General features: G+C 31.3%; 2 protein-coding genes and 1 long non-coding RNA gene across 3 annotated transcripts; 2 read left to right on the plus strand and 1 right to left on the minus strand.

Annotated features, from left to right (window-relative positions):
- The first annotated feature begins 20,108 nt into the window (after positions 1-20,108).
- Positions 20,109-21,363, plus strand: LOC134711291 (uncharacterized). The gene is made up of 2 exons (XR_010106162.1): positions 20,109-20,332; positions 21,290-21,363. It is a non-coding gene; the product is annotated as an uncharacterized LOC134711291 (long non-coding RNA).
- A 5,273-nt stretch (positions 21,364-26,636) lies between these two features.
- LOC134705008 (HEAT repeat-containing protein 1-like) lies at positions 26,637-86,768 on the minus strand. The gene is made up of 45 exons (XM_063563783.1): positions 86,712-86,768; positions 81,693-81,842; positions 80,980-81,196; positions 80,389-80,533; positions 79,123-79,224; positions 78,540-78,797; positions 75,389-75,474; positions 74,484-74,747; positions 73,428-73,535; positions 72,649-72,868; positions 69,705-69,797; positions 69,154-69,239; positions 68,582-68,769; positions 67,163-67,317; positions 66,441-66,587; positions 65,830-65,983; positions 63,247-63,395; positions 62,190-62,373; positions 61,543-61,718; positions 59,346-59,534; positions 59,132-59,239; positions 54,603-54,833; positions 53,881-54,009; positions 53,336-53,430; positions 52,981-53,130; positions 52,168-52,271; positions 50,844-50,965; positions 50,245-50,373; positions 49,483-49,731; positions 48,893-49,019; positions 45,744-45,913; positions 45,139-45,306; positions 43,983-44,126; positions 42,452-42,619; positions 41,820-41,998; positions 40,967-41,066; positions 39,712-39,879; positions 37,928-38,062; positions 37,040-37,144; positions 36,593-36,663; positions 35,422-35,519; positions 34,550-34,707; positions 30,658-30,816; positions 27,327-27,435; positions 26,637-26,749 (listed from the first exon to the last, which is right to left on the minus strand). Exons 2-45 carry the CDS (start codon positions 81,832-81,834, stop codon positions 26,661-26,663), a joined length of 6,528 nt encoding a protein of 2,175 aa, XP_063419853.1. The 5' UTR covers positions 81,835-81,842; positions 86,712-86,768; the 3' UTR covers positions 26,637-26,660.
- Positions 86,769-86,922: 154 nt separating this feature from the next.
- On the plus strand, positions 86,923-121,189 carry LOC134691630 (histone H2A deubiquitinase MYSM1-like). Its single transcript, XM_063552196.1, has 15 exons — positions 86,923-86,982; positions 101,575-101,665; positions 102,955-103,128; positions 103,665-103,763; positions 104,135-105,089; positions 105,445-105,628; positions 106,619-106,749; positions 111,298-111,398; positions 111,865-111,942; positions 112,213-112,338; positions 113,012-113,192; positions 113,557-113,684; positions 113,824-113,956; positions 119,203-119,366; positions 120,894-121,189. Exons 1-15 carry the CDS (start codon positions 86,930-86,932, stop codon positions 121,164-121,166), a joined length of 2,871 nt encoding a protein of 956 aa, XP_063408266.1. The 5' UTR covers positions 86,923-86,929; the 3' UTR covers positions 121,167-121,189.
- Positions 121,190-121,896: the final 707 nt, after the last annotated feature.

The following is a 121,896-nucleotide window of genomic DNA, read 5'->3' on the forward strand; positions in this document are numbered from 1 at the left end:
ATTAAATTTATATTCAGATCCAGTTTGTTACATCTTTTGGAAAATGTTGTTTGTGCTGTTATTAGACCCTTCTACAACGAAATTTGTTTGACATGCACACGTATAAAAATTGCGATTTTTATCCAACGCAATCATAGGCTTGAACGTAGTTTTCAATAGACTCGTTTATATTTTTTGTTTGGGCATGTATCATGTTTTCCCTCCGGTTTATATGATCCGTTCATCCTATATATTGTCTCTTAAAATTCAAGAGTCAATCTTAAATTGAGAGTAAATTATATGGCCTTCCAAATACCGTTTCGATCCCTAACATCACTGAAGAGACATATATTGTCGAAATCTAGATCTGGTGTACTAAAGAAATATTGACACTGAATGTTTGTGGCAATACATCGTAGCCACAAGTTAACAATTTTTTTTTTTTCTGTGACGTATTAAATTTATATTCAGATCCAGTTTGTTACATCTTGTGATCAATTTTATTTGGCAATCGTCAATGGCAGTCAGCAGGGTTAAAGAACATCAGTTGTTCGACCTGTTAGTCAAATGCGTTTTGTTTAAATATACTTTTTCACTTTTTTGGTCTTTTGGAAAATGTTGTTTGTGCTGTTATTAGACCCTTCTACAACGAAATTTGTTTGTGGCCGCGATGTTATGCCACAAACATACGGTGTCAATATATTTTAGTACACCAGATCTGGATTTCGACAATAAATGTCTCTTCAGTGAAGTTAGGGATCGAAACGTTATTTGGTATCCTCATTTTTAGAAAAAGTACCCTAATTTTTAGATAAACTCTTGAATTTAAAGAGTCAATATAGGATGAACGGATTATATAAACCGGAGGGAAAATATGATACAAAGCCCAGACAAAAAAATATAAACGAGTCTAAATTGAAAACTACGTTCAAACCTATGATTGCGTTGGATAAAAACCGCAATTTTTATACGTGTGCATGTTAAACAAATTTCGTTGTAGAAGGTTCTAAAAACAGCACAAACAACATTTTCCAAAAGACCAAAAAAGTGAAGAAGTATATTTCAACAAAACGCATTTGACTAACAGGTCGAACAACTGATGTGCTTGAACCCTGCTGACTGCCATTGGCGATTGCCAAATAAAATTGATCACAAGATGTAACAAAATGGATCTTAAAATAAATGTAATACTAAACAGAAAAACTTTTTAAACTATATATATATATAAGTACGTCTGAGCCAGTGACAACTCTACAACAGATTTATCCATCGGATCGCCATTAATGATGGCGATACATGGCTGTGTACATAATGTATATACAACTCGTCTAAACATCAACCCAAAAATGTTAGACCTGTACATTTGCTTTCGCAAATTTTTTGTTCTTCCCTCGCCGGAATTCGAACCCATGCTACTGCGATATCGTGACACCACGTAAACACCGTGACACCGTTTTGGTTTTATTTACGTGCACTGAAATTAATCAGAGTGTGGTATCCCGTTTAGCATACGGTTTCTACAGATTCATCCAACTTCCAATCCAAATACTTGCATATTTCAAAGAAGGTATTCATGTTTTCAAGAAATTTATGGTTATGAAATCCATGATTTAATCATTTTACATGTATAAGGCTTATAGAGATAACTTTATTTTGGAATAAAAGAAAATAAATGAAGAGCGTATCGGACAAATAATATAGGAAGTATGCGCAACGTAAAAAATAAACATATAAAACAAGAAAGATAAATTGTATTTTACTGTCTTTTACTGGAATTTAGGGAAAGTTTAACTATTTTCCCAATATTTGATTCGCTGCTTATTTATATACTAGCTATCAATAAAGAAGGGCGTAAAGGGGGGTCTCTGCACGGACGAAAGCGAAGTAAAATGCGGGTCATTTCATGATGAACGAACAATTAAAATTTTCTTGTACGTTGATTTTAATACCGATTTCACAAAAATAAGATGAATAAAGAACCTTTTTTACGCCTGCACGTGAAATAAAAATGGCAAAACACATTCAATAAATAGTCTGCCGTTAACGAGCACCATTTGTGTACATATTAACACAATCTACGAAATATAAGAAATTTCCGACTAACGACATACAAATAACATATTCGATATCAAATTGTTTTTTAAGTGATGAGAGTCACTGAGGAGTCTTATGTATGTAGACGATACGCGCGTCTAGCGTATTAAATTATAATCCTGGTACCTTTGAGAACTATTTACACCACTGGGTCGATGCCCCTGCTGGTGGACGTTTCGTACCCGAGGGTATCGCTGTTGACACTGTCGATGTTGACATGAATATAAATAATGTGGTCATTTTTTAAAATTTCCTGTTTACAAAACTTTGATTTTTTTGAAAAACTGAGAAGTTTCTTATCCCATGCATAGATTACCTTAGTCGTATTTGGCACAATTTTTGGAATTTTGGATCCTCAATGCTCTATAATTTTGTACTTGTTTGGATTTAAAAATATTTTGTTATGAGCGTCACTAATGAGTCTTATGTGGGCGAAACGCACGTCTGGCGTACTAAATTATAATCCCGGTACCTTTGATAACTATATATCAATTTGTCTACTCACAAATTTAATTGACCGATAAATGCATACTATGATACTTATAATAAATGATGTTTGGAGTTGTTAAAATCTAGGTTTTACATCCACCCTTCTTTAACTTTCCCCGGGTAAGATATGATATCGATTAGAATAAAAGCGGTAGACTTTATGGATGTATGACAGTACTTTAAACAGTGTTTATAGACTGTGCGGTATGGGTTTCACTAATTGCTGAAGGTTGTGGGTGACCTGTTATATTAATTAATTACTGTTTCATTTGGTCTCTTGCAAACACCACATCTTTATGTTTATATCAACACTTTCTAAACTTTCCTTTTGTGCTTGTTCATTGCTTAATGAAAGCATATGATTTAATTTTTACTATTTTTTTCAGTTCAAAGACAAACTGTAAACCTCGATGATACATACGTTGAATTACAATGAAGATTTTGCATCGGGTTCATAGACAAAGTGATAAAGATAACGGAAATATTTTTAGATTTAGTGAATCTCGTAGTACATAGTTTATAGTTGAAAAAATAAAAGGGGATTAAACAAAATGTGACTGAATAGTAATGTTAAAAAGAGACTTCTTAGTATTAGTCCTACATTTATCCAGGAATATGAGGATGTGAAAACTTTTGGCGACTTAATTTCAGAGCTGGTTATTTGAAAAGACATATAAACATTACAACTCACTTGCTGATTTCTAGAGAAAGTGACAGGAGTATACCGCTATTCGAAATTTATGAATCGATTGAGAAAAAACAAATTCTTGTTACCATCTAAAACTGTGGGAAACACATCAAATATAAGAGGAGAACAACGACACAAGAGAAACACGACACTAAAATGCAACACACACAGAAACAACTATAACATCACAAAGTCAGTGCCCATTTTTCTGATTTGGTAAAGGACATTTTAAGAAAAATGGTTGTTGAACCTGGTTTTGTTGCTAGGCAAACCTCGCAATGTCATGGCACTGCTAAATATTACATTATAATGACACCACTACATGACAGGAATACAGTACAAATAAATGCAAGAACATTCATAAATTATTTTATGGTATTAACAATTCTCAAAAAAGAAGTTTTGATACTTGAACTTAATTTGGTCGGGTTCTTATTTTTTTTGCTTTAAAACCGCCACCAAGCCTCAAGCATAACCGATGTCCCGCATATGGTGTTCTACACGGTGTACATGTACAACCAAACTGTCTAACCAAATCCTTGTGTTTATAAAAGAATTCAGTAAAGGTTGTAAGTAATTTGTGGTAACGAAATCCCAGAATTTATCATTGATCAGTGGTACATAGAGTATGTTCATTCAGAGGCGGATTTATGGGGGGCAGGGGGCCCGGGCCCTCCCTTTTTCTGAAAAAAATTGGTTGCTTATATAGGGAATCACTGAAGCGTGACTGGAGCGGGCCCCCTCTTAGGTCAGTCAGTGGGCCCCCACTTATGAAAATTTCTGGATCCGCCACTGTGACATTGATACCCAAAACGTCACTACAGACACGGGTTTAGATTGTGCCAAAGGAACAACACCATTTAAAAAATTACTAGAGGAAACTAATAATGAGACAGAAAGTTCGTTCCTGTTAATGCGCACTCAAAACTTTGAAGTGATGTTGATAGGAAAGGAACCAGTCTTGTGGTACCTGAAGAAAACTCATTTCAAACGGTATAGCACATCCTCTTTTAAATGGAGATGTTGTTTACTGTGCCAGGAAAATTAGAAACGATCCTGGTAAACTTATCAACCCTTAAATAAATTTATTCTAAAAGGTTAATTATAATTCAACACACGTGACAGTAGTTAGATCTTTGAATATTATTTCATTGGTATTAATTTCGACTTCGTTATCAGTAAGTTAAAAGCAAACTTAATGTTATTTTTATACGGATAATTATATCTTTACACACTGATATCTTTGCGCAAGAACATGTTTTTTTCTCTGACTGTAAATGACGTGTTTCACAAAATCCATTGGATGTTGAATGTGTACTGATTGATATTATTCAGTCTTAGATGCATGATTTTATTTTACTACTTGTTGGCTTTGAACTAGCTATCAGAAACTGCGAATACTCTCAGTTACTTAGTTTATTTTTTTTGTTTGGATGTACGAGTACAAACGTATCCGGACCAAGTCCACGCTGTGTTTTTGTTAGAAGTATCTGTGTTTTTATTAGAAGTATCTCTATTTCTATCCACCTAATAGGTTAAACTTATTTTTTTTGGCTGTGTTACATATGTGTTTTTTTCGTTTAATATTTCATACCTAAATTATGCCGTTAATTTTCTCGTTTCAATTGTTTTACATTTATCATTTCGGGGTCTTCTACAGCTGACTATCCGTTGTGGGCTCGTTGTTGAAGGATATAGACCGTACAGTGACCTACAGTATCCGTATCTTTTGGACTCTTGTGAAAAGTTGTATCAGTGGCAATCAAACCACATTTTTTTTCTATTTGGTTTTTTTTTCCTTTTTTTCTTTTTCTTTTTTTTTAATTCTAAACCTTCTATTACTAATTGTCTGTTTATGAACGTTTCTTGTTTCTGAATATGTAAAAGCACAACACAATATTAATCGCTTACTTCAAACATTTTATTGTGTTTTTTTCTTGTACTTCAAACGTTTAGATGGATTTCTGTGGTTTCATTACAATAATACACCAATTTGTGAAGTCCTGACAACCTGCCATTATGATCCATTAAGATTTATCTTTGAACAAAGTTGTTAGTGCTGTTATTTGAATAACATACATGACATTGTACAAGTGAATATAATCCTATTATGAAATTGTTGTATAACATTGCAGTTCGAGCAAAGTTGAAGATTTGTTGATACCGACCAGACGTTTTTTTACCTCTTTCATGAAGTACATAAACAAGTTCCTGGAGTAATAATTTATCCTAGTTAACTTGTGATATTTGTCAATGTATTATACAGCCGTATGTTGGGTGGGTACATCAAAGTCGTTAACTAATCGTCTTTTTGAAAGATGTTACTCGTCTAAACAGTTGTCTAATTGGCAATCATGAAATATTTCTTCACTTGTATAAATTGTATAACTTTAAAGAATTCAATTGAGAAAACTGACAGCCTTATTTATGTACCAAACAATAAAAAAAAATATTATGTAACACAGCAACAAACAGCAATCACTGAACTCACTGAACTACAGGCTCCTTACTTGGGACAGGCACATACATTGTACATACAGAATATTAGATGAATACAAATAGAAATACAAATATAACAAAAACACAAAGTGGACATGGATTTGTAATTGTACATCCAACAACAAAAAGACAGTAAGTAAAGATCTGAGAGTACTTCCATTTACCGAAAGCTGGATCAATTGAGAATTTTAATAGGACTTTTTCCAAGAACTTTTGTTAAAATTTGATGGGTGGTAGTTATTTAAGAACACTGCTTGAACATTTAAATGAAATATCCAAATTAAAATGTATGCATGGTGGGGTCAAATAAAAAGTGCCTTCCTCCCCCTTATCTACTTTTATTTTTGGAACAGCCCTCACATTGTTGTTTACATTTAAGCAACAGCAACATTCATATTAGAATTAAAATACTAAAATTAAAATAAAATTGAGAATGGAAATGGGGAATGTGTCAAAGAGACAACAACCCGACCAAATAAAAAACAAACAACAGCAGAAGGACACCAACAGGTCTTCAATGTAGAGAGAAATTCCCGCACCCGGAGGCGTCCTTCAGTAAAGCTTTCATTATGTATGGTAATATAAGATAATACTTATAACAATAAATAGAATTTTTTTTTTATCCTTTCAGATGAAGAAGAAATCAAAGAGTGGAGCCTTTAGAAGATAGAACATTCAAATATTATTTGTCACTATTTCAGTAGTTTTAACTTGTCGAATGTGAACTGTTTAACATATTCTTAAATATGAATATAATTGAATTTAAAGTTGGAAAGTTTTTTTCTTCTTATTTAACATTTAGTTATATATGTCTATGATAGGGACAATTTTTTAGTCATAAGCTGATTATTTTTAGATCATGTAAAACATACAAGGGACATAACTCTTAATAGTTATCAAAGGTACCAGGATTATAATTTAGTATGCCAGACGCACGTTTCCTCTACACAATCTTTACTCATCAGTGACACTCATATCAAAATATTTTATAAAGCCAAACAAGTACAAAGTTGAAGAGCATTGAGGAAATTAAAGAATGGACATTGTAAACTAGTTTGTTTGTATTGAAATGTTGTTTGGTATACATTTGGTTATGCATAATTTGTTGTACAATTTCGAATTCAACTCCCTTTCAAACATTGAAAATAAGATTTGGATTAAAATATATTGTAATTATAGTTAAGTTTTGATGTATGCTTAACATCCAGCTGCAAATATTACATACATATTCAGGATGATAACAGGTACATTAAACATGCAAATGAGGTAACTGATAATCAGTTATAACCTACAAGACAATTTATTGATGTTTACATCACTTTTACCCTACTTTTAAGATAAAGAACCAGAGAATCATCTTCAAATAGAGATGACCAAGAAAAAAATGATATGTCAATAAGTACAACAAAGACAATATTTCATATTTTCCAATGGCTGCTTGACATAAATGTCCTGTTGTATTATCACGTTTATATCACGTGGTATATATTAAAGGTGAATATCACGTTGTATTATCACGTTGATATCATGTGGCATTATACACAACGTGAATATCACGTGTGAACAACGTTTTGTCACGTTTGTGCTCACAACGTGATTATTACGTTTCTGCTCGTTTCACGTTCTACTCATGTGGTGTGGACAACGTGAATATCACGTGATTCTCATGTTAAAATCACGTTGGAAAAAATTGCCTGTGTACAGTACATATATCCTCGCCTTAAAATTGTTTCGATATTCATTTATTTGAACCTAATGACTTAAAACTATAAAAACAAGCCCACAGAGTTTAATATATTTATATGACTTTTAAGTTAAAAAAAAAAGCATCTCTTCTTTTTCGTTGGACTTGAGTATAATCCCCAATTACGATACTAGATTTAAAACACTAGTATTCTATAGTCAAAAGCAAAAATGTATTGGGGTGTGTTTTTTGTACTCTTTAGTTTTACTTATAACCTCTTTAGCCTCTGGACATAATCTAGATTCCACAGAAAAGAATTGTTAACGAAATTGTCATTGAAATTGACAACGTCGTCATAGGTAAAATAGCGATAAACAGATTATCATTGGTCATCTCAACTCGATTGCTTTTCTCATTTTCGCTGTTCCAGCTCAAGCGAGAAAATCAATCTCGTTGAGATAATCAACGATAATCTATAAATATATCATAGAAAACAATATGAAATCACAATGTTCTCCAATTGTCAAAACTGATAACAAACATGCGAAAGGCAACTATAAAGTTAATCAAAATAGTTCTGGTTTTTAAAAAAAAGCACGAAATTAGAAAATTTAAATAAGCTAATAGTTAAAAGCAAAAACAAACAGAGAACAGCAAAGAAAAGGATCCAACATAGATAGTGAAAAATGCACAGAAAAAACAAATGCAAAAATTTAAAAATAAGCACATTGTATATTCAACACATTTTTGCTTACTGTTATTTCTTTTTAACCTGAAATATATATAATGAGTAAAGATAGTCAATTCATATTTTACAAATAAGATATATAGTGTCACATGAAAGCAAAACAATGTCAGTTAGGAACGCAACAGATAGTCTCCATTATAAAACCCAATTGTCTTTTGATTTTGTACGTGTTTCTAAGAGAAAGAGACGACGGGTCCCGTTAACCTTGACATGCTTCCTACAGGTAAGGTAAAATCTTTTTATTATTATACAAGACTTGCGTGGTCTTATATCCAACATGTCCTTTGCAATTACAGAGACCAGAACAGATCATATTTATAAGAGTATCCTAAATTAGACGTTTTGTGCGTAACATAAAGAATTTGTTCTGTTTTGTCTAAACGTCGTCTTTGACAGTTGGAAGTGTATATAAAATGCATTTTTGTTTATTTTTAATCAATCAAATGGCAATGAAAGCTGGATTATTCCAGTGTATAAAGACTTATGTGTTGTTTTATACTTATGCTTTATCTTAACAAGAAAACCTCTTTTGGTGTGTCGACTTTTGTGTTAATATTTGAGTATGTATTGCTACGATAATTATATCTGCTCCTTTTCATCAATTATAAACTTGGCCGACCGTTTTCATTGAAACCGTAAAGAATAAATATTTGTTGTTTGTATGATATTTTTCATGACCTAGACTTGTCTACAACAAATTGAAAAAACTGCATGACCTATATGAATGTCATTTTAGTTGTGACTTAAGCGTTGGGTTCGTACATAACGTTTATGAGTTATTTTATAACAAACAGACGGATGGATGTTTTCATAAAAATGTTTTTATTCTTATATTTAAATATAATTTACTTGAAAACCGTAAATAAATCTTCGACTTACTGGTAATGAAACTTTTCAGAAATATGCCGTTTTGGCTTCTATCTTACAATAATTCGGATATAACCAACATAACTATGGCAAAACAGGAACAATTTTACCTGTGTATGAGTAATCTGATTATTTGACAATGTCCAATAAAATGAAAATATAATGCAGACAATTCTAAATTGTTTTCAGATGTCAATCTTAATTACAGTGCTTGAGAAACATTGATACTAACAAAGTCAAGCAAACCTTTGTCTTGATAGAATAATGAAAAGAGTTGTAATTTCTTTTAATAAAGTCATCATAGATACCAGGATTAAAATTTTGTATATAAGTGATTTTTATGAAACAACTCGAACAATACTAAGTTTCAATGAAATATTCTTCAAGGCATTATTTAATGAATTGTGTAGTGTCATTTTTCACCTTGATTAAAATGAAAACAGCAATTTGTTTACTAACACACATTATTCATATTTAATGAATATGCGTAATTGCTATTTTGGGTCCACTGTACATGATTGATTGTTAAATCTTTAATTTTTATGTTTATCAAATACCAGCAAAGCCATATAATTTAAGGAATACAACTGTTCAAAGTAAATCCATTATAAAAGTTAATAACAAAATCGATTTTTAAAATTCAGTAACATTTTCAATGTACTTGACTGTAGTTGACAGTTTTTGCTTAAGTTTATGTCTGGAAAAGTTAGTTTTGTTTTTCACCTTAAAATTGAGTTATTAGGCGTGTTTGTGCAGAAATACATATAAAAATACGTAAATATTTACATCATAGATACCAGAATCTAAATTGTGTTAAAAGTTTTTTACCATTAAAGGCATTTATTATCAACTATTTTTATTTGATCAGTTTATTGATTTGTTTGTTAAGTGTCATTTGAACAGGGCGGAATTTAACCCTACTATGGTGATAACACCATTTAAAGAGTGATTGCCATTCTGAAGAGATCTACAGAAGGATATATTAGTTTAGACCAGATTTTTAGCAGGAAGATGGCATTAAGTCTATTTTCTAGTTATATAAGCTATACACCTTATGAATCAATTATTGCACTTGACTTAAAATTAGGATACCCAGTTTTCTGCTAAAAATGCCACAGTGAGTGACAGAACTTGCAGTTTAACAGTTAACTAGACATGTGCATATTAAATTACGTATATCAATCTGTGCATCAAATTTTCCAGCTTACTACCATACTTAGTAGAAAATGTGCATTTGCCATGTTCTGCTTTAAATCCAGTATAAACAAATAGACAGTTGAAGGAAATTAATTCTTTATGTAAAGGGTTTATTTCAAACCTAATGAATAATAACATGGTAATCAATCTGTCCTCTGAAGGGCAACATGATTGGTAATTAGAGAATATATGACTGATAAATTTAGCTAGCTATGGGTGCTATAAACAGTTCGTATAAAAAAGCATGGGATTCCTCTTTGACTAAAAATAATCATGGAGGAAAACCCCTGTTTTTTACTTAATTGGTGAAAAGTTTCAAGTTTTTTGGTAATAGATTGTAAAAGTTAGTTAATTAGCTTTCAATTAAAACAGGTTAAATAATTGAAATAATTTTAAAAATTATATTAAACATACATGTTCTGAGGGGAGACAACACTGTGAACATCCTGTTTTTTTATTTTAAATTATTTGCAGCCACTGTAGCTCTTAACGGAGCAGAAGACCGTAACCTGAATCAAGAATCTTTTGAAAGGCCAGGTAAAAACCTATAAATTTCATACAGTTTTGATTACATAAACTGTTCATGGATCATGTCTTCATGGGTTTGCACATGACCTGATTTCAGTTATTTTATGCTCAATTAAACTAGGCCTTTTCCCCATGTTCTTTGGATGGAATTTTTTCAATATGTTAAAAGTACACATGTCTATTTCATTATAAACTAGAGAACATTCTAATTCCAGTGATATATAGTTTTATACAAGTATCTTAATTAATCAGTCCACCACTTAGAATCATCTGTGCATTGTCCCTCAAAATATAAAGTCATAGAAAAAACTGTTGATTGCACCCTATGAAATCAGATTTTTCCCCATCATTTTCTGCAAAACAAAATGCCTGTTTAGCGTAAAAAAATATGACAGTTTAGCCATTCGTTTTGAAATTTTGATTATGTCATTTTATTATTGACTTGCCGTTTGGGATTTTCCTCTAAGAGAGGCGAAAGATATCAAAGGAACAGTCAAACTCATAGATCGAAAATAAAATTAATCTTGGTATATATGATGAGTTTCTTTACAACAACTGGTTCTATACCACTGCCGATGGAGTTTTTATTCCCCGACGGTATCACCAGCTAAGTACTCATATGTTGATTTCAACTATCATTCATATGGTCATCATTTGAAATTTTGAAATAATAAGGCTTTTCTATCTCAGGAATATAAAACCATAGATGTTTTTGACAAAACTTTAAGAAGTATTTGGTTCTCGCTGCTCTTCATCTTCGTACTTTATTTGGTCTTTTAATTTTTTGTTTGTTTCGAGCGTCACTACTGTCTAGTTTGTAGACGAAACGCGCGTCTGGCGCAAATAAGAAAACCTGGTACCTATGATGAGTTCAATAAGAATGAAATCTTTTCACGGTGAGTAGTTTTGTGAATCTAATCATTTCTACAGAATAGACATTTTTACACTTTAGCAAAATTAGTTAATATAAGGCATCTTTAGACCGCATTCACAGTATTCGGACATAACCACTGATAGTTTTCCTTTCTATATCAAAATGAGAAATATGTTCCAAATGTCCTTCAGAACACTTTCATTGGTATTAGAAAGACAGTCAGAACTTGGAATAAATAAGAAATGCTGAGAGATGTATGTTAGTTCTCTGCAAAAAGTAAAATGACAACAATACTGAACTCCAAGGAAAATTCAAAATAGATAGTACCTAATCAAATGGCAAAATCAAAATCTCCAACTTATCTAACCAATGGATAACAACTGTCATATTCCTGACTTTGTACAGGCAATTTCTTATTGGTAAATAAAAAAACCTGGTTTTATAGCAAGCTCAACCTGTCACGTGTATGATGGTTGCATAAAATTCCCTTATACTGGCAACAAAACATACATCCTAGGTGAAAATGTTCAAAATAGGGGTGCTACTGTCAACATTATGTTACATGTATATCCTTAATCATTATAAAAGCGAAACGAATATGGCAACAAAGAAAAAACGGATATGCATAAAACCCATAAGCAAAATCGAAAGACAAGTATGTAGCAATGCCTTGATGCTGTTTATCTTTGCTTTAAAAATTTACAGAAATACAAGAAACTTTAGCAACCCCAATTACAGAAAGGTTGCAAAGAAGATTTTGTCTGGAAAAACTTTTCCATACTTCCCTTTTTTTGTCCTAAATACGTAAACATAGATTTCTGGTCACCATTCAGGACTATGCTAGACAAGGGAAGAATCGTACGCAAATTGACTCGACAAAACTTCAAAGTATCTCATTGACGACCCCCCTTTTTTAAAGAAATAACTGAATTATATGCGTTTTTTAACACTGCACTAAATGCATCCCAGTAACATGCCCTTATCCAACTTATAAATGTATGGTAAAAGCCATCAAAATGAAAGCCTAATACAGAAAAAAAAAATTGTGACGAAACCTTTTCAAATAAACTGTTATCACAGAGATATGTATCGCCTTTTTGTAATTTTAATCACAAACTAATACATGTAATGTAAGCAAACCAATCAAAGTCAATAGACCATGACTGAGGGGGCGGAGCCAAATTATCTCCATGGCAATGAGATGTGACAATGCTAATACATCTGCATACCAATTATCATTGATGTACCACAAGTGGATCTCCATAAACTGACCTAATCACATAGTAATACATGTAAAGTAAGCAAACCATTCAAAGTCAATAGACCATGACTGAGGGGGCGGAGCCAAAAAATCTCCATGGCAATGAGATGTGGGAATGCTAATACATCTGCATACCAATTATCATTGACGTACCAAAAGTGGATCTCCATAAACTGAGCTAATCACAAACTAATACATGTAAAGTAAGAAAACCATTCAAAGTCAATAGACCATGACTGAGGGGGCGGAGCCAAATAATCTCCATGGCAATGAGATGTGGCAATGGTTATACATCTGCATACCAATTATCATTGACATACCACTAGTGGTTCCCCATAAAACTGAGCTAATCACAAACTAATACATTGTTGACGCCATCGCCGTCGCCGTCGCCGTCGCCGACGCCGGAAACAGCATACCTATAATAATAATGTCTCGCTTTTTGACTTCGTCAAGGCGAGACAAAAACTAAATTAGAAGGACATTTAGTTTTATAAAAAAGGAGGGGGGTAATGATTTTTAAAAACAAATATTTTGATCCGCAATTTGATGGGAAAAATCATATTCTGGTCATGCAAATGAAAAAAACATAATCTGAATTAAAACAAAATTTTGCTAACTTAAGATACTAGGATTATCCTACACATACACAATTTTGTATTATCATAAGTTTAAGCTTCTTTTTTAGTCAAGCTAAATTAATATTAACGACCACCAGGAGGCAACATGTAAGGCAAATATAAAAAAAACATATAATGGACAAATGGGGCATCACGAAGTCATGATCCTGTAACCCTGTAGCTTGAATTGTTTTACTTTGTAATTTCGGGGCTTTTTTTTATCTATCTATGCTGCATGAGTGTTGCAAATAACAGCTTCTTCTTTAAAACTTTCTAAAACATTAAAAATTGTTTTGATGAATGATTCAACGATGATCATATGATACTTTTGAGTACTTGGTGCCAATCTAAAATCCAAAATGGCTGTCATAATGATAACAGTTAATCAAAGAACCCAATAAGAAAACTACCAATGCTTCTACAGTGAGTTGCGTATAGGTGTAACTGTAAAATTTTACCTATAGCTCAACCTGTTTTTAAAATTGTCAACACAATAGGGACATTTAAATTGACCAGTTGGTATTGTTAGATTTAAATCTACCTTGATGCTAGCTGTAAAAAATGTATTCACCTAACCAAAAGTTTCAGCATGCTTTTTTCCTGATTTTTTTTTTACCTAGGATTATTCTTTTGAAAGATTTTTATTTACTGTCATTCAAAATCTTATGAGTGATCAAGCCAAACAAGAATGACTATATCATATATTTTACTAAGTTTTCTTGCAGTTAATTTAAAATTGCATGACCTAAAATGCACTACATGTCATCTAAATGTTTGCATAGCCACTACTAGCAGTGTTTAATACCCTAAATAATACAGTCATAATATTTCACTCACTTTAACAGGTTGGGGACAACCCACCAAATGGGGAACTGTTCCCCAAATGAGTAACAATCCCTCATTTGAGTAATCATTATGAAGTGCTAAAAAACATTTTTTTTCTTAACTGAGTCTTATTTCTAAAAATGGCACATATTCATGAAAAATGCAGCAACTTTTCCAAAAGATGATTATCCTTATCTTGATTTACTGAAAAGATACAAGCCTATGCATAATCAGAAAATCTGACTATTTTCTAGGCTTCTAACTTTTTTAAAACCCATAATAGAAATATAGTTCATTGGGAGAAGTTGTTCCATTTTCCTTAAATTTGTGCCATTTTACCTTAAAAGACACATTTTCAGAAAATTTGATTTTTAGTACTGTGAAATGATTACTCAAATGAGGGATTGTTACTCATTTGAAGAATAGTTCCCCATTTGAAGGGTTATCCCCAACCTGTTTAATGAAACCTCAAAATCATATTTGAATAAACAATTTCATTTATTTTTTACACTAATATTTGACATCTCATCCAGAATTCCAAAGACTTTAAATAATTCCAAATTTTATTCATTTTTCACTACTTCACTAGATTTTTTTCTAAATCCATGGTATAAATTCTGATTAACTTCCAATGATATACATCCTAATTTAACAGGTGCAGAATCTATACATAATGCAGAATCATTTCCATTACCATATTCCAAATAGTTATCCTCACTTATATTTTGTAATATTTTATTTATATTTTTACTATATATCACCAGATTTTAATATATCCACAGTAAACATTTTATTTCATTTCCTATAATAAATTTCCAAATCAAACAATATTTGATTCAGAATTTTATAATGACTATTTCCAATTTCACATTCACTTAAAACATTTCCTCATGTTAGGAATATTTTACTTTCATTTTTCACTTTATCACTAGATTAGACTGTATCCACTGCATTACTTCAACGTTTTATTTTATTTCAAAGATCCGATTTAAATAGGGAATCATCTTATATTTGTAATAGATCCCAAAATTAATAATGAATATTTCAAAAATCACATTTAAAGCCACAGAAACATGTTGGATGAGCACACAATATATCTCCTACTTGAATTCCAGTTTTGAAATTTTGAAATCTTTAACATAACTAAATCCCATCGTATGAAAAATTGAATTTCCTTTAGTGAACACAGCATTTTATGCTTAAAACTCCCCCTTATATTATAATAGATTTCAAATAAAAAACACATCAAGGTATTTCGAAATTTTATATGTGCAACACCATATGTAAGCCCCACAAAACGGTTTGAATGAATTATTTCCTCCTTGATGTCCTTCATGACAATAAAATCTTGAAAGAAACACATCACATTTTAAGAAGCAAAATTGCTATAAAATGTCTGAGTAGTGAATTCAAATAAAATAAATCCAATATTTAATATTGTATGCACAATGACACCAAAAGATTTAAAACATTGCGAATAATAATCCAAAATGAGAATCTTGAAGGGTCATGTGAAGAAAAGAACAACATATCCCTCTGGAAATTTAAACTGTAAACACCTGAGCAGCTATTTCTTGTTTCACTGGCAGCTGGACAATACTATGTATAAGGGTTAGAATTTTAAAGAAGCATTTTGGTGTAAAAACAGTTTAAATATTCAAACATAGTAATACATATTTTTTTTTTAATCTTTTACTGATTTAGAATTTTAGGTAAAAAATAGATAAATAATATATATCAGGGATTTAAAACAATAAAAACCAAAACTATTTTCTTCCCTATCAATTTTGAATAGAATAATCCTAGGTAAGAAAATCTTCAGGAAAAAAGCATGCTGAAACTTTGGGTTAGGTGAATAAAAATCTGTACAGGTAGAATCAAGGTATATCTAAATCTAACACTACCAACTGGTCAATTTAGATGTCCCTATTGTGTTGTCAATTTTAAAAACAGGTTGAGCTACAGGTAAAATTTTACAGTAACACCTATACGCAACTCACTGTAACTAAACATACACTGTCGATAATCCCACGAATACACAAAAATGTCTGTAAGTTTGGTTAAGAAAGTGGGGAAAAAATGATACCTCAATGACATTACTACTTGTATGAAGCATATTGTGCAAAATTCAGTATTGAAGTCACAAATTAACATGAATAATCCAAAAAATTACTATCAAAACGGATCTGTGATATGATCATAATTATAAAATAATTGTTAACAAATACTTGAATTTTTAGAAAAACTTTTTTCTACACAAGGAATATATTACCTAGCCATTTTAGACCTGCAACTTCTACACTCTAGGCGAACACACTAACACAATACTACAGAAGCGTTCATGACAAAAGATAATTTCACTAAAGCATAACATTTTACAGTCAAATTATCCTAAACAGACAGTATTCTTAAGATTGTGTCATTGAAAATCAGAATGTAAAGAACAGTCGACTAACACATGATGATAAACATGAAAATAATATATGGTTATTTTGGAACAAAAAAAGTTATCAAAGGTACCAGGATAATTTAATACGCAAGGACGCGCGTTTCGTCTACGTAAGACTCATCAGTGACTCATATATCAAAACAGTTGAAAAACCAAACAAGTACAAAGTTGAAGAGCATTGAGCACCCAAAATTCCCAAAAAGTTGTGCCAATTACGGCTAAGGTAATCAACTCCTCGAAAAAGAAAAATACTTAGTTTTTCAAATAGTTCAAAGTTTAGTAAACAGGAAATTTATAAAATGACCATATAATTGATATTCATGTCAACACCGTAGTGCTAACTAATGGGCTAGTGAAACCCTCAGAGACGAAACGTCCACCAGCAGTGGCATCGATCGCAGTGGTGTAGAATAGTTGTCAGGTACCAGGATTATAGTTTAATACGCCAGGACGCGCGTTTCGTTTACAGTTCAAACAGTTCAACATGTTACTTTGTATACATACAATTAAATGTATCCATACTTTTACTTTTTTTTTAATTTATTCTAAAATATTTCCTTCTTAGACGTGCTATTGTTTTCCTTTCTACTTCAATCTTCCATTGTTGTTACGTCCTCGTTGCATTGACACCCATCCTTTTTCTCTCAAAGTGAATTTAGTTACTTATATTCAAACCATTGACTTAAGGTGTATAACATTGTCACAGAGAGGAAGTTTAAAGTTCAACAGCATTGTTCTGTGAATTTTTATAGATAGAAACAACTGAAGGTAAGACGACGTACTATTGTTTTTTCTGTTTGTCTTTTTCATTTTTAGCCATGGCGTTGTCAGTTTGTTTTAGATTTACGAGTTTGACTGTCCCTTTGGTATCTTTCGTCCCTCTTTTAGAAATAATAACTTATTTAATGTTGAAACATACAATTTATTAAAATATTCCCTACATCTTACATGACGGAAGTCCATATGACACCTCGATAACACTATCACATGTCCATATTTATTGATTGATTGATTGTTGGTTGCTTTACGCCGCATTAGCACAACATATTTATTGAAGGTTGAAACATCGAACCAAACCGCAATATGCATGATTTCTTGATGTGTAACGGTCGATGGACGTCATTTTCAACAAACAATCAGCATTCCCATGTGTACCAACTATTTTTACTTCTAACCAACTTGTTGTTTAATAAAACAAAATGATATAAATTCAATATTAAACATTCATATACTGTAAATTCAGAAATTGTTGCGTGCATTTATTATTGCGATTTTGTCAATTTCAACTTAAATGCGATTTTAATTTTTACGATTTTGGGAAACGTCATGCTTTATTCAGTTAAAATATTACAAAATGCGAATTTTAATTATTGCGTCTACAACTCTGTCGCATTATTCGCAATAATAAAAACCTCGCAATAATTTCTGAATTTACAGTAGTTTATACTTATATTTAACATTACAAGAAACTTTTTTGTAAATTATGTATAAAAAAATAATGAGTATTGTTCAATAAGGAGTGAATTTAATTGTAAAATTGGAGCTATCATATGATAAATCGTTAATTTAGGTTAAAATTAACAGTGAAACGTTTATCAAAAGTAATCACCTTCAACCTGAGCAAACTACGATAAAGGTATACGCGTCTTTCTTCCAAATTGTTTTTTTTTATAAATATAACCGTATTTTTAATACAAGTAATGTAACAATGATTTTCTTTTTGGAAGATGGTGGGATGTTTTTTGGATAATTATATATTCTCTTGACAAAATCTTTAAACTGTGAACATGATTTAATTAAAATATTGAATGTTTCAGTATACCAGTGAAGACATTACGCAACATCGATCTAGTAAGTTGTTATCTACTTCTCAACGAAGTTTCAGAACTTTACAGTTTTAACCCAGATTACACTTTGACTTTTTATTATCTATTATACTAAATAGGACAACATTAAGTTGACTGATTATCTAGTCACGACACATACTTTTTTTTATTATCCAATATTAACTTATTGAAAAAAGTAAAATCACAAAAATACTGAACTCAGGAAAATCAAATCGGAAAGTCCATAATCTTATGGCAAAATCAAACTACAATTCAATTAAAAAACGAATGGACAAGAACTGTCATATTCCTGACTTGGTACAGGTATTTTTAAATGAAGAAAATGGTAGATTAAACTTGGTTTTATAGTGCTAAACCTCCCACTTTGTTGACAGTCTCATTAAATTCCGTTATATTTACAATGATGAGCGAACTAAACAGACATAATACACAAATCAAAATATGGGTACAGCAGTCATCATCGTGTAACGATTTTAAAAGGAACAATTAAACAGAACTAGAAACATCTACAAATATCTACAAATACGTTCATCGATTCGCGTGTCTGGCGTCAGAAAATGTTTATATGTCACAAATTTTGTCGTTCAATGTTAATACAAACAATTTTGAAATTTCACGTGAGCAATGTTAGCATACAGGGTTAAAAAATCAAAAGTATGTCAGAATTAATTTCAAAAATAGACCGAAATAGAAAGCATAGTCTATCACAAATGTTGTATTGCCCTAGACTTGCCAAATGTATTGTTCTGTCTTTCTTTCTTTAGGTTGAATTGTAATGTAAGCATCTTTCAATTTACAAAAATAACATGCAACTATTTTTACAACAATATTTTGTTGCTGTACCAAGTCGATGTATCATGACTGTTCGTTGTTTTCTTTTGTCTGTACCTCTTTTTTGAATGAGTTGTATGTTTGTGGTTGCTGTTGTTTGTTATGCTGTCCAGTATCTTTCTATTTCTGTTAACCTGGTTAGGACGTTGTTGAATCGAATTTATCAATTATCACGATATAACTTGTAGTAATTATTTGCACATGAGAAGTTTGTAAGACAATTACCTTCTTTGACAACTGAATTGTGTTGTTAAATTTGGTTGCTGGCATTTCATATAATATCCGGATTATCACGACTGCTGCATTATAACAACAATGATTTTAATCCTGATGTTAATTTAATGCTCCATGTTGGAATTAAGGGTTTCATTATTTAGTTTTGTTGCAAGAAGAATATATATAAATAATTTTTTTTTCGTATGCTAATGATAATTATTTTTTAAATTTGTGTTGCATGAACTCAGTGTAACAAGTAAGAAGGAGAATATATATATTTTTCGTATGCGAATGATTATTATAATGTTTGAGGTGTTTTGTTGCTCTTCCTGATGTTATTGCTTTTTTCAATCGGTCCACTTTTTTGTGTTGTTTTTATTCATACTAAATGTACCATTTGTTTTACTTTTTACAGAATGATATCTGTCTTAAGGTTTGCCTGCTTTGTGATCTGTGTGGTATGTGGTACTGTATTTTCTTTACCATGTCTAACAGTCAAATCAAAGCAAGATTTCAACAAAGCCAGAGATGCATTAAAGAGCCTTGAAAATTTCATGAAAAGTCAAGCAACTTCTATAAACCCCAAAATAGAGGATTTAGACAAGGATATGACATCGATGGAAGAGGATTTCAAACGTTAGTTTTTTTTATTGTTTTGTAACTGTATATAAAAAAAGGAGAAATCGTAATTAAACAAGAAGTTACAATGTTGTTATTAGAGGATTACAAAAAAACAATTAACAAAATAATATTCACTAAACATACGTAAGTCTACTAGTATCTGTTTCCACTCTATAGCATTACACATCAAATTAGCGATTGTGATATTTTACTAAAATGTTGTTTGAACACTTGACATTGAAATGCTTGTCAATTTTCTTTACTATTGTATGAAATTTTCATTCAAATTGTTGTTTAACACTTGACATTGAACTCTTTTATATGAATTTTGATACCCTGTTAAGCCTGCACAGATCATAAGAAGAATTTCAAATTCTTTGTCACCGTCCCTTGATGATCCTTGCTGGTTGGACACAGAATCTATAATCATTAAAATATGTTTTAAAATATATTTTCAATAATTTAGAAGCTTGACTCATCTGCATTAAGTACAAGTAGGGGCTCCCCTTTAAGCACCGACTCTTGGTGCTTTCTGCAGATAAGTCATATTAAATATCCATTATTAAATATACTTTGTTATTTGCAGTATACCTCATAGTCAAATGGTGGAGTGATTAATTGCTTTGTTTTTTATTGGGTTCTTTTTGTATATTTTATATTGACATTTCTCCGCACAAACTACTAATGCCTCATGTTTGTCTTTTCAAAGTGAAGATACACTTACCGGGTGCACTTGAATCAATTTCAACATAGTATTCATTGAATAATAATACAAATGTACGTTGCTACTATTTTGTTGAGTGTATTGTCTGTGGTATATTATTTTATTTTATTATTTTTTATAACACTTGTTACATATCTTTTATTGTGTATGTATTGCATATGTTATTGTTTATAATAATATTGTCTGTATGATATGCCCTCCTGGGGCCCTAATTTAATTTGGTAATATAGTTTTATAATGTTATTCAGGGAGACAATGGATCAAGTACAACAATCACTGTTATTATTTTGGAGCTGATGCTGTTATATGGACTGCAGCAGAGGTAAGTTTACATTTATTATGCTTCCAATTCTTGCAGAAAAATCAGTCTGATTTGCTGCGACATCCGATCATCATTGAAGTATATTTCATCAAAACTAGTCTATTTATCATTGCTTTCATTTTTTTAAGTGAAGTGATGTAAGATAACAGTTGCACAAAAAAATCGAAAATAAAAATTCACATTGGTTAAGGTATATTAATTTTGTAGAGAAAATGCAGAGAAATTGGTGGATATTTAGTTAAGATTGAAGATTCTTCTGAAAATAGTTGGATACTTGAGCAAATAAAAAAAGGGGCAAAAGTAAGTTAACATTTCTAGCGTATATGTTTTGAAATAAAAAGGAATATATATATGAATATCAATCAATACATTATGTATGGCATGCACCATAGAGAATAAATTTTGTTTTGTGTATGATGTATGGTCGCTGTCTCGTTCTTATATACACCCTAGCTCTTTATCTTATCTTACTGTCCTACATCAAAATCCTTCTTGATAGTTCAAAAGTTTTAAAATTGATTCTAACAATATATAAACAGATCTGATAATTAACTACAATAGTTATAAAATGTACCAGGATTATAATTTGATACGCCAGACACGCGTTTCGTCTTCATTGTTCGGATGACTAAAGTAAATGCAGTATTTACCGCCATCCGTTAACGAACTGTCTTACATGAGAACTGTAATTCTTAGTTTTACAGATAGGATATAGCAAGTGTATAAGTCAGAATTTCAGACTCCGTGATACATATACAGGACCGAGTGTTCCAATCTATGAAAGAAGCATATAATGTCGTTTTCATTGCACACACAAGCTACGTTTGTTTGAAATAACTAAGCCACGTAGTCTCGATTCCAAAATCTGCGCTTTTTAAAAATACATCAAAGTTTATAAATATTGTTGGTAAGAATACTTATATTTTGTGTTATGTACGTTCAGAAACATCTTTCTAGCTTGGATCTACAGATGTCGTCAATGGTGACTGGAGATGGATATATGATCAAACTCAGTTAAGCTACAAGAACTTTGATTCAGGAAGACCCTATCCAACCAGTAATTCAAACTCCTACACACATAACTGTATTATGATGCACTACATCAATGGTAACTGGTACGACTTCCCATGTCAGAACGGATATCCCTGTCTGTGAAAGTAATTTCTGTAAGTTCTATAAAGCTGTTTATAACTAACAAGTCGTAGTATTTTAAAGTGTTAGTATGAATTATTCCTTATTTTATGCACATTTTAAGTTTTTGTAAAACAGTGGTGTGAACAAAGAAAAGTTTCGAACTATTTCATTTTTGTTTTGTTTTGTTAGTGTTCGTATGTTTTTTAGTTTTCTTTTAATTCTGTTGGTGCTGATGTAGGGGTTAAGAGAAACAGTAGAGTAAGCACATGTTCATGCAATCCTGATCTTGTATGATGTCAATCATTCAATCATTTTCAGTTTTCACTCCAAAAGTTTGAAAAAAATATTCGAAGAGAATCTAAAAGAGGCAAGGTTCAAGAAACCTTTACATCGTACATTTCCCTCAAAAAAATATATGCAAAACTCCTACAACCAGTTGTTTTGAAAACTCCAATAAGCTATCGATTTAAACTTTTGTTATATTTAGGCGAAACGGGAAAAGATTCTCTCATATAGAAGTATGCCCAGTGAGACCTCTTTTTGACCCCAAAATATGGCAGTTTTACAAAATTTAAAATGTAAATTTTTAGCAATTTAATTAGAAAGTAGAACACTTCTGTTACATAAATATTGGCAATAAAATGCACATTTATAAAAAAAATAAAACGAAAGTTGGATAGATACTTGAATCTGGATACGGTGATAATATTGACTGCTATTAATTTTAGAAATACGTTGACGTTTTTACAGAGACTTTGTAGCAATTCACATTTAGATGCAGTCTTAAGTCGAAGCTTTTAGGAATCAGTAACTTTGTAAAACTTCATAGAATTTTGCGAAACTTGGATAGATGCTTCTTCGGGATAAAGAAAAAACAAGAGAATTTTTTTTTCTTTATCTTTTCTTCGTACTTCATTATGAAACTTATAGATGGACTATTGTTTTTTAATTAAGATTTAGATACAGGTGGGTAAAACAATCAATGAGTGCGTTTAACAATAACGGAATATCAGGAAACGTGGACAGAAGATTCTTTGTGAACAATACATATATTTTTTTCAGTAATATTTTTGTTCTGTTCTCTTTATGATACAGGTGAATAGACTAAGATTTTTTTTTTTTTTTTTTTTTAAATTTTTTTTTAATTTTTATGGTAGACAAATAATTATTATTATGATCATTATTTAATTTATTTGACACCAGAATATTGCCACTATTGTCATTTATCTTATTTTCAGTTTTTATTTTCAATCGTTTTCTTATTTCAGGTTTCCAATAGAACTGCAGATATCAGCAGATGACAGATTCAATGAAGTATTACTGTTAGGCATTATTATTGTATTGAGTTTAAAATATAAGTCCGGATCCCCTAGTATGACTTGTATACTAGTAAAACATTAATGAGGAGCTGCAGTATATATATTTTAAATAAAGTTGCAGTTTCATGTTTCTGATAAATGACCTCATCAAAGGCATATCGGTTAATGCGTAAGCAGGAATTCACTATTGGTGGTATCAATTGAGTATATCAGTGAAAAGACAGAAGTAAGATATAGCTATAGCAACACATGTACTAAGTGTGACCTTGATCTACCAGACATGTCTTTGGAATATGTGTAGTAATTGCGTGGCAAACACAACAAAGATATGACTGAATAAAGGCAACAGTAGTATACCGCTGTTCAACAAACTCATAAATTCATTGACAAAAAAATAAACTAAACTAAAACTGAGGGAAACGCATTAAATATAAGAGAACAACGACACAATATTAAAATGTAACACACCCAGAAACGGTCTAAGCATTAGACAAAATCATATGAGAATAACAAATATAACACATAGCAAATTTAAAGCGTTTTGTCAGGGGTTTTATTGGTTTTAAATTATATGACAGGTCTGTCATCGTCTGTCAGCCGTGTCAGGCACATGTATATATATTTATGAAAAAAATTAAAGCTTTAGTTGATATTTTATTAAGAACTTTATACAGTGTTTTGTCCTATTCATCTTAAAATCAACAGGCTCCTCCCTTTTCTTCTAACACTTGTATACGTTTTATTCTCAAGTCTATTTAAGAATCTGTGAACTTGACTTTACACATATTTTAGTTTTCTTCCATAAAATAAAGATTGAATTGTCAACATACAAGTCAACTTATAGATAACAGGATTGAGATTTTGTATTTGTGCCATTTGCGCGTTTTGTCTTCAAAAGTCTCATTTGCTAGAGTCAAAATAGCTCAAATAGGTTTAATGAAGTACAAAGTTGAGCTTTGAGGACCACAAATTCCTAAAAGTTTTGCCAAATACAACTAAGATAATCTGTTCCTGATGCAGAAAAGCCTTAGAATTTCAAAGCTATGTGTACTTTACAGGTAATTTATTATGAAGTATTGATTAATGATAATTCATGTCAACAAAGAAGTGCTGACTAATGGGCTGGTGAGACCATTGAGGAATTGTAACTCCACCAGCAGTGCCATTGACCCAGTGGTTTTAAATATACTCATCATAGATACCAGGACTAAAAATTTGTATTTGCACTAGACACGCGTTTCCTCTACAAAAGACTCATCAGTGACGCTCGGATCAAAACAAAATTTAAAAGGCCAAAAAAACTAGGTAGTTGAAGAGCATATATGACCAAACATCCCTAATAGTTTTGCCAAGTACTTTAAGGTAATCTATTCATGAGGTAGAATTATTATTCGACCATTCTTCGATCTCTACTCAGCCATACACGAGAACACATGACTGCTACACAATTCTGTAGTATTACAGTTGGTATTTGCAAGACAGAAAGAATATTACAGTTATTGTATTATTTTTCATATTTGGCTAGGAATTTGTGCAGATCTGATTAACTCTCATAACTCTGCTTCTGCAAAAATATATTGGCAACATTATTTTTAACTGTACAAAAACAGTACAGTATGTGTCTACCTTTGCAAGGAGAGGTAACATTTCAAAAGAGAGACAGACACCAATCGAACAATCAAACTAAAAAACCGACATGAAGACAAACAGCAGCCCACAAAACATAGAAAACTTAAAACTAAGCAACACATAACCCAACAAAACCGAGGATTAAATCTGTTCTGGAAGGGAAGAAAATCCTGCAATTTTGGCGCTGGCGGATTTTTAGAATATGAAAGTAATTGTACAATGACATTCATAATTAGACAGCTGATGACTAAGTTATCTTTCAAAGTTGGTTTATAAGAAAATCAAGATTATATTTTACATGCTTTTATGGGCTATTTTCTGTTTTGTCTGTCCATATTTTCTGTTTGTCCAGAAATGTTTTTGTAGTATAAAAAAAAAGTGGTGGTACAATTGTCAATGACGCAGCTCTTCAAAGAACACTAAATGACACAGAAATTATAAATAACAAAAATAGGTCACCTTACTGTCAATTTTTGTTTTCATTCGAACTTTCTGACGTAAATTAACACAAAAAGGAGTCAAAAGACAAATATATTTTTTTTCTTTCCAACACTAACAGAAATTGTCATGCATGTGCTTATATCAGCCATGACCGTTGGTCATAGACAACAGCTGTCTAAAGTGTTGCATTGAAAATATTCTAAACCCCATCTCAATGCATGCATCACCTCAAATTTTGCCTTTAAAAATATTAAGACACAGCCAGATGAATCAATTACAGCTCTGTGTTGTTCAAAGAGCTCTTTCATTTGTCTCTGATAATTGTAATGTTAAAGTTTAGATATCATTTCATATCACTTCAGACTACCATATTCAGTCATAGGAATATTTTTCTACAGTACACCATGTAATTACCTCAGGATTTTACCTCACATTACCATAATCATGTGCAGGAATATGATTTATACATATTTAAGGCTCCAGTAGGGTATCCCCCTTAAGACACACACAGTCATTATAAGGATACCACATAACTCTGAAGCAAGTTTGTAAGAACTGCAAAACATTTCAACAAATGTTTTGAAGATCATAGTTTTTTCTTTTAAGTAAGACATCAGGTCACAAAAAGGCAAGTCAAACTACCATAGGTTGCAGATTGAATTTGCTCATGGGTAACACAAATTTTCCATACATTTTATGATTTTATCATGTTATTATTCAACTGAAAATTGTAAAGTTAGATACAAAGTATATGATTTGAAATAAAATCTTTATTTAAAAATATTTCTTGAGAGGTTCTCCTAATGTCTTTTCCATTTCAGCTATCACAGACTGGCATTTCTTTTCTACCTCTTCGCTATCATCTGTAACACAAACAATAATATCATTTTATATCTACCTGTAGTTTTGGTGTATTGTATTTATGGCCAGTTTATTTAAAAGTGTCAAAATCAAGGAAGTTACATCAGGATATACCAGGCCTTGCTACATAAGCATTCAATTTTGTTTCATGATTTCTTTATTTGTGACAATTTTATGTTTACAAACAAGTACACAAGACTGACAAATTACATTGTCAACAAGCCACTTTTTTGCACCTGTCCCAAGTCAGGAGCCTCTGGCTTTTGTTACTCTTGTATATATTTTCATTTTACTTCCTTTAAGTTCTTGAATTTTCATTGAGCTAGTACTATTTTATTTAGTGGCCAGATGTGGACCACCTCCAGATGTGGGATTTTCTCGCTACTTTAAAGACCCATTGGTGGCCTTAAGCTGTTGTCTGCTCTTTGAAATGTTCCCCATTTCCATTCTCAATTTTATTAGCATGAACTCAATAAGTTGAAGACATGCCCCAGAATGAACTAAATGCAGTTAACTTTTTAGTAACAACTATTAAGAACAACAAATGGGATTTATAAGTGAAGAAAAACATGTATTTACCTTCCATTAACTCTGCTAAGAATGGTATGGCCTCTGGCAATAATGGCATGAAGTCTTCACCTAACTTCTGATGGAATGCATCAATACACTGCAAAGCTGCATACCTCACCTGAAATAAGTCATTTAATATTTATAAATAAGGCCACCCTTAAAAAATTGTTTGTTTGGCATTGCCGACTCACCCCATCAGCAGTTGGGTAGGTAGGTAGGGATTTTTTTTTTTATTACATTTAAAAACTATATATTGCAATCATAATAATTTTGACTCTAGATCACAGCCAAAAGCAGTGCACCATTTTGCAGTTGTGTGTACAAACTGATGGTTTCTTTGATAGGGGTTAATGTCACATTCTTCAACATATGGGTAATTTCATGTCAGACGTTCAGTGTTTTTGGAGGTGTAAACCAAAGTACCCAGCAGAAACAGATCTGTGGTAGGGAACTGAAATTATTAACCATATAACATGTTAGACATGAAAATTGAATCTTAATTGTGGGACTGTCTATTGAACAGAGGCTTAATGTCACATCTTGAAGATGCCTTCACTTTGGTAAACTTGTCATATTTTAATCAGTTCGACCACTACAGCTCCCTGTACAAATAAGTGATTTAAGCTTCGATTCATTGTTTGCTAGTTTGATGGTATTTAAAATTACCTTTCTACACCATATGGGCAAGTTCATGACAATCAGTTTATTAGTGGATGAAAGCGTAGTGCACAGAGGAACCTTATCATAAATGTCTTAACAATCTAACCTTAATTTTGTGGTTGCAAACTTATACCTAGAGGTGATAGACTAGCATTGATAAATGTAAATTTTGTCGAACTAGAAAACAATCAAAGCCACTGCAGCCCCTGATCAGCTTTTGAGGATAGAAAAATATTACAAATTTAGAAGGTTGGCACAAGAACAGACATGAATGCCAGACAATATTTATAAATATGTTGCTGTCAGATATCTTTTTTGTTTTAAGAATTATCTTATTCATGTTAAGAAAAGAGGGGTTGGATTTTTAGTTTGTGATACACACAAGAGGCTAGTCTTTAAAATATGTATGTTTTGTACCAGGCTAACCTCTACAGGTACAAAACTATTGTCTATAAACCTGTAAATCGTGGACCATACATGTATTGGTTTTTTAGCTTTGGTGCTTTCATGCAGCACAGTCACCTGAAGATTTCATAATTAGAGCAAAAAATGGGGGAAATAGAATACTTTTAGTAGTATTTATTATAATAATAGCGAAAAAATGGGGGAAATAAAATATTTCTAGTACTAAGTATTCTATATAATAATTAATACTATTAGTAAAAATATTTTATTTCCCCTATTTTTTAGCTATAATTATGAATCTTCAGGCAACTGTGCATGCAGGTACACCTTTCAGCCATCAAGCCAAGGCATCATTTTGAAAAGATATAAGAAGATGTGGTATGAGTGCCAACAAGACAACTCTCCATCCAAGTCACAATTTGTAAAAGTAAATAATTTATAGGTCAAAGAATGCATTGTTTTGGAATTTACATGGCAACATGCTTTGTTATCTGGTTCAAGAAACATGATAGATTTCACATATTCAAGAGATCCTTCAAGGGTTAAAGCTACAGATGTTTGTTCTGTCATGTCTTGGTGAAAAGCTTCTATCCCATGAAGTGAGGATGCAAAGCAGACACCAACAAATTATAGTGACACTGTCTGCTTAACCAAAGAAGACATTTGAGTTCTCTACAAGGCCTTTCAGAACATCAATCCATGTTCCATGTAAAGATTAGGTGAAAATCTTATGTTTTAATAAAACACTCCTCTCCCTTGAATGGAGCATTAGGGGATGCTATCCACTGCCTGTCTTTTTGACATTTTTGGCAGACTTTTTTCTAATCTATGTCATTCAAGAGCTTATTCTGACTACAGTGTACAACAAGCACTTCAAAGATCATAATTTGAAATAAGTAAAGTCTGGAAACAAACTCTGCGGATATGATCAAAATTCCGGAAATTTTCTGATTTTTTAAATAAAAAAAATACAAATTTTAAAACACTAATAAAATTATTCGGGCGGCAAGATTTTCAGTGGGTCGGGCGGCAATGCCAAACAAATGAAATTTTATTTTAGGCCTAAGGATATTTCATGTTGGATGAATAACCATTTAATTATCCTTAGACTATATACACTACATCAATGATGTTGTTTTACAATAATGAAATACACCTGTTACAACAAATTAGGCTCTTGTTCTAGTAAAACTTATATTTTGAAGAGAATAATGAACTAAATACAGTGAAACCTGGGTAAACCGAACCCTGATAAAAACCGAATTTCAGTTTAAACCGAACAATTTTCAAAGTCCCATAAAATTTCCCTATAAATTAACGTTAATCTAACCTGAAAAAAACGAACTCTGACAACACTGAATTCCGAACGCTTTTTGAAGGCTCGTTAGTATGTATCTAATAATTACCTGTCAAAATCGATCGATAGCAATCAAAACAAAAAAGTGTTTTTAATTATTTGCATGATTTAATCAAACAAACACAGGATGACAGCGTATTCCCGAGGGTAATTGAGGTTTAATGCAAACTAATCAGCTAATTAGCATGTTTGTGTCTTTGTATTCAGTGATCAAATGATTTGTTTGTAAAGAAACGTTAACTTGGTCAGCTGCCCTATCACCGAAAAAGCAAAAGAATGGATCTTTTCCTTAGATCAATTAAATGCTCGTTACTCAAATATTTACCGTCATAAATTGGTAACTGTCATTTAGTAGCTAACCTGTTTAATTAAACAATAGTTTTAAAGTGTTTCGCTGGATTAGGAAGTCATGCAAGACTTTCGAATTATATTTACGGGATGCAAGATTCCCTTTTGAGGCCCTATATACATATAATTCATGCTCCTCCTCCGTTATCTATTTGTCAACTATAATGTCAGAGAATAAACGTGACCCCTGCTTTGTTTCCCTCTTATCTGGGGGCAAAGTATCGATCAGCGGGTGACAAGTTTAGTCCAAGAACTCGTGTGTTCAGATTATTGAAAATGACGATATCGATTCAACAACGGAATCGTCTTTTGACAGTGACTGAGAATCTGAATTGGTCACTGAATTAACGGATTAGAAAATAATTATAAAGAGCAATTATAATACATTATATCTAATAAGATTGTGAGTCATTGGCCCACAAATATAACTCTTCGTTTTGATCCCAAAGTAAAAAGTCCTTCAATACAGAAAACAAATATATGGAAAGAGGGTAAAATCAAACATAAATGAAATTCAGTCATTAATTAAAAGTGAGCATTTCTACTTTTTTTATATGAACAGATATTTACCTTTGAGGTATCATGCCTAGTTTTCAATAGAATCTGATAACTTATGCTCTTCCATAAAGAATCATCTTGAGAAGAAACAGCAAACTGTACTATACAGGGAACCAGATGGTCTGTTATTCTCTTCTCATAATGTTTATCTTTAAGTTGGAAATTCTCAATCTAAAATATTGATAAGATAATTAATAAACTAAACTAGAAAATATAACAGATTCTGTAGATTACCTTCACTAGCAAAACTCTCTTATACTGTGAAAGTACTTTTATTCGTGGGGTACCAATTTTCGTGGTTTTCGTGGATGACTCTATCCACGAATTTAAGTGTCCAACAAAATTAAACAACCATTGTTCAAATCAAGACAAGATCCCTCCTTAAGGTTTGACTACTGATATGATCTAGAGAATATATTGAATAACCTCGAATCTGAGAGTACTTTAATAGCAGTCACAGAACTACAACTGCATGCAGGATTATACCCATTTAATCTTCCATAACATAAACTGAACAACTTTTGATCTTTTAATTCTCATAATGAAAATCAGATTTTCGGTATTGATACGCTAGTACTGTGAAAGTACTTTTATTCGTGGGGTACCAATTTTCGTGGTTTTCGTGGATGACTCTATCCACGAATTTAAGTGTCCAACGAAATAAAACAACAATTGTCCAAATCAAGACAAGAAAGGTCCCCATGTAGGTTTGACTGATGTGATCTAAAGAATGTATTGAATAACGCCAAACCGGAGAATACTGTAATAGCAGTCACAGAACTACACCTGCATGCAAGATTATACTCATTTAATCTTTAACAACCTAAACTGTACAACTTTTGATCTTTTAATTCTCATAAAAAATATTTTTGATGATGAAAGTCAGATTTCCCGTATTGATATGCTACATGTAGTATGATCAAGTGTTCATTTTATATCCTCATAGTTTTCATACACATGGGAAATAATAATTTCATGCTGGGCTTGATGATGATAAAAATCATTTGACAATCTAAGATACGTTTATAGCATTTGTTTATGTTGCTGTTTTCTTTAGGTGACATGTTTATGGCCTCATTAACACCTTTCATGGTCTTTAATCTGTTGATCACTTTATCTTGGGTTAATTAATGTTGTCACTAGGATTTACACGGGTCAATGTTTACTTTGCAATTTCCTTCAATCCAGACTATTTGTAACCTTCGTGTCTAAAGGATTTAATTTTTTCATTTTTTTTTTTTTTTAGAAAACTAAAATCCACGAATTAAAAAACCCACGAACATATAAATATTGCTCAAACCACGAAAATTGATACCCACAAATTAAAGTACTTTCACAGTATGATAACAGGTTCATTTTATATCCTCATAGTTCTCGTACATATGGAAATAATAATTTCATGCTGGGCTTGATTTTGATAAGAAATATTGGACGGTGTCTTCAACCTATGCCAACATTTGATAAAAACATATTCAATCTATGCCTACAAACAAAATACAATAGGTGTTGTTATAGCAATTATTAATTAATAAAAGGTAAAATACAGTCAGTATATTTAAGCATTAAAAATACTCTTTGAAATTTCAGAAACAAAAATAAAGTATTTGGAAAATTGTGTTGTAGTAAAAATGGAATATTATTTTTTTCTAAAAGGACAAAAATTGTTAAATAGAATCCTTGATACATGTACTAGCAAAATTGTGTTGAAAAAAATAAAAAAATAAAAATGACAAAAAAAAAGACTATCTTTCTGAAATTAAACACTTAAATATAACAATACTTGAGGAAAAAAAGAGATAAAAAGCTATTTTATTGGTGCAAATTTTTATGATCATTTTTTTTATTATTTTGTTGATAAAATGATGATAATGAGATAATTTGCAAAAAAATTAGTGTAATTTATACAAACAAACTTGTGACTATCCTAAGACCATCATTAGAAACCGCTTGTGTAGTCCTTACTTTGTGACCAACTTTAGAAAATGTCAAAATTTAGGACCAATTTGTGAAACCCACTAAGGACTAGAATAAACTTTAAAATCATTCTATGACATGTCTTACTCCTGAGATATCTTTGTGAAACTTGCACAAGAGACCAAAGGATAACATGACACCAGTTGATTGTGCAGATGCAGCATCATATCTTATAGTATGACTTTTGAGACAATCATAATGGTAAAATTTTTCTAATTCTATGTACATAAGTTGTCGTTTGTTTATGTAATTTATATGTTAAAATCAATCGGGTCCAGGACCAATCCAGTATATCTTATGATTATCCTTCGTTTTGAAATCAATTTCCTATGTGCATACATTTAGAGTAATAAAGAGCTGGTAAACTCAGTGTATGATAAATATTTCTGGTTATGGAATATATATTTTTCTACAAATTCACAATTGCATGTTTGTAATTCAATTATTGTGTGTATACTAAAAAAAGGTGTGAGCCAAGGCTCCGTGTTGAAGGCCGTACATTGACCTATATTGGTTTACTTTTATAAATGATTGTTCCTTTACGCCGCATTAGCACAAAAAGGCTATATTGCGGCAAACTTTTATAAATGTTATTTGGATGGAGAGATCATGTCTCATTGTCACTCACACCCTATCTTCCTTAGAATTTATAGTGAACATTTATAATAGATATTTTACATGACTCAGTGCTTATTAAATACACGAGTATCAATAGTGTATTATGCCATTGTATTTGAAGAAAACTATTTTATATAAAACTTAATATTTTTGATCATATATTTTATATTACATGTATTTATGAGAACGACACTGATATATATTTAATATGACAAGATGCTTGCTTCTTTAATAAAAATCCATAAAATTCTTCTTTTTCCTCATCATTTCATTATATTAATTTTTAACTAGTTCTTATTTGAAAAAGAGATCCTCAACACACACAATTACAACTACATTTTCTCTTGTGTTGTACTTGTAAAACCTTTATACTTTAACGGTAGGTTTAAACTGGTTGTAAATTGATTAGGCCCTGATTAATTTATGTTTTTATAACACTTTATCTGTAACAAATTATTCAACCTATGCCAACATTTTTTCATACAATTTTATAACTAAATTTCAAAATGTTGGCATAGGTTGAATGAACCATATTGGACAATTCAAGATACATTTAAAGCATTTGTTTATGATACTGATTTCTGTAGGTGACATGTTTATGGCCTAATTAACACCTTTGATGGTCTTTAATCTGTTGATCACTTTATCTTGGGTTAATTACTGTTGTCACAATTTACCCGGGTCAATGTTTACTTTGCAATTTCCTTCAATCCAAACTATTTGTAACCTTCGTTTCTAAAGGCCTGAATATTTAATCATTTTTTTTTTAGAAAACTAAATCCACGAATTTAAAAAACCACGAACATGTAAATATTGCTCAAACCACGAAAATTGATACCCCTGAATTAAAGTACTTACACAGTAATATTTTTAACACTTATTTCTACTTTTCATATGACTGCTGTCCCGCCGTTTTAACCTATTTAGCCAGATTATATAAATGAAAGTAAACAATTTTTATCCTACAGAATCATATCTAAAACTACTCTCTCAATTTAAAGTTTATATGTTATCAAAGGAATTAATCTAAAATAAATCACAGTTTTAATTCATTCCTTATGCTTAGGAGTGTAAATTAATTGAGTGTTGCTTAACATCACTTTCAGCACTAAAATCTATTTCATGGAGGCTGGTATTTTTTAATCAGTTGAATAAGTGCCCAGAGACATTTTTCTAAAAACTGAGCTTTAGTCTAGCTATTTAGGAGTTGCCCTTACAAATCACATGGACAGAAAGAAAGGCAGACAGATATGGTGATTTCTAAGCTTTGTTTTCAAGGACATATAAAGAAGTTTTGTTATAAATATTATACCTGATCAACCATTGGCTGCATTAAACTGTCAAATCTCTCCTTTGTAACAAATCCTTCTGTATCATACAAGAAACACTTGTACAAACAATCAAATATGTAACAAAGAAGCTGATTGGACAATCTCCTTCCTCTGTTTCCTTTACAAAAATATGGTTCTTCTGAAATTATATTGATATATTTTTCTTATAATCATAACAATAAGAAGATGCATATAAATTATAACATTTCTTTATGATGCAAACATATACTAAATGAGTAGGATGTAAATACAACAATATTCTTAAAGGAAACAGGATTGATTGATAATAGAAAAGTCATCATATTAACATCCATAAGCAGTGGTTATGGTGTCAAAAACTGCTAATGCTATTTACTATAATGGTCAATTTCAAAACAACATGTAATTATATAACTGACAAACAGACATTTAATTCAGTGACTTATATACCATCAATCACTTCAGGGGCATCAGTGGTTGAGTGGTTTAAGTAGTTACTACTGTAATCACTAGCCAGTCAACACTAAGGTTGTGAGTTTGTGGGTGCACTCGACTCCAATCTTAATTGACTAGGATTGTCAGATTTCCTATCGAAGGTCGATGGTTTTCTCTGGGTACACTGGCTTTCTTCACCAATAAAAACTGATCGCCATGAAATAGGCTAAATGCGGTGCTATAAAGTGGAGTTTAAACACCAAAAATCAGTTCAAATACTAACAAACAGACATTTAATTCAGGGACTTTTAAAAGATATTCTTGTTTTTTATTATTGGTTTTTTGTGTGAAAAGTTGTTTTTTTTTTTTTTGTGGAGAAAAGTGGGGGTAGTTTATTTTAATTGAAAGAGGGTTATAGAGAAAATAAAGGATCTCTCACCTGTTTTAGAAATGTTATTTTTCTCTATTATGCTTGCAGCATGCTGAACTATATGACTGGCAAATAATGTAAACAAACTTCTCAATTTCTCTGCCAATCTACAAATCAAACATTCTACTGTTAGAAAATTAAATAATGTGCCCCCTACTACGCCAACACCTCTTACATTGACCTTTAACTTCGTTTCTGAAAGTAAATCCTGTTAATGTGGTACTTTAAAATGAATCTTTCTTGTTGTCTTTTGACAAACAAAAAGATGAACATTATAACCCAGACTCTATTGTTTCTACCTTGCAATAGAATGACACAGACTTAGGACCTCAGACCTTTTGTTGTCGCATTTATGGAAGCAGAGGTTGATTTGGAGAAATGTAAAATACCAGTTTGACTTCCTGTGTCTTATGTGTTCATATTTTGGAATATGCAAGGTTCTCTGGTTGTATAAATTCCTCTATTCTAGTCTATCAGGGTGTACAAATACACAAACACCTCAAATATAACCATACCCCATTTGGAACATAAACTCTCAGAAAATAACAGGAACTGAAATGACTGGGAGGTTTTGTGCACTTTAAAACAATAATTCAACTATAATTTAGCATTATACAACTCTGTTTGTATCTATGCTACAAATTTAACAAACTAACAAGACTATAATCCCTTATTATGGATAAAAAAGATATTGTAATAAAGAACTTTCTCAAAATATATTACTATGATGTAACCTTAAACTTTTTCTTTGAATATAAAAAACAAAAACATGTCATTCTCTATAAGTGATTGTATGTCATAGTTTGACACATTCAATCATATACGACAATCCAAGATGAGGGGTCAGTAGAAGCCTTTGGCTTATGTAACGACCCGAAGATAAAGGTATAAAGGTATAAAGGTATTACATTATGTATGATAAAGTCAACCCTTAAAACTACTTTTACAATTTTTGCTGTATTTGCATTCCAACAAAGGAAAGGGTGTGTGTGTTGTTGTCCAGTGTGTATTTTGCATTCATCGTATACTCTGCCAAATGAAAAAGAACAGCACTTGGAACTTATACTATGAAGAAACTTCTATTTAGATGCAGGACTAGTAAAAAGTCTTTGCAATAACCATATATGTAGCCCCATAAGGAACCCATTTAAATCCACCTGTACCTCCTAATAATACCTACCTATCAGCCAGTCTGTAGAACACCATTACTCTGTATTTGGTTTCTTCATCTCTACTTGCCCAGTCATATAACTGTAAGAAGAAATAATTGTACATTCATTTATCACATGTTTTCAATACTTGTCGGAGTATCATCTTTACTGCTTTTTCATTAAAGGACCTTTGTGACTAATGTATTTTTTCATTTAAATACAATTAGATGTTCTTTCCCAACTTCATAGAGTCTAAAAAATGTTTCTTAATGATTTATTCTGTATAAATTTTTCCAATAACTTATATATCAAAAACATATTCAAGTATGAATAGATTTTACTACTATTATAAGTATCATAATGTCATCAATTTATCTGTTGCAACGATATTTTAATGAGTCATTTTGTACAAATTCAAATCTCATAAATAAATAAAAGCAGAAATCCAAAATTACATAAAAAGACAGTATACAAACCTTAAAGAGAAGTGGTCTGAAAGTAGATTCTGACAGCTTCATCACCATGGTGATAAAAGTTTCTATAATACTGCCTTCTACTGCAGAAATCTGCTTCTCTGGATTCTGTAAAAACAAATTGAAAACATGCACAAGTAAAAGATTACAATCATACACCAAACATCAGCTCCAAATCTAAAGACTGAAAAACTAAAGCATGATTGTGATTGAATTTGATTTGAAAAGAGGCTACTGTGGATTAATTCTATTTTCATGGGTACATATTTAGTGGTTTAAGGAAAACTGGCATTTTTGTGGATATTTAATTTTGTAGTTTTGTTAATGTCTGTATTCATTCCTCTAGAATATTCATAATTTCATTGAACATCAAAATGGTTGACCTGTACCCACAAAATCCACAAAAAATTGGTATCCAACAAATATTAATGAATCAACAGTATTATTTTTTTTACATTTTAAGTTTCCACAAATCTACTGATAACCATGTAATTTACAATTAATCACAGTGGTCAGATATGCTTTATGAAAAAAATTATTCCCTGAAGTACAATACTTCAAAAATACTTTTACATATCAGTTCTAATAAATTAGGTGTATTAAATAAATATAGAATGAACAAGAGGCTGTCAGAGCGACAATAAACCAGATTTTTAACATTTATTTGTGTCATGGCATTTTTTAATCTTTCAAGAACCATAACTCTTTAAACGGTGAAAGTGCAAGTCATCAATATTGAACTTGACCTTCATTTTGTCATCAGTAACAACATATTAAAATTGGCAAGTTTTGGTTGAAGAGTTCATGCGTAAATGCACAGACACTGTTTGGCTACCTGCCTTACATCCCAGAATAAATCAATGATTTTTCTGGTTGATTAAATGTACTTACCTCACAGTAAAGGAACCTGAAGTTAAGACCATCTAAGAAGAATTTCTGTAAGTCTTGTATGTGTGCTGTTAAATCTTCCTTTGACATGGACTGTATATGCTCCTCTAATACGGACATCACAGAACATATACTGGACTGTAGAAAAAAATAACGTATTTACAAGGACAATCTCCACCCAAAACAAAGGGAGTGCAAGGACACTGGGAAGTCTGTTAGCATATGATACTTTAGTATAACAATTCATTCATTTCCATGCTATTTCAAACATCACTTAGTTCTATTTAATAGCTTTATATTTTATTATTTTACTGACCATCAAATCAAAGCTATAAAGGGCATAGCACATCATTATGTTTTTTTTCTTTCTTTCCCAGTTATATATTTGTTCCTGTAAGCATTATCAACAAAATTAACATCACTATGAAAGTATTGAAGATTTCCAGACAATTACAAGCCAAACTGTATTACGATAGTTACAATTCAGGACTCACGCTACCAGGCGACTAGGGCGAAGAAGTCGCTTTCCTGACCGTCACTTCGCTTTCCCCGACCCCCAAAAGCAAAACAAGTCGCCATGTTGTTTACAATACTCGCTTTCAGTCGCTTCCGTCATCGGACATTTTGAATTTTTACCAAGTCGATGAAACATCAATTTTTTATTGATAATTAAAAGAAATTCAGACATAAACGATTCATCATCTTAAGAAAAGACGTTGAAGCATTGTTTTTGCAAAGTGTAGCAAGTTATTTAATAAAAATAAAAAATTTATCACTTCTTGCACTTCTGTAAGTTCCGGTGCTTGTTACTCGAAAACGTACATCAACCTAACTTTCAGCTACAAAATAAGTTTGTTAATTCATTTAAACGTGATGAAAGTTGCCTCCAGTAAATGTTCAATCCATTTATTGCATTAAAAACGGCATGATCCTTTCCAAAGAACTTGTCAAATATCATTTATTTTTGTAAATTTTCTTGCATTGTACGCCTTTGACCGATTTATAAAACACGGATCGGTAACGGACCAGCTATGACCAAAATCCGTATTTTTAAAAAACTTACTACGGACTCACGGATGGAACAGCTGACAGAAGAATATTGATCCCAAAAGGAAAAATTAAGAATTCCACACGCATTTAGAGACTTTTGGTTACATATAAATAAACTCATCATTGATTGGTGTATATAATTCCCTATAATTTATATGGATTGTTGTAAACTATAATAAAGTTGCTTAACTCTTAGACTATTATACTAATATCAATATATTATGGCCCAGCTTACCTTTATATATCTTTTGATGAGAAACACTGAATTTCATACACAAGATAGTTTTTAATTAACATGATTAAATTGTAATTGCTATATTATAATTTATTTACCTTTTTCTTTAAAAAAAAAATTTTTTTTAGTGCTAGATATTTAGTTGGTAGTTTCTCACAAGGACCTTAGTAAAATTTAAACATCTTTTAATTTGAAATGTTACTTTAAATTGCATACTCAGATATGAATTGTACAATATAAAAAGAACATTATTTACAAATGACTGTCTATACTAAAGTAAAATCCAAACATTGTAGTGCACCGTGCGAATGAGCACTTCTCTTACAAATCTCACCACTTCTCCCTATCAGTTTCAAAAAGAGAAGTCACTTCTCCCTATAATTCTGAAGTAGTGTGAGCCCTGAGTTACATATTCAATTTGATACTCCTTTTCAGATTGATTGGTTCTCCTTTTCAGAAGACCATCACACAAATGGAGTAAGAAAAGTAGTTATGTTATTACCAATTTCTCTTCCTTTTCCAGTCTATGATAGCATGATGCCACAGTAGGAAGTAAAACTCTGGGTGGCAGGGTTGTGGCTAATGTATGTCTGATGGACTTCAGTCTGAGTTGTAACTGTGGCTTCTGCAATGCTTCATCATTTAAACTGTCTGATGATAAATTACAAATCTGAAATATAACACATATAGATAAATAATACGAATATATATGGTACACTTTAACTGAACTTGCTTTGGAAATCTTATAGATTACTACTACCAGTTGATGATTTTACTTATAAACAAAATTTATGCACAAAGTAGCTTGCTAATACAGCTACTTAAAATTCAAGCAGATTTACAATTGAGTTTTATTATTTGGAAATCTCTATCTTGATAACCATTATCTTGAGTGGAATTAATAATTTACTTTTCTTGAAATGGCCCTGTGATTCCCACTTTTTCCAATATATGACTTTAAACATTGATTTCTTCCAATGAATTGTCTGCAAACCTTTATTTTTATTTTAAAAAATACAGATTGCATTTAGTTTTTTGGTGTTTAACCCAAATTTCATCAACCCTGGCCATACCCACTATTTGTCAGTGGAATATCCAGAGCATGCAATGACCATTGGCTGTAAGACTGACTGTCCTGCCGATGAAGATTGGAGTAACAAGACAAGTATTCACGAACACAATAGAGTTATCTACTTCTGAGTTGACAGGAAAGTGATCACTTTAGATGAATTACTACTTATATAGAATGGTCAGGTCACCTGACATATTGCTAAAACTATTTAATGTATTACATGTATTAAGAATAGGTTCTTTTTGAAGCTATAAATATGATTTTTGTTCATATAATGTATTGTAAAGACTAACAATCAGTAACTGAGAAAACAACAAATGTTAGGAGATAAAAGTCCCATCAAATTATTTCTCAGAATGAAATCTTTCCATTCAGAGGTTCAAAATAATAGAAAGTAAGGTCTAAGATGCTTATTAAAAAATCTGAAACCAGGACTGCTTAATAAAGTTACAGTCCCCCGAAAGTAGCAAATTGTACAAACTAATATTGGTCAGGAGTCAGTTTTACAAAAAAAACCTTACAGCTAAGATTGATAGTATTCAATACTAAACAATTTATCATTCTTAAAACTGCTAAAACAATCTAAAAGGATGTCATTTGTATCTTTGGATTGCTGTCTCATTGCCATTAATACCCTAAATCTCACTTTATTTATTAACAGATAGTCTCATATTTGTAAACTTACATGGAATAAAATGTCTTCCAGATAAGGACTAAGGAAGAGAGATAAGTTCTCCACAACTTTCTGTATGGCTGTCACTATACTCAACATATACAGGTCATTACTAAATAGATAAAATGAGAAATATAAAACATTTCATACTTCTAATAAACAACATGTAGGAAAATGGCAAACATTACTGTGGAATCATTATTATTCATGACATACCAACTTTCAAGGGATTTTTCTTTGTGTAGGTAAACAACTGTTCAAATATACCCTTCTGGAACACTTGAGATCACTCCTAGTTTTGGTGGGGCTTGTGTTGCTTATATTTAGTTTTCTATGTTGTGTCATGTGTTCTATTGTTTGTCTTCTTTCCTTTTTAGCCAGGCGTTGTCATTTTATTTTCAATTTACAAGTTTGACTGTCCCACTGGTATCTTTCCTCCCTCTTTTGAATGAAGTAGATGTTTTCTAAAAGGTTTTATGCAGCCTTTGGCAAATCCAAGAAATCAAATATCGACTAAAATATGACTTTTCCTCAATGAAAGTATATTGGTACCCATGAAATGAAATGAATACACAGATAAATCAACACTTTTAAAAAGTCACATAATCAATGGAAAAATACATCACATCTATTAATTTGTATTTTGTCACTGTAATAAGTAATGCTGAACACACAAATATTGTTGTTGAAATATTAACATTGGATACCCCAATATAGTAGCTTTTCAAAGATCTCTTTACCCGTCAATTTGTATTTCCGTTGTGAAATCATGCATGATCTTAGTAGCAATTCTCTCTTCACTTATTTACACAGTTCTGACCAAGGGCCACGAACTCTGTTGAAATTATTGATGACATGACCTTACCTGGTTAGCCTTTCTTCATTCTTCATTTCTTTAAGGACCAAGGGCATAAACTCTGACAAATGGGGAATAGCATGAGCTTTGAGACTGTGACATAACTCTGCTACACACAACAAAGCACAGCCTGCTACTTGTAAGTTATCTGATCTCTTCTTGAACACCTTTATGGCTAGCTTTAAAACCTGGTAATATACCAAAATAATCAGTAATGGTGAGCCTTGAAACAGATTAAAGTAATTGTTAGAGTTATACTCATTTAAATTTTCTGAATAATTGTTTATTACAAAATTTTCTTGCATAAAATAAGCAAATAACACTCAATAAATCAATTCTACACTTCCACCCTCAAATTAACTAAACTGTTAACGTCAGGTGTCGTTCCTTTGATTTGTTTACTAAAATCAACATCTTTCACTTAAAATTCTTTTATGAAAACTCTTTTGTCATCATAAATATAGTGACATTCTTTTTTGTAAGAAAGTAAAGAAATTCATTATAATACATTTATCCCCCTTTTTTGGTATGTCAGAAATGTGTGATGCTTTTGGTCCGTATATTTGCATCATCAAATTTGTCTGTCTTTACCTTAGTAAAGGTGTGATGATTTTGATCCATATATTTGTATCATTTTTTACCTTAGTAAAGGTGTGATGATTTTTGTGACCTAGATGTCGACTCATTAACTTGAGACTGTAGAAAGCTGATTGTCCATTTACTGCACTTTCCTCAGTTATCTCTCCTGTCAACGTTGTTGTGGTAACCACTTCACATAACTGGTCCACCAGAGGGAGTAATAGGGCTTCCTGATAAAAATACAAATTATGATTGTTGAAATTTTATTACTTTGGACTATACATCACTGGTTTCTATATTAGTACTTTTTTTCAAGTTCAAGATATTCTGTATAAACAACTTTTATTCTACAAATTTTACTCCAAAAAGATTAAGCTTGTATCCTTTTAAATGTAGGCATTCAACTCTCTTGACATTTTCTATAAAAAGAACAATACATTTACTTGATGATGGAAAACAGATTTTTTATTGAAAGTACTGCAAATAATCACACACAATTGAAATTACCAAATTTTCACTATATGTTTATAATTCTGTTCTTAATTCCTGTGGTGAATAAGTGTGCGGGGACAATAAACTAGTACAGATTATACACAGCTAATTAATTAGATATCTAGATTCAACAGTTCCTTCCTCAAGCAGAATATTTTTTGGAAGATGCAAAAAAATATTTTTTTTGCTCATGATCATTTTGCTATTTATCTTAACTTCTTATCTACCACAGGCGATCATACAGTTCACTACTACACACATCTTATTAGTTAGCTACTGCAGCTGATTTGTAGGTTAACTACCAGAGCTAATTTTCAGTGTGATATTTTTTTAGGGGGGTGCAATTAAATATGAATTTATTAAGCAATTAATGTATAGAAATAAAAAATAAAAAATGTATTTAATTCTCAATTGTTTGAATTTTTATATTTCTGATTTTGATCCAATTATGTTCACTAATTAATCCAATAAAATATGTTGAAAAACAAATTATTTGTCCAAAGCCGTTATCTAACTACGGTTCCTCGTTTCGCTATTTTTGGATAACTGATATCACTGCTGACACTTCAAACTTCACATTCATCTATATCAGACTGCTTAAAACACTAAAACACTTCATCTTCTTCCTCTGATTCGAAGAATGAAGCCCATTGATCCGCCACTGTTTCAAACGCAATTCTCAAACGAAAACACGTGTTAAAAACAATGTATTTTAATGTAAACATATTACCTTTCAATAAAAAGGAATATACGAATTTAAAGCTTATTCATTTGTAAAACCGAATTTGATTGGTTCATTCCGGGATTCCCCCTAGGTATTGTCCAATCTAAAGAGTTTTAACAGTGGTATATTTTACGGGAATATCCGTCAACGCGACTGCGCATGCATTGTTTACAGCGGATAGATCAGTCACTGCGAATACACAGGTGACCCGGCAAGCGGATTTATCAGTCACTACGAACTAAACGGTGTTAATTACCGCGTATATATCCGTCAGTGGTAGATAAAGAGTTAATGAAATACTACCTAACCCTTATACATGTAACTGATGGAGTAAGTAATCAGAACTTAAGGATGTGTGGGAGGGGGCAGTGACCTACCTCCTCTCCTGTAAATTCTGTTTTCTGTTGATGTAATCGACCATTCAGTAGCTCCATGGCTTTTCTCTTCACATGTGACAGTTCATGAGCCATCAGTCCAAACACCACTTGGAGATATAATTTCTCAGGTAAAATTGTTACCACCTGTCAAATAGTATCAAACTTTACAATTCCTGCCACCAAATTCTAATCACAACACAATACACAACAGAAGAGGCTGCTACTATCATTTAAACACAATAATACAACAAATATTTCTGTGACACCTGATAAAAAATTAAACTTATACATAAATATTCCATTAAAAGGAAATATAAAGTATCAAATATTTTATAGAGTAAATTAGCTATATTTAATCATAGTTATATAAACATTAGTCTGGTACATACATTATGCACCATTATCACACATTTTTGAATACTTAATCTCATTTCAAATTTTATAATATGCAAACATAACATGATTACCTTTTTTAAGATTATATTATTTTTAAAGTAGATTAAATATATTTATTTAAATTCAGTCATTGTATTTTGATAAAGATAAAACTGTTTTTAAATACTTTACCTTTAATGCAAGATGCTTAAAACATGTTTTTAAAAAACACCAATAATGTTATGTTAAAATGCATATAAAGTAAAACAAGAATGTATCCATAGTACATGGACACCCCATCCGCACTATCATTTTCTATGATCAATGGATCATGAAAATGTTTAAAGAAAAAAATATGAAATTCTGCAGGAACAAACAAATTAATCCTCAAATTCAGACTGAACATTTCACAAAATTCCCCTACATTAAGTGCCATGAGTAAACTTACTTTCTTATCGTTCATTTTATGAACATATTATGATTTTGTGAAAATGCCATATTCTACAGAATTCTTCAATATAAAAAGGCAATTCTCAAGGGAGACAACTCATATAATTATAACATTTAAACTATTCATTATATAGCAATATTTTCTGTATAATTGTATTCCTCTTCAAGGCCATATTTCAAGGCCCAAAATTCATAAAAGAAGGTAAGAATTCACCATACAGAAATCTTATTATCATAATTTTGTGAATTTCTTGTCAAAAAGGACAAAGAAAATCTATGTAATAGAGTATCTCAAAATGAACCAAAGCATAATAAGTATTTTATTACTTACCTTATCTAAGAGTTCACAGATCTTATGAAACAAAGCTCTCCAGAATTTTACAGTTGGTTTATCTGAATGTTTCTCTACAGATTTAGATAGCTGAGCCAAACAACCCATAATTACTTCTAATAACTTCTGGAAATCCTGCTGTAAATCTTCATTTAATTCTCTTGATACCTACAAAATCAAAAATCTTACTGACAATTGGAATTTAACTCAAATTCTACATACACTACTACATATATTATGGTTTTTTTTTCTAGACTTAAACATGTGAATTTACCTGTGACACCGAAGTTAATCTTGTGAAGAGAGAGAACAATAGCTATTAAGATAGTAAAATTGTCCCCTGTGACGAGAATGTTGAACTTGTAGGGAGAGAAATTCATATACACAGTTACCTGTGACAAGAAAGTTTAACTTGTAAGGAGAGAAATTTATATATATGTGTAGTTACCTGCGACAAGAAAAATGAATTTGTAGGGAGGGGAGATTCATTTTAACAGTTACCTGTGACAGGAAAGTTGAACTTGTAGGGAGAGAAATTCACATTAGCAGTTACCTGTGACAGTAAAGTTCAACTTGTAGGGAGAGATTTTCACATTAGTAGTTACCTGTGATAGGAAAGTTGAATTTGTGAAGAGAGAGATCAGCAGCTGTAAAGATTCATATCTAAAGTGTCTCAGTTGTTTGGCTGAATGAAACTGTACATTAAACAGTTCTACATCATCTTTCTTAAGTTGTCCCAGAGATTTGGGAAGAGATACTGTCTTTGCTGAAGACTCTGTAAAATAAAAATATTAAATATTAAAATGGCCATGTTGTTTCAAAAATGTATTTACTCTCCAACAATGACAACTAAGCAATTAGTTTTAACTTATAAAATAATTATGATCCTTTTGTATGACTTGAAGCTGAAGAAATGTTCAGTGTAAACTTTCTTGAACAAACTCAACTCATTTCAAAAGTATCACCGTTGACAGTTGTTCCCACTTGTGACTCCATTTCCAGTATAATTAACATCTGGTCAAGGGGATTTATCCTTGCTCCAAAAAGATTTCAACTAAAAAAAAAAATATATTAATATTTTTGGACAATTCTTTGTTGGAAAGACCAGACTTTTTTCTTTGATTGATTTGATTTAATTTGTGGTGTTTTAACGCCACTTTTAAGCACTGCAATTAGGCTATTTGGTGGTGGCAATTTTTTATTAGAGGAGGACTCCAGAGTGCCTGGAGAAAACCATGACCTTTGATAGGAAAACTGACAATCCTAGTCAATTAAGATTAGAGTCAAGTGCACCGGCACTAGTGGGATTATAACTCACTGCCTCAGAGTTGACTGGCTAGTGATTACAGTAGTAACTACATAGATCACTCGGCCTCCGAGGCTGCTTTTTTCTTTGATAACTGTCGGGGAGCCTTAGTGGCCAAGAGGTCTAAGAAGTTGAAATACTGTATCACTACCCTACTACTAGGGAGATGTTTACTAACTTGACCCTCCACTAGGCTGTCAGGTCCCACATGTGGCAAGAGTGATAGTCTCCAAACTTAATTCATAAGAATTGTCAGTTATCCTACAAAAGCTTGATGGTGCTTTGTAGGCCACTCTTCCTCCACCACTAAAAAATATGACCACTGAAAAAGTGCTGAAAGTGGTGTTAAACACCTATCAAAAATGAAAGACCCTGGTGGCACTTTATCTGAATACTCAGACCATATGGATATTTCAGAAAAGCTGAATAATAATATATATAATTAATAAACCAAGAATGTGTCCCTAGTACATGGATGCCCCATCTGCACTATTATTTTCTATGTTCAGTGGACCATGAAAATGGGGAAAAAACTATAATTTGGCATTAAAATTAAAAAGATAATATCATAGGGGTGTGTGTACAAAGTTTCAAGTTGTTTGGATTTCTACTTCATCAAAAACTACCTCGACCAAAAACTGGAACCAGAAGTGGGACTGACTAACGAACGAACAAATGGACAAACGAACAAACAGACGGACAGACAGACACAAGAACTGTTACACAGACCAGAAAAACATAATGCCCATTAATGAGGCATAACACTCAGTTAACACTCTCATATAACAACAACTTGATACAAACAAAGAAAAATACTGTAAGTTTTTGATTCATGTTTAATCTAATCTTGTAACATAAATTAGATTTTTCCTTTGATGTTTATATGAAATAATTAGCTTAAAAAGTGTGGTGAGGGAAAACCATGGTATATTATATGCAAATTGATGTTGTACCATTCTTTGCAAATTAAATATGCAACTCAACAAGAATCCAAAGGAAAAAGGCGGAGCTTCAGCCATGGTATAACATATTCATGTTCATGTTATTCCATGGTTGAAGCTCCACCTTTTTTTTTTAAATGTGTCCGCCTCTAAAATATTTAGGAAATTGTAAAACGTACTAAAAGGTGAAGATCATCATTTGTTTTCATTCTATACAAAAAGGCAATAAATTATGTGTACCACATTTTAAGAAACCTATTTTAAACTATATAGGATTGTTACGAACTCCTTTAATTTTGGAAAAACTTACTAAATGTTTCTTTTTTTTCAGTTTTGAAAAATATAAAATGTAAAACTATCATTTCCTTTGCGAAAATTTGATCAAATTTCGATTTAAAAGCGGGTACCTATAGAAAAAGGACTAAATATCGGCTACAAATATCTGTGAAAAATCATGATTATTGTTTTTGCAATCAATTAGGGGGATGTTCACTATCTACGCCTCCTGGACCCGCCACTGTTTAAATACATTGTTTTATCATTAAAATTGTGTGTTAATAAATAATCTTATAACCGAATTAATAAAAAAAAACGGAAGAAAATCATTTTCAATTAAATGAAAATTCTGTAAAATATGATTAATTTGTATCAGGCAAGGATCCAAAAAGGGGGGAGGGACTCTGGGGGTTGGGATTGAATGGGGACATGTAATAGGAACCACCCCCTTCTTTGTCCTGAGTTAGGACTCCCCTTTTTAAAATGGCTGTATCCGCCCCTGTGTATGATACATTGAAAAAATAAAATCTTACCGTCATTAGAATAATAATTTAATCCTTGTCGCTGGAATCAGAAATTTTTGTTTACCTGTCTGTTGACATTATGAAATTATACCTGCGCATACAATCATGAGCCAAGGCTCCGTGTTGAAGGCCGTACTTTAACCTATAATGGTTTAATTTTTGAATTGTTGTTTGGATGGAGAGTTGTCTCATTGGCACTCACACCACATCTTCCTATATCTATACACGGGGTGCAAAACTAAAAACAAATTATTTTCTTTACCTTCTGCAAATTCCGGGGTTCTATTACATGAAATAAACAGACGATCATACACGAAGAGCAAAAGTAACTTGCCCGAGCTTCCTTTTCATTGGATAACACTGTAACGTGATCAATTTCCAATTTTAGTTGAAGGTCTTGAAGCTGTCAATCATTTTATTTATGTTACAAATTTTATATACCATGTGTCTTACTCATTAACATATTTAAACAAACTCATCCAGATTTTCATTGGATAACACTGTAACGTGATCAATTTCCAATTTTAGTTGAAGGTCTTGAAGCTGTCAATCATTTTATTTATGTTACAAATTTTATATACCATGTGTCTTACTCATTAACATATTTAAACAAACTCATCCTCCGGATTCGTTTGTTTAAATATGTTAACTCGTAAAAACCAGGGTATATATAGTACTTATAAATTGAAAAGCTCAAGAGGACCTACCCATGTCTTTATCATCTGGAAGCTTCATTATGTATTCAATAATATCTGTGGCAGCCGACAGTTGTACAGGCAGAGTAAAATGGCTGCACAGATTTAGTCTGAACTCCCTGTCTGGTGCAGAGTCAATCTAAAAATAGAAAACGTAATTAGCAATACTTAGAACTGATGATAGCTGTTCCAATTTTATGTTCTTGTAAAAGGGGACAAACTAATAATTAACATATTCATTAAATCAATTACTTTGACAGCCCTCTAATACAAGCCAAAATAAATATGGTATAACTACATAGCAAACAAGACTTAGTTATTGAAGACAAAAAATTGTGATTTTGAAAATAAGGGCATTGAAAATGTCCAATCTGAATGCAATTTGAATTTGTCAGTCATTCTATTCCTAATTGCAGCAAATGTGATCCTTATCCTTTAAAAGAATGTTTTATACCTTATCGAATTCAAACATTGTCTTTCGAACATAATGGAGAAGATTGAATTTTTGGTCTGAATATACATTTTACTGCTGGTGACTCTTTTATTAATATAATTCATAAGTAATCTTATATGCTTCAAAACATTTTCAAATTAAAACTAACCTTTTCTGAGCTTTCATCCTCATTGTCCCCTACAGGTCCTTTACTGACCACTTGTTCTGTCATTAGTAACAATGTTCTCCACAGATAAGATACATCACCCTCTATGGATACTAGTTTTGTAAACAACATCAGACGACGGTGATTGGGTATATGTGGGAAGGCATCAACAAATACACGAATCACCATGGTGATGACATCTTCTGCTTTGTTAGATACAGTCCTGTGTACCCTTTTTCTTTGTCCACATGCCTAGAAAGTAAATATTGGATTTATTTATATTTCTTCTACCATAACTTAAGCCAAAGATACACATATATTACTTTTCAATTAAGGAAGAATTTAATATCAATCAGAATAAGTTAATTCAGTATTAACACATAGATCAGATGATAAAAACAACAACGTGTTTCGGAAATTTTAATTCAATGTATTTAAACTTTTATTCTGTGTGTTAAATTTTTTATGATATGTATTTAAAATTTTATTCCATGTATTAAGACTTTTATTCTGTGTATTAAAACTTTTATTCATGTATTAAAACTTTTATTCTGTGTATTAAAACTTTTATTCCGTGTATTAAAACTTTTATTCCATGTATTAAACCATCTTTCCACTTCCAAATTTGCTACTAAAGTCTACATCCATTATGTGAAGAAAGTTCAATACGTTTGTTTGCATTTGAAAAACAATATTTGAAACATTTTGGAATATGACTTTAAAGAAAACAATATTACTTAGTTTGAACAGTATTATTGTACTTACAGTAACTAAGGCTGGTATAACTGTCTCTAGTATTCTACTGATGATATGGAAGCTGTAAGCATCATCCTGTTTCAGTATAGTATCTCCCATGAAGGTAAACACAGACATGATATTGTGTAGCAGTTTCTCCTGTGAATTTTGAAAAAAATGAGAAATAAGAGTATAACTTCAAGGGTATATACAACTCGTCTAAACATCAACCCAACAATGTTAGATCTGTAAAGCAAATTTTTGGTTCTTCCCTCGCGGGGATTCGAACCCATGAAAGGGTATATATATCTTCAAGCATAGGGTCAGGGGGCAAGGTAGAATAATTATGTTGGTCCCTCACTACTCCCTTTTCATCCATCAAATTGAAGTGTTTACCACAACAGCACGATCACTTCATTTACTGTTCTAATGTACTTTAAATAAATTTACAACTCTTTTTTATTAAGACTTGAAGAACACATGTCTCACATAGGTATAATTTTTAACAGTCCTTTTTTCCTTTTGACCACTTTTCAAAATAGTATGTATGTTAAAATTAGAAAGGACCATTTTTGACACATAAAAAACTAATAATTATTAAGCAGGACTATATTTTATATTCCACTTACAGGGTAAAGTTCTGCAGCTACAGTTAGAACCAGTAATGCTTGATGATGTGTCTGTGGATTGTCAGAACTTCTTACACACTGTACAATCAATTCCATGTTAAAAGTTTGTTCTGGTATTAGTTCTAAAAATAAAATGAACAATTTAGTAAAGATTTAAAACCAAACAATTAGAGCTCTAAAATTGATCAATAAGTCTTACATTCAATTTAAGATGTACTATTAAGAAAACCCCTTGAAGAGAGGATACTTTGAGATGTTGCATGTTTATGTGGATTTTAGCAATTGTGAGGGGAGGTTAAAAGAGCGTATATTATTAAACATATCTTGATATCTATTCAACTGAAAATAACATTTATTTTAATCTTGTACTAAGACCTACCATTGACTTGACAACAGCTTTTCTCTCATCTACATTTTTAATCCACATCCTACTTATAAAACAATGGAAGATATTACCAGGTGTAAGGTGTTTATAACTTACTTTTGTGTTTGATCCACATCCACTTTACTACAAACACTGAGGATTAATGCCAGGCGTCAGGTGTTATAAAAGATCTGAAATACTTACTTTGTGTTTGATCCACATCCACTTTATTACAAACATGGTTGATTAATGCCGGGTGTTTATAACTTACTTTGTGTTTGATCCACATCCACTTTATAACAAACATGGTGGATTAATGCCAGGTGTTTATAACTTACTTTGTGTTTGATCCACATCCACTTTATTACAAACATGGTGGATTAATGCCAGGTGTTTATAACTTACTTTGTGTTTGATCCACATCCACTTTATAACAAACATGGTGGATTAATGCCAGTTGTTTATAACTTACTTTGTATTTGATCCACATCCACTTTACTACAAACATGGTGGATAAGTGCTGGGTGTTTATAACTTACCGTATAGCTGGTTATTTTCGCGGGGTGTAAATTTTTGCTTATTTTCGCGGATAGAACAAAATCACCAAAATAAATTCCGCTAATTTAAAAGTGTACATGCAAAGGTAATGTTAAAAATGATGAATCCGCCAAAATAATAACAGCCAAAATTTTTCGTATAGCTTATTCAATGAAAATCGCGAAATTTTACACCCGCGAAAATAACCTGCTATACGGTACTTTGTGTTTGATCCACATCCACTTTACTACAAACATGGTGGATTAGTGCCGGGTGTTTATAACTTACTTTGTGTTTGATCCACATCCACTTTACTACAAACATGGTGGATTAGTGCAGGGTGTTTATAACTTACTTTTGTGTTTGATCTGCATCCACTTTACTACAAACATGGTGGATTAATGCTGGGTGTTTATAACTTACTTTGTGTCTGATCCACATCCACTTTACTACATACATGGTGGATTAATGCCAGTATCAATTGTTTGATGTATTCTCCAGATGAGTGATCATCTGATTCCAATATCCTGTAATGAACATAATACACCTTATTGATATTTGTTTGCCATTGATAGACATTACAGAAGTTTGTGTAAAGTTTTGATGTAACAAGAGAAAATATCTGAAACAAAAATGGAAAAGTGATTGTTGTATGACCCAAATAGTTTAAGTGTCACAATTTCTCAGGTCCACTGTCTCAAATCCCCAAACAGAGATAAGTTCTATTTTTCAAACTTGTACTGAAATAGGAAATATTTAAACTAGTATTTTGCCTGGCAATCAAACTAACTTGGTTACCTTACAATCAGGAAGGACAAATACCAGGATTAAAATTTTGTGCACCAGAAGTTTGCTTTGTTGCAAAAGACTCATCAGTCCTTGATATTTTGAAAAATTCAAAGTTTTGTAAAAATATTATTCATAACAATGACCATAATAATATGGCACTTACACTTCTAGAGAGGGGGTATAAAACAGATCATTTATCCTGGACATAGATAAAAGTTTTAAAGTTATCCTGGACATAGATAAAAGTTTTAAAGTCGATGGGCAAGATAACATCATAAGTTATACTTACATAAAAATAAATTTGAAGCAGATCCTAGATAGTTATCAAATCCTTACCGTACATATAAGGTTGAAGAAGATGAGCAGAAGAACATATATGATTAAACCCTTACTCAGAATAAGTTGGAGCAAACAATTTAAAATAAAACATGTTAATTATTTGCTTACCTAGACATAAGGTTGAAGCAGACTGGCAGAAGGACATGATAATTATCCAACTTCTTCTTCTCTTGCACAGATTCTAAGATCACAGTTACTCGTTGCCATGACAAACTCTCGAACTCATCTTCCTTTGGTTTGACTATCTCTGATGGCCTGCTATAAATAATTAAACAAACACAAATAGATATAATGATAAGAATTTTTTCAAGTATTTTCTTTATATGGATTGACTGTCTGTTTTAATGCCACTTTCAACACTAAGGAACTATTCCGTGGCTATCAGTTTTTATTGGTTTAGAAAGCTAAAGTGCCCTGTCTAGACAATTGTTACAAGTGTTTAATGTTTTTTTCAATAAATCACCTTTTCTTCCTTTTAGCTTCCCTTAGGGTTCCAACATTTGATACACTTAGACACTGTTCCAACTCATCAGCAACATGGCTACCATCTAGTGGAAGCTGAAATATAATTCATATATTTTTAAGCAACCTACATAATCTGAATACATTCACAATATTGAAAACTAACTGGACCAACCTTTGTAAAATTTTGCAAAAATTTCAAAATATCAGGTGGAAGGAATAAAAAAAAAAATTTGTTAGGTTTATCTTTTTTAATCTTCATCACTACCTCCTTTGAGGGGTTATAGGAGGGGTCCTGATCCTGAAATCCCATAATCCCCGGGTCCCGAAATTCGAAAATAAGAATTCCTGTATCCTGAAGGGGTCAATCCCAAAATCCTGAGCTTAAAAATAGCCGATCCAGAAGTTCAGATAAAGGTCCCATCCCCCCTCTTCTTTCCTTTTTGTTTAAACTCCGAACAGCTTGTTGTTTATTGGCTAGAGAATTACTTGCCATGTTGTCTTTAATTTCAATTGAACAAAAAAAATGCAAAATTTAGTACTTACATGTCTAAGAATTTTCCTAATAGAAGAGGGAACATAGGGATTCTCTGACTCTGTCCACAGGGAATATAGAGTTGATAGAATTCTCTTCTGTGATTCCATTTGCAGGGATGTATACAAATCTTTTGTTATCTGAAACAGACATGAAATAATCTTAATTATTAAATGATATGACCAAATAAGCCGTAATATGGATATATTGGCATGTGCAATACTGGAAACATTCCACTGTCGATATAAATAAAGAGAAAATATTGCTTTTCGAACAGGGCAAATACGAAATAAAAGCTTATCAAAATCATAAAATAAACAGGTCAAATGATGTGCAATGATTTTTAACATCTTAAAAGACTTGAAACGGAAATAAACAGTGCCAATATAGAAAAACAAACATATTGGCCCATGGGCTAATACAAGAAGTTCACTTCCTGTTTTTAATTTTCTTATAATCATTTAATAAAAGTGTTATGAACTGGCTGTTTCTGTATTGGCCCTGTTATAGATTGTCCATCAGCTGAATTGGCCCTCAATTCTTTGAGTCTAGTGTCCAGAACAGCTAGCTTCAAATCTACAACAGGGCCAATACAGAAACAGCCAGTTGTTAACACTATATTTAAAAATTTGAATATGACTTTACCTTAAAGGCTATGTGTTGATTTCAACAGCATTTTAAAAACTTTTGAATAATAAAAAATGGATAAAATTTCATCAGATGAATGTCTTACCATATAAATAGTAAATTGTTGAATAGTATCTGCTTTATCATCTATACACACAGCAGATTTCAAGGCAGCCATTAACACGGGGATTCCATCAGAGTCTATGACCTCTCCAAACTCAGGGTAAAATCTCTCCAAAATCATCTTACAACAGTCAAATAATACCCTCGATTTATTTCCATCTTCCAGTGCCTTCAAATCTTGCTGTAACTTAGGTAACAAAGATGTCAGAATTTTCTGTAAATATAGTAAGATGACAGTTATAATACAAGACTACTTTTAAAATGAAAATTAAGCAATAATACTGAATCCCAGGTGGAGCTAAGGTTAACAAAATAGATCCTCAACTTCCCTTACACTAAACAAATACTGGATATTTATTTTGGTCAGAAAAAAATACTTAAATCCATAAAAACAAACATACATGGTCACAACTTAGTATAACTCTACCTTCTATCATCATTGAAGTCTTTGTTACTTTGTTTAAAACCTACTTATATGTAAGTATGCAGTCTTGTCATTGTACTTATGTAAAGCAAAATTATATCCGGGTGAAATTTGTTCCGGAGGAAAATATTTCCCTGGGATATTTTTTCCTTTGCCGTGAAATTCTATCTGGGTAGTTAACTTATTGAATAGTTATTAGAAAAAACTTATCCTTTACAAATACTATGAAATAATAAAAATGTATTTGAATTAAACCTATTTTGTAAAAAAAAAAACATATTTTAATGGGAATTATTTCACAAATTATCATTGAAAAAATTTCCTAAAAAAATTTCAGTAAATATCATTCTTTTAAAAGAAAATTATCATTAAACATAGGAAAGAAAACCAGAAATAATTTCAAAGATCATAATTGTGAAATAATATCATGATTAAATAAGGTAAGTGAAATACATGTAAAAGTGAGTTGTTTTCAGATCTCAGTACAAATATAGATTAAAACGTAAAGGTAGAAATATAGTTGCATTACTACTATTTAATAACAGTAATTGAAAAATTTGATTATGATAATATTTTTAACTATATAAATAGTCTAGGGACAAATATGTTGTTGTTGATTATATGGAAATCAGATAAATTATAGCATAACAATATATTGGAACAAAAGCAATTTTAACAGCTGGATAGTATTTACCTGTGAAATAATATCTGTCTTATTAAATATTTATGTTGTAAGTCATCTTGTTATATAAATGAATATATAAAAAATAAGATTCAAGGAAAAATTTCACTATGAAATAGATTCAGGAATATATTATATTAATATCTTTAATATATAAATTGCTCATATATAATTACCTCCCTTTGATAAATTATGCAAATTTGTTCTACCTTTGTGAAACATTTTACAATTAAAGTCAGGTATATATTGATTGCGAGTAACTTCCATACTAGTTACAGCTATTCCATTAATGCTAGCAAGACCAATCTTTGTTTGGCTTGCTTGCTTTGCTTGTATCAATGTTTGCTCAAGCATGGAAATTAAGATAGGCGGGGCGGGGCTCAGCTTGTTTACATCATACATACATTTTATTGGACGTTATGTTTGAGGTTAAGGACACTAAATTTTAAAACATCACAGGGTGACAAATATAAAGCGCAATTGTAGAAATGGAAGCCAAAAAATTGTAATTTTTTTCTCTCGAAGATATGCATTTTCATCATTCAACTTAAAAGACTGTCGTCAAGTACTTCAAGTAAAACAAAATAGCTATTCGAACACACCTACTCTGATTTTGTGATTCATTACATAGTTATTTCATTTGACCCATATATTTCATCTTTTAGTACTGTGATTTTTTTATGTTATAAAGTCAACCAGTAGCTTTGCTTTATAAAAATGATAGAATCTGAAGCGAGATGATGTATCAAATATTCTTGACAAGATGTTAGTGTGTGTTTGAGATGAATTTCTTGTCTTGAAAGCATACAATGCAAGAACATTTGATACATCATCTTGCTTCACATTCTATTATTTTTATAAAGCAAAGCTACAGGTTGACTTTATAACATAAAAAAATCACAGTACTAAAAGATGAGGTCAAATGAAATACCTATGTAATGAATCATAAAATCAGAGTAGGTGTGTTCGAATAGCTATTTTGTTTTACCAAAAGTACTTGAGTCTTTTAAGTTGAATGATGAAAATGCATATCTTCTAGAGAACAAAATACATTTTTTTGGCTTCCATTTGTACAAATGCGCTGCATATTTGTCATCCTGTGATGTTTTAAAATGTAGCACCAGACCCTTAATCTCAAACATAACACCCACTAAAATTTATGTATGATGTATACAAGCTGAAGCCCCGCCTATCTTAATTGCCATGCTTGAGCAAACATTGATACAAGCAAAGCAAGCAAGCCAAACAAAGATTTGTCTTGCTAGCATCTATACTATTAAACGAGAAGACCTCATTTTGGGTGTCGCTTCTCTTCTTTCCACAATAAATTAATCATCATGCCTCTGTATCCTATGGGTTCAGTGCATAATCGCATTTATCATCCATTCATATGATTATTCAGATTGAGTTATTTTGGGTGAAAAACGAGAAAAAAGACGTCCGGATATGTTTCCGTCATCGGGCGAAATTTTAAGTCAGATTAGACTTCCGGTTTGCGTTTTACATTAATACTACGAATACAGTGTATTTTCTGTCTTATACCGTCATTGGACGAAATTTAAAAGTCAGATTAGACCTCCGGTTTGCGTTTTTCTTTTTACTTTGAAACAAATACATTTACTACGAATAAAGTGCATTTTCTGTCTGATATCATTTTCAAGTTTACTATCCCGGCACGGCAGTCACAGAGTTTATTTAATAGAGAGGGTCTGTATAAAAACCAATGACCGCTGTGGATCAATTATTAAACTGAGAATTGACTGTAAAAAGAAAATACACTTTCAGGACGTCTGGAGCGGGTGTTTTAAAGATCGAAATTTCAGGATTGACCATTTCGAGATCCGGGATTTTTTTTTTCGAATTTCGGGATGTCGAGATATTTAATTTGTATAATAAATTCAGAACCTCGGGATTTCATGTTTTTAAGCCCGGGATATTGGGATCAGGGCCCCTTCGAATTGGCGGATCAAGAAATGTTCATACGCAGGGCCCGTTGACTGCCTAAGAAGGGGTCCGCTCCGGTCATGCTTCAGTGATTCCCTATATAAGCAACCAACTATTTTTCAGAAAGGGGGGCTCCCTTAATCCGCCTCTGCCCCGATCCCCCTTTAATGAATGTTCATAATATACAGATAAGCGCTAAAATTATGCATGTGTCATTAAAATTAATAGAGAACAAAAAACAAAAAACAAAAATTTGTGGAAAAAGGAGGAGCCGGGCTAGAAAAACAATTATCCTGTCCCAAATTACCTATGACTTTTGATGCCTTTTCTGAAATTCTCAAGTCGCTAAATGTTTTACAAAAGAAAAAGATGTGGTATTATGAATGCCAATGAGACAACTCTCCACAAGAGACCAAAATGACACAAATTAACATTTAAAGGTCACCTTACGGCCTTCAACAATAAGCAAAAGCCGATACTGCATAGTCTGATATAAAAGGCCCCGAAATGACAATGTAAAACAATTCAAATGAGAAAATAAACAGCCTTATTTATGTACAAAAAATGAACGAAAAACAAATATCACTGAACCACTGAATTACAGGCTCCTGACTGGAATGTTCATAATACATAGTACACTAAATGTATGTTAATAATGACATAAATGAAATCCCAAAAATATGAATTTTGGAAATAAAGGAGGAGGATTAATAAAAAAACATTTTCCTGTCCCCAAGTACCTATGACTTTTGATACTTTTCCTGAAATTCTGAAGTCATTATAAATATTTTACAAAATTCTGCCTACAACACTTTACATCCTCTCAAATACGCTCTGAATGCCCGCGATTTCACGGGTGTGTTCTAGTTAATGTAAAAGCTGTAATGGGAGTATATTTCACAAGGTTCTGTGAAATATGATACGGCAAATATATACCGGTACATACTATCCGCATAACACAGATAGATTTTCACTCCTCTGGAAAAATTCTACCTGTGAAATACCATGCCTGGAAATAAATTACCGTGACAAATTATCCTCAGGATAAAATATCACAGAGGAAGAAATAAACCGTTACACTTATCCAGTACCAGTAACCATCCAAAATTCATAGTTTTCTCAAATACTTTTATGCAGGAAATACTTTTTGAAATATTTTTTTAACATATAAAAGGTTTCCAAAACTTAAATCTAGAACCATAACTCAGAATTTTTAAAATTCCATTTATAAATAGCAAAAAATCGATTCTTCCATCATTTGCATGTATTTAGCATACTCTGCTATCAATGTTAAAGAATTATCAAAGCTGCTTGCTTTACGTCTAACCTGCTATCAGAGTTTGAGTTATTATTTCATTGCTTTTATACCTAGCCCATTATCTCCATTTATGCTAGTCTTTATACACTGCCTTCGAACTACCCTGCTATCACTAAAGCTTTGATTCCATTGCTTCACACCTACCCTGCTATGACAATGCTTAATCAACTCCAACAAAGATTTCTGTATGAAGTGAGGGGTAGATTTATCACTTATAACATCTAGGATCATTGTTAGAGCTTCACACCTACCCTGCTATGACAATGCTTAATCAACTCCAACAAAGATTTCTGTATGAAGTGAGGGGTAGATTTATCACTTATAACATCAAGGATCATTGTTAGAGCTTCACACCTACCCTGCTATGACAATGCTTAATCAACTCCAACAAAGATTTCTGTATGAAGTGAGGGGTAGATTTATCACTTATAACATCAAGGAGCATTGTCAGAGCTTCTTCTTTGTTGGATTGTGTTAAAGACTGTCTCTTCTTCTTGGGTGTTTTCTCCTTTTCTTCATCCATAGATTTGAAAACTGCTTTCATCACCTTAAATAAATCATCAGGCATATGTCAGATGTTTTTCAACAGTTTATTGTTACATATTGCTAAATCAGGTTAACCAAAAACTTCAATTTAGAGAAATAAAAAATACTTGTCATGACATTTTCAAAACAGAGATATATCAAGTTTAATGAAATTAAAAACATTCCCATCGCTCTCTGTTGATCAAAGTCAGTGAAAATACATTTGTCAGGCCAACCTTAAAGATATGTTTGTTTGCAGTTTTCCGACTGTACCTTCAGACTGAAGGGTCGGTAGGTAGGAAAAATATTTTATTTTATCAGCCAAAATACAGTTTAAACAAGCAGTTACACAAGTTTCTTGTGAAGAAGAAAAACACATTTTAAAACAACAAACACTGGACATGCTGAAAACCAATATCAAATGAACAGGAATTTTCAGATAAAAAACTTTTTAACCAAAACTGAAACTTTAACATAGTGTCATTATCCAATTTATGACATAAAATATGGTATAAATACTGGAACACTTATAAACAAGGAATGTCATTATGACTAGAACTAATTTAAAAAAATATATTCAGACATGTGTGCTTCTTGACTAGAATGATTTCATGAGTAGAGTATTTTCATAAGAAAAATGTAGATATTAAAGATTTATAAGACAATGTATTAAAGAGTTTATTTTTAATAAAAAAAAAATAACCATTGAATCTTCCTCAATTGAAAAAAAGGCAACTTGAAAAAAAGTATTAAGACATCCGACTGTTTTCATATTTCTAACAATATTTAATTATATGTGATAAGGTTATATTTTTGCCAGGCTTTAATGGAAACCAAAGAAATCTAAAGTTTGGGGTGAAATCCATAGCACCCCATTAAAAGTAAATGGTCTGTACTGAAATGCTTTTAATACATAAAAAAAATTGGCAGCATAGCTCCTAAGAACGTGTTTTAATTGAACTGACACAGGCCACACAGTTTGGGTATATTAAATATTGTAAGAAAAAGAATAATTGCAATGAGTGGGGCAGCCTCCCTTATCCTAAAAGAGCATACTCATTGCAATCGAAGATAGATTTAATATAGAGAGAGTATATTTATTTTTCAAGCTAACCATTCATTTTCTCTACATCTTTGTGTAGTTAGGGTTGCTTCTTATTGATTTGGCATGATCTATATCCATTAACATTTCAAATGAGCCCTTCCTCCGTACAGGTGTGTTTACAGATATCCATGAAGATTTAAGTCACGGAGGAGTGGTTTCATCTTTGTCGTCTTCACAAAGATTTGAAGAAAATATGCCATACTTCAAGCTGCTGTCGAATTATTTAACCACTGAAATTGGTTCCATAAAGTCAGGCTCCACAGATTCTTAATCCGATTTGTTTGAGACAGAATGGTTATTGTTTCAGTTATGAATATCCGCTGCATCATCGTCAATGATATCATCACACATCATTACATGTGCCTGAATCTGTATAAACAGTTTACTAATAAACTTTTTTGTTTGTTATTTGTCTTAAAATTAACACGACACAACAGCATAAAGTACTCCTCCGTGACTTCATCGATACCTGTAAACAATTTCCATGTGCTTTATCATTAAATGGTCACATGAACGCTTGACGGGAAGCTAAGAAGAACCGAACTTGAAATGCGTAATTGACCCAGACTTTAAATCATTAGCGGAAAGGACCCAAAGTTATGGATCTAGTCAATAGAAGTATTAAAAAAAATTTCTTCAAATTTAAAGCAATAAAATTTTCACAGTCAAGAGGATTTTCAAGGGTCGGTCGGTAAACTGCAAACAAACAATATCTTAATTTAAGCCTGACTGAAATTTTTTAATAGTTATAGATTTGGGAATACTTATATACTATAGATTTACCGTAATAACAAATAGAATGTTAGGGCATTTTTTTATTTAAACTTTTCAAATTAAATTCAAATAAACTATGACAAACATAACATTTCATTTTTCCTTTTTTTATAAAATTTTAGGAACATGTTTATAACAAATGCTTAATTACAGATTCAATGAATTCAGGGTCAGCCACAATTTCTGGTAGACATCTGAGCACTTTCTTGATGACAGGACTGAAGGCTGACTCCTCCATCTTGCTCTGAACGATCTGTAGACACTGCACAGACATCTCACGAATGGACTTGTTAGAACTACTTGTTGTCAGTAATAAATTAAGTATTGCTGAAATAAATTGAAATATCAATTAAATCTTAAAATCATTGTTTCTGTTAACCATGTACATGGTTCAAAACTAGAAAGCTTCTTCTATTTAAAGTAGTTTGCTAAAAAAAAAACAAGAATGTTTCCCACGTACACGGATGCTCCATCTGCACTATCATTTTCTATGTTTAATGGACCGTGAAAATGGGGGAAAATCTCTTATTTGGCATTAAAATTAGAAAGATCATATCATAGGGAACATGTGTACTAAGTTGCAAGTGGATTTGACTTCATTAAAACTACCTTGACCATAAACTTTAAGCTGGGACAAACAGAGGAACAGATGAACGAACAGACAGACGCACAGACTAGAAAACATAATGCCCATAAATGGGGTGCAAAAAATACATACAGATCTAGATTTATAAGATCAAAGAGAGAAATCAAATGTTTATAAATGACAACATTTAACAACCAATATATCCATATTACCTGTAGTCCAGTCAGTTTCTGTAAAACTATCAGCTCTCAATCCCTGGAGGTGTATTTTACCAATCTGTAATGCTCTGGCTTGTAATGGTAGTGAGACTTCAAGCTTTGTTTCAGTGGTGTTACAATGCTGGGTCCAAAGTAGACCTAGGAATCTAAAGAGTAGGCTTAAATCTGGGAAAACAACCTGTGAAAAAATAATACAGTTGTAACTACTGCAGTATAGTAAAATTAGGATAGAAATCTAAGCAGTAAGTCTAGCAATTGCTCTTGGAAAGCATGTGAAAAATACTATACTTCAATTGCATTTAAGAATTGAATGCTTTTTTTTTAATTTTAAGGGGGTGTTAAAGTGTTGACTGAGTCACAAACTGTATGAAGCCTGGTAATGAAATTACATTAAAAGCTTTTATTTTTCCCTTCTCAGTTTTAACCAATAACATTTTTTTTAACTTTACAGAGGCAAGAAATTCCTTATAAGATCAACTTCAAGTAAGAGTCTTCAGTATGAGATTAATAGGATCTGAACAACTGCCTCATTTTAAAAGAATAAATAGTCTCAATAATCAACCTGTCTAAAGTTTTTGTCAACAAATGAATTTCACTTATCATAAATGAATCTTCACATGTTGTTTCTCATAAACTTATAGTTTGTTATAAAGTTGATTATTTATCATTTTTATAAGCAGATCTCTCCAATACACTCAATTAAATTTGATGATATTATCCAATAGCATTGTATAAGATTTTAATACTAAGGCTAACAAACCATAAATAATTAAAGTCTAGTCTCCAGTGTGAGCCAAGGCTCCGTGTTGAAGACTGTACTTTGACCTATATGGTTTACTTTTACAAATTGGGACTTGGATGGAGAGTTGTCTCATTAGCACTCATACCACATCTTCTTATATCTATTTCTCATCATCAAACTTAAATGTCTTTTTGAAAAGTTCATGAGTTACATTGAACGTTTCTGAGATTGAATTTCAAATTGGCAATGAACAACATTTATGAAAAGAGTTTACCTGCCAAGTCTCAGGATCAAGTAAGACTTACTAACCTCCACTGTCTCTTTAAATAAATCTCTGAACGACTCTGCACAAGTTAAAGCCTGGGTCGCTTTGTCTAATACATAATCAAACATTTCTACTAACACAACAAGAATCTGATCTTCTGCATTTGTATTGCCATGGTAATACCAGTAATTAACTGAAATATATCAAACAGTAGATGATTTAGCCTTATACTCTTATCCATTATTTTCTTTGAATAAATCTTTGAATAGATATTGTATTATGAAAAACTTACATTTAATCACTAGAACAATTCTTGATTACCAGATTTTCATGACTATAACCATACAGTTTTGAATCTACTGATTTCAAAAGATGAAAAGCTTTTACCAATAATGAACCAGATGCTCCGCAGGGCGTAGCTTTAAAAGACCGCAAAGGTTGAACCCTGAACGGTTGGGACAAGTATGGACACAACATTCAAGCTGGATTCAGCTCTTAATTTGGATTGTGATTAAATAGTTGACACAGCATAGGTTTCTGACACAGAATGAATGTGTTCTAATGAACTTAAAATTTTTGTTTTCTCTTAGAGCAATTCACTATGCTGTTGAATATTAATCCTCTCAAAAAAATGTTTGAAGAAATTTTCTTTTTATTTATGAAATTTCAAATGAGAAAAATTGAACCCAATTTTTTAATCACATCCCCCTTTCCCTTATTCCAAAACTAATCTCAATTATATTCTAATGGAGTTTGCAACAATAACTACTCATTTAAATACATCGTAAAATATTAAGATGTAAAAAAACTGCTTGTTATCACTGAATGGTAAAGATTATTTAAATTTATCAGTTGGTAGTAAAAAGTGAATATACATTGTATATAGTATATAACAAAGATTTAGGTTGATTCTGGACCAAGAAAGATAACTCCAATTAAAAAAAATCTTGCTATTGCACAATATTGTGCAATAAGATATTTCTTGCTTACTATTCTGGACAAAGAAAGATAACTCTAATTAAAAAAAAAATTGCTATTTCACAATATTGTGCAATTAGATATTTCTTGCCATTGCACAATACTGTGCAATTGAAAAGACTTGCTATTGCACAATACTTAATATAATAATTTTAGATCCTGATTTGGACCAACTTGAAAACTGGGCCCATAATCAAAAATTTAAGTACATGTTTAGATTCAGCATATCAAAGAGGCCCAAGAATTCAATTTTTGTTAAAATCAAACTTAGTTTAATTTTGGACCATTTGGACTTAAATGTAGACCAATTTGAAAACAGGACCAAAAATGAAGAATCTACATACAAAGTTAGATTTGGCATATCAAAGAACCCCATTTATTCAATTTTTGATGAAATCAAACAAAGTTTAATTTTGGACCCCGATTTGGACCAACTTGAAAACTGGGCCAATAATCAAGAATCTAAGTACATTTTTAGATTCAACATATCAAAGAACCCAACCGATTCATTTTTTGTCAAAATCAAACTAAGTTTAATTTTGGACCCTTTGGACCTTAATGTAGACCAATTTGAAAACGGGACCAAAAGTTAAGAATCTACATACACAGTTAGATTCGGCATATCAAAGAACCCCAATTATTCAATTTTGATGAAACCAAACAAAGTTTAATTTTGGACCCTTTGGGCCCCTTTTTCCTAAACTGTTGGGACCATAACTCCCAAAATCAATACCAACCTTCCTTTTATGGTCATTAACCTTGTGTTTAAATTTCATAGATTTCTATTCACTTATACTAACGTTATGGTGCGAAAACCAAGAAAAATGCTTATTTGGGTCCCTTTTTGGCCCCTAATTCCTAAACTGTTGGGACCTAAACTCCCAAAACCCATACCAACCTTCCTTTTGTGCTCATAAACAATGCGTTTAAATTTCATTGATTTCTATTTACTTAAACTAAAGTTATTGTGCAAAAACCAAGAATAATGCTTATTTGGGCCCTTTATTGGCCCCTAATTCCTAAACTGTTGAAACCAAAACTCCCAAAATCAATCCCAACCTTTCTTTTGTGGTCATAAACCTTGTGTCAAAATTTCATAGATTTCTATTAACTTAAACTAAAGTTATAGTGCGAAAACCAAGAAAATGCTTATTTGGGCCCTTTTTGGCCCCTAATTCCTAAAATGTTGGGACCAAAACTCCCAAAATCAATACCAACCTTCCTTTTATGGTCATAAACCATGTGTTAAAATTTCATACATTTCTATTCACTTTTACTAAAGTTAGAGTGCAAAAACTAAAAGTATTCGGACGACGACGACGACGCAGATGACGAAGCCAACGTGATAGCAATACGACGAAAAAATTTTCAAAATTTGCGGTCGTATAAAAAGATATATTCCCATTTTTCAGTGTAAAACTTTGATTTTTAGAAACTAAGAAAAAATCACTCGGTTCACCATTTTAGAGGATATTTTAACGATAAATAAACAACCACAATACAAATTGTTCATTTATTATGATATTTCCTCATTTAAAAATCTCAAATTTATGATTTCCTAACAAGCAAACAATTTTTTTAAAATTTCAAACATTGAAAATTGGTTTCTTCAAGGAACTCTGTCACAATTAAAACCAAATTCTATTTACCGTCCTTGAGCTTTTTAGGTAAGGTAATGGCTGTCATCATCCTGTTTAAGACAGACAGCACAAGTGTGAAACTAATCGTATTTCCTTCAAATATCTGATTACAAGTGGTTTCTATAGCTTTGCTGATTGTAGTTATTTCTCCAACTCCCTCGATCTGTAACATAAAATAATCTTAATAGACATATTTTTCCCAGTAGTATTACATGTACAACTTGTTGATATCAACATACTTTTATATAGTTAAACAAAATAGCAAATGCTGTTGACATTGGATAAGCTGGCTCATTGACCGCTCATGTTATCACTAGACAGGCTGTTCCTCTTTTTATTTATTTATTTATTTGTAGAGTTCAGGGATTTGCACTAAATAATGAGTTAGTTATCACAGCTAATTGTGACCCTTTGAAAATATCTAAATCTGTTTTGAAAATGTCAACATAATCAAAGTGTTCCAAGAATTGTTTGATTTCAGAATTCAGACAGCACATGAAGCGTTACATCAAATATTTTCATATAAACATCTTTTGTGAGAACCACTTGTTTTGACTATTTAACCAGTCTTCAGTATGAAGGTGAAACCTTAAATCTTATAAAAAGACATTTAAACCTACCTCTAGTTTCTTTATCATGTTTATTATCTGTAGACAGATAAAGGCCTTTTCCTTCTGGGTTTTCACCAAAGATAATAACTTGTCTAGTATCAGAAGTATAAAACACTGCCCTCTGCTGTCTAAGTCTGCACTTATCCATTCAAGAATCTGAAATAAAAACATAGAATCCATCATGATTGGTTTAACTATTTTGTAAATTTCACAAATAAAGTTATATAGATTCCACAACTGCAACATATGTATTACAATATTTCTCCACTTTAGACAGTTAAATTTTAATAGTTAAAACGTGAGAATTGCAGAGCTTTTAAAATAGTTAAAATTTAAATGTAGGGAGTGGAGAAATATCGTTATACACAAGTAACAGTGGTGGAATCTGTTTCTTGTATGATTTTTATCCTTCTTTTTTAAAGATTTGAGGAAAGTTGTGTACTTTTGATGTGACATCATCAGGCATGGTCGCCTTTTTTCATGGCATCACAAAAAGAAAATTCAGAAGAAAACAAGAAAATTTAATGTCACAATTAAATTTCAACCAATCATTTTCAGAGAACAGATTTTTCGCTAGTGAGGAGAAATATTTTTTATACTGCAATCAGCTATTTTACTGTACAGATAAAGCTACACATATAAACGTTAGCTTTTATACGTCAATGACCTCAACTAACCTCTAAGCCCCGCCTCCTTTATACAATAATATATATACTAAGTTAATAACAAACCATATTATCTCTCTGCTGTTCAGTACAAGCCATCAATCCATGTCCAAAACTGTCAATCATATTTTCTGCAAGATTATCATCTTCTTTGTATTCAACCTTCTTCTTCCTTGGAGATTTTGGTGATTTGATAGGTGATCCTGATGTTTTCTGTATACCTATACAACAAAAATAGCATTACATACAAACATGAACAAACCCCTTGTAAATCTGTAGTACTGTGAAGTACCTAGGGTATGCAGGGTCTTTATGATAAAGCACATAAAATGTAGAAAGTAGGGCAACGAAACATGTACATTTTCTGCAGCAGTCCCTAAGTTTTGTTATAAGACTTTCTACAAAATAGAATTAATGACTTTAAATAAGCATCAATTATGCATTTTTGATAACTGATTACACTTCTTAATGAATATGAAAGACATTATAGTTTAATATAAAATAGTAAAACCAGTGTTTAACAAAGGATTTCAAAAGTATTTTTTCCAATTTTCTTATTTACCCTGTATAAGAGATCCCTTTCTAAGTTCTCTCCATTAGGAGATTCAAATATTTTAAATTGTTTGTTGACAACTCCCCTAATTGATACTGTAAAGCGTTCCCTTTTTTAGTTGTCTCCCTTAGGAGGGACATGAATTATTATTGACAATGGAAAGATAGCAGAAAGAAAATGTTTTAATTACTTTTAATTTGTTGCTAATCTAAATACTTTTGATACCAGAAGTTATTTTCTCTAAAGTTTAGCTAAAAAGCCGATATATCACTTTGAACTTCTCAGGCTTTGCTTAGGGAAAAGCCAATTTTGTCCAGTTTAGAACCAGTTAATGATTAACAAAGGGGAGTAATTTGTCTAATAAATGTATAAAAACAGAATCAAATTCGTAATTGGCAAATGAACTATTACAATCAGGTGTTTACCCTATAGAGTAATTTAAATTCAAAATTATATTATAACAAGAATGTGTCCCCATTTCACAGATGCCTCACTGGCAATATCATTTTCTATGTTAAGTGGACCGTGAAATTGGGGTAAAAACTCTAATTTGTATTTAAATGAGAAAGATTATATCATAGGGAACATGTGTACTAAGTTTGAAGTTGATTGGACTTCAACTTCCTCATCAAGAACTACCTTGACCAAAAACTTTAACCTGAAGCGGGACAGACAGACGAACAGACCAGAAAACATAATGTCCCTCTATTCGTAGGTGGAGCATAAAAAAATAACTAAAATCAGACAATATATATTATGATCAAAATTATGTCAAAAGTAAAGATAGGTTGATATAAGTGTTGTCACCCCAAATTGGCCTTTTTGGGGGAAACATGTCGTGTTTACTCTCCATTGAAAAAAACCAACTTTAAATAGGGAGAAAAGAAAGAAAGGCAGTCTATAAGGCACAGGCATAGTAATTTCTCACTTACTTTTGCTAACATGTTTCAAAAGTGTATGTCTCTTAGCCAAAGGTGAACTGAGGATGAATGCCACATGTTCATATCCTTTCAAACTAGTGATCAGAAAAAATGGAAATAACATTAGTAATATCTGATGATCATCTGTATCTTCTTCACAGCTGCAGAGAACTTCTAGTACTGGCAACATCATATCTTTCCTGGAAATAAAAGAAATATATTATATCAAAAAACTATTCTGGTTGAACTTATATAACAGGTACTAATATATATAGTTCTATTAGGGAATAAATATATTTATGAATAAAATTGTATTCCAGGGATTAAATTTGCTCCTTAATAAAGATAATCATTTTTGTGAATCATGTTGTGAAATTTTGTAGGATTGCTTTCTTGTTGACTTATACCTCAGGTCTTCTTATATTCATATTTGTCAATAATGTCATTATTGTGATGAGTCCCATTTTCTCATCTGAATATCAATATTTTCTGCTGTAACAGTAACTATCTTTGGAGATTATATTTTTTGATTATTTCTTACAACAAATACTTAACAGAACATGTTTTAAATAACTTAATCTTACCATCCTGAATCTGTTTTCACTTTCTCTAACAACAGTTTTAATACTTTCATCAGTTCATCTTTCTCTGTCACCAAATCCCATATTTTCTAAAGAAAAAAATCTTAAATTATAAACTGTAATTTCATTTGCAAAGAAGTTATGTTTTTGTTTCTTGTGTGTTGATGTCTAATGTTAGAATTTTAGTTATTTAATACATGCATTTATCAAATGAAGTTTTTTTCATGCATTGTGATGTTCATCCAGCAACAATTTTAGCATAATTAAGAATATTGCATACAATTTTTGAATTTAAAGTATTTTTTTCCTCAAAAGTATTTCTTTCTCCTAATACAACCGGATCAAGAATACACAGGGAACTTTGTAACCTGTGTTCTAGAGTGGGTCTTAGTCTTATTTTGAACATTGCACAGTGACTTGCCAATGTAAATTCTCAACCTTTGCTCTTTGGAAGGTAATTTTCATTGACAATCATACCACACATTTTTATTTTCATTTGAGACCACTTCATACTGTTAAGCTGTTGAAGATGATAAAACCCGTAGAATACATACTGATCCTGATTCTAAAGCAGCTTTGACAACATTTTCATCATCATCTCTAAGGCGGTTTAGTAAAACATCATTCACAAAGTCATCATCTGGTGCCTGAAATAAGCAGAATTCATTGTTAAGATTTAAAGTCTCATTTATATTCATAATCAGACCTAGAAACAACGTTAGTAAATCAAATGGAGGTATGTCTATGATGAAATGATACTGTAAATTCAGAAATTATTGCGTGCATTTTTTATTGCAATTTTGTAATTTAAGACTTAAAGGGATAATTCACGATTTTTCACTTTTCATCTTATTATGTTCATAATACCATAAAAAACATATTCACCAACTTTTTTTTGGTATGAAATCTAATAAAGAAGAAAATTGGGAATTATTAATTTTATTTCTTGAAACTTCCTGACTTATGTGACGTAGTTTAAGTCTTTGATGCATGCCGGGAGTGAAAATATATCATTTAAGTCTTGTTCATTAACAATCTAATTATGCGATTTAAAGCGCATCGACGAATTTTGGTGTAGCTATTAACCAACGAAAAATAAGTGATAGCCATGAAACTTTTAAAATTAGATCGTGTGGATATTTTAAAACGAATTTTAATAATAAAATTAATTCATATAATAGAACATTTTTATGATTTATTTTCTACAAATACTTTAAACAAACATATGAAATTGACATGATCAATAGTGTATTAAAAATACATGTTTGTATTCTGATGTTTTTGCTTCATTACAGCAAACATTTTCACTTGCTTGTACGGTGGAAATATAATGTGTATTGTTTTGTGACACCTAAAGAATGTTGATTGCATAGGTTAACTCAAGGTAATTAAAAGATTAGCATTATGTAATTCTAATCCTTTGATCCTCATTCAGTGAAATCTAGGCGTAACGGTTCACTGGCATTTCAGGTGTGAACAACATAATTGTAAACGGGAGTCCGACAAAATTTCAGACACATGAATGTAAAAAAAAATAATTAAAATTAATTAACAGGAATAATAAGATCGCACAATAACTGGATAGCTGTTGTATATTTTTATATTTTGCATAAGATTGCTTTTAATGAATTATGCCTTATGATTACTTTAGTAACGATAAAACACTGAATTATTTTAATTGAAGAATTTATAAATAAAAACACGAGTTTGTAAACTAAAAATTGTACTACATTGTATTTCAAATTAGGATCGACAGCCTTAAATATTTCAAACAGATCATTAACAATTGCAATTATATATTTTAGTCCATCCAAAGTGATCTTTAATTACCTATTTTGGAATTAATGTGCTCATCAAAATATTTTAAATCTGACAACACATGAAGACTTCAGATATTTAAAAAGAAAATGTTTTAAAAAATTGACAGGAAATTAAAGGATCTAATTGGAATGGAATCGACAAATTACGAACAGATATGCTTTTAAAGTGGGAAAAACATGAACAAAATTTATACATAATTGGGAATATGTCCTTCTTAAAATACTCGATGTATAAAAAAAGAAAGCGAATTTAATGTCATCTTTCCCTATTTTTTAATGTAATTATAAGTCTGTTTCAACTGGCAAGAATACCACTAAAGCCGACATGCAGGTTCTTTAAATTGCTGTCATTGAATATCTAGAGAGAAAATAAATCCCGAAATTGATTTGAAACTTTGATACCCTATAGTTTTCCTGGAAAATATTCACATCTCTCGGTATTAGTGTACTTCCAGTGGCGTATATATTACATGCATTTCGGAACAATTGTGACGAAGACAAATTTCTTCCTTTTTTCGAGAACAATCTAATTGATATATAAATGTCCATAACTTCGATGAGCCAAATAAAGTTATATATCGACCTGTATTCAAATCTCTTCTTCCTCTTCTTTGTTTGGTAAGTCTATCAACATTTGATGATTACTTACTGTTGGCATACATGGACTTGTCATTTTACAAAACTTTTACCCCATGGCCAATTTACGCAAAATGTATGTTTCTTTCTTATGTTCTATGTATAAATATATATATTTTAATTTGCGCTATAGTTCCGTAACTTATAATCCAGGCTTATACACGAATTTATTTGAATAAAGTTCATTACATAAAAGAGTTTTGAACTAATTAGATTGCCGAAAACAATTCAAGTTTCACAATTCAAGTTTCACGGAAGACTTAAATATGATTTGAAATTTTGACTTTTTCACTAATTCCTTTATTATCAGTCTAAAAATAACAGATCATGGTTATTAATATAAAAAAAAAATTTCCGTATCAAGTTAACTAGTCGGATAAAACAACCGTACGATTGACGAGATATCGACACGCAATTACGACTACATCGGGTTACTGTAGTTCTGGTCCTTAGACATATCGGGACTGAAAATCGGACAAGGTGACAAAATGGCCGACCGCAGAGAATTGATACTCTAAATTTAAAATCGATGGTGATCTCTTATCTAGCAGAATAAAACTTTAATATCTATGAATTTGAGCATTTTTATACAGAATAAACATAATATCAAATTTTGATTTTTTTGCGAAGTTTCCCTTTAAAATGCAAGTTTATTTTTTGCGATATTGAGAAAAGTCCTGTTTAATTCTTATTAAAAAAGCTTCAAAATGCTAGTTAAGATTATTTTGTCATTACAACTCTGTCACAGTTTATGCAATAATAAAAACATTGCATTAATTTCTAAATTTACAGTAGGAAAAGTATACTTATAAACCTGAATTGGTAAATTTCAAGGAAACAAACTCATCATATATGTAATCAACTACCACTATAACATAAGACACATTCCCCATTTCCATTCTCAATTTTATGTAGGTATGCATGAACAGATGAATGAACAAACTGATGAACCAACAGAATCCCCATCAGCATTAGTTAGATTTATAAAACCTGATGTCATTCAAATTGAGATGGTTAGTTTATTTTCAGTGACAATGTTTACCTCCTCTAGATTTTTCAATAAATACTGAGTAGCTTTCTGTCTGACTGTTGGTAGACGATGGTTAAGTGACAATGTCAGACTGGCACTTGATTCTGGTACAAGATGGTGTTGAACAGAGAATACCATCTGATTCATAAATTGTTCCATTAACTCTCTTGTCTTGTCAGATTCAGCATTCTCTAGAATGTCTTCCATACTTCTGTCAACTGCCTTGGGGTACCTAAATAATCATGAACAGTATTGGTTAACGTTCACATGATGCACAACATTGCATGTCATTCTTTCTAAATCAAAAATCTTTTCTTCAAGGAGAATAGAATTGAAATTTTTATAAAAAATTGAAAACATCTCTGCTCTGGAGAGAGAAGAAAACAATTCATTGACCAAAACACATGCATTATATGCCATTCATAAAATTCAGAAATGCTTTATTATCTGATATAAATTTAGTCTTTGCTTTGTTTAAAAAAAATCTCCTTTTTACATATTTATCTTTGTGTAACTGTATTCATATTTCATATTATGTGTATGCCAATGCCTCTTTTGAGCTTTAAATATTGTTCCATATAATTTGGGGTAAAAAAATCAGTCTAATGGAGTAATTCCAATAAATTCCTGCCTTATTATGATGTAATCTTGAAGATTTCTATGACAGATTGATATTATACAAACAAAGATTCTCGATATAATTTACAAAAATTATGAATGATTGTTTAAAAAGATCATCTGATGAAATTGAACTGTGAAATGTTAGAAATCAATGTTTATGTAAATCTTACTTGGATTCCAGCATCCTCATGGTAACAGTGAATTTGTTACAGAAATCCTTCACAGCTTCTTCACGCTCAAACTTTCCGCTATATTTCATTAACTTATCCAAAATATTCCTAAAATAAAATTACAGTTTGTCAGAACATAGCACAATTATCAAATAAAATCTTTTTATAAATACATCTTTTAAAATGTCACAACACACAATTACTACAACTAATATTCTGCAACCCTAACCCTTCTTAGGGTAAAGTCTGATATGCAGTATGGACTTTGCTCATTGTTGAAAGCCATATGGTGACCTATAATTGTTAATTGCTGTGTCATTTTGGTATTTTGTGGAGAGTTGTCTCATTGGCAATCATACCACATCTTCTTTTTTTAATATCATCTAAAATACTGATTATCTGATATAATGTAATAAAATTTCTTCTAGGTCAGGATACCTTTTCTTAGATATAGGAAGATGTGGTGTGAGTGCCAATGAGACAACTCTCCATCCAAATAACAATTTAAAAATTAAACCATTATAGGTTAAAGTACGGCCTTCAACACGGAGCCTTGGCTCACACCGAACAACAAGCTATAAAGGGCCCCAAAATTACTAGTGTAAAACCATTCAAACGGGAAAACCAACGGTCTAATCTATATAAACAAAACGAGAAACGAGAAACACGAATATATTACATAAACAAACAACAACTACTGTACATCAGATTCCTGACTTAGGACAGGTGCAAACATTTGCAGCGGGATTAAACGTTTTAATGGGCCCAAACCTTCTCCCTTTTTCTGAAACAATAGCATAACATCACAACATATAAAAACATACGATAAAATATCAATTGGCAGACTTAACTCAATCAAAAAAAGTATGATTAAATTCAAATTCTTGTTTTAAAACAAATCAGGACTGCTATGTATCAGTCCAAATATTGAGGCTATTCTATTATTTTTTCATGAACAACTCATTATATATGACCACCTTAGGTTCTGTATGTATAAATTTCTTTGAAGTCCTGCTATTTCAAAGTTCATCTCTGCTAGTAGTTTTTATTAATTACCTTATAACCACTTCATCTTGACCTTCCTCCAAAGTCACATCAGATAGAATTCTGTGTAGTGCCACATTTAATTCAGTACTACCCGCTCCTTCTGTGTCTGACTCATTACTGTCACTGCCACTGGTCATGCAGTTTGTTGGTTTAATGGCAGCAGGAATCAGTCTTTCTAATAAAGCCAGTATGAACTTGTCTGACTTGTACTGGTTACATAAAGGTACCAGTGTTTCTACCAGTGCAGGTTGACTACACAGCCTCTTAAAAGCCCTGTAATTCAATATATCATTAAGTTAGGCAAAAGTATAATGCATTTAAAAATCAATATACAAAAAAAAAGAACAAGAATGTGTCCATAGTACACAGATGCCCCAATCACACTATCATTTTCTATTTTCAGTGGAATGTGAAATTGGGGTCAAAACTTTAATTTGGTATTAAAATTAGAAAGATCATATATTAAGGAACATTTGTACTAAGTTTCAATTTATAGAATTTCAATTTCATCAAAAACTACCTTGACCAAAAATTTTAACCTGAAGTGGGACAGAAGGACGGACGAACAAAAAGATGAATGGACACACAGATCAGAAAACATAATGCCCATAAATGGGCCATAAAAATGAAATCCCAAAATCAGATGTTTCATAAGTACCCTCCCTTTCTGATAGGTACTGTTCAAGTATACCTATAAAAGAGTGAAATAAGTACTGCATTTATTATATAAATAGAATCACTGCAATAATTTAAAATAACAAAAATATGCAGTGAATAACGAAAATTAACACCATAAGGTATTTATGTCATCCACTTATTTTTGTTTTTTCAGAATCAATCTATGTAAAGCTTTTTCAAACATAACACAGTAAATACATCTGACATGTGATACATAACAATAGATATGTACTGACCTTTTTGACAATCCTGTTATATTCTGTGACTGGAACATCAACAGCATACATGACAAAGCTTCTGTCAACAACCGTGGTGAAATGTACTGTGAAATAAATTTCAGATTAATCAAAAATATTGCTTATTTCCTACTCCAGGTAGTTTGTGTACAAAAAATAGTACTAATTAGGAAACCTCAGACTAATCATATTCTCTAATATATCTATGTAAATACTCTAAACTGATTGGTTTGAAATCTATTTCTTTCCTCATTGAATCAGGACATACTAAACCAGATGCTCCGCAGGGCGTAGCTTTATACGACCGCAGAGGTTGAACCCTGAACGGTTGGGGCAAGTATGGACATAACATTCAAGCTGGATTCAGCTCTAAATTTGGATTGTGATTAAATAGTTGACACAGCATAGGTTTCTGACACAGAATGAATGTGTTCTAATGAAATTAATTTTTTTGTTTTCTCTTAGAGCAATTCACTATGCTGTTGAATATTATTCCTCTCAAAAAAATGTTTGAAGAAATTTTCTATTTATTTATGAAATTTCAAATGAGAAAATTGAACCCAATTTTTTTAATCACATCCCCTTTCCCTTATTCCAAAACTAATCTCAATTAAAATTTCTAATGGAGTTTGCAACAATTACTACTCATTTAAATACATCATAAAATATTAAGATGTAAAAAAACTGCTTGTTATCACTGAATGGTAAAGATTATTTTAATTTATCAGTTGGTAGTAAAAAGTGAATATACATTGTATATTGTATCTATAACAAAGATTTAAGTTGATTCTGGACAAAGAAAGATAACTCCAAATAAAAAAAAATCTTACAATTAGATATTTCTTGCTTACTATTCTGGACAAAGAAAGATAACTCTAATAAAAAAAAAAAAATTGCTATTTCACAATATTTTGCAATAAGATATTTCTTGCCATTGCGCAATACTGTGCAATTGAAAAGACTTGCTATTGCACAAAACTTAATATAATAATTTTAGATCCTGATTTGGACTAACTTAAAAACTGGGCCCATAATCAAAAATCTAAGTACATGTTTGGATTCAGCATATCAAAGAACCCCAAGATTTCAATTTTTGTTAAAATCAAACTAAGTTTAATTTTGGACCTTTTGGACTTTAATGTAGACCAATTTGAAAACAAGACCAAAAATGAGGAATCTACATACACAGTTAGATTTGGCATATCAAAGAACCCCATTTATTCAATTTTTGATGAAATAAAACAAAGTTTAATTTTGGACCCCGATTTGGACCAACTTGAAAACTGGGCCGATAATCAAGAATCTAAGTACATTTTTAGATTCAGCATATCAAAGAACCCAACCAATTAATTTTTTGTCAAAATCAAACGAAGTTTAATTTTGGACCCTTTAGACCTTAATGTAGACCAATTTGAAAACGGGACCAAAAGTTAAAAATCTACATACACAGTTAGATTCGGCATATCAAAGAACCCCAATTATTCAATTTTGATGAAATCAAACAAAGTTTAATTTGGGACCCTTTGGGCCCCTTATTCCTAAACTGTTGGGACCAATTAAAACTCCCAAAATCATTACCAACCTTCCTTTTATGGTCATAAACCTTGTGTTTAAATTTCATAGATTTCTATTTACTTATACTAAAGTTATGGTGCGAAAACCAAGAAAAATGCTTATTTGGGTCCCTTTTTGGCCCCTAATTCCTAAACTGTTGGGACCAAAACTCCCAAAATCAATACCAACCTTCCTTTTGTGGTCATAAACATTATGTTTAAATTTCATTATTTTCTATTTACTTAAACTAAAGTTATTGTGCGAAAACCAAGAATAATGCTTTTTGGGCCCTTTTTTGGCCCCTAATTCCTACACTGTTGAAACCAAAACTCCCAAAATCAATCCCAACGTTTCTTTTGTGGTCATAAACCTTGTGTCAAAATTTCATAGATTTCTATTAACTTAAAGTTATAGTGCCAAAACCAAGAAAATGCTTATTTGGGCCCTTTTTGGCCCCTAATTCCTAAAATGTTGGGACCAAAACTCCCAAAATCAATACCAACCTTCCTTTTGTGGTCATAAACCTTGTTATGAAATTTTATATATTTATATTCACTTTTACTAAAGTTAGAGTGCGAAAACTAAAAGTATTCGGACGACGACGACGACGACGCAGCCAACGTGATAGCAATATACGACGAAAATTTGCGGTCGTATAAAAAGGAAAAGTTTACTTTTTTCAATTTGCATGCATCTTATATTTTAATTCAGTTAAATGTTGTTGATCAGTGTTTTAACAAATGTGTCAATGATGATGCATTTTAATGGTTAAAATATTTGTAAAGACATTGAGATTCTCACTTGCACCAAGAAAAATTGAACATGCACTAATATCAGCTTAAGGAGGCTAGCGGGTATAAGATTTTCAGAAAATAATTAAACATTTATTTTTCATTACAAGTTTAATTTATTACCTTAAGTAGTTGCTACTTTATCATATGGTATAAAAATCATTCCAAAAAATCAATTTGTGTTAGCCCCAGGTGACTTTTAAAATGTGGATATCATTGGAAAAGCTCCAAATTATTTCCCTTTGGTGCAAAAATGCCATTTTTTGGCATTAAAATTGAAATATCCTTTTTAACTCATTGGTGACCTATATTTTTTTATTGTTGTTTTTGAATAAGCTGTGCATAAACTAAATACTTGTATAATTTGAGCGAATTCTGTCATTTAGTTCTTTTTTTATTTCGATGTTACCGCTTTTTCTCCTATTAGTTCAACAGAAAAAAATGACATTAACAAAAATGTATGCTTTGGCAGATTGTGAGTGTAAATGAATGGTGACCCCAATTTTTTTTTTTTTTTTTTTATTAAGTATAAGATAAAGCTCATTTATAGAAATATATTAAATAAAAAAAAATGATTTAGACCCGCAAGCCCCCTTAAGTAGAATGGCCACTTTGATTTCTTTTCAAAAATGAAACTTTTATTTAGAAAAATATTCTGCCATCTAACCATCAGTGTAGTCAGTAGTTTATCCTTCAATATGACTTTGTGAAACATATTTGCAATCTTATCTTTCAGATTGTATTCAGCACTGTAATCAGAGGTTTTTCCTCAAAGATGACCTTGTTGAACAGGTCTGCCATCTTACCTTACAGATTGTATTCAGCAGTGTAGTCAGAAGTTTATCCTTCAAGGTGACCTTGTGAAACAATTCTGCTATCATCATATAAGTAGCTGCTTTGTAGTTAGGTATACTAGATTTTAACCCTTGACTGATGTGTGGCAATATCATGGCAATAAACTCTTCCTTAATGCCACCTGTTTCCATGACACCTATAAGTGTGGTCATGTAGAAGGCAAACCATGTCCTTAATTGTGGCATTGTTTCATCTACTGACTCCTGTGCCTACATTATAAATATATATAGCGTTTTAGTTATGGCTGATATAAACAGTTTGTTTTATATTTCATCATTAATTGAATGGTTTATCAAATATATTTTACTTTCAAAAAGCATAACGAATATCTACAATGTTTAAGATGATATGCTAACCTGGATGTCTTTAAAGTTTTTAGGCTAAATGTTTTTTTGTCTTATTAAAATATTCCTCCCTTAAAATATCAAACTTGTGATAAAACATTTGGTGATTTTGGTTGCAATAAAGATACTGCACTATAGAAGAGCATTTTATTACTTTTATAATACAATGTCATTGATTGGCATTTCATACCTTGATAACTTTGATCACTGTATCACAGATCAAAGCCATAAATCCTGGATCAGTTCTACAATGGTTAACTAATGCTGACCTTGATAAATGTACTCCACTTTTCTGTAGAAAAAAATTAATATTTAGATTTATAATGGAAAGATCTAGTGAAATTATGTCATTTTTCTAAACAGTTTTGTCCAAAATATTTATCAAAAATGTTAAAATTTAAACCTGTTACAATTTGAGAGTACTGTGAATTCTCTTCAAATAATACTCCTGTTGCTGCTTGAAATACTTTTATCTTTACAGATCTCCATTATAAAGTACTACCTAGTTTTTGGTTGAAAATTGTTATCTTATATTGGATATATAAGATGAACTTGTGTTTATGAGGTCAATATAATATAAAACATATCAATGTTCAAGTTCTATTACCTCCCCTTATTTTTATAGTATATTTTTGTTACATATCATACTTGTGTTTGTCTCTTTTGAGTTCCTTTGGAATAATGACATTGTAAAGGCAACAGAAAAGTATTGAACTCATAACCAAGGTCAAATTAATGTTCACCTGCTATTTAAGGAATAACAGTACTGTAGTTGAAGAGTTGCCACCGTCAATTGTAGATTTGACGGTCGCAAATGAAGTTTTACTGGCAACGCGTAGCGGAGACAGTAAAACGGAGATTTGCGACTGTCAAATCAAAATTGACGGTGGCAACTCTTCAACTACAGTACTGTTATTCCGATTCTAATGCATTACAAAAAGAAAAAAATACGATAAAACTTGAAAAAATGTCTAAATTTGTCAAATAAAAAAAATCCGCGAAACTTCATGAATGAATTTGGCACAAAGACGTCATGGCTAAACGTGACGTCATACTAATGAAAACTTACAAACTGGAGGTTATTACGTTACCTGTACACTTCAAATGCGAATAAAATTACATTAAAAAGGCGAATTTGAGGTAGGTGTTGTTTTGTTTTCGATTAAATAGTAGTAATCGAACATTTGTTGATTCATCAATTCAAAATGGCGGGTTTCTCCTTAGTTACGCCTTGTCAACTGTGGATTTGACGGCAACTTTTAGCCAATGAAAAAAGCTGTTACATCCAAATTGCATTAGAATTTATCATACAGAGATGAACAAACGCGAACAATGTTTTCTGCCAAGAATTATTTAGAAATTTGTAAAATAGTAAAAGAAAAGCCATTCTAGTATTTTTATGTATGGATATCTCCCACTTTCATTATAACGAATTTAAATTTAAAGATAATCCTACCTGAATCTCTTCCAGCCAATCCCATTTAGTAGCAAGCTTTGAATTCAGTTTGAGAAGTTGAACCACACGTACAAATATTTTACTCTCACTGTACGGTAACATACATAACATCAAACTGTCTACATTGTACTGGTGAATATGGTACCTGATTACAATAAAAAGATAAACAATATCAAACTACAATGTACTTACATTGTATAAGGTTCTGTTTGCAGCAACAACAAAAAGTTATAATATGTTATAGAATAGAGAATAGAAGCAGGGAATGTGCTTAAGACAACAAACTGGCCAACAAGCAAAGAAATAGCCCAAGGCCACCAATGGGTCTTCAACACGAGAAAATTCTGCAACAGGAAGTTGGCCTCAGCTGGACCCTTAACAATATTGTGTACTAATTCAGAGAAATGGATGCCACACTAAACAGTTTTGACAACTTTTAAATAATCATACTGATTAAGATTTAAATGAAAATGATGTAAAATGTAATGTAGCAAACTTTTTCTAAACAATGTTTTACAACCACAATGTATCAAATATTTTTCTTTAATTCTGACTTTAAAACTAATTCCATTATTAATTAAGTAATAATACCTGTATATAAGCCATTCTAATGCTTTGTGTGCTGGCTTGAGCAGACAGTATGGAGATAAACGATACAGAAATCTATCGATTGTTTCATCAAGCTTGTCATTAACTTCCTTAGTCTGTACACTTCTTTCAAAACTTAACGCAGAATTGGCAAACAGATTTTCCTCAAATTCTTCAAAACTCTCATCAATCGTTTCTAATTCTTCAAGTCCATTAGTTCCTATAAATAAATAATTTAACCTGATATAGATGAATTAAAAACAATATGAATTATAGGCAAGGGTTGTTACTCCAGTGCATTTCCTTCTGTTTATGGTTATTTTCTGAGATTTTGTCTTATCTCAATCTACATAATCTGTATAGTGTATCTGTTTTATGAAAGATGCTTACTGTTACTCCAAATAAAATCAATTGTTTTCGTAAAAGTGACATCTTTGATATAATCATAATTGGTTTCATAAAAATTGTGACTTTGATGGAGAGTTGTTTCATTGGCACTCATACCACATCTTATATCATAATAAATTTACTTTTACTAGTTTCATTATTTTTATCTTTACTCTCATGCAATTAACCAAATGGATTTTGATATCGTTTTATAATAGTTTTCATAAATCTATATTTTCACAACACTTACCAAAGAATAATGGAAAACATGCCCTTTCCCTTATTCCTAATAAGGCTAATAGATGTTAAAAGGCAATGTATATATATACCTAGACCAAAAAACGTTTCCTTGTCTAGTCCAGCAGCTTCTTTTGGATCAAATAACAACGATTTCTTTCTTTTATCTTCACCAAACACAGTCTGTGTATGTGGTACAGCAAGCCTTTCTAATTGCTTTGCTAAAGATGTCATCTTCAAGGCTAGAAATATTACAACACATAAAAGTCTAAATACATACAGCTTCCTTAAATAGACTTACTGTAGGGAATACATTTTTAAGCAGCTTTCTTTTGTCAAAATTTTAAAACATAATGTAGTCACCTTCCTGATAAATGTATTGTGTTTAAGATTTTACAATTGTATGTTGCAAAGAGAGGTTTTAGAGCAGCGTGGAAACTGGTTTAATGACACAATAATTTGCGATATCTGGAATGTGTATTGTTTGCCAATTCTTTTAAAAAGTAAAATGATTTATTAAATTATGCAGTAGTTTAAAATTTTAACCCTAGTACTGCAGGACGTCGATATAGTGACTACCTGTATAACTTTTCTCTACTGCCGGTCGCCGATATATTGATAACTTCCAGTAGTTTCAGTCATTGCTGGTCGTCGCTATATTGACTTTCTATACATGGTAAAGGTTTTGAGTTTTAGCTAATCAAATCATGCAGCTATTCTTATTTTTAGTCAATATTATGTCAGAAGAAGGATTGCCCAGTAGAAAGATGTTCTCATTTGTTGCTTTCATTCTAAAATTATTTTGATGACAAAATTGACCCCATAGTTTGTTTACATTTGAGTTTGAAACAATGGAAGTTGTCAAAGTATTTATTTCTATGGGTACTTATTCCAGCATTTCATTCTAAAATTATTTTGATTACAAAATTGACCCCATAGTTTGTTTACATTTGAGTTTGAAACAATGGAAGTTGTCAAAGAAGTAGTAAAGGATATTGGATTGATGACAATAGTTTTTTAGTTTATATTAGTATGATTGATTTTAGTAAGGATTTATAATAGCGCATGTAGTCGAGTAGAAATCGGTTTATATCATTGTATGTTTTGCAAGTTTTATTTTTATTGTTAATTTTCAATACAATTATATTGAAATAAAGCTACATTTTCGTCTGCTAAGATTAGTTAAAGATAACAGTATTTTCCAAAGAATTTATTACCGTGTAGAAATTTAATGCTTAATCTTAACGGTATTCCTAAATTTGATGACACCTTCAGTAGATCAGTCTAGTCATTTAGAGTTCAAGTAAAAATTGTCTGCACGTGCAGCTGTGGCAATTTGATTAAATTACTTTGTTTTGATCATCTCTCAGAATCAGGTTAAATTAGAGTGAAATTTTATGTCTAATGTTCAGAAGTAAACAGATCATCTTTATCATGCGATAAGTTAACATCGAAAACAATGTTGTGAAATTGTAATACCAAATGATTGTATAATGTATATTGTAAATATGGATTAAAACGTAGTAATTAGCAAACATTTGTCAGTTACAGTACGGGTAGGGACTTATTTTTATGGATGTCTTAATCCGTCTAGTCGGATATGAATAATCGGACATTTTTATGGTAGGTAGTATGGTCATTAATCAACAAATCCAGGTGTGATTGGCAATATATTTGTCCTTTCATCTTAATCCGTGCTGCTAGAATTACGGTTCACTGATTTCAGAATCAGGTTACCTGTAATTTTAACCACTTTATTGATTACATCGTTTTTGACATAAAATATTTCTACAGGTGAAGTACTGGAGAAAACTTTGTTTTAATAAAAATAGCCTATTTTTTTAATTATGGTTTTTATATTTCAACTGCTATTTATTTTCTAATTTGTTCCTCAAAATTATTTTTGTTCTATGTTCTTTGTTGTTTATTTTTTGTTTTTTTGTGTATCTGTTTCATATTTGTTTGCATAAAATTTCAAACATAAATATTTTTACATGTATTCTATTTCTGGAAGCTTACGGTTATTTTTGTTTTACTCGTAAATCCATTAGCAGAATGCTGTCTCCAGGGTTAGTTTGATGCGGCCACATGCAAAATATTTCTATAATATATATTTAATATTCAGTCTGTGTTGGGTCAGTTCCGAGATAAAAAAAAATAATTACAGTGAGCAATACATATATATTATTTAGTAGCTTGCTGATTCTTTGTAGTTTTTACTTTTACTGTAAACAATTTATTGTCCGAAACTTCAAAGTTGGAGATGTATCAATAAAATAGAACGCAAATAATAACACTAGAAGAAGATATTGATTCTTCCCGGACATAAGTTTATTTTAAGATTTCCATGTTTGTTCATTATGCTAAATTTATATAATTGATCTGTATTTGGGGGTAGGGGGTAAATAGGGTCCGGATCTCGAAATCCCGGGCTTAACAACACGAAGTCCCAAGGTCCCGAATTTAAATAAATCAAAATCCCGACATCGCCAAAAAAAGAATTCCAATATCCCGAAATCCCGAACTTAAATTAATTGCATAATATTAATTTACGCACAATCCATGTAAAAAAGGAAACTTGTATGTTATATATTTTTAACAGCAATTTGGTAAGAAAAATTTGACGTGAAAAGATAATTCCATGATACACATATTAGTGATCAACAGCGTGAGCACGTGGTTGAACTTTAACTTGACTCCACTCACAATATTATTGAATGCTAATAAAAGATGTTAAAGATCGATTTTGTCCACTGCACGAGATTTTTATATGGCGGGAATTGTCGTAACAGTAAACTCAGGTGACCTTACTGAACGACCGTGGGAAAATCCATTCATGATTAAATTTGATGTGGAATGATTGACAGTATTGTGCGTTAGTTTTGAGGCTCTTGATCGATTGACCAGAATAGAAATTTAATCGATTTACATACATGTAAAATCCAAAAAAAATTTAGTCTCCTTTAACTATTTTTTGTTTTATTTTTATCAGTCATTTCCCGGATTCCCATTTAAATATTCTACTTTGGAGAACTCCTTTAAACTTCGGAAATAATACAACATCGATCTAAAAATTCTTACGGACTGTGCGAGCTATAGAATGACTAGAAGTACGACGAAAAAGTAAAGACAGCTGATCATGACTAGTACGATTAGCCTTCAACCCCATTGGGGTATACATGTGCATTTATTCAATAAACTATATAAGGTTAAATTTTGATTTTCGTGTATCGATTCGTAAAATATATTTATAATAAAAACACCGGCGATTTTCATAAAAGAGTCGAGACATGAAAATAGAAAGGCAATATCTCGAATGTCAACAATTTTTTGTTAAATAAAAAATAGAAATCGAAATATGATCACGGCGTTATAAATATTGTATTTAAAGAAACCAATTGTTTGACTTTCAAAGAGATTAACGGGAAATGGAAATATGTCAAAATAGAAAGCACGAGTGATCTGTCTGACCAAAATGTTTAACTTGCGAGAAATGATTGACAGGTGTGAATTGATGTAAAGGCTCCGACGGGGAAAGTTGTACCAAAAGGAAAATAACTTTATTCACAATGCCTATACATATTTTATAAATACGATATGTTGGCCTTATACTTAAAATCGTGTTTCTAATAATAACATATAAAGGAACAGGACGTTAAAAGGGGGAAATAATATAACCATCAACGAAAACTCGTGTAATTTACGGGATTGATGTCTCAACAATTTGATTTAAACTTCGATTGAAAACAGTCTTGGTTGTTATTAGGCTTATTATTTTGAATTAGATAAAATATTTACGGTTTACAAATACAAATGCAAATACAAAATAGTTTATTGGCACAAAACTATTATAATAATTGGCAACACAATATATTGTTAAAAATCGTCTTTATTTCATTTTCAAATTATGAGAAAAAAAAAATCCCACATTCATGATATTTAATTTTAATCTTAATTTTAATTCTAAATATTTAATTTTTAATTTAAATTCTTATATTTAAATTTAATTTCAATTCTTTCTCTTTAAATAGAAAGCAATATTTTACATTTATCTATTCTCCATAAATACAAATACAAAAAACATGTATATCTGTACAGGTAAAATTTAATTCTAATCAAGCTGGTACAGATTGATTTACGACCTTCCACTTGGATATTGCACAGCAGGTGTTTATTACTCTGGGACAACTGTCCGACCAGTCTGACATCTAGACGGATTAAGGATTCCATAAAAATAAGTCCCTACCTGTACTGTATATGTTATGGATATTATAATGCTAATGGTAAAACGTTATCAGAAATAATTATTTAAAACTGAGTTGAGAACTTGAGAATCTCCAAATATTAGGTAAACATGAATTGTTATATTCTGGGATTATTGGTAGTCCAAATAATTATGATTTTGTTTTGTTTTGACGCCTTCTAGCAGCCTATGTTACTTTGTTATGCGTCAAAGCAAAAAAGTATAATAGCCTTTGAAGACCTCATAATTATTTCGACTAGAACTGTTGGGTGTTAACAATTATTGATATGATTGTAATTTGAATCTGCATCTTTTTTTTTATATGCAACCAATACACCTTATCGCTATTAGACTACTCTGCCGGCTGACCTGGCCGCTTGACCTTTTGACGCATACAACAATCACTTTTCCATAGTTGCGTCATATATTTTGTTTTATGGCGTCATATATTTTGTTTTATGACGTCAAAATTTTACGGGAACCTGTGTGATATCCAGTAATAGCAGACAAATAGCGATAAGGTGTACAGTAAAGCCAAAGGATGTCATTTTACAACTCCATGATTCTGATTTCTTTACATCTTTATACTTTGGTCCACAACAAAATTTGTGCATTGCATGATTTCAAACTTGTAAAAATAATGTTGAGTTTAAAGCTAGAGGTTTTGGTCCCATGAGACCTGAATATCTCAACACTGACAAGAATCAAATCCAGATACAGCAGCACGAATCCCCCTTTTCCGAGTATTACTTTTTACATTCGTCGTCATTCAAGCAGATGAGTTCGTGGGTATCTCACAAAATTTTGACTTAAGTCAATATCTAGGTGTTTGTAACTATAATTTCAACAGCAAATATCCAATACTTACTTTATAGTTGAGTTTACATAGCACGCACGTGTTGTTGTTTTGGTTTGATTTATCGGCAATCATTTAGTAGCCGAACTTTCGTACGTAAAAGTTTATTATTAAAAGGAGTGATACTATTATAATGTATATTCCAAATTATTATCATAAACGTGTATAATTATTTTTAACTATAGTTTTATTCATAATATCTTTGTTCGAAACAAATCATAAAAATAATAATGGCAGAAGACGGAGAAATCGACATCGAAGGAGATTTTGAATTTAAACTAGAGTTAGCATTGTTTTCCCTACCAAATATATAAGATAAACACATAAAGCTTTGTTCTATAAATTTTTCAAATAATAGCTCAAACCATAGTTTTAAAAATCTATATAACAACTGACAACTGTCAAAAGTGACATCTTCTTGCGAAAAAACAAACCCAGTGCAGTAGTCTGTACTTTTAAAAAAATAACATAATCTAAATTAAGTAAAAGATATTTAAAAGTGCGTTTGTTATGTGCATATTTTGGCTGTTGACTTTTTCGCAGTAAACAGATAAATAAATAGATGAGTTGCTAAAACAATCATGAAGGTTGAACTCTCTGGCCCAAAAGAATCCGCATTCTCTAAGCTAGTCCAATTAATTATGACATATTGAAAGGTTTTTATAATTTATTGCTTTGACCCCTTACAGCGAATTTAAGGCATCAATGAAAAAAATACCTCCAAGGACAGTTGTTGCATTCTGTAGGTGTCGCTGTTGAAACTGGATTGTCTCCCTTATACAAATACAAAATTTTATTTTGATTCGGTTGACACATGTAACAATACAAACATAAGCTCTGAAGAGATTTTTACCGAATATAAAATATATTAAACACATTATTAAAACACAACATGCAGACAAGATATATATATAACTGCACAGGCATATTGATATACACTCCACATCTTCCTTTATTCCCGGCTTAGTATATATCTAGGATTTTGATTGGTTAACAAACATTGTTACAAAACCCATAGTCCCTGGGTGTTGCTAACCCATATCCCCGCATGTTATAATGAGGTTATGGATGTACTGGGTACTTCAGGGTGTTAAAATATCCATATCTAGGGATATAAACGTAGATAACTTATAATATCTAAAGCACTACTAAAATACATATATAAACAAGCCAAAACTGAAAATTAAGCACAAATAAAAATATATCACACATGCAAACATTTAAGACATACTTACATGTTAAAGCAACTTCTAAAATATGAAAAAGCTTATCTACATGCAGAACAACAACAATTTGAACCATTCCAAGACTGTATAAGGTTCTTAAATTAAGAAAAAATGTTTTCAGTCCTGAAATGGTCAGGTAGGCTGTTCGACAGAGTAGCTAATTTATTGACTACAAATGTATATTAAAAGTAAATATTAAAGTCTCGTGTGTACAATTTTCACTCTGGTAAATAACTCACATGTACTTTATTGAAAATTTATATATGAACGTTATGGTTTCAAACTTTGAAGACCAAAAAAGTACATGTTTGTACTTTCATATCAGAGTGTCTAAACACAGGCACTTGTCTCAGAAAAAAAAAATCCTATATACCTTATTATAACGCAAGGTACTTAACTTGCATTTTAGAAAAATGTTGGGTGGTGACGAAGTTCCGTTATATGCCGCTTTATAGGCTGTTAATCCCACTAAAGCTTGTTTTATCGTAAGTCTAAATTGATTTATCTTTACAATGGTGTATAACATGCCTACATTTATTATCGGAATCATCCGTAGCAATCCTACCAAAGTATGTCAATCGTTATAATTTTGCAAACCGCTGAAGAATTGGCAATAAACGTGTCATGCTCCTTGTATATCTCGGTTTCCGATTGGTCAGTTCTATGGGGAAGTCTAAATGATTCTCGGAGTTATCTGATCTTGTTTCATTTCATACGTAAAGTCAAGAGAGAGTCTGAAAGACATTGACGTCATGGGAAAATTTGTAACTTTTTAGACATACCACAAACAACACTTGTTAGATTTTTTCACGGTATATCATACAATTTTACTAACTGTTTGATAAGTTCTATTCATACGAAAACTAACAGTTTTTTTTTAAAACGATTTTTATAATAAATCATTTACTGCGGCCGTTTATTGCCAATTCTTCAGCGGTTTGCAAAATTATTCGATTGACATACTTTGGTAGGATTGCTACGGATGATTCCGACAACAAATGTAGGCATGTTATACACCATTGTATAGATAAATCATTTTAGATTTACGATATAACAAGCTTTAGTGGGGTTGACAGCCTATAATGTGGCATATAACGGAATTTCGTCACCACCTAACATTTTTCTAAAATGCAAGTTACGTACCTTGTGTTATTATAAGGTATATAGGATTTTTTTTTCTGAGACAAGTGCCTGTGTGTCTAAATATAAGAAATAGACTGAGTAAACTTATTTGATACATCAATATGTAACTTTTTATTATAGCAGGATATGTTATCATGGAACCTTTCATTTTACAATGCCAATTATTATAGTTATATGTTATGCCATACTGCCATAGGTCTTAACCATTTATTGTTTAATGAGTTTGTGCCAATAAAAATATTTTTATTTGTTAACAATTACCACACTGGCCCTAATTTGAGAACTGATTCTGTCATTTAGTATCCAGGTATCCATCACAAATATATTGAAAAAATAATATCTGAACTCGGTGTCAAAAGCAAATATAGGATTGCCAATAAATTAAATTAAGTTTTCTCGAAGTCGATGTGGGAAAAACGTTCAGAATCATAAATATGGCAGCTGGTTTAATGAAACTTACAACTGTTTAAATGTGACAGTTTTAACATGATTTTATACTTAATTTTAAAGAGGGGTATTTGCGAAAAATATCAGTCAAGAGCATGTTAAATTTTGCAAGGGAAATTCATTCTCAAGACTGGTATTTTTAGCAAATACCCCTCAAGAACATACTATATCTGTTCAATTACACCAAATGTAAACGTTCAAAAACACATTTATGATTGTGACGTTACAAGCGTCCAGTCAGATAGAGTATTTTTTGGCAAATACTACGGCAGGGAGAGTAAAAAAGGCATATCCTTTTTGCATATACCCTGGTGGTGTTAAAAGTGAACAATATTCATTGGATATCAGTAAATTGGTGACCAACCAATCAAACCCAAGGATTTTTACATAAGGTGTAATTAAACAAAAAAATCAATGGTTGTGTCTCTTTATTTACATTGTAAACACACGTATAGGGTTACATATTTTAACAGAATCAATGCATACATTTGTACATGTATGACTACATGTATAACTGGACACTTGATCAATTTATCCCGAAACACCTGTCTGTAGATTGACTGGTCTATGATAAGCTTATTTGTTATGTTTGTTTAACCCTGCCAAGTGAAATACCTCAAGTAATACCAACCCTTTTTATACGACCGCAAATTTTGAAAAAATTTTCGTCGTATATTGCTATCACGTTGGCGTCGCCATCGTCGTCGTCGTCGTCCGAATACTTTTAGTTTTCGCACTCTAACTTTAGTAAAAGTGAATAGAAATCTATGAAATTTTAAAACAAGGTTTATGACCATAAAAGGAAGGCTGGTATTGATTTTGGGAGTTTTGGTCCCAACATTTTAGGAATTAGGGGCCAAAAAGGGCCCAAATAAGCATTTTCTTGGTTTTCGCACTATAACTTTAGTTTAAGTCAATAGAAATCTATGAAATTTTGACACAAGGTTTATGACCACAAAAGAAAGGTTGGGATTGATTTTGGAAGTTTTGGTCCCAACAGTTAAGGAAAAAGGGGCCCAAAGGGTCCAAAATTAAACTTTGTTTGATTTCATCAAAATTGAATAATTGGGGTTCTTTAATATGCCGAATCTAACTGTGTATGTAGATTCTTAATTTTTGGTCCCGTTTTCAAATTGGTCTACATTAAGGTCTAAAGGGTCCAAAATTAAACTTAGTTTGATTTTAACAAAAATTGAAACCTTTGGGTTCTTTGATATGCTGAATCTAAAAATGTACTTAGATTTTTGATTATTGGCCCAGTTTTCAAGTTGGCCCAAATCGGGGTCCAAAATTAAACATTGTTTGATTTCATCAAAAATTGAATTATTGGGGTTCTTTGATATGCCAAATCTAACTGTGTATGTAGATTCTTAATTTTTGGTCCAGTTTTAAAATTGGTCTAAATTAAAGTGCAAAGGGTCCAAAATTAAACTAAGTTTGATTTTAACAAAAATTAAATTCTTGGGCCTCTTTGATATGCTGAATCTAAACATGTACTTAGATATCGTCGTCCAAATACTTTTAGTTTTCGCACTCTTACTTTAGTAAAAGTGATTAGAAATCTATGAAATTTTAACACAAGGTTTATGACCACAAAAGGAAGGTTGGTATTGATTTTGGGAGTTTTGGTCCCAACATTTTAGGAATTAGGGGCCAAAAAGGGCCCAAATAAGCATTTTCTTGGTTTTCGCACTATAACTTTAGTTTTTAGTTAATAGAAATCTATGAAATTTTGACATAAGGTTTATGACCACAAAAGAAAGGTTGGGATTGATTTTGAGAGTTTTGGTTTCAACAGTTTAGGAATTAGGGGCCAAAAAAGGGCTCAAATAAGCATTATTCTTGGTTTTCGCACAATAACTTTAGTTTAAGTAAATAGAAATCAATGAAATTTTAACACAATGTTTATGACCACAAAAGGAAGGTTGGTATTGATTTTGGGAGTTTTGGTTTCAACAGTTTAGGAATTAGGGGCCAAAAAAGGGCCCAAATAAGCATTATTCTTGGTTTTCGCACAATAACTTTAGTTAAAGTAAATAGAAATCAATGAAATTTAAACACAATGTTTATGACCACAAAAGGAAGGTTGGTATTGATTTTGGGAGTTTCGGTCCCAACAGTTTAGGAATTAGGGGCCAAAAAGGGACCCAAATAAGCATTTTTCTTGGTTTTCGCACCATAGCGTTAGTATAAGTAAATAGAAATCTATGAAATTTAAACACAAGGTTTATGACTATAAAAGGAAGGTTGGTATTGATTTTGGAAGTTTTGGTCCCAACAGTTAAGGAAAAAGGGGCCCAAAGGGTCCAAAATTAAACTTTGTTTGATTTCATCAAAATTGAATAATTGGGGTTCTTTAATATGCCGAATCTAACTGTGTATGTAGATTCTTAATTTTTGGTCCCGTTTTCAAATTGGTCTACATTAAGGTCTAAAGGGTCCAAAATTAAACTTAGTTTGATTTTAACAAAAATTGAAACCTTTGGGTTCTTTGATATGCTGAATCTAAAAATGTACTTAGATTTTTGATTATTGGCCCAGTTTTCAAGTTGGCCCAAATCGGGGTCCAAAATTAAACATTGTTTGATTTCATCAAAAATTGAATAATTGGGGTTCTTTGATATGCCAAATCTAACTGTGTATGTAGATTCTTAATTTTTGGTCCAGTTTTAAAATTGGTCTAAATTAAAGTGCAAAGGGTCCAAAATTAAACTAAGTTTGATTTTAACAAAAATTAAATTCTTGGGCCTCTTTGATATGCTGAATCTAAACATGTACTTAGATTTTTGATTATGGGCCCAGTTTTCAAGTTGGTCCAAATCAGGATCTAAAATTATTATATTAAGTATTGTGCAATAGCAAGTCTTTGCAATTGCACAGTATTGTGCAATGGCAAGAAATATCTAATTTCACAATATTGTGAAATAGCAAATTTTTTTTTTAATTAAGAGTTATCTTTCTTTGTCCAGTATAGTAAGCAAGAAATATCTGCAAGAATTTTTTTTTAATTGGAGTTATCTTTCTTTGTCCAGAATCAACTTAAATCTTTGTTATATACAATATACAATGTATATTCACTTTTTACTACCAACTGATAAATTTAAATAATCTTTACCATTCAGTGATAACAAGCAGTTTTTTTACATCATGTATTTAAATGAGTAGTAATTGTTGCAAACTCCATTAGAATATTTTAATTGAAATTAGTTTTGGAATAAGGGAAAGGGGGATGTGAATAAAAAATTGGGTTAAATTTTTCTCATTTGAAATTTCATAAATAAAAAGAAAATTTCTTCAAACATTTTTTTGAGAGGATTAATATTCAACAGCATAGTGAATTGCTCTAAGAGAAAACAAAAATTTTAAGTTCATTTGAATACATTCATTCTGTGTCAGAAACCTATGCTGTGTCAACTATTTAATCACAATCCAAATTTAGAGCGGAATCCAGCTTGAATGTTGTGTCCATACTTGCCCCAACCGTTCAGGGTTCAACCTCTGCGGTCGTATAAAGCTACGCCCTGCGGAGCATCTGGTTTTATGATGTTACCTTAAACAGACATATATTAATTTTTTTGTCAGATAGTAGCTTTTTATACGACCGCAAAATTTGAATTTTTTTTTGTTGTATATTGCTATCACGTTGGCGTCGTCGTCCTCATCGTCGTCCGAATACTTTTAGTTTTCGCACTCTTACTTTAGTAAAAGTGATTAGAAATCTATGAAATTTTAACACAAGGTTTATGACCACAAAAGGAAGGTTGGTATTGATTTTGGGAGTTTTGGTCCCAACATTTTAGGAATTAGGGGCCAAAAAGGGCCCAAATAAGCATTTTCTTGGTTTTCGCACTATAACTTTAGTTTTTAGTTAATAGAAATCTATGAAATTTTGACATAAGGTTTATGACCACAAAAGAAAGGTTGGGATTGATTTTGAGAGTTTTGGTTTCAACAGTTTAGGAATTAGGGGCCAAAAAAGGGCTCAAATAAGCATTATTCTTGGTTTTCGCACAATAACTTTAGTTTAAGTAAATAGAAATCAATGAAATTTTAACACAATGTTTATGACCACAAAAGGAAGGTTGGTATTGATTTTGGGAGTTAAGGTCCCAACAGTTTAGGAATTAGGGGCCAAAAAGGGACCCAAATAAGCATTTTTCTTGGTTTTCCCACCATAACGTTAGTATAAGTAAATAGAAATCTATGAAATTGAAACACAAGGTTTATGACCATAAAAGGAAGGTTGGTATTGATTTTGGGAGTTTCGACCCCAACAGTTTAGGAATAAGGGGCCCAAAGGGTCCAAAATTAATCTTTGTTTGATTTCATTAAAATTAAATAATTGGGGTTCTTTGATATGCCGAATCTAACTGTGTATGTAGATTCTTAACTTTTGGTCCTGTTTTCAAATTGGTCTACATTAAGGTCCAAAGGGTCCAAAATTAAACTTAGTTTGATTTTGACAAAAATTGAATCGGTTGTGTTCTTTGATATGCTGAATCTAAAAATGTACTTAGATTTTTGATTATTGGCCCAGTTTTCAAGTTGGTCCAAATCAGGGTCCAAAATTAAACTTAGTTTGATTTTAACAAAAATTGAAATCTTGGGGTCCTTTGATATGCTGAATCCAAACATGTACTTAGATTTTTGATTATGGGCCCAGTTTTCAAGTTGGTCCAAATCAGGATCTAAAATTATTATATTAAGTGTTGTGCAATAGCAAGTCTTTTCAATTGCACAGTATTGCGCAATGGCAAGAAATATTTAATTGCACAATATTGTGAAATAGCAATATTTTTTTTTAATTAGAGTTATCTTTCTTTGTCCAGAATAGTAGGCAAGAAATATCTAATTGCACAATACAGTAGACTCCGGCCAATTGGATACCCAAAATGTCAGCTAAAAATATCCGATTGTCCGATATATTCAATTAGCCGATGAACGAATATTCCTCCAAGTTTTTTTTTTCAAAATTGACAGACACAACCCTAAGATACCAATAGCTATTATAGCTGCTTTATTAATGGAAATTTGTAACTAATCTCAATGTTTTTTTCAGGTACAAGTTCGGATATATATTTTGGTTGATTGAGTAATAGATCGATCAGTTGATTATAATGTATTTTGTTTATCTGTCACTCAGTCTGTTGATTTTTTAATTATGTGTTAATTATCTGAATAAAATATGTACCTCTTAAATAATGAGACTTGTTGTTTTTGCGTGATTTGTTTCATTTGTGTGTTAAAACAGGTAAAAGCTAAAAATAACTATGAATTCTCGGAAGTAGGCCACAGGTAAATCTATTAATAGCTTAAGAAGTTGATCGAACTCGGATCTAATTTTCTACAGTTTTTTTTTTATGAAACACATTTCCAATTTCAAGTAATACAACCACTTTTATGATTATAAAATTGGACATCAAGATGAGTAAAATTAATTTTTTTTTTTAACTTTTGATTTTTTTATTTCCAACAATTACAACATATACATGATATACATATAATATAATACATATAAGATACATACAATATCATTTTTATAAATAAATCTTAATTGGAAATATTTTACATTTTCTATTGAAAAGATAAAGAAATAAAAAAGAATAAAAAAAAAGTAAAATAAAATAGAAAATAAATAAATAAATAAAGAAGGAAAACAAAAAAACAAAAAATAAAAACAAAAACTCAAATGGATTATCCAGTTACATCCCTATCTTTATTTTTAATATCACATAATTATGCTGAAAAAAAACAAAAAAGACATTAGCCGGTATACAATAATAGTTTTTCAAAAACATTCCATACATTGTCAAATTCAGTTATCTTTTTATTTTTTACAGCTATCATACTCTCTAATTTATACATGTCTTTCAGTTTCATTATAATTGCTTGCAATGAGAGATTCTTTTTAAAGCATCTAGAATTATACATATATTGTTTAATATAAAGAAAAATCATGTTATATGGGTTGTTTGGAAATATCTTGGATAAGTCTCCAAAAAGAAAGTTTAATTTATTCATTGGGAGACTTATTCCACCAGAAAGGAACCAGTTATCAACATCCTGTAGAAAATCTTGTACAGTATTGCAATTCCAAAATAGGTGTTCTATAGACTCATTATCTGATTTACAAAATGTACACAAAGGATCATCAGTCAATTTTATTTTAACTAAATATTGATTTGTGGCAATAATGCAATGGTTAATCCTATATTGCAGCCACTGTAATTTACTATTTTTAGTAACAGCAAAAGGCAGTCTGAAAATCTTTTTCCAGTTCAAGTTCTGTTCACCTAAAATTTTAACCCACTTAAGCTGTCCAGTAGGAATAACATTATTTCTTGTCAGTACAGAATACATATCTTTTGATCCTTTACAATGTTTTAAAAATATTTGTAGACCTGATGGTATAAAAGGACAAGCTAATTTGTAAGATCCTTTAGGGAAAGATTTGGATGCCTCTTTCACTGCCGAAATAACACTGCTAAATTTAAGAAAATCTGTGTTAATGTTATATATTTGCTTAAATTGATCAAATGAAATATACAATCCATTTTGGTCAACTATATCATTTACAAATCTAATACCTTTTTTGAACCAATCTTGATAAAATACTGATTTATGACCAATCTTAATATTATTATTTAGCCATAGTGGATTTGATAAAAATGAATCATAAGTAAAATTTCTTTCTTTTTGAATAATCATTTCCCAGGATCTTAGTACATCTTTCCAAAAATGGTTGTTAACTGTCATATACAGTTGTTTAATATAATCAACACCACAACTAAACAACTTTCTTTTATCTATATTTGACATGAAAATATTTTGCCATTTACTATCTCTCTGCAAAATCCTCCTAATCCATGTTGATTTAAGTGCTGTAATGAACATATTCAAATCAAGCATTTTCAAACCACCCTCCAAATAGTCTTTGATTAGAATGTCCTTCTTAACTCTATGTATAGGTGAGTTCCATATGTATGAATAAATAAGTTCATTTATTCTCTTAATAATATCATTTGAAGGATTTGGCAGAGAGATAATGAGATGGTTTACAATAGGCAAGACTAGAGTCTTAATCACAGTTATTCTCCCTATAACAGTTAGATTCCTTTTAGACCATTGTTTTAAAGTATTTTTAATCTGTACAATTCTTTCAGAATAATTTATTTTAACAATTTTTTCAAGATCTACATCAAAATTGATTCCTAGTAATTTAAAAGAAGTTTCACCCCAGGACAGATTTCTGTTAGGACATAAAGTATCTGTACTATATTTTTTGCTCCCAAACCAAATAACTTGTGTTTTTGTGAAGTTAATATTCAGTCCAGATATTTTTGCAAACCAGTCTAATTCTAATAATGATTCTTGTAAAGATTTTTCACTCCCATCCAAAATCAAAGAGGTGTCATCAGCAAATTGTGACAATTTATGCTCAACCCGTGTGACCTCTATACCACTAATGTCGCTATTTCCCCTTATTTTCAATGCCAGAATCTCAACACATAAAATAAAAAGATATGGAGACAGGGGGTCCCCTTGTCTACAACCTCTTCCAATAGTAAAAAAATCTGAAAGGTTCCCCCCCTGGATGACAGCAGAGTTGATATTATTGTAAAATACTTTAACCCAATTGATGATAGATTCGCCAAAATTGAAAAATTTCAAAACATTTACCAAAAAGTCCCATGATATTGAATCGAAAGCTTTTTCGAAATCAATCAAAAGTAATAACCCTGGTATTTCATGTTCCTCTGTGTACTGTAATATATCATAAATGAGTCTTATATTTTCCCCAATATACCTTCCACTAATAAAACCAGTCTGATCAAAATTGATCAATTTATCAAGGACACTCTTAAATCTGTTTGCAATAGCTGCTGATCCAATTTTGTACACAGTGTTCAGTAAAGATATAGGGCGCCAGTTTTTTAAAAAGTGGCGAGGTTTATGACCTTTTGGTAAACAAGTAATAATCCCTTGTTTTTGTGTAACAGATAGTTCCCCTGTTTTTGCACCATAATTTAAAGAATTTATAATAAAAATTTGAAGATCCTTCCAAAAAAATTTATAGAACTCTGCTGAAAAACCATCCGTTCCAGGGGTTTTGTTGTTTTTCATTTTTTTCAATGCTTCTCCAGCTTCTTTAACAGTAATTGTACCTTCCAAGCTTTCTCTTTCCTGAGATGAAAGTATAGGAACATTTAAATTTTTCAAGTCTTTTTTAAGATCATTTAAAGTACTTTTAGTATCCCTTTTTTTATAAAGATTGTCATAAAAATATTTAACTTCATTCAAAATATCTTTTTGTTTTGTTATAATTTCCCCATTTTCTTTCTCTACTTTGGGAATAATTTTGCTCATAAAATTGCGTGATTCTAAGCCACAGAAATAATTAGTAGGTTTTTCCCCTTCCTGTATCCATTGGACACGGGATCTTACTAATTTCCCTTTTAATTTTTGTGTTCGTAAACTTTCAAGCTCATGTTTTTTTGCTTCTAATGCGTTAATGGAATGTTCATCAACTCTTTCCTCTAATTGAGTTATTTCATTTCGAAGATTTTGTTCCCTTTTTTCGTCTTGCTTTTTTTTATAGCTTGAGTATGAAATTGTCTTCCCCCTAATTTCCATAAGAAGAGTCTCAAGCAAAAGCTGACAATTAATTCTAAAATGAATGTCTGTATTATCTATTTCGTCAATATTTTCCATATTATAAACTAAAGCACAATATTGTGTTTTCACTTCCTGAATTTTTTGCTTAATAGTATTTATATAGTCTATATCATATAATAAAGAGTTGTTAAACTTCCACAAACCTTTTCCCCTAATGAAAGGGTTAAATTCTAAATCTAGCAAAATCATAGAGTGATCTGACCGATAGCTTGGAAGTATATTACAATTTTTTAGACTGTTTAAAAAATTTTCAGTGAGAAGAAAAAAGTCTAATCTAGCCTGTTTGAAAGGATTTCTCTTCCTCCAGGTGTATCGCTGTACATCTGGAAAAAGTTCTCTATACGGGTCTATCAAATTTCTTTCTTCAATAAATTCCAATACTTTTTCCCTAGCTTTCGAATTGTTAATATTCACATAGTTGCAATAATCTATACATGGGTTTTGGACAAGATTGAAATCACCACAAATAACAAAGTATTCATTTTCAAAATCATCAATAACAGACATAATATTAGAAAAAAAATCAGGATTGTCTGTATTTGGTCCATATAGACATACAAGAGTTATCTTTCTATTTTCTACAAGAATATCTAAAATTATATAGTTTCCATTTATATCTTTTTTTTCTTTCAATACTTTGCATTCAAAATTATTATTGAACAAAATAGCTACACCTCTAGAGTTTGAGCTAACAGATGAAAAATAACACTCATAACCCCACATAGATCTCGCTATGTTTTCTATATCATTTGTAAAATGAGTATCCTGAATACAATATATATTACAGTTCTTTGACTTCAGCATATCAAATACGTCTCTTCTTTTTAATGTGTTACGAAGGCCTTGACAATTAACAGACAAAATCTTTAATGAACTCATTGATAGTAAAATGATTGCATCCAAATTACATCAAGTAGTTGAATGAAAGAAATAAAAATTATTTTCCAATAATGATGTAAACACAGAAAAGTAATAAGAATGGGGATGTCAAACAGGATAATTTTCAAAGGAGTGTTTAAAAATAAATGAAAAAAAATAGAAAAATAAATGAGAAAAAGTTTAAAAAAATATTTAATGGATTGAATATGACAATTGTGATAAAGCATTTTCATAATTATGAACAATGTTTCACAATTTTTTAGTTTTTACAGAATAATATCTTTACATTAACATTTGCCATAAGTGTCACTTATAATTGTAATTGTGAGAAGTATATATTTACATTTTCAATTATAAGAATAATAGAAATAAGTGACTCAAGGGAGATAACAAAAAATACAAGTTAAGTCACCTTAAACATTATAAATGTCATGATTGTATATATATGCCTAGGTTTTAAGTATACTAATTTTACCATAAAGTTTCTATATAATATAAATTATCATCAATATTTCTTATTATTATAAAATAGTTATTGTATAAACATAATCTACAGCAGAAATACTTGGACATATTGATTCAAGGGAGATAATACAAAATTAAAACAAAAACAAACAAGAAAACATTGAGTCAGCAGTATTCAATATAAGTAGTTAAATTATTTCTTATTTCTAGATATAAATGTGTATACTTTTACAGTTACTAGTTAAGGTGTCAATATTAGTACTTGTAAAAACATTTTCTATTAAGTTCAGTTAAAACCAAGAATTTCAATACATTTTGTCTATTTTCTGTTTTGTAACCTTGTCCTTATATTATCAAATAAGTTAAACTTCAGTTGTAAACCATCTTCCATTCTACCATATACTCCAGAGTTGTAAAACCATACAGATTCAAAAACAGTTCATGTCTCTCAGTTTACTAATAAGCTGCATGTTTCTCCAGGTAACATCGTCACTAATGCGTACTTTGTTATTAAGGTTTTTTCTCTCTACCATCACTTTTCTTTTAACATCACTATTGAAAAGTCTAACTATCATTGGTTTTGGTCCAGGTTTGTCTGATGGTAAGCGGTGGATTGCAACAACATCCCGCTCTTCAAGGTGAACATTAAGATCCCTTCTCACAGTTTCTATAAAGTCTGTAAAATTAATTTACTTTTCTATCTTATCTGTCGTGGTTCAAAATAAAAGGCTGAATATTATGTAAATTAGGAAAATGGCGTACGTGTGTACAAGTTACATAATTCTATTTCACCTGGGATATGCTATTAACACACGATTCCTTATTTTTACACGGGACTTTTACATATATTTTAATAAATTGTTGAGAAAGAGGTACTTTTCATTCATATTTAATAAATATTGATGAACATCACGCACAGTTTATTATTTCTGTCGTGTCCTTGTTTGTGAAGTAAATGATAACGATCACATTTGGATAAACACATAACAAACACATCTTAGGCAAAATTAATATCAGATTAATAAAATAAACAAGACAACAAGAAGAAACATGTTTTATTTGACTATAAAAGATCGTTTTATTAATAAAATGAAACATTTCTGTACTGAAGTTTTCTTAAACTTCGTAATGGCGCAACTTCCGGCTTCATTTCCTGTCAAGAAAAATATGAAATTATTTCAAAATATTCGATTGTACATGGTTTTCACACATTTTTCATGAATATTCCTATCCAATTAGCCGATATATTCTAATAACCGATATTCGATTATCCGATGTATTTTGAATGAAATGTATAGGGAATGGTTCGGTGTTTTGAAATAATATTACAATAGCCGATATATTCGTTTAGCCGATATCCGATTAGGTGGAGTCTACTGTATTGTGCAATTGCAAGAATTTTTTTTAATTGGAGTTATCTTTCTTTGTCCAGAATGAACTTAAATCTTTGTTATATACAATATACAATGTATATTCACTTTTTACTACCAACTGATAAATTAAAATAATCTTTACCATTCAGTGATAACAAGCAGTTTTTTTACATCTTAATATTTTATGATGTAATTAAATGAGTAGTTATTGTTGCAAACTCCATAAAAAATTTTAATTGAGATTAGTTTTAGAATAAGGGAAAGGGGGATGTGATTAAAAAAATTGGGTTCAATTTTCTCATTTGAAATTTCATAAATAAAAAGAAAATTTCTTCAAACATTTTTTTTAGAGGATTAATATTCCACAGCATAGTGAATTACTCTAAGAGAAAACAAAAATTTTAAGTTCATTAGAACACATTCATTCTGTGTCAGAAACCTATGCTGTGTCAACTATTTAATCACAATCCAAATTTAGAGCTGAATCCAGCTTGAATGTTGGGTCCATACTTGCCCCAACTGGTCAGGGTTCAACCTCTGGGGTCGTATAAAGCTATGCCCTGCAGAGCATCTGGTTGTTTATGTCTTTTGTTATGCATGTGTTACAATGCATATATATATAAAATTTAGAAATGAAATAGTTGAATTTCTGGTGTATATTTTCAGGGCAAACGATGTTTACGATACAAATGAACTTCCATCCAAAAGTGCTAATCTGCTACCTGAGTACACTAATCCAGCATGGATGCTTGAACAGGTAAAGAGTATACGACTTCAACTTTGTTTTATTTAAGATGGTACCAAATACCTTGACTAAAATAATTTATCTTCTTTAATTTGTGTGAAATTTTGACAAAATATTTACTTGGACCCATTGGCAAGAGAATAAAAATTTCATTGAATATATACATTGTAGCAGTTTGACTTGCACTAATTTTGATCATTGAAAAGCTTAATAATATTTCCTAAACGATAGAACTTGATTATAATGTTCAGCTTATATCTACAGAATTACACAATGTATCTCCTATGTAGTGTTATGTACCAGCTTACCATCATTCAAATAAACAAAAAAAATACTCAGGAAAGTAAAATCAATGTGTTAAAACTTGAGCTATAAATATAGTTTAAGGGAGTTATTTATTGGATGTAGGTTTTTGTTTTATTAGAATAGAAATACCACCATGGACCATGGTAAATATGTATTATCTTTTAATATAGCTCAGCAGTTCTGTGAATTTCTGAAACAAAGCAAAACATATATATGAATTGAGATGTACCTTTAAGTACAAAACTTCAGTTGTTTTAACATACATGTAGTGTGATTTGGTAAGGATAATTTAAAAAAGAAACTGGCAATTGACAAAGGTACTTTTTGAAACATCATTCACAGAGTTTGTAGATTTCTCAGTCATATTTCTTTGCGCAAATATTAGTGTGTGATTAGACTACACTATGGGTTAGTCAGTTTTTATAGATAAGAAAATGTGGTATGAGTGCCATTGATATAACTCTCTGTCCAAGTCACAATAATGAATATATAAAAAGTTAACAATGTGTACTTATATATTCTGATAAATGATTTAAATAATATACAAAAGCTAAAGATAAAGAGATTTATTATATGTCTTTTGTAATTCCACACATCATTAATAGTTTTAAATGTAATGACCACTTTTAAAAAACACTATCCACCTTTACTGTTACTGTAGATTCATTTATATTCGTAGGTATAAATTTTTGTGGATTGCTGAAAACTTGCATATTATTAGATATTTGAATTCGTGGTTTTGCCAATCTCTGTATACAAAGCCTATTGAAAATATGATATTCGTTGAACATTTGAATTTGTGGTTCATCTGTTCCCACGAAAATGATATCCAACGAATAAAAATGAATCCACAGTATCTGTACTCTAGAAACTAAAACAAAAGTAAAACCTATCTATCAAAACTGAATTCTTAAATCATACAACGAGTTACTGTGTATATTAACTGCATGAAAACTATAATAAGACTGTAAATGAAGACACACGATTTATTGTAGGGATGGAGTATGGACAGTTACATTGATGAGAAGTCTAAAGCGACTATAGAGAAAATGTTACAGGAAGAACAATATTATATGAATGGTCAGAATCGTAGGCGTAACATGCGAAACTTAACAACTCACAAGCAACCCTGGAGTGAAGAAGAAAAGAATATGTTTTATAAGGGATTGGTAGGATATACAATTTTATCACAGTATTAATACACCAATGGTAATATTTAGGGGTTAATTTTTCCTCAGAAAGAAATTGGAAAAATGGATTAGACCCCAAATATAATTAACCACTTTGTATTTGCTTTAATATAGCTGATACAAAGAAAATTCTTACAATTATTGAGACTGAAATTTTCCATCCTTTTTCAAATGTCAGTAAAACTCTCAATTCAGTTTTGTTGGTTTGCAACCTATTGTTCTTTTCCACTATCTATTTCTGTGTCAGATGATATCAACATACATAGTTTTTTTGTCACTTTTGCAATGAGAGTTGAGAGAGTGAGACTATGGCTTAAATGTTTTCAGTGTCAGTGACATCAAAAATTGTGAAAGTGAGGCTGCACAAGCAAGACAGTAAAAAGGCATTCCAAATAACTTGTTATTGATCAACCAAATTCAGCATGAAATATAACTATATACATCGATATTATTGTTCCTTATTTTGAAGTCATAATTAACATGGTTATCTTAGTTACAATAACGTTTTCTTGTAGGAGGTATATGGTAGAAGTTGGTCAAAAATTGCAGAGTTAATCCAAACTAGGACAAATCTACAAGTGAAGAATTTTGCACAACAATATTTCAAACAACAGGTTTGTTTATCAATGTTTATAGTTAATCAAAAACATCCATCCTTTTAGTTTAGTCCATCCTTTGTCATACTTATAATGTTGTACGAATTTAAATATCCAAGGAATTATGAATTTTCTATATGCTTGCAAACAAACTGAAAATAATCAAAGTTGAAATCTTGAAAAATATTATGTAGCAGTATTGAAACCAAATTTTAACAAGTGAGGAGTACAAGTTTCAAATTTAATCTAAGCTGGCAAAGAAGATCAAATAGAAGATCAGCTGTAATAATCCTGTTATGATTGTAATTTGCTTGGATTGTAAGGGCTGAATTAGTTTAAATGGAGTTTTAAATTGTACATATATATATATATATGATATAATATTTCAGACTAAAAGTCAGGATAAAGGTGATGAAAAGTGTGTGGACGAGAAGCCATATCCCTCAACATTGGAACAGATGTTAAAAGCTGTAACTACTGCACAGCCAACTGTATCTGCTTCAACCTTTACTATTAAGACAGAAAATCACATTCATCCTCAAAATTATTCCTTACTTGAAAAAACAGAAAATAATACAACAGAAACCAAAGTGACAGAACTTGAAAAAATGTTAACTTCAGAAACACTCCCGAGTACAAGCAGATACAAGGAAGAAAAGACATATGAAAGTTTGAAGAAAAAACACAGGATTGAGGCAAATAAGAATAAGAAAAATAGATTTAACAGTGCTACTGTTATAAAGCACCAATCTGAGATTATCAATTCCAAGCCATCAAAAGTTTCCAAACCAGCACCTCTTGTCAAAATTAAAAATGTGAAGGTTATTTCCTCTAGAGACATAACATCCACATGCAATGAAAGCATTGGTTTGAATGATGTTTTAGAAGTTGTGACAATACCCAGTGTTCAGTTAAGTCCAACATTAGAACATAAGCTGGAAAAATCAACAGGGCTCATTGAAAATCTGGATGGTTTCTGTGCTGTAGCTGACATTGTTAGTGGATCTGGTGACGGACAGGAAGATGAAGAAGATATAGACATTGACATAGAAAACGATGACGATGAAATGGACGACAATGTCATTCTTAAAAATAGGTCAACATCACCTAATTCTGTTTATGAAAGTTTACTCAAGTCAGCTAAAGTAAGACAAAAGAGTAACAAGATAGAAACAGTGATACAAAGTACAGAAGATGAAATGCCAGAAGAAATAAAAGACCTGGAAGAAACGTCATGTGACACAGAGAGAGATGAGAATGTCCTGATTTCTGAATCATCAGAAGATGGATTATCTGAGGGAGGAAACCAATCAGATTCTAGTCAGCATGTAGAAAAAAGAATAGGTATGTTACAAGTGAAGTGTAATTTGTATAATACCCATTGCCTGGTATTCATGTACTGAAGGGTAACTGACTTTTGGATAATGCTGCCATTTGGAATTAATATTTTGTAAAACTAAATTTTATGGTTTGGTTAATAGTTTTTTTTTCACAAAGTTTATTTGTTATTTAAGTCTTGACTAGATGTCCCTGTGTCTTCAGTGTGTGTAAAGAAAAATTACTTTAATATATACATTGTATAACAATATTCGATATAATTATAATATATATGATTTGAGTCTTTTGACCTCCCTCAAAACAAAAAACAAGTTAGGAAAGGAAAATTTAAAATATATAAATGATTATGTCTCTTTTTCAGCCAATATGGTTGTGTTATCTAATGGTGAAGTTATGGAATTTCCAGTACCAACAGAGGAAAAATTAATTGAACCAGATCTAATATCAATAGAAGAACGAAAAGTTCATTTGGAATTCTTTGATGGACGCCCATCAAAAACTCCTGATCGTTACGTCAAAATCAGAAATTTTATACTGGACTCTTGGTAGGTTGTTTACATGTAAATGTAGACTTGCTACATGTCCCTTCCTAATTATGTTTTTATTTCTTTTTTTCAATTTTGCCCCTTTAATAGTTTTACTGCTATAACTAGGAGATTACAATTATACTGACATCTGCAGGAGGGCAATCAGTAGGCTAGCACTTATCAGTAAACATATAAATTAGTGAGAGAAAAATAATAGAAAGGGAATTGAAGCAAGTCTAATGTAAATGTTGTTATGTCAGAGTCGGATATAGTCTTACACAAATGCTGTATTACATTTTTAGTCAGTCACTAATCAGTATGAAAAATAATCAGCAAGATACATATATAGTCATATTGCTGTCATATTTTTTTATTATGCCCCATTAATGGCCATTATGTTTTCTGCTCTTTGAGTTTGTTAGTTCATTTGTCCATCCATCTGTCCCGCTTTTGGTTAAAGTGTTTAGTCATGTTAGTTTTTGATGAAATTGAAGTACAATCAACTTGTCACCATACCTGCCAACTTTTCAAAATGCCAATGGGGGTTTTGCGTGCAAGATGACTATCATAGTCCTATAAAACCTTCAAGTGGGCCATCAAATATATTTTAATATTGTTTTTTTTGGCTTCTTCATACTTTTATAAGCCTATAGTCATTGTAAAATCAATTGTTTTGATTAAAAAAAAATTTGAGGACAAAATTGCTCTTTAAAAATTTCAATTTGGGAGCCTCCATGGGGGAAATCCCCCGCAAATAGTGTCAGTTGGCAGGTATGTGACACTTAGTATACATGTTCTCTATGATATGATCTTTCTAATTGCAATGCTAATTTAAAGTTTTTACCCCAATTTCACGGTTCACTGAACATAGATGATAATTCTGTGAGTGGGGCATCCATGTACTATGGATACATTCTTGTATTTCATGATATTTGAAAACTGTTGAACTGATCACACAGTTTTGTCATGGACAGTTTAGGTACTACTTTTTTTTTTAAATTTTTGCAGGTACAAGTCAAAACCAAACTACCTCAACAAAACATCAGTAAGACCTGGATTAAAGAATTGTGGTGATGTGAATTGTATTGGGAGAATCCATATGTATTTGGAATGTACTGGTGCTATTAACTTTGGTTGTGGTAATTATATTTTTGTCGAGCCTTCGACTTTAGTCGAAAAAGCAAGACATATTGATCCTACATTCCGTCGGCGTCGGCATCGTCGTCGGCGTCGTCGTCGGCGGCGGCATCCACAAATATTCATTCTGTGGTTAAAGTTTTTGAAATTTTAATAACTTTCTTAAACTATCCTGGAAATGTACAAAACTTGGCCAGAAGCATGTTTATGATCAGGAGAGAGTATCCAGAAGTAAATTTTGTAAAAATAAAATTCCTTTTTTTTCGTATTTTACTTATAAATGGACTTAGTTTTTTCTGCCAGGAAACATTACATTCACTCTGTGGTTAAAGTTTTAAAAATTTTAATAACTTTCTTAAACTATCCTGGAAATGTACAAAACTTGGCCAGAAGCATGTTTATGATAAGGAGATAGTATCCAGAAGTAAATTTTGTAAAAATAAAATTCCATTTTTTCCGTATTTTACTTATAAATGGACTTAGTTTTTTCTGCCAGGAAACATTACATTTACTCTGTGGTTAAAGTTTTTAAAATGTTAATAACTTTCTTAAACTATCCTGGAATTGTAAGAAACTTGGCCAGAAGCTTGTTTATGATCAGAAGATAGTATCCAGAAGTTAATTTTGTAAAAATAAAATTCCATTTTTCCCGTATTTTACTTATAAATGGACTTAGTTTTTGGAAAATGACGCAGTCATTGTTCCATAACTGCCGACCTGATTTCTCTGCCTACCGCGCTTGGTTTCGTATTTACTAATTTCAATACAAACTGGAATGTGCTTGTGTTATCATTATGCATGAGCATTGTGTAGTAATCAGCCAGGAACCAGTTTACAAACTAACTGGTTTCTGTTTGTATTCCACTACAGTCGAACAAAGTGTTGTAGTTTGACAGGAACCAGTCCAGAACTTTGTAAACTACAAAACGTAATCGGTTATTATCATTCCGTTTTGGTGTTTCATACCGACTTATATGGTTTGAATAAGCTTAAGACCCTTCAAACATTAATGTGATAGGTATATTTAAGACTGTTTTACAAAAGGATGAAACTGTTTTGCTTTAAAAGTCGTACTATAGTGATATATGTTATGTACGGAATTCCACTCTCACCGGTTAATTTCTTCTTTTACACGTGCTTTTGAAACTTCCTGTTTTAACATCGCAAGTTTTAAAATTGTTTTTTGAGTGAATTAAACTTATTTTAACAATCACGAAGCGTTCGGGAATCATTTCAAGCATTTTCTTCTTCTCTTTGATGATGGAAAATAGGTTTTCTCAAGAAAATACCGCAAACGATCGCAGAGGAATTGAAACGTACAAGTCAAGTCGGCACCTGGTTAAATTGGCATCTAGTCAAATCGGCACCTATTTGACGTCAATTCGGCTTCCAATAATATTTATTATAATATTTTCTATTCAATTAATTAATAACTGTTACCAAGTACATAGTGAATATTAGGTAAACAACGAAACCAAAGTGAATATGTTGTTGTGTATAAAAGTAAACAACGAAGCTATTGTTTTAACCATTAGACAATTATTAAAATTAAATGGAAAACTATGAGTCCCTTTCAATAAATCAAACTTCATGCCAAATAATAAGCAAATTGAAGGTTTTTTTTTTTAGTAATGTTTAAACAGCATTAAACAAACAATCCTGTAAAAGACTCAACTGGTTAAATAATGCATAAAAATATCCAATATCTCATGTATTAGTCCAAATAATAATGACGTCTGACAAGGCTATTTTATTTTTTTCTGGGACGCCTTCCTAAGACGTTCGTAGGAAGGCTTCCTAAGAAGGCGTCCCAGAAAAAAATTAACATAGCCTTGTGGTCATAGGAAGGTGTCCCAGAATAAAATTTAAAAAGCCTTGCCAGACGTAATAATTATTTGGACTACTCATATATATCATTAAAAATACACCAAAAAATTCATGTAGTTGAGAAAAATAAATACATACAAAATGTACATGAACATCCAAAAAAAGTGAAAGTTAGTATTAACTCTTTTTGCTTTAAAAATTTACAACTGCATTTAAGTATTGAATGCTTTTTTTTTGTAAATTCATTGAGGTGTAAAAGCGTTGACCGAAGTACTTTTTGTATGAAGCGCGTAAGCGTAAGCGCTTCATTCTAAAAATGTGCACACGGTCAACGCTTTTGCAACCCTATGAGGTTACAAAAAGAAACATTCAATACTTATAATTACTTTTTTTAGCTAGGATCATGAAAACACGAATTTTATAACTTTTTTATTCAATTCATCTGTGCACTTTATTGTGGGACCACGTGTTATCATGAATGAAAAGTTCATATTATAAATTTTGATTTTGGCTTATTTTCACTTCTTTTCAAATACTGTATGACATTTTGACAAATAATTTTTCATAAATTATTAGTTGCGACATGTCCTTACTTGTATATTTTGGTTGAAAGGCTGCGCATACAATAAAAGGGAGTTTTTGTCCATCTTACATTTAAAATTATGCGTCAAGTGGTAGTACTCATTAACCAAACATATTAAAGACCTAGGATATTTTGATTCAAGGTCCATGGTTTGTGACCTTGAAATTGAGGTCAAGGTCATAGGTTAATAGGACGTCATAAAGCCATAGGAACTAACATTTTAAACTGATTTTTCATATTTCAATATAAAAATAGATCTTTTCTAGTGGAAAGACTTCAATTGTTCTCTGAACAATTTGTTTTTAATTTACTTCATATTTTGTGGGAGAAGGGGGTTCAGACTATGTGGTATCAGGTCTGTTTGCGCCCAATACACTTTCGCACCTCGCACGTTCACACCCAAGGTTCGTTCGCACTCTACTCATTCGCGCCCAATTTTAATTCAAATTCAAGTTGAATAATTGGAAAATCATGATTGTTGTTTTAAATTGCTTTGGTGTAAATACTGAATGTATTTATAGCTTGGTATGAGTAAAACATTGAAGATTTTAAAGGAAAAACACAAAAGATAATTGTTTTTAAGCCCTTTGATCTGAAACAACGAAACAATAAAATATAGGAACCAAAATATAGCAATCCACTATTATAACCAAAACATGATAAAATTTATTCAACACACAGAAAAAAAAAATAGTCAGAATCTCACTTCATTATGAAAGAGGTCAATGAAACAAAGTATAGCAATACACTAACCAAAACATGATTAAGAGTTATTCAACGCTAAATAAAACGTTGACAAAATACCACTTTATTTAGAAAGGATTATTATTATCTTTAACAATACGCTATCCAAAACATGATTAAGATTTATTCAACACAAAAAAAAAATGCTGTCTCACTTTATTTTGAGACAATGACAACAATTATACTTATAAGAAAACACTTGCTTACAGAGTTATTAAACACAAAACCAATTAAGATTAGTTGCGAACATGTAGGGTGTGAAAGTGAAAGGGGGCGAACATGAGTTGGCGCAAACGTGAATGGGCGCGAATGGACCCGGATTCAGCCTATGTACCAGTGAGAAATATAGAAGCCTTTCCACGGAATTTATTTGTACAATTCAGGTAGTCTTGACCTATTCATTTGTCTTAAAAAAAAACCAGCCAGTTGGCACCTTCACTTCACACACACACATATACGAATATCAATTATATGCTTATGAGACATGTTGCATTGTTAAACAAATTACGGTATGTGAAAATCAAGACTTGCATAAAAACTATCCCAATATTAGAGACAGTGGCGTCATTTTTCTTCAGAGCTTTCAGCTCTTTGATTCTACAGTTAACATTACATACAGTCTGCAGTTAAAGTATTCTTAAAGATTCTTAAACTAGCCTGGATTTTTACCAAACTTGGGCAGAAGCTTCTGACAATCAAAAGATAGTATCGAGAGGAATAATTTTATTGCTTTTTTTCATCATTTTTGATGAGTGTGTGATTAACAGCAAAAGTAGGCGAGACACTGGGTTCCGCGGAACCCTTACAAATTTTATTACAAACAGTTTAACCCTTGTATTGTACATTTTTATATGTTATGAATAGGGGCCTTGGTAGACAAGTGTTCTATGTAGTTCATCTACTGTGTAACAAGTCTGTCAACACTGAGGTTGTCAGTTTAAACTTAACACTTGGTAGGTGCGTTTCACTCTAATCTTAATGGACTATAATTGTCAGTTAATGGTTCTCTCATGCACTCTGGTTTCCTCTAACAATAAAAATGGGCCGCAACAAAATAGCCTGTAATGCTGAAAGTGATGTCAAGCACCAGAAATCCATCAATCAATTATGTTATGAAAGTGTACAAAGTATTGCATTGAAATGGCATATAACTCATTGGACTCTGACTTAGTCAAAAAGTTAGGTGAAAACTACAGTTCTATACATTTATTCTTATCATTTTAATACAGACATATCAAGTTGTTAATTCTCATAAATTATTATGACTTCAGTTTGTTGTAAAAGAGCTGTCTTATCATAAATCTTAATTGTTTGCGAGGTGAATTTACATTAAGGAAACTTTATAAATATATAAATCTGATATGTAAATATAATTGTATTTGAATATTTTTTACAGAACAAAGTTGTTATAATCATCATGTTAAGATGGCAACCATTGGAGTAAAACAAAAGGGCTCTAGAGATGTTCTCGCAAAAGGATTTAAATTAAATTCAATGGTAAAGTACCTGTTTACCAGCTTGTTGTGTAACAACTGAAATTTTCGCACTAATTGATTATATCTTATGTGACTACAATAAGTCCTTTTAATTGCAGTAAATTTCACAAAGATTTATTGTTAGTATTTCATTGATAGATACATTTCCTTGTTTATCTTATTTATTCTGTACCTTTTTAGTTGATATTGCTTGTATCAATGTAAAAGGGTACTCACTAATTTATGAAATTTAATTACAAACAAATGAATGGCTGTAAATTCAAAACTATTGTGATGTTTTAATTATTGCGAAAAATCAGAGAGGGTTATAATCTCAGTAAATTAACTATATAAAAAATATTTATTATAAATTTTGTGATTTTGAAATATCTTATAGATAGAAATGAAATATGAACAATTTAAACATAATGTCAAATCAGGTTATGATATCTATTATTAACTTGTTGCAAAAACATTTTTTATCACAGAGACCAAGAAAAAGAAAGATCAAAGATGGCTATGGTAATTGGATAAATGAGGATGAATTACAGGGTAAAACTATTGAGGTGTGTATCATTTGCCAATAACTTATTAAATAAATTTTCATTTGTTCAGAACAAATCTTTGATAATTGATTATCTATTATCTATAAAAAAAAAACACAACAATTAGATATACTGTGGATTCATTTATTTGTATCTATTTTGTGGATTTAGGACAAACTGTATTTTGAATGATATTTTATAAGCGTTTAGAATATCAGAATAACTATTATTAAGACTTTGATTTCAGTTGTACTTTCATTTTAGGTTAAGATTTGTTTACTTTCCTTTCAGCATCAGGAACACTTAAATGATACAAGTTATAATGACAAAGAGAAGATAAAATCCTCAAAAGAAGTGAAGACATTTTATGATCCATTTAAACTTATTCCATGTGAATCCTTTACTCAGGAGAATCCAGTAAGTACATTTAATTTTTATATGATAACAACTCATAAAGAGTCTGCAATTTTATTAATATTGGTTGAAATATTTTTCCAGCTAGACAGGTATCATTTGAAAAGTTTATATACAGAAATTAAGTGCTGAAGTACAAAGCTTGGTACACTATTTTGACGTCACAATTTTTGTTGCTCTGGATGAGAGAAATTTTGAAAATTGATTTATAAATTGATCTGATGAATATAGAAAAATTAAGTTTGTTAAAATTATTGAGTTTGTTTTGTTTTATGATGCAGAACATCAAGGGAAAAATTTGCATGGTCGCAACAAATGTTGTCATATATAGGTGTTTTAAGTTTTTCAATATTTTGTATAAATTGACAACCCTGTATACCAAGGTATCCACTTCTGGAGACCCTTAACGAAAGTAAACAACAGTGTTGGTTCACCACATGGAGTTATAATTGTTTAGAGAATAGACTTTTGATATATGCTGCCCAGTTGACCATTGAAATTGATTTGTGTGTCTTTTACAAACATACCCTAATATTCGTTTATAAGTGAGTAAGTGAAACACTTTTCCTACGGTCATCACATTTTATATAATTAAATTTTATTATTTCAAATCTAATATAAGGAGTAGTGATGAATAATAACAATACTATATTTTCATCTTTAATTTACTTTTTAGGCACCAATAGGCGTTGAAATCTACAATTCCTGTCTAGTGATAATGGATGTCCATGCTCATGTATCTAAAACAGAGGTGATAGGTATGCTGGGAGGACAATGCTGTGGTGGTACTCTCAGTGTCACAATGGCTATTCCATGTAATAGTACTAGTACAGGCATGCAGTGTGAGATGGATCCAGGTAAAGGAGTTTTATATAAATATAAATTCCTTTTTTTACGCCTTTGAACTTACATAATTTGATCCTATTTTCGTAAACTGCAGACATCAGTCACATCGCCTCACAAAAAAATAACATCATACTAGATTAAACACGTCTGTTGAACTATGTTTTGAGTGAAGCTGAAAGTTTTTATGCAAAGCAAAGTTATCTGTAAGAATTTTGTCTTGTGACTAACCAAACAACTCCAAATTAGTCAAGTTAGATAAGCAAATGTTTTTTTGACAATTTAAACCTATTCAGTTGATGATAATTATTTGGAAGATCTTTCATCCAAAACATTGGACTTTAGTAAAAGACCACGGTTTTATTATGTTTATTTTAGTTTCTCAGACTCAGGCCAGTGAAGAGATCCACAAGTATGGTATGTCAGTTGTGGGATGGTATCACTCACATCCAACCTTTAACCCTGATCCTTCTATCAGAGATATGGAAACACAGCTTAAATTTCAGGTATTTACTTATTTGAAGTTAAACTTTTTATCTAGTATTATCATTAACATCCAAATATTAATAAATGACTGTTATTTTAAAAATATTTTCAAGTCCAACCAGTACATTAGTTATCAATTTTTTTGTTTGTATTTAATAGGAATGGTTTTCCAAGGGAGGTAATAGATATATTGGTATAATTGTCAGTCCATACAACAGGTTAAATCCCAACATGTCATCTGATGTACAGTGCTTGACAGTTAGTGAGGAAGTCAATCTCGTTCAAATGTGTAGTAAGTATTTCTTATCAAAATGTTTAATATGATCAGCATTAAGTTGAAAAAGCTTAAACAATTCATTGTTGACTTTCATTTGTTTTAAAATGTTTCTTTGTCAGACTTCCATGGATTCAGTTCAATGCCTGCATATCATTATTATACTCACAAGCTTTTTTTTCAAGAATTAAATACTGTGAAAGTACTTTAATTCGTGGGAATCAATTTTTATACGACCGCAAATTTTGAAAAAAATTTCGTCGTATATTGCTATCACGTTGGCGTCGTCGTCGTCGTCCGAATACTTTTAGTTTTCGCACTCTAAGGTTTATGACCATAAAAGGAAGGCTGGTATTGATTTTGGGAGTTTTGGTCCCAACATTTTAGGAATTAGGGGCCAAAAAGGGCCCAAATAAGCATTTTCTTGGTTTTCGCACTATAACTTTAGTTTAAGTTAATAGAAATCTATGAAATTTTGACACAAGGTTTATGACCACAAAAGAAAGGTTGGGATTGATTTTGGGAGTTTTGGTTTCAACAGTTTAGGAATTAGGGGCCAAAAAAGGGCCCAAATAAGCATTATTCTTGGTTTTCGCATAATAACTTTAGTTAAAGTGAATAGAAATCAATGAAATTTAAACACAATGTTTATGACCACAAAAGGAAGGTTGGTATTGATTTTGGGAGTTTCGGTCCCAACAGTTTAGGAATTAGGGGCCAAAAAGGGACCCAAATAAGCATTTTTCTTGGTTTTCGCACCATAGCGTTAGTATAAGTAAATAGAAATCTATGAAATTTAAACATAAGGTTTATGACTATAAAAGGAAGGTTGGTATTGATTTTGGGAGTTTTGGTCCCAACAGTTAAGGAAAAAGGGGCCCAAAGGGTCCAAAATTAAACTTTGTTTGATTTCATCAAAATTGAATAATTGGGGTTCTTTAATATGCCGAATCTAACTGTGTATGTAGATTCTTAATTTTTGGTCCTGTTTTCAAATTGGTCTACATTAAGGTCCAAAGGGTCCAAAATTAAACTTAGTTTGATTTTAACAAAAATTGAAACCTTGGGGTTCTTTGATATGCTGAATCTAAAAATGTACTTAGATTTTTGATTATTGGCCCAGTTTTCAAGTTGGCCCAAATCGAGGTCCAAAATTAAACATTGTTTGATTTCATCAAAAATTGAATAATTGGGGTTCTTTGATATGCCAAATCTAACTGTGTATGTAGATTCTTAATTTTTGGCCCAGTTTTAAAATTGGTCTAAATTAAAGTGCAAAGGGTCCAAAATTAAACTAAGTTTGATTTTAACAAAAATTAAATTCTTGGGCCTCTTTGATATGCTGAATCTAAACATGTACTTAGATTTTTGATTATGGGCCCAGTTTTCAAGTTGGTCCAAATCAGGATCTAAAATTATTATATTAAGTATTGTGCAATAGCAAGTCTTTTCAATTGCACAGTATTGTGCTATGGCAAGAAATATCTAATTTCACAATATTGTGAAATAGCAAATTTTTTTTTAATTAAGAGTTATCTTTCTTTGTCCAGTATAGTAAGCAAGAAATATCTGCAAGAATTTTTTTTAATTGGAGTTATCTTTCTTTGTCCAGAATCAACTTAAATCTTTGTTATATACAATATACAATGTATATTCACTTCTTACTACCAACTGGTAAATTTAAATAATCTTTACCATTCAGTGATAACAAGCAGTTTTTTTACATCTTAATATTTTATGATGTATTTAAATGAGTAGTAATTGTTGCAAACTCCATTAGAATATTTTAATTGAAATTAGTTTTGGAATAAGGGAAAGGGGGATGTGAATAAAAAATTGGGTTCAATTTTTATACGACCGCAAATTTTGAAAAAATTTTCGTCGTATATTGCTATCACGTTGGCGTCGTCGTCGTCGTCGTCGTCGTCGTCGTCGTCGTCAGTCGTCGTCGTCGTCGTCGTCGTCGTCCGAATACTTTTAGTTTTCGCACTCTAACTTTAGTAAAAGTGAATAGAAATCTATGAAATTTTAACACAAGGTTTATGACCATGAAAGGAAGGTTGGTATTGATTTTGGGAGTTTTGGTCCCAACATTTTAGGAATAAGGGGCCAAAAAGGGCCCAAATAAGCATTTTCTTGGTTTTCGCACTATAACTTTAGTTTAAGTTAATAGAAATCTATGAAATTTTGACACAAGGTTGATGACCACAAAAGAAAGGTTGGGATTGATTTTGGGAGTTTTGGTTTTAACAGTTTAGGAATTAGGGGCCAGAAAAGGGCCCAAATAAGCATTATTCTGGGTTTTCGCACAATAACTTAAGTTAAAGTAAATAGAAATGAATGAAATTTAAATATAATGTTTATGAACACAAAAGGAAGATTGGTATTGATTTTGGGAGTTTAGGTCCAAACAGTTTAGGAATTAGGGGCCAAAAAGGGACCCAAATAAGCATTTTTCTTGGTTTTTGCACCTTAACGTTAGTATAAGTAAATAGAAATCTATGAAATTTAAACACAAGGTTAATGACCATAAAAGGAAAGTTGGTATTGATTTTGGGAGTTTTGGTCCCAACAGTTTAGGAAAAAGGGGCCCAAAGGGTCCAAAATTAAACTTTGTTTGATTTCATCAAAATTGAATAATTGGGGTTCTTTGATATGCCGAATCTAACTGTGTATGTAGATTCTTAACTTTTGGTCCCGTTTTCAAATTGGTCTACATTAAGGTCCAAAGGGTCCAAAATTAAACTTAGTTTGATTTTAACAAAAATTGAATCCTTGGGGTTCTTTGATATGCTGAATCTAAAAAAGAACTTAGATTTTTTATTATGGGCCCAGTTTTCAAGTTGGCCCAAATCGGGGTCCAAAATTAAACTTTTTTGATTTCATCAAAAATTGAATAAATGGGGTTCTTTGATATGCCAAATCTAACTGTGTATGTAGATTCTTCATTTTTGGTCCCGTTTTCAAATTGGCCTACATTAAGGTCCAAAGAGTCCAAAATTAAACTAAGTTTGATTTTAACAAAAATTAAATTCTTGGGCCTCTTTGATATGCTGAATCTAAACATGTACTTAGATTTTTGATTATGGGCCCAGTTTTCAAGTTGGTCCAAATCAGGATCTAAAATTATTATATTAAGTATTGTGGAATAGCAAGTCTTTTCAATTGCACTGTATTGTGCAATGGCAAGAAATATCTAATTTCACAATATTGTGAAATAGCAAATTTTTTTTTAATTAGAGTTATCTTTCTTTGTCCAAAATAGTAAGCAAGAAATATCTTATTGCAAGAATATTTTTTTTAATTGGAGTTATCTTTCTTTGTCCAGAATCAACTTAAATCTTTGTTATATACAATATACAATGTATATTCACTTTTTACTACCAACTGATAAATTTAAATAATCTTTACCATTCAGTGATATCAAGCAGTTTTTTTACATTTTATTTACAGTTTATTTTATGATGTATTTAAATGAGTAGTTATTGTTGCAAACTCCATTAGAATATTTCAATTGAGATTAGTTTTGGAATAAGGGAAAGGGGGATGTGATTAAAAAATTGGGTTCAATTTTTCTCATTTGAAATTTCATAAATAAAAAGAAAATTTCTTCAAAAATTATTTTCAGAGGATTAATATTGAACAGCATAGTGAATTGCTCTAAGAGAAAACAAAAATTTTAAGTTCATTAGAACACATTCATTCTGTGTCAGAAACCTATGCTGTGTCAACTATTTAATCACAATCCAAATTTAGAGCTGAATCCAGCTTGAATGTTGTGTCCATACTTGCCCCAACCGTTCAGGGTTCAACCTCTGCGGTCGTATAAAGCTACGCCCTGCGAAGCATCTGGTTCTCATTTGAAATTTCATAAATAAAAAGAAAATTTCTTCAAACATTTTTTTGAGAGGATTAATATTCAACAGCATAGTGAATTGCTCTAAGAGAAAACAAAAATTTTAAGTTCATTTGAATACATTCATTCTGTGTCAGAAACCTATGCTGTGTCAACTATTTAATCACAATCTAAATTTAGAGTGGAATCCAGCTTGAATGTTGTGTCCATACTTGCCCCAACCGTTCAGGGTTCAACCTCTGCGGTCGTATAAAGCTACGCCCTGCGGAGCATCTGGTTGTGATTTGAGCAAATGTAACATGTTCGTGGGATCTTAAACTCGTGGATTTTAGTTTTCGTTTAAAAAAAATAGAGCAGAAAATTAAATCCATTAGAAACGAAGATTACAAATTGTCTCGATTAAAGGAAATTGCAAAGTAAACATTTAAATTGTTGCACCTGTGTTACTCGGACTGATGACACTACTTAACCCAAGATTGCAGATTACAGACCATCAAAGGTGTTAATTAGGTCATAAACATGTCAACATTGAAGGAAACAGTTACATAAACAAATGTTATAAATGGACTTTGAATTGTAAATTTATTTTTCTTATCAAAAGCAAACCCATCATGAATTTATTATTTTTCATAGAAGAATTGTGAGGATATAAAATGAACACTTTATCATAGCATATCATCACCAGAAATCTGACTTTCATCGATCAACAATATTTTGTATGAAAATTAAAAGATCAAAAGTTGTACTATTTACTGTTTTTAAAGATTAAATGGGTATAATCCTGCCTGCAGTTGTAGTTCATAGTGCATTTGGTAGATTTGTCTATAATCAATGTATTCTCTAGATACTATCGGTAGTCAAACCTACATGGTATCTTTCCATGTCTTGATTTGGACAACACTTACTATATTTCGTTGGACACTTAAATCTGTGGATAAAGTCGTTCACGAAAACAAGGAAAATTGGTTCCCCACGAATAAAAGTGCTTTCACAGTAGACTGAAAAAAACAGACTGAAATTCTTAGTAGATTGACCTATGCAAATAGATTATAGTCATATAACCCATTTTCACCAAAAACTACCCATACAAAAAAATAAACATATTTAATGGTTAAAAGTTATAATAATGATATGTAAAAAGAGTATCAGGAATTACCAAATAGTGGAAATAAATAACATTTTAAACCAGAGCTCGAATACAGTACAGTCCCGTTGCGTTAAGAAAAAGAAAACAGTATTTAAGTCATGTTAAGTTAATTTAACAATATTCTCATCAGTCCGATTATAATTAAGTGTCAGATTGAAACCAAGACTTGTTACAGTTTTAGGTTATTACATGGTTATCATATTTGACTCAATACTGCTGTATAGAGTAAGCATATACTTCACAGATTATTATTTATTTCAGACAAGCCTTACAAGTTTGACTATGATGTAGTCCAGGATAATATGGATCAAGAAGCAATGTTATCTGTAATACGACAGTTAGCAGAGAAATACAGTGGCTATCAAAATAGAGTCGAAATACTCGGACCATACAGGTCATTTACTGGACACACGTGTCTTTCTAAGGTATGGTTTGACATTGATATAATTCATGATATGATATAAGGATATTGTGTTCCTATCCTTTAGTGCAAAACACTTGCCCTTTTAAAAATGAACAAATGGTGATGTGTGGTATGTCAATTCAAATTTACCAAACAGACTTTCCAAGTATGGACTATGCATGTGTACTAATACTCATATCATACTGGTCGTCTGGGTATGGTTAATGGAAGAATATGTCCTTAGCTTGGTTAATGGAATAAGAGGTCCTTAGCTTATTTAATGGAAAAATATGTCCTTAGCTTGGTTAATGGAAGAATATGTCCTTAGCTTGGTTAATGGAAGAATATGTCCTTAGCTTGGTTAATGGAAGAATATGTCCTTAGCTTGGTTAATGGAATAATAGGTCCTTAGCTTGGTTAATGGAAGAATAGGTCCTTAGCTTGGTTAATGGAAGAATAGGTCCTTAGCTTGGTTAATGGAAGAATAGGTCCTTAGCTTGGTTAATGGAAGAATAGGTCCTTAGCTTGGTTAATGGAAGAATAGGTCCTTAGCTACACATATTTGCCTCTTTCTTATGGTTGTTTTAAAATCTCTTAGATTCGATGTAATGATTTAAATATCCTCAAATAGTTGTTCATCAAATAGGGTTGTATAAAAATAAGACATGGTATGATTGCCAATGAGACAACTTTTTACCAGAGTTCAAATGATATTAAAGATTGCAACTACAGGTCATTGTACTACCTTCAACGACGAGCAACACCATTCCACATAGCAATCTAAAAAGTAACAAGAACTGTATCCTATTCAGGCTTTGCTCATTGTTGAAGGCCTTACAGTGATTTATAATTGTTTATAAAATTAAATATGGAATTACGAAATGTGTCAAAGAGACAGCAATTCGACCAAAGAGTTGAAAACAACCGAAGGCCACCGATGGGTCTTCATAGCAAGAAAATCCTGCAATCAGAGGCAGGCTTCATCAGACCTTTACAAAAATGTGTACTAGTTCAGTGAAAATACATCATAAGATCTCTTGTTGATACTTGTCTCATTGGCAATCATACCATATCTTTTTATTTTTGTATAAAATTGAGATTGGAAATAGGGAATGTGTCAAAAAGACAACAACTCAACCATAGAGCTGACAACAGCCAAAGGCCACCAATGGGTCTTCAATGCAGCGAGAAACTCCCGCACCCGAAGGAGTCCTTCAGCTGGCCCCCAAACAAATATGTTACTAGTTCAGTGTTTTATACCTATTTTAACTGTAAAGTTTCCAAAGTATGATGAAATTAAAGGATTGACTTCTTACATGTCTAAATAATTCTTTATAATAATTTTATATAATTTTGATATAATCATAATAACCCTGATGTTATGTAAATATATTATAAGAAGATATATGTGAAAAGATGCTTTTTGTGTGCATTTTTAAATATTAGTTGCCTTGTGAACCCAATTATTTAAGACATTCATTAGTATAATTACTACGAAGAAGATATATTTGATACAATAATTTATTATTTCTTTTATTTTCCTGTTTAGTTGTTGATGTCCATCAGTGAACATTCCAGCAATCAATGGTTGTCGTCAGAATTCCTCAAAGCAATAGAGAACATCTTTTCAGAGATATTTTCACAGAAAGGAGACTCTGATGCAGCACTTGAATACAGTGACCAGGATTTAAATAAGAGTTCTGATGAAAGTTCAACAAATATTGACAAAGCCCAGAGTGGTGAAAATTTCACAATATTACAGGAAAATGTTATTTCTACAGAGGAACAACTAGTAGACAATATTCTGTCACAGGACAGTTGACAAATTGTATTGAAAAAATATTTTAATAAAGATTTTCATATTGTAACTTGAATCTCTTTATTCAGAAAATGTTTTTTAATATGTTTCTATTAACGAAGGTTCAATGGACCAGTGACAGCTATTGCCATAAAAAAGGGTAATTTTTTCCTTTTTAAAACTTCCTTTAAAATATATCAACATTATTATCTTGTCATTTGAATTATGTTGTATGAACACAGGTCAACAGTATTTGGTTAATATTGTAAGGTGAACAGGACTGTCTGACAGTAATTATGTTGTATGAACACTGGATATAGGTCAATAATATTTGGTTTGTTTTCTAAGGTGTACATGTCTATGACAGTAACACTGGTTAATGGTCAACAATATTTGGTTTGTTTTCTAAGGTGTACATGTCTATGACAGTAACACTGGTTATAGGTCAACAATATTTGGTCAGTTTTCTAAGGTGTACATGTCTATGACAGTAACACTGGTTATAGATCAACAATATTTGGTGAGTTTTCTAAGGTGTACATGTCTATGACAGTAAGACTGGTTATAGGTCAACAATATTTGGTCAGTTTTCTAAGGTGTACATGTCTATGACAGTAACACTGGTTATAGATCAACAATATTTGGTCAGTTTTCTAAGGTGTACATGTCTTTGACAGTAACACTGGTTATAGATCAACAATATTTGGTCAGTTTTCTAAGGTGTACATGTCTTTGACAGCAACACTGGTTATAG

The sequence above is a fragment of the Mytilus trossulus genome, chromosome 1 (genome assembly GCF_036588685.1).
Source record: "Mytilus trossulus isolate FHL-02 chromosome 1, PNRI_Mtr1.1.1.hap1, whole genome shotgun sequence".
Classification (NCBI taxonomy): domain Eukaryota; kingdom Metazoa; phylum Mollusca; class Bivalvia; order Mytilida; family Mytilidae; genus Mytilus; species Mytilus trossulus.

Coding starts and splice junctions, on each gene's coding strand:
- LOC134691630 (XM_063552196.1), top strand. CDS start 86,930: ATGGCAGAAGACGGAGAAATCGACATCGAAGGAGATTTTGAATTTAAA. Junction 86,983..101,574: donor GATTTTGAATTTAAACTAGA/GTTAGCATTGTT, acceptor GTATATTTTCAG/GGCAAACGATGTTTACGATA. Junction 111,943..112,212: donor TACAGGGTAAAACTATTGAG/GTGTGTATCATT, acceptor CTTTCCTTTCAG/CATCAGGAACACTTAAATGA.
- LOC134705008 (XM_063563783.1), bottom strand. CDS start 81,834: ATGACATCTTTAGCAAAGCAATTAGAAAGGCTTGCTGTACCACATACA. Junction 69,798..72,648: donor TATTGAAAAATCTAGAGGAG/GTAAACATTGTC, acceptor TGCTTATTTCAG/GCACCAGATGATGACTTTGT. Junction 41,067..41,819: donor AATGAAGAAAGGCTAACCAG/GTAAGGTCATGT, acceptor TTATCTATTTAG/TAATGACCTGTATATGTTGA.